General features: G+C 51.0%; 29 protein-coding genes across 29 annotated transcripts; 12 read left to right on the forward strand and 17 right to left on the reverse strand.

The window, feature by feature from the left end:
• Window positions 1-1,705: 1,705 nt before the first annotated feature.
• VC83_01849 (uncharacterized protein) lies at window positions 1,706-3,038 on the reverse strand. Its single transcript, XM_024465521.1, has 3 exons — window positions 2,847-3,038; window positions 2,379-2,763; window positions 1,706-2,267 (listed from the first exon to the last, which is right to left on the reverse strand). The coding sequence occupies exons 1-3, from the start codon at window positions 2,898-2,900 to the stop codon at window positions 1,849-1,851; spliced, it is 858 nt and encodes a 285-aa protein (XP_024326928.1). The 5' UTR covers window positions 2,901-3,038; the 3' UTR covers window positions 1,706-1,848.
• Window positions 3,039-3,078: 40 nt separating this feature from the next.
• VC83_01850 (uncharacterized protein) lies at window positions 3,079-3,909 on the forward strand (the record flags this gene model as incomplete). The annotated part of the gene is made up of 2 exons (XM_024465522.1): window positions 3,079-3,514; window positions 3,574-3,909. The coding sequence occupies exons 1-2, from the start codon at window positions 3,257-3,259 to the stop codon at window positions 3,907-3,909; spliced, it is 594 nt and encodes a 197-aa protein (XP_024326705.1). The 5' UTR covers window positions 3,079-3,256.
• On the reverse strand, window positions 3,904-5,517 carry SEC62 (Translocation protein S62). The gene is made up of 3 exons (XM_024465523.1): window positions 5,050-5,517; window positions 4,435-4,994; window positions 3,904-4,377 (listed from the first exon to the last, which is right to left on the reverse strand). The coding sequence occupies exons 1-3, from the start codon at window positions 5,408-5,410 to the stop codon at window positions 4,183-4,185; spliced, it is 1,116 nt and encodes a 371-aa protein (XP_024326704.1). The 5' UTR covers window positions 5,411-5,517; the 3' UTR covers window positions 3,904-4,182.
• Window positions 5,518-8,207, forward strand: VC83_01852 (uncharacterized protein). Its single transcript, XM_024465524.1, has 2 exons — window positions 5,518-6,075; window positions 6,125-8,207. Exons 1-2 carry the CDS (start codon window positions 5,843-5,845, stop codon window positions 7,737-7,739), a joined length of 1,848 nt encoding a protein of 615 aa, XP_024326707.1. The 5' UTR covers window positions 5,518-5,842; the 3' UTR covers window positions 7,740-8,207.
• Window positions 8,208-12,893: 4,686 nt separating this feature from the next.
• ERG5 (RNA polymerase C-22 sterol desaturase) lies at window positions 12,894-15,335 on the forward strand. Its single transcript, XM_024465525.1, has 4 exons — window positions 12,894-13,369; window positions 13,426-13,576; window positions 13,638-14,889; window positions 14,944-15,335. Exons 1-4 carry the CDS (start codon window positions 13,192-13,194, stop codon window positions 14,995-14,997), a joined length of 1,635 nt encoding a protein of 544 aa, XP_024326706.1. The 5' UTR covers window positions 12,894-13,191; the 3' UTR covers window positions 14,998-15,335.
• A 344-nt stretch (window positions 15,336-15,679) lies between these two features.
• BST1 (GPI inositol deacylase) lies at window positions 15,680-20,298 on the reverse strand. Its single transcript, XM_024465526.1, has 2 exons — window positions 19,402-20,298; window positions 15,680-19,355 (listed from the first exon to the last, which is right to left on the reverse strand). The coding sequence occupies exons 1-2, from the start codon at window positions 20,068-20,070 to the stop codon at window positions 16,500-16,502; spliced, it is 3,525 nt and encodes a 1,174-aa protein (XP_024326701.1). The 5' UTR covers window positions 20,071-20,298; the 3' UTR covers window positions 15,680-16,499.
• A 2,357-nt stretch (window positions 20,299-22,655) lies between these two features.
• Window positions 22,656-23,932, reverse strand: VC83_01855 (uncharacterized protein). Its single transcript, XM_024465527.1, has 3 exons — window positions 23,560-23,932; window positions 23,092-23,485; window positions 22,656-23,008 (listed from the first exon to the last, which is right to left on the reverse strand). The coding sequence occupies exons 1-3, from the start codon at window positions 23,867-23,869 to the stop codon at window positions 22,765-22,767; spliced, it is 948 nt and encodes a 315-aa protein (XP_024326700.1). The 5' UTR covers window positions 23,870-23,932; the 3' UTR covers window positions 22,656-22,764.
• A 358-nt stretch (window positions 23,933-24,290) lies between these two features.
• Window positions 24,291-26,018, reverse strand: VC83_01856 (uncharacterized protein; the record flags this gene model as incomplete). Its single annotated transcript, XM_024465528.1, has 5 exons — window positions 24,291-24,912; window positions 24,966-25,158; window positions 25,223-25,769; window positions 25,818-25,889; window positions 25,935-26,018. 5 exons carry the CDS (start codon window positions 26,016-26,018, stop codon window positions 24,291-24,293), a joined length of 1,518 nt encoding a protein of 505 aa, XP_024326703.1.
• Window positions 26,019-26,301: 283 nt separating this feature from the next.
• On the forward strand, window positions 26,302-28,337 carry VC83_01857 (uncharacterized protein). Its single transcript, XM_024465529.1, has one exon. The coding sequence runs from the start codon at window positions 26,652-26,654 to the stop codon at window positions 27,930-27,932; it is 1,281 nt and encodes a 426-aa protein (XP_024326702.1). The 5' UTR covers window positions 26,302-26,651; the 3' UTR covers window positions 27,933-28,337.
• A 7,717-nt stretch (window positions 28,338-36,054) lies between these two features.
• Window positions 36,055-37,350, forward strand: VC83_01858 (uncharacterized protein). Its single transcript, XM_024465530.1, has 2 exons — window positions 36,055-36,276; window positions 36,336-37,350. The coding sequence occupies exons 1-2, from the start codon at window positions 36,263-36,265 to the stop codon at window positions 37,219-37,221; spliced, it is 900 nt and encodes a 299-aa protein (XP_024326699.1). The 5' UTR covers window positions 36,055-36,262; the 3' UTR covers window positions 37,222-37,350.
• A 595-nt stretch (window positions 37,351-37,945) lies between these two features.
• On the forward strand, window positions 37,946-38,699 carry CDC4_1 (SCF ubiquitin ligase complex subunit cdc4). The gene is made up of 2 exons (XM_024465531.1): window positions 37,946-38,409; window positions 38,486-38,699. Exons 1-2 carry the CDS (start codon window positions 38,121-38,123, stop codon window positions 38,512-38,514), a joined length of 318 nt encoding a protein of 105 aa, XP_024326698.1. The 5' UTR covers window positions 37,946-38,120; the 3' UTR covers window positions 38,515-38,699.
• Window positions 38,700-39,700, reverse strand: VC83_01860 (uncharacterized protein; the record flags this gene model as incomplete). Its single annotated transcript, XM_024465532.1, has 2 exons — window positions 38,700-39,434; window positions 39,616-39,700. The coding sequence occupies 2 exons, from the start codon at window positions 39,698-39,700 to the stop codon at window positions 38,803-38,805; spliced, it is 717 nt and encodes a 238-aa protein (XP_024326955.1). The 3' UTR covers window positions 38,700-38,802.
• On the forward strand, window positions 39,215-42,038 carry VC83_01861 (uncharacterized protein). The gene is made up of 2 exons (XM_024465533.1): window positions 39,215-40,544; window positions 40,595-42,038. The coding sequence occupies exons 1-2, from the start codon at window positions 39,825-39,827 to the stop codon at window positions 41,978-41,980; spliced, it is 2,106 nt and encodes a 701-aa protein (XP_024326956.1). The 5' UTR covers window positions 39,215-39,824; the 3' UTR covers window positions 41,981-42,038.
• A 139-nt stretch (window positions 42,039-42,177) lies between these two features.
• ADA2 (Transcriptional adapter ada2) lies at window positions 42,178-44,411 on the forward strand. Its single transcript, XM_024465534.1, has 3 exons — window positions 42,178-42,189; window positions 42,235-42,639; window positions 42,697-44,411. Exons 2-3 carry the CDS (start codon window positions 42,547-42,549, stop codon window positions 44,179-44,181), a joined length of 1,578 nt encoding a protein of 525 aa, XP_024326957.1. The 5' UTR covers window positions 42,178-42,189; window positions 42,235-42,546; the 3' UTR covers window positions 44,182-44,411.
• Window positions 44,412-44,535: 124 nt separating this feature from the next.
• Window positions 44,536-45,678, reverse strand: VC83_01863 (uncharacterized protein). Its single transcript, XM_024465535.1, has 2 exons — window positions 45,363-45,678; window positions 44,536-45,304 (listed from the first exon to the last, which is right to left on the reverse strand). The coding sequence occupies exons 1-2, from the start codon at window positions 45,576-45,578 to the stop codon at window positions 44,651-44,653; spliced, it is 870 nt and encodes a 289-aa protein (XP_024326958.1). The 5' UTR covers window positions 45,579-45,678; the 3' UTR covers window positions 44,536-44,650.
• Window positions 45,679-45,973: 295 nt separating this feature from the next.
• VC83_01864 (uncharacterized protein) lies at window positions 45,974-47,180 on the forward strand (the record flags this gene model as incomplete). Its single annotated transcript, XM_024465536.1, has 2 exons — window positions 45,974-46,285; window positions 46,382-47,180. The coding sequence occupies exons 1-2, from the start codon at window positions 46,122-46,124 to the stop codon at window positions 47,178-47,180; spliced, it is 963 nt and encodes a 320-aa protein (XP_024326959.1). The 5' UTR covers window positions 45,974-46,121.
• Window positions 47,181-47,441: 261 nt separating this feature from the next.
• On the reverse strand, window positions 47,442-48,318 carry VC83_01865 (uncharacterized protein; the record flags this gene model as incomplete). Its single annotated transcript, XM_024465537.1, has 3 exons — window positions 48,012-48,318; window positions 47,603-47,947; window positions 47,442-47,530 (listed from the first exon to the last, which is right to left on the reverse strand). The coding sequence occupies exons 1-3, from the start codon at window positions 48,088-48,090 to the stop codon at window positions 47,442-47,444; spliced, it is 513 nt and encodes a 170-aa protein (XP_024326960.1). The 5' UTR covers window positions 48,091-48,318.
• Window positions 48,319-52,148: 3,830 nt separating this feature from the next.
• On the reverse strand, window positions 52,149-54,287 carry PGI1 (glucose-6-phosphate isomerase; the record flags this gene model as incomplete). The annotated part of the gene is made up of 2 exons (XM_024465538.1): window positions 52,149-53,746; window positions 53,797-54,287. The coding sequence occupies 2 exons, from the start codon at window positions 54,285-54,287 to the stop codon at window positions 52,579-52,581; spliced, it is 1,659 nt and encodes a 552-aa protein (XP_024326961.1). The 3' UTR covers window positions 52,149-52,578.
• A 573-nt stretch (window positions 54,288-54,860) lies between these two features.
• On the reverse strand, window positions 54,861-57,934 carry VC83_01867 (uncharacterized protein). Its single transcript, XM_024465539.1, has 4 exons — window positions 57,497-57,934; window positions 57,167-57,313; window positions 55,546-57,113; window positions 54,861-55,495 (listed from the first exon to the last, which is right to left on the reverse strand). Exons 1-4 carry the CDS (start codon window positions 57,516-57,518, stop codon window positions 55,289-55,291), a joined length of 1,944 nt encoding a protein of 647 aa, XP_024326962.1. The 5' UTR covers window positions 57,519-57,934; the 3' UTR covers window positions 54,861-55,288.
• On the reverse strand, window positions 57,929-62,617 carry VC83_01868 (uncharacterized protein). The gene is made up of 3 exons (XM_024465540.1): window positions 62,152-62,617; window positions 58,871-62,088; window positions 57,929-58,820 (listed from the first exon to the last, which is right to left on the reverse strand). Exons 1-3 carry the CDS (start codon window positions 62,447-62,449, stop codon window positions 58,182-58,184), a joined length of 4,155 nt encoding a protein of 1,384 aa, XP_024326963.1. The 5' UTR covers window positions 62,450-62,617; the 3' UTR covers window positions 57,929-58,181.
• Window positions 62,618-63,066: 449 nt separating this feature from the next.
• Window positions 63,067-64,141, reverse strand: VC83_01869 (uncharacterized protein; the record flags this gene model as incomplete). Its single annotated transcript, XM_024465541.1, has 2 exons — window positions 63,522-64,141; window positions 63,067-63,458 (listed from the first exon to the last, which is right to left on the reverse strand). Exons 1-2 carry the CDS (start codon window positions 64,072-64,074, stop codon window positions 63,067-63,069), a joined length of 945 nt encoding a protein of 314 aa, XP_024326964.1. The 5' UTR covers window positions 64,075-64,141.
• An 88-nt stretch (window positions 64,142-64,229) lies between these two features.
• On the reverse strand, window positions 64,230-64,908 carry STU1_1 (suppressor of tub2 mutation; the record flags this gene model as incomplete). Its single annotated transcript, XM_024465542.1, has 1 exon — window positions 64,230-64,908. The coding sequence occupies one exon, from the start codon at window positions 64,906-64,908 to the stop codon at window positions 64,408-64,410; it is 501 nt and encodes a 166-aa protein (XP_024326724.1). The 3' UTR covers window positions 64,230-64,407.
• A 95-nt stretch (window positions 64,909-65,003) lies between these two features.
• Window positions 65,004-67,421, reverse strand: STU1_2 (suppressor of tub2 mutation; the record flags this gene model as incomplete). Its single annotated transcript, XM_024465543.1, has 3 exons — window positions 65,004-67,077; window positions 67,130-67,248; window positions 67,404-67,421. The coding sequence occupies 3 exons, from the start codon at window positions 67,419-67,421 to the stop codon at window positions 65,004-65,006; spliced, it is 2,211 nt and encodes a 736-aa protein (XP_024326723.1).
• A 6,211-nt stretch (window positions 67,422-73,632) lies between these two features.
• On the forward strand, window positions 73,633-79,407 carry RGA2 (Rho-type gtpase-activating protein). The gene is made up of 4 exons (XM_024465544.1): window positions 73,633-74,331; window positions 74,400-74,430; window positions 74,566-77,847; window positions 78,054-79,407. The coding sequence occupies exons 1-4, from the start codon at window positions 74,242-74,244 to the stop codon at window positions 78,338-78,340; spliced, it is 3,690 nt and encodes a 1,229-aa protein (XP_024326595.1). The 5' UTR covers window positions 73,633-74,241; the 3' UTR covers window positions 78,341-79,407.
• An 86-nt stretch (window positions 79,408-79,493) lies between these two features.
• Window positions 79,494-82,295, reverse strand: VC83_01873 (uncharacterized protein; the record flags this gene model as incomplete). The annotated part of the gene is made up of 2 exons (XM_024465545.1): window positions 82,207-82,295; window positions 79,494-82,145 (listed from the first exon to the last, which is right to left on the reverse strand). The coding sequence occupies exon 2, from the start codon at window positions 81,765-81,767 to the stop codon at window positions 79,494-79,496; it is 2,274 nt and encodes a 757-aa protein (XP_024326722.1). The 5' UTR covers window positions 81,768-82,145; window positions 82,207-82,295.
• On the forward strand, window positions 82,272-83,240 carry VC83_01874 (uncharacterized protein; the record flags this gene model as incomplete). Its single annotated transcript, XM_024465546.1, has 2 exons — window positions 82,272-82,609; window positions 82,714-83,240. The coding sequence occupies exons 1-2, from the start codon at window positions 82,495-82,497 to the stop codon at window positions 83,238-83,240; spliced, it is 642 nt and encodes a 213-aa protein (XP_024326721.1). The 5' UTR covers window positions 82,272-82,494.
• A 657-nt stretch (window positions 83,241-83,897) lies between these two features.
• Window positions 83,898-86,611, reverse strand: ASK1 (DASH complex subunit ask1). Its single transcript, XM_024465547.1, has 5 exons — window positions 86,302-86,611; window positions 86,141-86,247; window positions 84,256-86,077; window positions 84,188-84,192; window positions 83,898-84,125 (listed from the first exon to the last, which is right to left on the reverse strand). Exons 1-3 carry the CDS (start codon window positions 86,390-86,392, stop codon window positions 85,079-85,081), a joined length of 1,197 nt encoding a protein of 398 aa, XP_024326720.1. The 5' UTR covers window positions 86,393-86,611; the 3' UTR covers window positions 83,898-84,125; window positions 84,188-84,192; window positions 84,256-85,078.
• On the forward strand, window positions 86,612-89,002 carry VC83_01876 (uncharacterized protein; the record flags this gene model as incomplete). The annotated part of the gene is made up of 2 exons (XM_024465548.1): window positions 86,612-88,347; window positions 88,484-89,002. The coding sequence occupies exons 1-2, from the start codon at window positions 88,255-88,257 to the stop codon at window positions 89,000-89,002; spliced, it is 612 nt and encodes a 203-aa protein (XP_024326719.1). The 5' UTR covers window positions 86,612-88,254.
• Window positions 88,874-90,566, reverse strand: KRR1 (ribosomal RNA assembly protein krr1). Its single transcript, XM_024465549.1, has 2 exons — window positions 90,460-90,566; window positions 88,874-90,371 (listed from the first exon to the last, which is right to left on the reverse strand). Exons 1-2 carry the CDS (start codon window positions 90,517-90,519, stop codon window positions 89,271-89,273), a joined length of 1,161 nt encoding a protein of 386 aa, XP_024326718.1. The 5' UTR covers window positions 90,520-90,566; the 3' UTR covers window positions 88,874-89,270.
• Window positions 90,567-108,993: the final 18,427 nt, after the last annotated feature.

Genomic DNA, 108,993 nt, shown 5'->3' on the forward strand with positions numbered 1-108,993 from the left:
ATCCGTTTAGCCTCTGACTCGCACTCTCATATGCTATTACTGTGAGCTGGGTGCCCTGTGTCCTTACAAAGCTGCAACTAAGACAGTATTTGCTTTGCGTAGTGTATAACAGTTAGGCAAACTGCTCTTCTAAAAGATAGTGTTAAAAATATCATACTTAGTTGGTGTTTTTAGTCACTCATCTGTTACATCTATCTATAGAAGCGTCACTATCTAGATCACCTGTTAAGGTTAGAAAGGTCATAGGCTAGCGCCTCTCTACATAGATGTAATATTATGAGTAGATAGTGCACTCGCTCTTGCTTTAATGTACATAGATAACCATTCTGCTTTCTATATACACGTGAGTTGCTCTTCGTTTAAGTGCAAGAGCGTAGTTGCGAGGTGTTTTTTCAATGGTCTAAAGACTATGACATCAAGTGGTTGCAACATATGCAAAGTATACAGTATGACCACAAGGATAGAAATTCGATTTTGTATACATATAAGTAAAGTTGTTGTTGCCCTCTACTAGCTGTCGCTGTTGTTTTTGCGCATGTCGTAGGTTTAAACACGCGTTTTAACCACTTAATGCCATGTTAATTGCTTGTCTAGCCCTTTAAATTATCAGAAAAGTGCCATCTACCAATAACCTCTAGAGGGACCTAGCTTTATAAGATGTTCTGCCCCTTGAAGATAATAAGAGGGTTGATGGTTGTTCTGTCTATGCAGGTGCATCCAACAGCAGACACCCACTCCTGCTAGCCCTAGTGTGCCTAGTGATGCGTATAGAGCATGGAATTATCGACGATCCGATTACACTCTATAGTGCTAATCGGAAATCCAACATTATGTTCTTGTATTTTAAGACGTGTTACAAGGTCCTTATACGCATCAAACCCGGTAACACATCTTTTGTAACCCCATTTATTCTTTGCGCTTTGACTCGTCTGCCTAGTTGGATTGTAAATGCGGATGTCGTTTTATAAAGCGAAGAACCCACTCTTGTCTAAGGGGAAAGTTAGGGATCTGTTCGTGTTGCGGAGGTTGAGAGCTAAGGTACGATGGTTTGAAAACGCAGCATCAGTAACACAGATTTCATCCGCAATATCCCGTAATATACGATGGCTAGGTGCATATCCACTATTTGTTAGCACTTTAATCCACTTTAAAAGCGTCTGTCCTTGCGTAGGTGATAACAATTGCTGTTGTTGTCGGGCTTGTCGCCGTGATGGTTGTCCTTTAACGCGTTAAAGGACTGTGTCTAGCAGGAGTTGTAAAGATTTTGCAGCACCATACGAAGATTTGTACAAGCTAGATTTAACTCCGGCAACAGCTTCCGCTAATAAGACTTCGAGTTCCTGAGCTTTCACGTTATTTTTTAGCACCATGTTGGGTTGGTGTTGGTTTGGTGATACTGTGGATGCATGGCAATCCCCCACTATCCCATAACGCCATTATCCCGTTTACGCCATGACTTCCGTTATTTATATTCACCTTCTGTTGTTTGGACACCATTCGCTTGTTTCCGTGGAGACTGTTATGCCGATTGTCCTGACACCGCCCAAATGCGATTCTAGCCGCATAATCCTATGCCCTGGAAACAAGGCCATGATGGTGTTCCCAGTGTATCCTCCACGCCCATACCCACGCTGGCGTTGTGCCAACAATGGACCTTCTTGAGTATGAATAATGACACAGTAAAGTGCGCCTGGAAGACAATAGAGATGGATAATAAGAGCTTCTAGACTAATACATATACTTAATTCGCTGCTTCTACAAAGTGACCCAACGCCACATAAACGCGCAACAACACACCTCTCCATACCTCTCTATTCCTACAGCACAAGCCCCTCTCCCTCAACAGTCCTAAAAAAACATCATCGCCGTGTCTACAGGCGCCGCACCCCCCGCCCCATCACCGCCCCGAATCGGGCTCCCCGACTTAAAGAACAAAAACTTAATCGCCACCGCTAGTGCAAAATGCAGGACAACCACCAACACCAACAGCGCCTTGCCGACCTTGCGCTCCGTCGCGCCAAGCACGGGGTACAGGTTGCGCAGCAGGAAGGCGACGCTGAGCCCGAAGCCGACGCCGACGAAGACCCAGTTGAGGATGCTGATGCGCGACCATGAGATCAGGGCTACGGGAATCCAGATTAGGTTCGAGTAGCCGTAGAGGGCGACGCACTCGAGGAGCTGGGCGGTATCGGCGCCGAAGTAGTGGAGGGCGCCCCAGAGGATGACGGGGATGACGGCCGTGTAGCCGTAGATGAGTCCCGCGGCACCTGGAGGGTGTTAGTCATGGCCCCGTTTTGTCTTTTTGGTGGAATGAATGGGTGGGTGGATGGAGGGGGGGTGTTGGTTGGTAGAGGGGTAGTACGGAAAGGGGCACATACCACTCAGCAGCCTGAAATCATAACGGAACCCATCGGTGCTCTTCCCCGTATCCGCAAGATACTGACTCACAGTCCCGCCCACAAACAAAATAAACACAACCGTCGTAGCGATCCAGAACGGGCCGTACAGGTCTGGGTTCCCATCGAGCACGTCCAGGAAGTTGGCGCGCGGGTATAGAGCTGCGCCGCAGCGGCTCAGCACGGAGGAGGTATCGACATCGAAAAACTGTGAGTAGAAGCCGAGGGAGAGGACGTGCTTGGTCGGGGAGGAGGAGGTGGCGGGCGGGGGGAGGCCAGCGGAGGGCTTATTGCTGTTGTTGGGGGAGGTGAAGGTGGAGTTGTGGAAGGAGAGGTCTTCTTGGAGGTCTGTGTGGCCGAGATCGCCCTGAGAGATGAAGTTAGCACATGTGGGATGTGAGTTGGCGATGAGGCCGAGGAGGTAGGATGCGCAAGGGGGAGGAAGCTCACCTCGTCGTCCACATCGACGACAACGTCGTATCCCGCGTTGTTGCTGCTCGACATTTTATGTATCGTTCTTCCGTCCTCACCGCGCGTTCTTAAATCCAAATCACAGCCCGACTTATTTCTTTCCTTGCCTAGCCGTATGCGTTGCGTGTTCAATATCGCGATATCAGATTCACATCGATAGACTCGACGAACCGTTGGGCCAGCTTTTCCCTGGCGCTCAGGGCCGCGAATAAAGTGGTCCGTGCACCACAAGCTCCATTGGACATCACGAGGCTGAAAGGCTGTGGCTGAAATGTGGCTGACGTAATCCGAGGTCCACATATCAGCACGAACGCCGTCATTAACCGCAACGAGAACATTCTCCTAATTCAAACACGACATCAGGATCTCCCTCACAGAAATTAGAAGCTATGAATACAACAACCCCTCGCATCTCTGCCGCGCTCGCGCGTGCCTCCCGCTCTGCCGCTGCAAAGCAATCCCCTCACCAGCTTCGCCCTCTCGGTTCCCGCATCCAGAGCATCCGCACACCTACATCAATCCCGCAGTCGCGCCTCTTCAGCATCGCAGCAGTACGCCAGGATAACTGGAAAACTGCACCAGCTCCCATCGCAGCTTCCAGTCCAACTCCCTCAAAAGCACCAAGCAAAATCTACAGCTTCGAAGAAGTAAGCCCCCCCACCACTCCATCCAACCACCCCAACACCCAAGCTAACCCCCTCCCAAGGTCCGCACCCACGCCCAAAACCCAACCCCCACCTCCCCCATCCTAATCGATGTCCGCGAACCCGGCGAGCTTCACACCACAGGCCGCATCCCCACCTCCGTCAACCTCCCCCTCTCCTCGTGCCCCGACGCCTTCTTCCTCCCCGCCGACGAGTTCGAGGAGCGATTTGGCTTCGAGAAGCCGAGAGAGGGGAGGGCGGTTGTGTTTTATTGTAAGGCTGGCGTGAGGAGTAGGGCCGCGGCGGCGTTGGCGAGGGAGGGGGGCTGGGGGCTGGTGGGGGAGTTTCCGGGGAGTTGGATGGAGTGGGAGGGGAGGGGTGGGTACGTTGAGAGGTAGGTGTATTAGGTGGCGAGCCTGGCATCGATTGGAAATAGTTGGAGGAGAAAGTTGGATCAAGCTACATAGACCACAAGTACATACATAATCTTCACCACCCTGTCCTCAACAGCAAACTTAACATCCTACGAAAGTCAAAGATAGCATCGTTTACTCCAGCTTAAATTACCCAGTGTACGTATACATAACACCTCCGTCGCCATTCCCATCACATAACCCCGACCCATTCTACTCGCCCAACCTTCCTGACCACCCCCTCCCGTCTACAGCACCCTACTCGTCGAACACCTCCTCCACCCGCGGCGTAAAGTTTCGATTTACAGGTGTCGCCGTCGACATCTGCGGTGCGGACGACGAGGTGGTTGTTGCGGAAGCTGCGGGAGGTTGGCCGGGGACTTGTAGTGGTCTTGCCGAGATGCCAGAGGAGGTGGCGGCTTTGCTGGACTTCTTCTTGGACTTCTTCTTCTCCTATACACCGTGTTAGTATTGTCATCTCATGTGAGCAAGGGGATTAGGGAGACGAACCTCTTGCCATCCCCACACGGGCCTGAAGCTGTCACAGAATCCAACATCCTCGAAGAGGTTAGGGTACAGCCAGAGTCCCGGCGGCACCACAAAGTACGTAAGACCGAAGAGAATAAGACGGAAGATGCTCATAGCGAAGAAAAGACCAATCAACCCAAGCATACCCATACTGAGATACCACACCCCCAAGCGCATCTTCATGGGCCAAAGCGGGAACATGACGATGGCAAACACAATCGCCAGCGCACCAGCAGCATACAGCTTCGTCATGACCTGCGACCCCTCGTACAGCCACACAAAGTGCAGCTCCTCACGACACTCCTGCTGCTGCTCGATCTTCACCGTCCACAGCCCCTTGACGCGCTTGCCCTTGGCAACTGGGCCATGGTCGTGACCCTCATGCGGGTCGATCTTGGTGACGCGCAGAGCGAGGAGAGAGAGTGGGAGAAGCTTGAATACGTTTTCGAGGGAGGGACGGTCGGTGATGGGAGGTAGGAGGGCGTTCTTGGCGCGGGCCTTCTCGTAGACCGGGCTTTGGAGGGCGCGAAGGGCGCGCTTGACTTGGGTGGTGTTAGTGGTGGTTAGGGGGTTGGAGTGGGTGAATGAACGGCTTACCCTTGAACATATCCTTGCGCTGGCCATTCAGAATACACGTCCGCGGTTTCAAGTCCTGGCTCCTGAGGAAATTGGCGACGGCGATAGCAGCTGGGTTAGGCGGGCCAGGAGTAATCGGCTGTGGTTGCCCTTGGGGGGGAAGTTGGCCTCCGCCTCCGCCCTGCTGCTGCTGCATCTGCTGCTGCTGCTGCATCTGCTGTGCCCTCTCTTGCTGCTGCTTCTTGAGCATCTCTATGAATTCGGGGACAGAGACGCCCTGCTTCGCGGCGTCGGCGGCGAGCTGGCGCTGCATCATCTGGATCTGCTCTGGGGTTGGTTGTTGCCCCGGCTGCATGGGGGGAGGGCCGCCTGGACTCGCCATTTTGGATGTGCGGGGTTGTCGTGGAGCTATAGGAGAGAGAAGGATACGAAGGTATCTGTATGTACCTGTGGTGATGTTGTTATCCAGTGGTGTTGTCGTGAGCGTTTGGCTGGTTGTGAGCTGGGATCGCGCTTTGGGGAATCATCATATCTGTCACTAATCGTGACTGGCGGGACATGCCGCAAGCGCAAGGCTGACAAGCCTCGCCGTGCGACCATGCGAGAGTTAGAGCGAGCGTATGTCATCAGTCCCCATCTCGGCCAGCCCGGCATCAATTGATCAAGTGGCATCAACACATCAATCGTTGGCGATTTATACAATGAGCTTCTTCTACTTCTAGTTGTTATATATTTCAAATACCTAATTTTGCTCCAAATCTGATGTCTCGTTCCCTTCTCTTTTCAGGTTTGGGGTTGAGCGCGAACTATCCTAATGTCGTCTGACGACTATGCGCCTGGAAACGATGCGGTCCTTTCTGTCGACGAGGCGCGCGTACAACTCTCTCAACGAGATCTCTCTCTTTCAATTCCTATTAATTTTATGACCGTTCCGGGGGTCTCTCTCACCGCAGCATGTTTGGGGAATCGAGTGATTGGTGAGGGCGAGTTGGCACGATGTTTCTCAAATCTCCTGTCGGTGGGATTCCGTCGCTTTGAGCTTGACCTGTAAGTTTCCAATTGTTGCAGATAAGGGTCTTCACTAATTGTGATTTAGATACTGGGATGCTGGACGGAGTTTGTGGAGTTTCTGTCCTGTCGAAATGAAGCAAATGCCTGGAGACGACAACGGCAGCTCTTCCTTGTCGCAAAGTGGCACGCCGCCTGCAACCACAACGAATCAAGGCAGCCTATCATTTCCAGCCGCTGTGGCAACTTCGATTCAAGAAAAAGGTACCAATGACGCTTTGCCAGTCTCAGGAACATCAGAACGTATATCCGTGTCCCCGGCGCCAACGCCATCAAGTGAGCCGATGCACGCGGAAGGACACTACAAATGCTCGCCCGCGGCGACTCTGGAGATGTTTGGACACCAATTGCACAGCTATCTTGTAGATACACAGAACACATTGGAGGCACAACTCTCATATTATGTATTTAACATCCACGCCGCGGCATCACGCACATCACCCTATTCACCGGCGCAGGCTCCTACTAATCTTCCTGTTGGCGGGGAACTCATCGGGCGTATGCTGAGCAGCAATCTCTCATCGTACATATACACTCCCATCCACCTCTCCAACAACCGAGCCAACCTGAACTCGTCGTGGTACACTGTCCCCGAACGTTACCGGCCAGTCACGGACTATTATTCCGTCGAAATAGACGACAACGGCGTTTGGTCCACCGACGATGGTTGGCCCTCGGAGTCCTTCATCGAGTTCTCCAGCCTAAAACGCGTCCTCTTCCAATTCGGCACCATCGACCCCCAAATGCAAGGCGCCGACTATACTGCCGACGCCTCCATCCTCTTCCCCTCCGGTTATATCACCCAACCCCAACCCTCCGCCTCCCTCAACTCCACCTCCCACCTCACCAGCGACTGCTACCTGCACCCCTTCCCCGCTGTGCCCTCCAACACCAACTCCTCCTGGGCAACCTACGCCCTCACCACCCCCCCCACAAACACAACCCTCACCTCCCTAACAACCTGCGGCATCTCCCCCCACCTCAACACCACCCTCACCGCCCCCGCCTTCACCTCCCCCCTCCCCTACCGCTCCTTCGCCCTCTCAACCCACTGGCCATGGGCCCCCTCCGAACCAACAAACTACTCCTCCACCCTCTCCGCCGCCAACGCCGCCCTCATGCGCTGCGCCATCGCCTCCCCGTCCGGCGCCTGGTCCGTAACCTCCTGCGCCGATAGACACTACGTCGCCTGCCGCTCTACCCCCTTCAGCTGGTCCATTTCCGACCACGCGGTTGCTTTCCCCTACGCCCCCTCCGCGTGTCCCCACGGCACCACTTTCGTGGCCCCGGCGTCCGCGCTTGAGAACGCGTACCTGGCGCAGGCGCAACGGGATACCCAGCGCGATTACGACAACCAGGGGGTATTCGTCGCGTTCAACAGCGCGCAAGTGGATGGGTGCTGGGTTATTGGTGGGGCGGATGCGGTGTGTCCGTATGATCGCGTGACGCTGCTTTCGTTCGCGAGGGCGAGGGAGATTGTGGTGCCGACTGTGGCGGCGGTTATTATTCTGGTGATCAGTGCGTTGACGGTGTTTAGTAAGGTGGCGGGGAATCGGAGGGGGGGGAGGGGGAGGAGGGGGAGGGAGAGGGAGAAGGGAGGGAGAGCGGCGAATGGGTTTGTTTATGAGGGGGTGCCTTTGTAGGTAGGGGTTGGAGGGGGAAAAGGGGGAAGGGGGTGTTTTTGTTTTTTTAAGGAGTATTTTTGTTTTAAGAGGGTATGGGGAAGGCGTTCAGGTGCTGGAAGGGGGTATGGTCTTTGCATTTTACGGCTGGGATGGGTCTTTTGATGGCAGCTGAGGGAGAAATGTGGAGGGAGCAGGGAGCAGGGAGGAGCAGGGAAAGGGGTGAACAGTGGTTCACAGTAATACAGTACAACAATGCGACTTTCGTATTCGGATCCCCAGTGTGAGGTGGTGATTGATTGGCGGCGGCCCCTTGCATGGCTTATTTTGCATCTCACGAGCATGAGAAATGCTGCTTACATAAGCCATTTCTCCAATTGTAACTTAACGTACTTGATAAGTAAGCGGTCCATACAAGTAGGCGGTCCACACCCCACCAAAACCACCACTTTACAGACCAATCTATAACATATTACATTATAGCGAACCCCTGCAGCTTTCATCTTAACTATATGACATTATATACGCGAGGCCCGAATGATTGGCTGTCAATTGGCGTAATTCGGGATTGGCTGCTATATTTCCATAGTGCTACTTGGTTTAAGGGTCTAATGAGTTCGTCACCTGCTATTCGGTGTGTGCACTGCCGTTTATACCAGGACCCGTCGCTCTTCGTACTAATCGGCTAGGTCGCCGCTATACTACTTGCACTTTATGCTCTACCCGCCGGTCCTCTCGGTCTACGCTCCGCACCCAGGAGAGGGCTACTGCTGAGGCTACTGCCATACAACCTCTTACGGACACTGATCTATCTGAAAGGCGCCGCCGCGGTCATCCGCCACGGCAGTTACCTACCCCTATCCCCCTAGTACCTCGCCCTATCGAACCTCTTACCATTACTGAACCTCTTACAGTCTCCCCTAAGCCGCCTGCGTTCCTCTCACGCTTCGTCCTTAGCCCTTCGCACAACCTTGGCCGGCTCGACTATGAATGTGAATACTGTGCTACGCTACACTGGGTTGAGGAGGCTACTCAGAGCGGGCAGTATGAGAGCTGCTGGTGATGTTGACCTTCCGCCTTTACGGAGACCTCCAGTATATTTACGGAAGCTGTTTACGGACCAAAACCCATTAGGGAGGGCCTTCCGTAAAGAGATACGGGAGTATAACAACACCCTGGCTTTTACTTCTGTAGCTATACTCGCGACTCATGCATCCAGCAGAAGGTTGGAATACAGAGCTTTCAAATTCATGGCGAGCTATTTCATTACCAGGGCCCGTTACAGCCTACTACCCAGGAAACGCCTGCCTTTGCTCAGCTCTTCTTTTACGACCCCTCTTATGCTACGGAGGCACGGCGACTGCAGCATCCGCAGCTTGATGGTATTATTCTTATGCAGTTATTACAGCTACTTACAGACCATAATCCGTTCATTGCTATCTATAAGACTGCGCAGGAGCAGCTTACGGCTACTACAGATAGTAACAGCCCCTTCCGTGTTATCCTCAACCCGCAAATGCGCCAAATAGTAGAGAGTGGCGCTGATAAGCATCGAGAGAACCTGCCTACGAGTGATGAGATTGCAGCTATTATTCCGGATGAGCTTGGCACTTCTGGGCCGCGGGACTTAGTTCTCGCCTTCCATAACCCAAGTCCTGGTAGGCGCTATCTATCAAAGGTTCATGTAACGCACGCGTCATATATGCCACTTCATTACGTGCTTCTATTTGTCTTTGGGGAGTATGGGTGGCATTGGGGTCTTACTTTACGGGATAACAATGTGTCATACTGACATTCGTTGCACTCAGTTTGCTATCAAACTCAAGAGCAAACTTGAAAATCTCCTCCTCAAACCTACAAGTCACTATACATATTTTGTCTTATCACACCAACAACAAGAGCAATACTACTCAACGATTGCTACAACCATCTATGATTCATTACACGTCATCGCTCCTTAGTTACTGAGCCTATATTACCACATAGCATATCTCTACAACCCTCTATGATTCATTACATGACATCACTCATACTACCACATGACATATCTCTACCAACTAGAGGCCTAGGAGCATGAACGATAGCTCTAAAAGCTCCTACGAATGATTCATTACATGTCATCGCTCTTTAGTTACCCACAAGATTGGTTAAGTTATGACATAATTTGTCTATGACATAATTTGTCTATGACATAATTTGTCTATAGGGGTACTCTGACCTTGGACCTCCTTTTACTTCCTATAGGCTACGAACCTAAGAGATGGTTCTATGGGATTCTCTTACGTCGACTACAGTTACCAAGCCTGGTAAGTCATGGAAACTCTTGGAAAATGAGAGAACTACACTCCTTTAGCATAAATAGGATTGCCCTTTCCTTAAGAAAGGGCAAGCAGACAATACAGTAAATCGACTATCACATACTTCCACTGTAAGGACACAGGGAATACGGCTCTCCGTAGGTGCATATGGGAGTGCGAGTCGGAGGTGATGCTGTATTCTATCCTATAGGTCTACTACGAAGGATACAAAAAAGATGAAAGGGGAGCTTATAGCTTCCTACCCCTTATGTACCTAAATGGGGTCCGACTCGGCTAGGCCTTAGCGTACCGGTAGATCCACTCCCGTCTGCCGCCCGAATCGACCCCGACCCTAGAACATCTATGCTGCTATACTACTATGTCGCCTATTCCGCGTTGTCTTACGGGTCCGAGGGTACCCCGTGTAAGGAGGCATCCTTACATCCACGTCTTTTCCAAGCTTCCAAGCATTCATCTTGTTTGTTACTCCTTGTTTCTGAAAAGTCAGTGAGGTGTTAACCTCTGACTTACCCCTGAGTTCCCAGACTCAACATTTGTTGCAACTTGTCTGAACCACTTCACTACATCACACACCTGATTGCTGCGTTGTGGAATAGTCTAAGCTACGACCCTTTGGCTCTGTTTTCTAAGACAGTGTGTTGTCTTAGTAAATTCATCCCTTCCTTGGGTGGCTAGATTCTCACATCTGGTGCACCCACCATTACACATCCGACTCGGTTCCGACTCGGTTAGGCCACCCAAATGATCACACGTGACCCCGCGGCTACCCGTAGCCTACTCCCTAGAATGAGAGACGAGAAGGCATCCTTACAAAGACGTGGAAGTGTGTGATAGTCGATTTACTGTATTGTCTGCTTGCCCTTTCTTAAGGAAAGGGCAATCCTATTTATGCTAAAGGAGTGTAGTTCTCTCATTTTCCAAGACTTTCCATGACTAACCAGGCTTGGTAACTGTAGTCGATGTAAGAGAATCCCATAGAACCATCTCTTAGGTTCGTAGCCTATAGGAAGTAAAAGGAGGTCCAAGGTCAGAGTACCCCTATAGACAAATTATGTCATAACTTAACCAATCTTGTAGGTAACTAAGGAGCGATGACGTGTAATGAATCATAGACAGTTGTAGAAGCTTTTGGAGCTATCGTTCATGTTCCTAGGCCTCTAGTTGATAGAGATATGTCATGTGTAGTAGCCCAGTAACTAAGGAGTGATGTCATGTAATGAATCATAGAGGGTTGTAGAGATATGCTATGTGGTCATATCGGCCCAGTGTAATGGTGGGTGCACCAGATATGAGAATCTAGCCACCCAAGGAAGGGATGAATTTACTAAGACAACACACTGTCTTAGGAAACAGAGCCAAAGGGTTGTAGCTTAGACTATTCCACAACGCAGCAATCAGGTGTATGATGTGGTGAAGTGGTTTAGACAAGTTGCAACAAATGTTGAGTCTGAGAACTCAGGGGTAAGTCAGAGGTTAGCACCTCACTGACTTTTCAAAAACAGAGAATAACAAGATCAATGCTTGGAAGCTTGGAAAAGACGTGGAAGTATGTGCTAGTCGATTTACTGTATTGCCTGCTTGCCCTTTCTTAAGGAAAGGGCAATCCTATTTATGCCAAAGGAGTGTAGTTCTCTCATTTTCCATGACTTTCCATGACTAACCAGGCTTGGTAAATGTATTAGAAATCAAGTGCGACCCACAACTAGCTTGCTAATCATGTAGTGAACGTAAGAGAATCCCATAGAACCATCTCTTGGGTTCCTAGCCTATAGGAAGTGAAAAGGAGGTCCAAGGTCAGAGTACCTATAGATAAATTATGTCATAACTTAACCAATCTTGTGGGTAACTAAGGAGCGATGACGTGTAATGAATCATAGAGGGTTGTAGAAGCTTCTAGAGCTATCGTTCATGTTCCTAGGCCTCTAGTTGGTAGATATATGCCATGTGGTAGTATTGGCCCACCCCCTTAAGGAGGAGATTTTCTTAATAACTTGTTCAATGAGTGTTCAAATGATATGCCGTGATGTATGTAGCATAAACAGATGTAGTAGAAGAGTTTGCAGCAATCGTTGAGTAGTATTGCTTCTGTTGTTGGTGTGATAAGCCAAGATATGTATGGTGACTTGTAGGTTTGAGGAGGAGATTTCTAAGTTTGCTCTTGAGTTTGATAGCAAACTGAGTGCAACAAATGTCAGTATGACACCCAGTAACTAAGGAGCGATGATGTGTAATGAATCATAGATGGTTGTAGCAATCGTTGAGTAGTATTGCTCTTGTTGTTGGTGTGATAAGCCAAAATATGTATAGTGACTTGTAGGTTTGAGGAGGAGATTTCTAAGTTTGCTCTTGAGTTTGATAGTAAACTGAGTGCAATGAATGTCAGTATGACACGTACTGGTCCGTTTTTGAAGCAATAAGTTGGCCATATCTCGAATTGAAGCCATACGAACTGGTAACCCTCGCTCATCCATAGATAAGATCCTATTAACAAGTGTTAATTCCTCTGTATCTGTAAGTTTAAGGTTTGCGGACCGTATTTCTCGTTGCGGAACGCGTCCTTGGAGACGCGCCCGTAAAGTTGTATGAGAGACCTCGTACGTGTCCGCTGCGCCCCCTATACTAGTAAAATAGCCTGATTTGTATGATTTGACCGCAAGGGCCATTCGCCCTTCTTTAGATAGTGATTGGATATCAATTGGTTGAGACATGACTAGTAAAGTGGTCTGTAAAGTGGTGGTTTTGGTGGGGTGTGGACCGCCTACTTGTATGGACCGCTTACTTATCAAGTACGTTAACTTAATCTACCTAAGTTTAACTTGCAAGTTAGAGTAAACAACCCCTCTACGAAAATCAAATTTAATTTAATTATATTTCACCCCATCCAGCCAATCACAGCCCTGTATTTTCACTCTTCGCTGCTGAAAAAGTAAATAATAAAGTAGAACCAGAGCAACCGCCTTTTCACTTTTTTGCGGCCCGTTGTACCCTGGTCCCCCTTTAACAGATTGCCCCATCTCTCGCTACTCAACCTCACTTCTTCTTCCTTCTCTGTTTCCTCTCCTTCTCTTTTTATCTCCATACATAAACGCCACAATCCCGCAGCTTCATTCTCTCACGCCGAGTCTGGAGAGGAGAGATTGACCATAACCCTCGATATGGCGACCATCCAGGACCTCAACAACGCGACTGCATTCGCCTCCCCCGTCGCCGACGCCAACTTCGCCTCGTTCGTCGAGAACCCCTTCGTCGACAACATCATCCAGACCCTCGGCAGCTTGTCAGGATGGCACATGGCCTTGACCATCTTCCTGGGCCTCGTCGTCTATGATCAGGGTACGCTTCTACCACCCGCGAAGCAAGGGAGAACCTAATGGCTAACGATATAACAGTCAGCTACATTTCCAAGAAGGGATCCATTGTCGGCCCCGCCTTCAAGATCCCATTCATGGGCCCCTTCCTCCAGTCCGTGAACCCCAAGTTTGAGGAGTACGCGGCCAAGTGGGCAAGCGGCGAGCTCAGCTGCGTCTCCGTCTTCCACAAGTAAGTCACAAGCAGCACTCTACAGCATCAATTGGCACACGATCTAACAGCAAGCCCCCAGGTTCGTCGTCATCGCCTCCACCCGCGACATGTCCCGCAAGATCTTCAACTCCCCCCAGTACGCGAAGCCCTGCGTCGTTGACGCCGCTCATAAGCTCCTCGGCCACGACAACTGGGTCTTCCTCGACGGCAAAGCGCACGTCGACTTCCGCAAGGGTCTCAACGGCCTCTTCACCCGCTCCGCGCTCGACATCTACCTCCCCGGCCAAGAAGACGTCTACAACGAGTACTTCAAGAAGATGGTCCAAGTGACCGCCGACGCCGGCGGCAAGCCCGTCCCCTTCATGGCCAACTTCCGCGAGGTCACCTGCGCCGTCGCCCTCCGCACCTTCTGCGGAACCTACATCACCGACGAGGGCGTCAAGAAGATCGCCGACGACTACTTCCACATCACCGAAGCCCTCGAGCTCGTCAACTTCCCCATCATCATCCCCTTCACCCGCACCTGGTACGGTAAGCGCGCCGCTGACCTCGTCCTCGCCGAATTCTCCCGCTGCGCCGCCAAGTCCAAAGCCCGCATGGCCGCCGGCGCTCCCGCAAACTGCATCATGGACCAGTGGGTGAAGACCATCCTTGATTCCGCAGCCTACACCGACCGTCTCAACTCCGGCGCCTCCATGGAGGGAATCACCAAGCCCGCTCCCCTCCTGCGCATGTTCTCCGACTACGAAATCGCACAAACGGTCTTCACCTTCCTCTTCGCATCCCAGGACGCTACCTCCAGCGCCGTCACCTACCTCTTCCAAACCATGGCCCAGCGCCCCGATGTCCTCGACCGTGTTCGCGCTGAGAACCTCCAGGTCCGCGGCGGCGACCGCGACAAGCGCGTCACAATGGACGATCTCGATGAAATGACCTATACCCGCGCCGTAGTCCGCGAACTCCTCCGCTACCGCCCCCCAGTGATCATGGTCCCCTACCTCGTCAAGAAAGCCTTCCCCATCACCCCCGAGTACACGGTCCCCAAGGGCGCAATGGTAATCCCGACCACCTACCCCTCTCTGCGCGACCCTGAAGTCTACCCGAACCCCGACACCTTCGAGCCGGAGCGCTGGATCTCGGGCGATGCGGAGACGAAGGGGGCGAAGAACTTCTTGGTCTTTGGGACGGGGGCGCATTATTGTCTGGGACAGGTTTATGTGCAGAGGAATTTGGCGCTGTTGGTGGGGAAGGCGAGTATGAGTTTGGATTGGGTGCATCATGCTACGCCATTGTCGGAGGAGATTAAGGTTTTTGCTACGATATTCCCGAAGGTGAGTCGCTGTCCCCCCCGCAAAGTTTTGGATGTGTATACTGACTACGAACAGGATGATTGCCCATTGACATTCACCGATCGCCCAGAGTCAGCGAATGGGTTGTAAACAAAAACTAGTCCTCATTGTGACGATTGTACCTACCACCATATCTTGTTCGGACCCGATCCGATAGTGTGTCTGCACACTTTTAATGCCCCCGCTCTGCTTCACGCCGACGGGGGATGGATGGATGGAAGGACGGCGTTCTTCATTTTTCTTTATTAATGGGATTTTGCTACGGAAAACTTCGTTTTAATTTTATGCTTAATAATGGACGGGAGTGGGCAGAAAGATGGTGTATTTTCTGCTGTTTTTGATGCGGTTGGCATAGGGAGGGATGGGATAGAACATGAAAGGGGGGGAGGAGGTAGTACATAGTGTGTGTATCCGTGGTAGAGGGGGAGGAAAGAATTGATTGAGCTTACGCTTATGTTTACTATCTCCATATATGTGTTTTGCATGTGTTTCGTATGTGTTTAGATGTGTGTTTGAATGTGAGTTGTGGTTTACAGAAACACAACAGCAGATATAAGCCCATGTCGTGGTCTTATGGGAAAGATGAATAGCACAGCCAGCTTCATATAATGGATTGTATCCAATCCATGCCTACTACATTAGAGCTGGGGAGACTGTATCTTAAAGCCACAAATCACTTCATCTCACATCACAAACCAGGCATCACATAACACATCACATCAAGCCCACACAAAAGTCATCGAAATCGAAGTGGCTCATTCCCACTCCCCCAATCCTATCCTATCCTATCCTATCCTATCCTATCTCACCCCCCTCTCTGCCACATCTACGGCGGCCCTCCTCAACCCCCATTTACCATCCATCCACGCTGTCCAACCCCACCAAGAGGGCCAGATCATCTATCTATCCATCTCATCTCCACACCACCGCGCTGCCTCTCAGGTGGCCCATAAATTACACCACGCCATTACAGCCCTCCTCAACATCTTCCATGCACGCAAAACCCTCCCCCAAAACAAAATCTAAACTCCAAACCCCCCGCTTACCCAGAAAAACAGCGCGTAAACAACCCCTCATTTCCCCAGCAATCTAACAGCAACAGAAAAACAGGGGAATGCAAAAACAAAAAATTATAATGTACACAAAAACGTAGTACACCTTCTTCCTCTCTTCTCTCGTCCGCTGCAAGATGATGAACTGAACTGGAGTGAAGTGAATAAAAACGATGCGCAGCAAAGATTCTAGAGAACGCCGGTATGCGATGGGAACATTAAATTGGGTGTTGGTGTTGGTGAGGGAGATTGGTGTGAGGTGGGTGATGTGTGGTGTGCGCTGTGGGCCGCTGAGGGGCGCTGATGAGGGTTTCGATGAGTTGTTCAGAATGTATAGTCGGTGACTGATGGCGGCTGATGCGTGGACCTAGCTGAGCAAGGGAGCATTCACCTTATCAACTCGCCCAAAAAAAAATCGCAAATGCAGCGCTAAAACGACCCCCGCTCGCATCCGGGTATCCAAGGCCGGCATTATCATAAACAGTCGTCTCTCAAAGACAAGAAAAGAAGCCGCCGATCCTCCATCCCATCCACCCACACTCAAGGCGTCTTCCCCCTCTTCCGCCTCTCCATACTACTCTCGCTATCAAAAATATCGCTCACCGCGGCCACCGACCACGTCCCGCACGAGGAGTGTATGACGAACAAGCCAAAGGTAGCGATATTAACGAGGTGGTGCAGCATATACACATACGTCACGCCATACACGGCGGCGTACATGGCGATGAAGAAGAAGAAGGAGGGCATGGCGTAGCGGAGGCGGTTGGAGACGCGGGGGATCATCTTGCCGCTGGTGAGGGTCTCGACGAGGAGGATGAACGGCATGATGGACAGGACGTTGTGGTGGGAGGAGAAGGGCGTGAGCCATTGCACGACGATGTTGTTGGCCCATACGACTAGGATGGGAAGGTTGATGGCGGGGATAGTCCAGAGCATGAGGGTGAAGACTGAGTGGGCGTAGTTGTAGAAGTGGTGGTTCGCTGCTGATCGGGTGTCGCTCGCCAGACGCCACGCGCGGGTGCAGGTTGTGATCTGAACGAGGCAGGCAACTAGGTAGGCAAATTGGTAGGGGATGAATGTCGCGACCAGTAGTAGTAGGATGCCAGTTATAATTAGGCGTCTTCGAGTGGACGAAGGATAAAATGCAGCTGAACTGGACAGCCTCTTATCATTCTTCCCAAGCCAAGCTGGGCTTGTATGCACCAACCCATACACTATTGAGCAAATCTGGATCAGGAGCAAGAAGCCGTAGTTGATTATGATGCAGATCCCGACAGAAATAACGCCAGTGAGCGGAACCAGGAACCAGAAAAATGGATCCCGAGACCCCAAAAGGAGCTCGTTCTGCTTGAAATCCACAAGCGGCGATGTTACATTCCCATTCCAACTCCATGGACTCGAGTTCGCTGAGACTGGGGAGGCCGAGCTCGATGAGAGAACCCACGATACAATCGTGAGGCACAGCATAACCAGCGGTATGGTTCGACGGAGGCAAGCGTCCATACCCTCAGTGAATGAGACGAAAATGCCGGTGTCGTTATATATCGACAGCTGCTTCCCAATAACCAGAGCAACGATAAGCAGGGGAAACGCAGCAATGATGGTCCTGTAGCGCATGTATAGCTTCCCGAAACTCCCAAAAACGTCCACGGTGAGAGATACGTCAACTGATGACCCACAGGTAGGGTCTGTCCATATCTGTAGGCTAATACCCTCATGGCCTTGGCGCGGCTCAAGTGGAGGAGGCATGAATGGCGCAACACCGTGCAGGTTGATACGCGCCTGCTTGACGTTGACGAAGTATTTCGATTCGTATGGCTTGGACAGGTACTGGCGTACTAACGGCGTGAACAGCTGGCCTTCATCTCCACAAGCTTGATTGCCCACGTTCAAATTGTATGAAAGGAGACTCGAGTGTAAAGCAGGGATATTTACTTCCATGACCATAGGACGTGTATCCGGTAGCTTGGTCTTCATTCCGAAAGCCAGGAGTTTTTTGAGACTTAGAGACCCCACTCGTTTTGATACCACTTTGTCGCTAAACTCGGCAACAACCCAGCCCGGGGCTGGTTCTGTTGCCTTGTCGACAATCGCAACGAATTGATGATCTGCAATATCAGCCAGCTCATATTGTAGATACGAAAACGGGGTAATCGGTTCGTCGTCCTGGCCAATGAATGGGTGCTTCGACTCCCGTGTAGAAGCAGGAAGCTGGATAACATCGGCAGCAGCATTCTTGCACGCGAGTCTAGCCGACCCCGGCTTATCACCAGAGAGGTCGATGTTCATAGACAGTAGAGTAGCCGACTGTCCAGCCTTCAGGGGGAATACACTGCAAAACAGCACCTCCAGCTTCCCATTTCCTCCATCCTCATCAGGCTTCTGGTCAGAGAGCAGAGTGAATCGCGTCCCGGCTAGGTTGGTCGGTATTGGCAGCAGATAGGCCTGTGGTTTGCGCGACCGCCCGAACTTCCTTAGCGTCAAACTCTTCCCCTGTTGCAGTATTGAGTTCGAGCCGTCCTCGAGCGTCAGCAGAGTGCTCGGTTCCTTCCGTGGCAGCGTCCTCTCAGCAAATGCCTCCATTCCTGTCAGAAGACGTTTCTTGAACATACGCATCCTCTCCGCTCTGGGCTTCGTCTGAGCTGCCCGGTTGACGTCCACCACATCGTATAGCGATTTTATCACCACCTTTCGGAATTGGTCGCACCATAGGATGGCCTGGTGGTCCATGCCCGTCCAGACTGTCGGCACGGTGGTGGTGAAGACTGTAAACCCATGAGTCTCCGGGACAAGCGACTCCAGACTTGCGTAATCCGAGGGTACCATGGTATCTAGTCCTCCACCGGCGATAGAAATTAATGTAACATGCCACAGAGGGTTGTTGTTTGCCCACTGCTGGGAGTATGCCTCGCGCCAATAGCGATTGACATTTTCGTATATCTCCACAATCTGCGAATCAAACGATACAGGCGGGCGCGCATGGGGTGCCGACATTGTTATTATAGTATTAATGGAATTTGATTGGTAGTTTGGCATTACCAGCATCGTCCGCGCGACAATCCCGCCCATAGAGTGTCCCAGTATTATGACTGACGTCGGGTCTGGGAGGTCAGGGTCTCGTTGGGATTGTCGCGGATCGTGGTATAGGGAAAGTATATATGCCACAGCTTCGTTCAAGTATTCGGCTTGGTCGAGGATGGCCTGGCCGTGAAACGCCGTGAACTCTTCGTTGAAGTCGACTGTGAAGAAGTCGAGGTTCCTCGTTCCAGTCTTGAGGACGGTCTCGTCGTGTCGAAGGACATCGTGGAAATAGTTCGCAGCTTCTGCAGCAATTGGTCGGACCTGCTTATAGCTTCCTGCGTTTCCTGGTATGAAAAGGATTGGAACTCCCTTGACCTGTTAGGCGTTAGTATGGCCTCGTAAGGAGCAACGATCGCACTACCTTTGTGTCCTCGTCCACCGTCGCTTCACGGTATAGATATACAGAATATTTGCTGGCAAAGCGCGTGTGCTCTGTGTCAAAGTCTTTGAGTTTGGCAAACGCAGGCCTCATATAGGACATTCGGCATCCCTTGCTGTCCATTTGTCGCGTTGTGAAGGAGTAGAATATCATGCCCATCGACAGGATCGCAAGCAGCGTTACAGCGAAGGTAGTCGGCGAATTCGACCAGGGACTCCGAAACTTTGTCCGTCTTGCTACGAAATGGGGTGGCATCTTGCCGTCGTTGATTATCTCGCTGGGAGGCACAGCGACGAGGCCTGATTTCGCAGACCCATTCTTGGTCACAGATCCATTCCGTATCTCGCCAGGCTTCCAGATCGTATTGCTCGGCCTTCGACTCCTCGCGGTATCAGGGACATCTATACTGTTCCGCGACTCAAACGATCTCCGTATGTGCTGATTGACGCCGAGCCGTGAGGGCGCATCCAGAGATTCGCCATTGTCCCGTCGCGAAGGGGGGCGAAAGCCATTGCCACTACCGTTCACCTCCGTACCTTCCCAAGCCGAAGTTATAATATTGTCAGGAGCGACGAGGGCCGCTAGGGTCGAAGGATCCGAGTCGTCATCGCCGTCGTCCTCTGCGGCCGATGCAGGAGATCGTGGCCGCATCTATAATAAAATGAAGAGAGCCAGTGTTGCAGAATTGCTCCCCTTTCCCAACGCCTCCTTGGCCTACGACACGACGTCTTTTCTAAAAAGAGGTAATCGTGTAAGGACTGAGTGTACACTCGAGTACAAGAGGATGGGGAAATTGGCGGGGGATGGGGGTATAGAGTAGGAGGAGGCGGGGAGGGAAGGTTCGGTGGGTGAGGAAAGAGATACGCAGGGAGATTTAACGGGGGAGCTTTACGGAGTAGATTTGGAGCCCCGACGACTTCACCGCCTTTGGTATTTTAGAAGCACACAGTCACTAGTAAAGTACTCTAACATTAATCCCAAAATCGCATAACTAACTTATGTCACTTTCTTTTCATCTATTTGTGCTCTACACTCGAGTAGAGATGATATCCCTTACTTTGCAAGCTTCAAAATGCGCATGTAAGGGAACTTGCCTATCACATAGGTGGCAAGGCAAGGTAGAAGTGCTGACTGCGGTATTGTTATGCTCCATCCCGTCTGTTTGTTGTCTTTGTTGTCTTATTTATTGACATCTCCACTCCCACTGACAGCCTCGCCCAGGATTCAAATCGTCGCTGGCTGCAAGTAATTCTAGGGCTTGGGTCGCGCCGTTGCTAGACCGACCCAGTCACTAAGACCTGCGCTTGGCGTCGCCCAATACGTCAAAGAAGACCCTTCTTTTTATACCTTGATTGCAGCCTGGGCAGGTGCTGAAGGGACAACAGATGAACAGCAAAAGATGTCTCTATTCGCATGCTGCCGAAACGAAGGGACAGAGAGCATCCATCTGTCGTCGTCCCGGAGATTTCAGCATTCATTGCAGAATCTCCCTGCAGCGACGAAAACGGACGAGATGACATGGGCTTTCGGGAGTTAATCGGGACCAGCATTTGATGTGATTCGACAGTGATAAAGCACACTGACGGAGCACTTCACTAAGCTCCCATAGATGTCAACATCGCGCCACCGGCGGCAGAATGACTGCTGTTGACAGACCCCCAAACCATGGAAATTAGCTCCCGCCGTGAACTCGACACCGAATAGGGTCAATCTAAAGTGTGCCCTTGGGGTTTTTGGTGTGAGAAGCTTAACCCCCACATCAAACTATCGAGCCCTATTCACACGGAGAACTCTATTGATCCGTCCTGTCGTTGAGAAAATGGATGGGTACTTCCACAGACAGGAGGTCGTTGTATCAACGGAGGATTCGTGATATGGAATCCCACTTCCAATCGCCAGGATCACGATAGGAATGGGCACAGTTTCAAAGCACCATAAGCGTGCCAAGTCATAGGCACTTTGTTCGCTTGAAACATACACCACGGCAGCTGAAAAGAAGCACCAGCGAGTGTCTCGGCGTGGCATATAAATCCACTGCCATACGTCAACACAGGCCCATTAGGTGACACACTCGGAACAGCTTTTCTGCCATCCTGACCCTGCCACGGCGCTAAAGCACGCAGGACCGCAAAGTACCACTCTCCGGCTAATCCGACGGCGTCGACCTGTGAGCTCATCGACAATTCCCCAAGATGGTTCATGTTGCACACAATTTGGAGATGACAATTGGAGAACCCCTACGTAGTATAGTAGCGCATCTATTTTATTGGGCCCCTATCGTCGCAACCTTGCTGACTTGTTGGTTTAGGCCAAGGCGGAAGTGCCTCCGTGCCAACGTTGAACGTCGCCATGAACACTATTGCTATCAATCTTCAGGATATCAACGGCGACTGCTCATTGCCATGCACTCGATCCCCGTCGCGTCCCCAAAGCAAAACACCAAACACGTTATTTCTTAGGTGTGAAAAACAGTACGTGGCCCGTGAAACGTATTCCCCATCTCGTACCCCCACCTCCATCCGTAACACAGCCTCCAGCCCCAACACCACGCCCGCAATCAAGCATTATAATACGCGGCTTATATGCACCGTCGAGGTAAACGAATCCTGCCCGTGCGTCATCAAGCAATTTTCCGAAACAACCCCTCACCTACTGCGGACGGCCCCCTTACCTTCCAATTTGAAGCTTTGGCTTTTGTCATACAGAACTCCAGTGTGGTGTCCGTCGCTGGAGTAAGGGGGAAGTCACTTGATGTGAGGGGTAGCACAGGGAGCAAGCATTCGGCGTTCGCGAGACCTTGACCCGAAGTAGCTCCTTGACCTTGATCCGGCGGCAAGGTGATAGCGACGACGCTCCAATCGCACTGGCAAATTCTGCCAGTCTATGGACTGAAGAGCTGTGCCCTGCGACAATGTTAATATAGGGATAACGCTAATGATCATTCTATTGCTGACTGCAGCAGCCTCCTACTACAGGGTGGCACAGGGGCTTCACATACCGTTTGTAACAAGCAATAGAATCCATTGTACTTCAATAGTCGCGCCATGCGCGTGTCCGAATTGTCCCCGCTAGTAGACAAAGCTCCACCTTTGTCTGGTATATACCTCAATATACCAGACCTTCGCCGCGTATTATAGCCCTGTCAGCACTTAATGGTGTATAAGCAATTGTGGCTGTTCTCGACAACGCGAGCTCCACCCATCTGATATACGGGGCCCTGAACCACGAGGCGTAAAGGCGAATAATTGTATGTTATTTATACCACGCTATGCCATACAGAATATATACATTAGATAGCTTGATATTACTCCTTCCATCTTGCAACAAAACGTCTCTCCCTGCTACTTAATGAGCGAGAACACTTTGCTGAGTGCTCCGAACAGCCTCCTGCAACCACGCAGGCCAACCCCGCAGGGCGGCTCCAACCGAATAACGGCCAGGCAAAAATATTTGACCGCTGTTACCGGATAGAATGTGGTTCATAATGGTCTCAACTACTGGCTCTGGCTCCAGGAGGAGCGGCTTGAATTTCCCTTGTCCGTGAACTTTGTCGATCAACGCAGTCCGGATGTAAGTAGGGTGGACGATACTAAGACAGCTGTTAGAGATGGTACTCATTCCCAACCTCTCTCGGAGAATCGTCACGTCAAAAACAACCCCCATATCACTTACCTAGTGCGAACCTTCTTCGCATTATAAGCATGCCTCAGTTCCTGCGCCAACCCCTCATGCAGCGCCAGCGCTCCCGCCTTGGAGCACGAATAATCCACATTCTGCACCCCCGTAATAAAGCTAGCCAAGCTGGCAATAGTCACAATGTGGCCATGATTGCGCTTGATCATCGCGGGCAGGAACTCCTTGATAAGTAGGAAATTCGCAATCACGTTCACGTCGAAGACTTGGCGGATCTCCTCTTCGCTCTCGACAAGCATGGTCTTGATCTTCATCACGCCCGCGTTGTTGACTAACACCGTCGGGTCGCCATGCTTGGAGCGGATTGCCTGGGCTACCTCAGCCAGGTTGGCGGAGGAGGTGATATCAGCCTTGTAGAAGTAGGCGTTTGCAGCTGTTATGCGGTTAGTTACATGAAAAAAATTATGGAAATGGAAGTATAGAGAGATAGAAAGAGTGTTAACTAACGAAGAGGAGTCCTAGGAGGCATAACATCCAAACTGATAACCTTGATACCCTTCGCCGCGAGCTTCCGCACGAGCAAATCCCCAAGACCACCTGATCCCCCCGTCACGAGTACTACCTCTTGACTCCACACATACCGGTCCGAGATGAAGTTATTCAGCACTGCTTGAGAGAGCAGGCCGTTGGCTTTGAGGAGAGAGAGGAGGGCCAGCATTGTGGGGAGCGCGAGCTTGACGCTGTGGGGGGTGTTTATCCATCCCATTACGAGTTTGGTAGCCAGTGGCTGGAGGCTTTCGGGTATCGTGATCGCCATGGTTATCAAGGTTGATACCCTGGCGTGTATATACCTGGATAGTTTACTGGAGGAAGAGTTAAATGCTGGTAGTTAAGATGGGGGTTGTTCCCAAATAGCCTCGGTCCAGAACGTGGTTCTGAGCTTCTTGGCGGGAAGCACATGACAAGTCACGAAACACCCGTGACACTTTCTTCTCACTTAATCTCGAGCTATGCAGTATACTTTCGTTGAAATAGCAATAAATTGGTATTGAATTCTAAATCTTTACCGCCATAGCGAATGAACGCCAGTATCAAATCTAAGTACTGTCTCTCAACCTCCCACGTCAACGTCTCAGGGCCGCACTCCTATATAAACTGGCCCCAGCTTTCAAACAGCCTCCGTAACTACGCCGTGTACCAGCCACAAGCCGCTGCATTTGCTCCATTAAATCTCCCGCCTACGCCACGCGATTCAAATCGTTTGCCTTCGCCGCCGCCCGCTGGCAAGCGTGATCATACTGGATACTCACCAGACTAACCACCAGTGCTGCCAATCCTGAAAACAGCGTAACCACGTAAGCGTTGCGGTAACACTCGAGGCCCAGGTCGCACACACGGTCGCCATCTTTACCGATGACACTATGGGCGTCGAATATGACGCCGTAGAATAGATTGAAGATGTTCCCGGACAGAACGGGTGCGAGGGTCATGAAGCCCCAATTCGTAGATAAGCCGTGGATGCCAAACACCTCCGCGACGATCGAGGGGAAGACGCCGAAGAGGAACCCATACGCCAGACCGCAGAGAGAAGAGACGAGGAATATATAGTGTGGGTCTCTGATGGTTATGGCGAGGAGCTGTGCGATCGTGAAGATGGCTGAGGCTATGGTGAGGCACCACGTGCGGCTTGCCTGAAGGCGTCGGACAAGGACGTCGGACCCAACGCCGCTGAGGAGGCGGCCGAAAAAGCTGCATATGGAGAGGATGGAGACATGCATTGCCCGGCGCTTGGTGATGTAGGTAGGGTCGGTGTCGGGGTCATAGTGGCGCCACAGCGCGGTTGCGTCGTTGCCGATATTGCTACGTCGGATGTTAGGGATGTGTAGTTGCGGATGGAGGTAGGGGGGACTTACTTAATGGTCATCAAGCCGATGCCGGAGAGGAGGCCCATGAGCGCGAAGAGGAACCAGAATTTGGTGTTCATGAATAGGCGTAGGCCACGGATATCTCCTTCTAAGTCGTCACGAATCGAGGCATTCGATGATAGCAACGAGGACGTCTCGCTGATCTTGATCGGGACGGTGACCGGTGCGGCGGCACCGGACTCTGAAGTGGTTTCCAATGAGGATATGTTTGATATAGAAATGAGGCAAAGGGAAATACAACGTACCAGGTTCCATAGACGCACCTCGGTTCGCGTGTTTCGTCTCTTGGGATCGAGTGGGGATCAAGGGATTGGAATCCGTGCTTGAAGGGGTATCGCTCGTGGGAATCGAAGAATATGCCGAATGTGGGTAGATATGCATGAAGAAGAACGAGACAAAGATTATACCTGACGTTCCAGCAGCAAGGAGGAGCAGGAAGTTGCCTGTATTACCTTCGAAGGCAAGCTGGGCAAAGGCAGAGAAGAAGAAGGCGCTGAGGCCGAATGCAGCCAGGGGGAATGCCGTAGCCGTCCCACGGTGGTGAGGCCAGTTGAGCGCGGAGACTTTCACGGCAGCTGCAAATGCACTGCAGCTTCCGAATCCCGTACATACTGCATAGAAACACAGCGCAGCCAGCGACCCCTCCCCGCTCACATATGCTTGTCGAAGAGGGAAGTAGCCCACTCCCAGCAACAGAGCGCCGGCTAGAACAGCAAGTCGAGGTCCCTTATTGTCGACACATATTCCAACTGGTATGCCCATAGCGTACATTCCCATATTGGCGGAAGTGCCCTAGATATTTTAGTTTAGAGTCCATAGATGCGCAGTTCAGAGCCTTACGATCATGTTGCTTTCTGTCGAGGAGAGCTTGAGTTTCTCCGCAAACTGGGGACCCCACGCCGAATAGGCATACTATTTGAGTCAGCTTAAGCAACTAGACAGGTCCGTAGAACCTACGTTTGTCCCGCAAGCAATGGATATGGCTGTAGCAGCGATGCTGGACACAACTCGCGCCCTCGTCAGGGACTTTTCAGAGGCCATTGCGGGCTAATTCGATGCTAATAGTTGCCGGTAAAATTACGAGGCCATGTAGTTGATCAATGCCGTGCTCACAGAGTCGTCGGCAGCTTCTTTTATATCAGCATGCTGAACACTGGATTGGTGGAACGTTGCAGTTGATTGTGATCTGTAACAAATTTGGCCTTATCGTGTATTACGCGATAAGGACATGGTAATCTAGCCCAATACGGCTAGTATATGCGGAGCCGCGATGTCATCGAGCAGGCCGCGTGGACGAGACCCTTCGTCGGCGCTTCCTCAAACCACAACCACGATCGTGCGAGTAAACACAAACTCATAACTGTACTGCTTTCCGCCAGGCTCTATAGCATACTGCGGGAAGATGGGTGCTCTATTATCTATCCCGCTGTTGGCGGTGCCCAGCATCGGCACTGTAAGTCGCAGCCTCCCGTGCGATGCCTCATCCTCTTGCTAACACCAGCACAGGTCCTAGGCTTCGCAGCTTCGTGTTGCGGCGCGGCGACTTGCTCAGCGATATGTAGCATGTGCGGTAAATGTGGCAACAGGTATGTGAATCTGAGATGTGAGGGGCTCTCATTAGGCAACTAACTATTGCTGAGTGTCGCCACACGTATCGCCTATGCTCTGATTCTTATGGTTAACTCGATCTTTGCCTGGATTATGCTCACGCCGTGGGCGATAAACAAACTACAACATTTGACACCCGATTATATGACGATCAGCTGCCCGGAGGGCGCCTGCTATGGATGGGTTGCTGTCCACCGCATCAACTTTGCGCTTGGGATTCTTCACTTGATGCTCGCATTACTCCTCCTTGGTGTCAGGTCTTCGAAGGACCAGCGAGCTGGTATTCAGAATGGATTCTGGGGCCCCAAGATCATTGCATGGCTTGCTCTGATTGTCCTGTCATTCCTCATCCCTGATGGGTTCTTCATGGTCTGGGGAAACTACATTGCATTTGCAGGCGCGATGCTATTCCTCCTACTCGGCCTCATCCTCTTGGTTGACCTGGCGCATACATGGGCAGAATACTGTCTATCTCAAATCGAGGAGCACGATTCGAAGGCATGGAGGGGTATTCTCATCGGATCCACTCTTGGCATGTATGCGATCTCGATCACAATGACCGTTGTGCAATACGTCTTCTTCGCTGGTGGGGGATGCTCTATGAACAAGGCCGCAATCACAATCAACCTGATTCTCCTGTTTGTTGTGTCGGCGATTTCGGTTCACCCTGGCATCCAAGACTACAATCCAAAGGCCGGACTTGCGCAATCAGCCATGGTTGCTATCTATTGCACCTACCTCACCATGTCCGCAGTTTCTATGGAGCCTGACGACAAGCACTGCAACCCCCTTGTCAGAGGGGGACAGGCGACTAGAACTACCACAGTTGTCATTGGTGCTATTGTTACCATGCTTACTGTTGCGTACACAACCACCCGCGCCGCAACTCAAGGCATGGCACTCGGTGGCTCAACCCAAAGCATTAGACTCCCAGATGACGAGCACGGACTTATCACCACGCAACCTGACAGCCGCCGTGAAATGCGCGCTGCTGCTCTCCGCCAAGCTGTGGCTGAAGGCAGTCTCCCCGCCGATGCACTCCTAGACGACGACAGCGACGACGAGAGTGACACTGGGCGCACGGGCAAGGATGATGAGCGCGGCGCGACTCAGTACAACTACTCCCTCTTTCACATCATTTTCTTCCTCGCAACGGCCTGGGTCGCGACGTTGCTTACTATGAATTTTGAGGAGGACTCGTCAGAGGATGGCCTCGACTTCGTGCCGGTGGGGAGGACGTACTGGGCTAGCTGGGTGAAGATTGTGAGTGCGTGGGTGTGCTATGGTATCTACACGTGGACTCTGGTAGCGCCAGTGGTTCTTCCTGATCGTTTTGAATTCTCGTGAGAAGCTGGTGGGTAGGCGTTGGCGTGCTGCGCGCTGTACATAGTAGTTTTTCATACCGCATTGGTTTATGTAGATACAATCGCGAGTGGAGCCTTAATAGCAGTCTTGAGGACTATAATCTGAAAGGAAATCTTTTGCCTAGTAATAAGCAATACCTTCCTCCAATTTCTAGTGCCTTGCAGTGTGTCTATAAACATCGCCTTTTTAATATCGGATGCCCCCTTTAAAAGGGATCAAGTCGGTTGTTGCTATATTCTTGGTGCGCTCTAAGTTCAAGAAGACAACGCTGCCAGCATCTATTCCCACCAGTGTTCGGCGGATCGTATCCGGATCTGATCCTGAGCCCTCACGGGTAATATCATGATCCGTGTGAGGTCTGACAGATAGATACGGGTTATATCCGGATCTTCAGGATAATGAGGCTTAAAATATAAAAATAGAATAGATAAAATAACTTATATAACTACTCTTCCCCCTCGTCATTAGCGTCCGCGGCTTCACTTTCTTCAACCTCTAGTATATGACCCCAATCTTGTAAACAGAGTAAATATTGAAGTGTCTCAGGAGAGAGCCTGTAGCCAAGCTCAGAGACAGGCTGCACTTCAAATCCAAAAGCAGATGATAGAGGATTATGAACATGTCACCCAGCTTTACAATACTATCCTACAGAAGAGTCAAGACAAGAAGGCGACATATGATGGCAATATCAGCCAGCTTCAAGAGATTATCCAAGCTCATGAGAAGACAATGGCAGGACAAGCTGCTGTTGTGAAATACCTCGAAAACGAGAAATCAAAAGGCAGCACCACTTGCAATGGATGTAAGGCTGCCTGTCCCTCAGTGACGGAAAGGATCTGAGTCGGGCAGGTTATGGTCACATGATGGGTCCGACTCGGCTAACCTGCCTTCACTCTCACCATGTGACTGTAACTTGTCCGACTCAGGTACCTTCCGTCACTGAGGGAGAGGGACCCCGTTGGGCCAATCCCCTTAAGTACCCGAAACGGGTCCGACTCGGCTAACCTGCCTTAACTTTCGGGTACTTAAGGAGATTGACCCAACGGGGGTTCCTCTCTTCATCTTTTTTGTATCCTTCGTAGTAGACCTATAGGATAGCATCCGTTTAGCCTCCGATGCGCACTCTCATATGCTATTACTGTGAGCTGGGTGCCCTGTGTCCTTACAATGGAGGATCCTACCAGAAGTCAACTAAGATCCCAGATCCTCCTATCCTTACTCATGAGATTGAACCAGCTTTTGAAGACTGGGTTGTGAAGATCCGACTAAAGCTAGAAGCCAACACTTATCACTTCCCAAATGGCAAGATGCAGATGAGTTACCTACAAAGCAGACTAGGAGGACTCGCAGTTCGCCATGTGAACCCAAGGCTTCGCATTACCTTACCAAACATGCTTCAGTCAGCAGAAGAAATCCTCCAACTCCTCAAGAAAAGTGTTTAGTGACCCTAATGTTACGACGGAACAAGAAGGCTGGCCAACTACAGGACAGGAAGGAGGGAGGTCGCATGAGACCGGCCCTGGTACCTGGAGGGGCAGCGGGGAATAGTAGTTCCGAAAGTATCACGTGATGGACTCGCAGGATGATGAGAAGAGTCCTAAGAGTCCAGGACTCCGAGGACTCGAGTGAGTTCCCAGGAGTCCACTAGGCACGTGATGGACTCGCAGGATGATGAGAAGAGTCCTAAGAGTCCAGGACTCCGAGGACTCGAGTGAGTTCCCAGGAGTCCACTAGGCACGTGATGGACTCGCAGGATGATGAGAAGAGTCCTAAGAGTCCAGGACTCCGAGGACTCGAGTGAGTTCCCAAGAGTCCACTAGGCACGACGCCACTATATAAGTAGATAGTATTTCCTTAGATAGGAGCTTCGTGCTCAACTCAATACAGTATTTGTTATATACTAGTAACGTGTTACTTGAAGCCTTTGTGTCTGATCCCCTGCCTCCTCTGATAAGTAAACCTTTACGCAAGAGAACCTCTGTGTCTTCTATCGTTTAGAAGTCAGCGTTACACCTAATAGAAGACACACCGATTAAACTGAGTACCGCAAGCTATACCAGGGCAAGAATACCTTCGCAACATTCTGGGCTGAATTTCAGAGACTCACAGCAGAGCTGGATTACTCAGAGAAGACCTTGCTCGATGACCTCCAATTCAAGATCAACCAAGGCATGCAGAAAGTCTTAGTTGCCGAAGTAGGAGCTACTACCCTTAGGGCGCCAGTTGGGTATTATGAATTAAACTCAATCTAGAGAAGAAAGGAAAGAGAAGAGGAGCACTCGAGCAGTGGCTCGATCTATATACAGCTATTGTGGAGTGAATTCTCTTTAGCGAGACCAGTTCTGAGAATTCACTCCACAACTGAAAACTTCGCTCCAACCCCGGAAAGCTCCCCACACCCCTGAACCCCCACTCGAGCTGCAAGGCGCACTTGATATCGTAACACCTACATCAGTTTCAAAAGAAATGCATGCTTGTCAATCAGAATCTCCAGAGGATCCTCAAAATGGAGAAGAGGATGAAGCCGCAGACTTTCATTACCCAGAAGCCAAGTGGCCAGAACCCACATATTCCAACCGTTAATGAAGCAATCGTACCACAACAGAAGAAGCTTTACCGCCCCCCTCACCAGATGTAAGGACATAGGGCACCCAGCTCATAGTAATAGCATATGAGAGTGCGAGTCAGAGACTAAACGGATGCTACCCTATAGGTCTACTACGAAGGATACAAAAAAGATGATGAGGAACCCCGTTGGGTCAATCCCCTTAAGTACCCGAAACGGTTCCGACTCAGCTAACCTGCCCTAACTCTCCCCACGTGCCCGTAACCTGCCCGACTTCGATCCTTTCCATCACTGAGGGTGGAGGCATCCTTACACCAGGATCCTGAGAAGGTGTCACTTATGAAGCTAGGCAACTGCTTCCACTGCCATGAAAGTGTAACGCTGACTTTTAAACGATAGAAGACACAGAGGTTTCTTGCGTAAGGTTGACGACAGAGGAGGCAGGGGATTAAACACAAAGGCTTCCAAGTAACACATTACAGTATTGGAAAGAATACTATATTGAGTTGAGCACGAAGCTCCTATCTAAGGAAATACTATCTACTTATATAGTGACATCGTGCCAAAGGGATATCAAGGATATTTTGGATAACAAATATCCATGATATCCTCTGCTATTCATGTGGGGTTGTGGCTGTAAGTGCTAGCCTTGTGACTCATAGGTGTAGGATATCGAGGATATTTTGGATAACAAATATCCATGATATCCTCTGCTATCCATCATGTGGTGTAAGTGCTAGCCTTGTGACTCACAGGTCATGTTACTGGAGCCTAGCCTCGCTAGCCCTGTAACCATGACGTCTTTACCGTAACTGTAACAGAAAGCGGACACCGCACTCGTGACTGTCCTCAGAAGCAAAAGGGCAGACTTGAGATCTCTTTCTCTAAGGAACCCACTCAGTACAATTCAGGAAAAGAATAGCCTCTAGCAAAGACATCGCTAGGCGATCAACAGCAAGAATTGCCTAATCTGCTTTTACATTATCCCATTTTGATTATGACACTCCGTTCTTAGCTACTTGCAGAATAGGAAGAAATCAAATTGTCATGCAAGCCTTAATGGATAGTGGTGCAACAGGTGGAAGCTTTGTGAATGCTGATGACACAAAACGGATCTGCGAGATTGAAAACATCTATCCTATCCAGTTACTGAAACCAAAGAACATTGAAGGATTTAATGGAGCTACTGTCCCTCTGGTTACACATGCTATATACCCTCGACTACAAATTGGAGACCATGTTGAAAGCCTATGCGCTCTATTCATTACCACTCTTGGGAAACATTCTATCATTCTTGGGAAAGCTTGGATGAAGCAAGATGGAGTCACACTTCATATGACCAAGTCATATTTACAGAAGGCCACTGCCAACACCCAATGCTACCAAACGCTTCAAAACAGCAGGAGGCAGCTTTATCTAACACTTGCACTGTTGCGATGATTGGAGCTGCACCATTCAATATGCTAAGTGTCATACTGACATTCGTTGCACTCAGTTTGCTATCAAACTCAAGAGCAAACTTAGAAATCTCCTCCTCAAACCTACAAGTCACTATACATATTTTGGCTTGTCACACCAACAACAAGAGCAATACTACTCAATGATTGCTACAACCCTCTATGATTCATTACACGTCATTGCTCCTTAGTTACTGGGCCGATATGACCACATAGCATATCTCTACAACCCTCTATGATTCATTACATGACATCACTCCTTAGTTACTGAGCTAATACTACACATGACATATCTCTATCAACTAGAGGCCTAGGAACATAAACGATAGCTCCAAAAGCTTCTACGACCATCTATGATTCATTACACGTCATCGCTCCTTAGTTACCCACAAGATTGGTTAAGTTATGACATAATTTGTCTATAGGGGTACTCTGACCTTGGACCTCCTTTCACTTCCTATAGGCTAGGAACCTAGGAGATGGTTCTATGGGATTCTCTTATGTTGACTACAGTTACCAAGCCTGGTTAGTCATGGAAAGTCTTGGAAAATGAGAGAACTACACTCCTTTAGCATAAATAGGATTGCCCTTTCCTTAAGAAAGGGCAAGCAGACAATACAGTAAATCAACTATCACATACTTCTACATCTTTTCCAAGCTTCCAAGCATTGATCTTGTTACTCCTTGTTTCTGAAAAGTCAGTGAGGTGCTAACCTCTGACTTATCCCTGAGTTCTCAGACTAAACATTTGTTACAACTTGTCTAAACCACTCCACTACATCATACACCTGATTGCTGCATTGTGGAATAGTCTAAGCTACAACCCTTTGGCTCTGTTTCCTCAGACAGTGTGTTGTCTTAGTAAAATCACCCCTTCCTTGGGTGGCTAGATTCTCACATCTGGTGCACCCACCATTACACTAAGGAAGCAGCAAGGGGCAGAAGTCTTTGCAGTATCTTTTAAAGACATACTAGAAGAACAAGCAAAAGAGGAGGTAAAGGAGATCGACCCAAAATCAATCCTCCCACTAGAGTTCCACGAATACCTTGACGTATTCTCAAAGCAGGCTGCAGATGAACTCCCACCTCACCGATATGCAGACCACCACATCATCTTAGAACAACATTCGAAATTAGGGCACGCACCTCTCTACAATATGTCAAAAGAGAAGCTTGATCTTGTTAAGAAATATATTGAAGATAACTTATCAAAAGGATTCATTGAAGCTAGCAGGGCTCCCTTTACCTCTCCTGTTCTTTCCGTACGCAAACCAAGATTCTGCGTAGATTACCACAACTTAAATGCCATTACAAGGAAAGACTCATACCCACTCCCTCTTATTGATGAGACACTTGCACAAATCATAGGGGCAAAATATCTTACAAAAATCGACATTCGTCATGCATTTAATCGCATCCGCATGCAAACTGAAGAAGATGAAGATCTTGCTACCTTTAAGACGAGATTTGGATCATACAAGTATAAGGTCCTCCCTTTTGGTCTCACAAATGGCCCTGCAACATTCCAGCGATATATGAACGAAACCCTTATAGAATACATAAACCAATTCGTTACAGCATATATGGATGATCTTCTCTCTATAGTGCAAGCCGCACTGAGCATACTCAGCATGTCCAATTGGTTTTGCAGGACCTCCGAGAAGCTGGGTGTAACACTGACTTCTAAACGATAGAAGACACAGAGGTTTCTTGCTTAAGGTTGACTTGACAGAGGAGGCAGGGGATTAGACACAAAGGCTTTCCAAGTAACATGTTACAGTATTGTAAAGAATACTATATTGAGTTGAGCACGAAGCTCCTATCTAAGGAAATACTATCTACTTATATAGTGGCATCGTGCCAAAGGGATATCCGTGGATAACATGGATAACATAATATCCATGATATCCAATGTTATCCATCACATGACATTCCGTGGATTGCCATGGATAACATGGATAACATAATATCCATGATATCCAATGTTATCCATTTCATGAGGTTGCAGCCGTAAGCGCTAGCCATAGCAGTAGCACTTAGCCGTAACACTGGGCTACAAGCAGAAGCTACAGTGCAGTTACTACTCCGACATGTATGGAAACACCATGGCCTTCCAAATTCGATTATATCAGATAGAGGTCCCCAGTTCATTGCAGCAGTATGGAAAGTGCTATGTACGGTATGGAGAATTACAGCAAAACTATCAACAGCCTGTTTTTGTGGCTTAGTTTGCTTTGTACAACCCCCTACTTTCTCGCAAATCAGCTTTTAATTGTAGGTTGAAGCATGGAGAAATACAGGCCCGCTAGGGAAGCTACATAATATTGTGGTGTATATTCAACGATCTCCTCAACGGCAGGCAACATTTGAGAAGTATAGTGATGGCAAAAGGCTTCCTCGGGATAACAAGACTTGATGGAACTCATGGTACTTGATGCTCCATAATGCTCTTGATGACAATATGAAGAAAGCCATCATTGGATACTGTCATAAAGAGTATTATGACCTATGCCAAGACGAATTAACTCCAAGCGATTGGATAGTACTATCACACATCCACGACTTCCTTCAGTTCTTTTATGAAGCGACGTTAGCTACGGAAGGCCGAGAAGCTACAATAGAACGGGTATTATTATCTATGGAATTCCTTCTTGAGCAATTAGAGAAAGGAAAATGACAATTCCAAGATGATATAATACTTAGCCCATGCTTTAACTCAGCTTGGAAGGTAATAAACAAGTATTATGCTTTAACTGAGCGGTATGTAATAGTATTATCCATAGTACTATCAATAGTACTATAGTACTAACACTTTATAGTTCATCTGCATATATCGCTGCTGGAATACTCATTCCAAGTCAAAAATGGAAGTACTGTGAAGAGAATTGGCCTACTGACTGGATAGCGCCAGCAAAGAATGCTGTTCAATTATTATGGGACAAGCATTACAAGCCAACGATTGAGCCAGTAATTGTACCTGCAATTCAACCTCTGAATAAGAAGAACTCATTTGAAGAGTGGGCTACACAAAAACGCTGTCAACTACCTATTCAAGATGAATATTTGAAGTATTGCCAAGCTCCAATTACCCCTGAATGTGATGCTCGGGGTTGGTGGATGGAAGGGGCTCAGCGGATAACATATCCAAACCTCCAAAAGATGGCTCTTGATATCTTATCAATACCTGCAATGAGTGCTGAGCCTGAATGTTTATTCTCAGGAGCGAAGATTACAATTACAGATTGAAGAAATCGTTTAGGGGTTGACACTATTGAGCATTTAGAATGTTTAAAGTCATGGCTAAATCTTTCAATCCATTCTTGGATTGATGATGATGAGTAGTACTATAAGTAGTACTATTACTATTTCACTTATAAGTTGTAATTGTTACATTGAATAGTACTATAGTACTATAAACTTCTTCTACGTAACAATCTCTAATCCTCTTCTACCTCCTCTACACTCTGACGAGCACGAGGAGCTGACCTTGGAGGAATGATGAACAAATCATCATCCCCATTAGGAAGGATAGGAGCCAAGAGGTCAGGATCCCCAACTCGAGACTCTCTCTCATAACCACGAAGGGCTATGATCTACACGTAATCTATTATTCCTAGTTGCATTTGTAGCAAAATTAAGAGACAGCTAAGCCTTGTCCTTCTTCAACTAGGTCGTAGTTGTGTAGCAAGTCCATAAGAAGGTGTCATCTTCTAATAGAGTGCAGCCTCATCCATATTATATATATTGCGCATGATCCATAAAATCCATGAACAGAGAGATATCCAGGACCAGATAGAAAACCTTGCTTTTGCCTTGGACGCAAAGATGATCTTTGCAAACTTACGGAAGAATATTAGGCATTGATCGGGAGTCCAGTTCTTTCCATATAGTCCCAAATTGTCCCACCACACTGTCCATACTTGACCTGAACCCCCTTAGTATATAGAGGATATACTATACATAAGTAGGTGTTTGAAAACGCGGACATATGGAGGAGAGTTAGCGTTCAGTCTTCGTAATCATAACTGACGGGTCTACTCTCACGAGATACCTAGGCTAAGGGATTCCTCTGACTCACAATTCCCTAATAAGTCTACCAGCTGTATCATTGTTACCTTAATATATATCCTATCAAATTGGGAGTTTTAATTGCGGCACTGTTCACCTTGTACTCAGCGAGTTTGCTTTTGAGAAATGTTTCCAATCGCGGCGCTTACGGACCTATCAGGTGTCCATCAATCCGCGCTTCCTTTTCGTCATAGCCGAAGTTACACAAGAAACGACCAACGATGGCTACATTCGCGTGCGCAACCCCCAGCCCTTCCCCCATCCCAGTCCACAGTATTAACACCCCGCTCCCAGTAAATCCTCCTTCTCGGCCTCCTCCTATGCCTCCTTTCGTCCAACCTACTCCCAGACCTTCTACAACACCCTCCTTCGCTACCACCATGGCCCAACCACCACCCTGCTCGAGCTCGGCACCGGCCACGGCCTGATCGCGCGCCGCCTCTCCCCAACATTCAGGCACATCGTCGCCACCGACCCCTCCCCCTCCATGATCGCGCAGGCACGCTCCTCCATCGTCGACCGCCCCGAGTTCAGCAACATCGATTTCCGCCAGGCGTCGGCCGAGAGCCTCGACGATATACCGAGCGGGAGCGTCGATGCTGTGATCGCGGGGCAGGCGGCGCATTGGTTTAACTTTGCGAAGGTGTGGCTGGAGCTGAGTCGCCTGGTGCGTAAGGAGGGGACGGTGGCGTTCTGGGGGTACAAGGATCATATCTTTGTGGAGCATCCGAGGGCGACGGCGATTCTGGATAAGTACTGTTATGCGATGGAGGAGGGGATGATGGGGCCGTATTGGGAGCAGCCGGGGAGGAATAAGTTGAGGGATTTGTATAGGGAGATTGTGCCGCCGATGGAGGGGTGGGAGGCGGTGGAGAGGAGGGAGTATGAGCCTGCTACTACGGGGAAACAGAAGGGGAAGGGGGAGGTGGTGATGGCCAAGCGGATGACTCTGAGGGAGGTGGAGGGGTATACGAGGACGTTCAGTGCGTTTGTCAATTGGGCGGAGGCGAATCCGGATAGGAAGGCGAGGCAGGATGGGGGGGAGGGAGATGTGGTGGATGACTTGTTTGATGCCATGGTGGCGGCGGAGCCGAAATGGAAAGAGGCCGGCGATAACTGGAGGGATGTCGAGGTTGAGATGGAGTGGGGAAGTATAATGCTGATGGCGAGGAAGAAGTGAGACTGAGGGTGACACGGAGGGGTAGGGCGGGGAGGAAGAGGAGGATGTATAAATGTAGAATCGACAACTCTCCAATCTGACCAGTATATACCAGATATAGAAGAATATAGTCAAGCTCGATAATTGTTACTATAGACAATCAATAAAGAGTGAACTTTTATGCAAGCACTTTGAAGTTGCATATATATCCATCACCCATTCCGCGCACCATCGATCGCTACGTTGCCGTGCCAGCAAGCCTGCCGCCCCCTACCCGTTGAACACAGACGGCATAAACACAACCTCTCACCGCACAAAAGGCACGGACCCGACGATCATAAACCTCGAATCTCCAAAATAACCTCCTGTCTAAAACCATCATCTCTGCAATTCTACGCTCGCGATACCCTCAAATCCCCAAAAGCACACATACAAAACCTCGGGATGGTGAGTCTCCCCGCAACCCGCACACCCTGGTCCCGTTCCCATGCCCGGAAGGAGAACCGCTATTTTGCCTCCCGCAACCAGTACAAACCAGCTGTGGGACGTCAGGTCACCGACCACAACGTCAACAACAACAACGCCTTCCACCACATCATCTCTACCTGTCCGAAAAACTAAATAGACCCCGCACCGACCGAATCACAAAGATACGAGTGTTCAAGATGGCAGCTAACAATTTTTACGACGCCCAGGCCTCAACGAACTACAAGGAGGCATTTGCCCTCTTCGACAAGCGCGGTAACCAGCGCGTACAGCTCGAGTCGCTAGGCGATCTGCTGCGCGCGTGCGGACAGAACCCGACGTTGTCGGAGATCAGGGATTTGGAAAAGAATGTTGGGTCGGATTGTAGGTCTTCCCCGCCATGACCCAATACCTCAGGGGGTGCAGGCAACAGACATCCGGAGAGACAGGCAGAAATGCGTAGATCCGGGAGGTGCGGAGAGACGAAGCTAACGGGGAGCAACTATACAGTCGACTTCGAGACTTTCTCCAAGATCCTCAACCGCCCAGGCGGATTCCGCGACCCTGGCGAGCCGGAGGAGTACTGCCGAGGCTTCCAGGTCTTCGACAAGGACATGACGGGATTTATCGGCGTTGGACAGCTTCGCTACATCCTGACCAACTTGGGGGAGAAGATGAGCGATGAGGAGGTTGATGAGCTGCTCAAGGCTGTGGATACGAACAATGGGGAGGTCAACTACACTGGTATGTTTGACACCACTCATTTGGGAGAGCGGAGGAAGCGGTATGCAAGTGCAAATGCTTACAGTTTTATGCGTAGATCTCGTGAGGACAGTATTGGCGAACTAGATGGGCGTATGATGGGGATCGGGGGAGTTGCATGAGGTTACGGGATGCATGACGATTAGCCGGGCTTTGCGGTCGTTCACTTTGTACAATGGACCGGACGGACGGACGGAGGAGGGAAGGCGTTTCGATAGTTTTTGCCTTCTTGCGGCTCGCATCGTAGAGCAATCGATTGACTAGAACAAATCTGTGCTCCTGTAATCCGCTCGATATGTGAATCCCAAATCCATGGTTTTTAACGCCCGCAATGCTCGTAATACAGTAACACCGACTAATGGAAATCCCAACTGCTTATTCCCACACTGTAACACCTAGCTGTGCACTTTCTAGCACAGCGCCTTGTTCGCTGATTTTCTTCCCAGATGCCATGTGCTCGGTGCTCTGCACCCAGCCTGGGAGTATATACAACACCCTCGGAACCCCCCCGTCCTCCCGGGGCACACTGCTCTCCCCCTGCACCTCTCCACCCCCAGCCGTCGTCGGAGCCTCAAAATGCGACGGGTCGAGCTCATACCCCACCACAACGCGGCAGCGCCCACATCGCCAGAGGATGCGCTTCTCGAAGCCGTCTTCGCGGCGGATAGTCGTGGTGCGGCGGTCGGGCGTCATGGAGAGGAGCGTTGTGTGGGGGGTTAGGGAGGAGGGGGGGTGGGCGTCGGAGTGTAGGGGGAGGATGGTGGAGTGGTCGAGAGAGGTGGCGCGGCGGGGGAGGGAGGGGAGGGGGGTTGTTGTCGCGAGGAGGAGGGAGGTGCAGGCGCAGTGGTAGGTGTGGATTTGAGGGGCAGCCATGGTGGTGATTATGTCTGATGGCGTGAGATTGGTGTGGAGGAGACTGCCGTAAAATGAGGCGGTTGTATGGAAGAGAGGCGGCTGTGAGTTGTACGTGAAGATGAAGTTGGCTACAATATGAACAAAAGGCAAGGCTGAGATGTGTAAGTGCAAGGCTGGAGTCGCAGCCTCGCGTGTCATCAAGGACATCTAGCCGGCTGCATTGGAACTGACGATTTCGTAACCATTCCACAGCATCTCTATCCACCACTGATCCCTAAACCACCTCAGCAGCCTCGTCCCACAACTCGGCTAGCCACATAACAACACACATACATCCCCAATCCTCCAAAGTGGCACCATCATCGCCGTTCCGCCTGTTCGTTCTCGCCCTCGTCATCTTCGCAGGCACACTCTTCATTCTGGCTCCTTCTTTCCGTCTCGGGCCTCGCCTGTCGTCCATATATAGCCACCTCCGACCAGCCGCAACAGCAGCTAATTCGAGGCCTTCTTGGACTGCAACCGCTCCGATAACTACTTCCACCATGGCGCCGGCTCAGTACCGTACGCCGCCACAGGCGCCACCGCTGTTCACAGCCACGACGGTCTCGCTAGTCGCTGATGCGAAGAAGCTATGCGCCAACTCCAAGAGCGTCATGGACAATATCGTCAACTCCGTTAAGCCGGAGGATGCCGCGTTCCAGAGCGTCATTCTGCCCATGGCCGTCGATGAGAACGAGGGCTCCCTCGAGGCCCGCATCGTCGGCTTCTACCAGGCTGTGTCGACCGACAAGGCGCTGCGTGATGCGAGTACCGAGGCTGAGAAGATAATGGATGAGTTTGCGATCGAGGCGAGCATGCGTGAGGACGTGTATAAGCTGGTCGAGGCGGCGTTCCAGAAGGGCGCGAAGCTCGACCCGGAGAGTCAGCGGTTGTTGGAGAAGGAGCGGAAGAGTTATATTCGCAATGGGCTGGGGTTGCCGGCTGGGCCGAAGAGAGATAGGTTCAAGGAGATTAAGTTGAGATTGAGTCAGATCAGCACTGATTTCCAGAAGAACTTGAATGAGGAGGATGGAGGTATTTGGGTTACGAGGGAGGAGATGAAGGGCGTCCCTGAGGATGTGCTGGGTGGGTTGGAGAAGGGGGCCGGGGAAAATGAGGGGAAGTTGAGGCTGACCTTCAAGTACCCTGATCTGTTCCCAACGCTCAAGTTTGCGCTCAGTGCCGAGTTGAGGCAGAAGCTGTTCATTGAGAATGAGAACAAGGTTTGTCTTCTTCCCTGAAAGATTGATTCTGTGCTAATATACGAAAATAGTGCAACGTCAACATCCCGCTCTTTAAGGAGGCCATTGTCCTTCGCGACGAGGCTGCGAGACTTTTGGGTTACGCCGATCACGCTACCTTCAGGATCGAAGACAAGATGGCCAAGACCCCCAAGACTGTCCTCGATTTCCTGGGCGACTTGAGGACTCAACTGGCCCCAGGTGGCATCAAGGAGACAGAGCACCTTAAGGAGTTGAAGGTCGCCGACCTGAAGAGCCGTGGCCTAGAGAACACCTATGACGGGAACTACTACCTCTGGGACCACCGCTTCTACGACCGCCTGATGGTGGAGCAGGAGTACACCATCGACGAGCAGACGATCGCCGAATACTTCCCTCTCGAGTCCACGGTTAACAGCATGCTCAACATCTTCGAGTCCCTCTTCGGTCTCGTCTTCGTCGAGATTGAAGGTGAGGCCCGCGACGCCCTCTCCCCCACCGGCAAGCGCGATGACATCGTTTGGCACGAAGACGTCAAGCTCTTCAGCGTCTGGGATGATGCTGGCGAAGGCGGTGCCTTTTCAGGCTACCTCTACCTGGACCTGCACCCCCGCCCTGGCAAGTACGGCCACGCCGCCAACTTCAACCTCCAGAGCGGTTTCGTGGCCGCAAACGGCACCCGCCGCTACCCCGCCACGGCGCTCGTATGCAACTTCTCCAAGCCGACGGTCGATAAGCCATCGCTCCTCAAGCACGACGAGGTCGTCACGCTCTTCCACGAGCTCGGCCATGGAATCCACGATCTCGTCGGCCGCACGCAGTACTCGCGCTTCCACGGAACTAGCGTGGTGCGCGACTTCGTCGAGGCACCCAGCCAGATGCTGGAGAACTGGTGCTGGGCTCCTGCCCAGCTGAAGGGGCTAAGCAAGCACTACGTCTCCGGGGAGGCGATCCCGGATGATCTCATTGAGAAGCTGATCGGGACCAAGCACGTCAACGATGCTCTGTTCAACCTTCGCCAGCTTCACTTCGGTACCTTCGACATGGCGATCCACACGCCCAAGACTCACGAGGAGGCCATCGGCCTTGAAGTCTCTGAGCTGTACAACACGCTTCGCATGCAGATCTCGGGTATGAAGGGACCAGAGGCGCTAGGCCAGGGTAACGCTTGGGGCAACGGCCCCGCGACGTTCGGACATCTGATCGGTGGATACGATGCCGGATACTACGGGTACCTGTCATCGCAGGTGTACTCGGCGGATATGTTCCACAGCGTGTTCGCGAAGGACCCAATGAGCGCTGTGGAGGGAAGACGGTATAGGCATATGGTGCTTGAGAAAGGTGGTAGCCAGGATGAGATGGTGACTCTGGAGGCGTTTTTGGGACGGAAGCCGAGCACCGAGGCGTTTTACCGCGAGTTGGGGATTGTGGGGAACTGATAGATAGAGATTAGATAGTATTGGAATAGGAATATCTCTAGAGCCTATTGAAAGCAAACCATCTTGCATAAATCATGCTCTTTTTCTCTAGTAAACGGAAGTGATCCTTAAGTGAATACAATCCATCACGTCAGGTGAATCCATATGATAATTTAATAAGTCTGCCAGGTCTATACCCAGCACCCCTTCTCCTGTCCATTTCAACCATGGTATGTATCGTTCGTGAGAATCTGAACGTGTATTGACGCCGTCAGCAAGGTGATATACTGGAACTCGGCATAACAATTATCCGACAGCCGCAATAAGCGGGGTGGCGGCTGTCAGCCTTCCGGAAGGCACTCCACTTCATTCGTTCGCGACTAACGCTTTAAACAGACCTCAAAGGTCCCAACGGCACTTTATTGACCAAACCACCAACATCGCCCTCTCGACCTCCACGATCTCCGATCCATTAATCCTCAACCTACGCATATTAGAACATCCTGCCCGGTTACGCTGCCCCGCCGCCTTGTCACCGGATTTGGCGCATCAAGCGCGTCGACGCATGACCGGAGCCATAAGTCTCGATGGGTGTCATCCGCAAGAAGACTGCCGCGCGTGGGGGTGAGGGAGGCGTGAAATACGTCTGCGACGTCTGTTCGGCGGATATTACATCTACGGTATGTGAAACTTGGCGCTGCGAATGGCCTCTGGGTTTGGTTACTGACAAGCTCTAGGTGCGCATCCGCTGCGCGCACGGCGTTTGCAACGAGTACGATGTTTGTGTGCAATGTTTTTCCAATGGCGAGTCGAACCGCGATCATAATCCGGCCACCCACCCGTACCGCGTTATTGAGCAGAATTCGGTCCCAATTTACGATAGCAGTTGGGGAGCAGATGAGGAGTTGCTGCTCCTTGAAGGCGCGGAGATCTACGGCCTGGGGTCCTGGGCTGATATAGCCGATCACATTGGCGGATATCGAGATAAAGATGAGGTGCGAGATCATTACGTAAAGACGTATATCGAGAGCCCTTCGTTTCCCTTGCCGAAACGACAAGCACCGGAGGAAATCGATTTATCAGACGAAGGAACACGGGCACGGTTCCAGCAGCAGAAGAAACAGCGAATTGAGAAGCGGAAGGAAGATGCGAAGAATGCTGTGCCTGCTCTGCCAAAGAAAAAGCCTACGGCTAGTGTTCCGTCATGTCACGAAATCCAAGGCTACATGCCTGGTCGGTTGGAGTTCGAGACGGAGTGGGCGAACGAAGCGGAAGAGGCAGTACAACACATGCAATTCGAACCAGGCGATGGAATCAACCCCCGCACTGGCGAGATGGAGCCCGAAATGGAGCTCAAGATGACAGTGATGGACATCTACAACAACCGACTCACGGCGCGTGCGGACCGAAAGAAGGTAATCTTCGAACACAACATATTGGAATACCGCAAGAACGCAGCCGCAGACAAGAAGCGCACCAAGGAGGAGCGTGAACTCCTCAACAAGGCCAAGCCATTCGCGCGCATGATGAACCATGACGACTTCGATGACCTCAACAAGGGCCTTATTGAGGAATTAAACCTGCGCCAGGCAGTGCACCAACTCCAGGACTGGCGACATAATCGTGTTGGCGACTTGCGCAGCGGTGAGAAATACGAGAGCGATAAGACGTTGCGCGCGCAGAAGACACAGCCAATGGGATCTCTGGACCGCGAACGCTTTGCGTCGCAGCGCGCGAAGGCTGCACCAGCTATGGAGGTGCCTTCCGGTGCTGCGGCGTTGGTGGCGCCTGAACTACCTCTGAGGCTTCTCCAGAGTGGTCCCAATGGGGTGGCGAATGGCGTGAGCAGCGCAGTGGATACACCAACCGACTCCCCGCTCCCGAACGGCGTCAATGGCCATACAAATGGCATCTCTACTCCCCTCTCGGCCCGGCAGAAAACAATCATCCAGCCGGTACCTGGGATACAACCACTGAATATCAACCATGAGAACGCGCCAGATATCCACCTCCTGACGAAAGAGGAGATTGAGCTCTGCCGCACGCTACGACTGCAGCCGAAGCCGTATCTTGCTGTCAAGGAGGCGATTCTCAAGGAGGCAGTGAAGACGAATGGACAGATGAAGAAGAAGCAGGCGAGGGAGATTTGTCGACTTGAGAGTCAGCGTGGCGGGAGGATTTTTGAGTTCTTCGTGACGAGTGGGTGGATTGCTAAGGCGTAGATTTTGTGGGTGTGTGGGTGACTGGGGTGTATTGGTTTTTGGCGTTTTTATGGGTCGTGGAGGGGGCCAGGGTGAAAGCGGATTCTTTGGGAATACCAGCTGTGGTGTTTGGCGTGGCGTTTTTAGGGATATGGGAAATGATGTCCGTGGAGGACGGGGTGGCATAGGGTGGTTTTGGGGGGGTTGTATCTCTGTTTGGTAGTGAACTACTCCTAGGATATCAAAGTAGGAATGCAGAGTTGTACTACTTGTGTGGCCTAAAGTATGTGAAAGGGCTGTGAGAATGGATGACGGGAAATGTAGCTATGCATCCCTCTCTTCTATTCTGTTTTAATGAGGTGAGCTCATGCAAGGATTCATTATCTGATAATCGCAGTTTCAGTGAACAATAGTTCTCATTTATAAGCACAGTTGCTATGGACGATCACAACTCGTGCAAGCCGCATCTCGCGACTACGAGCATTGCCGGCTATTCAAAGTCTCCTCCCAAACCTCCTACCAGAACCATGTCGTCCACCGTCAGGAAGTCTTCCTCGCTGGATATGCTCCGATTCCCCTGTGGTTCATCCGTGGATTTTTCGTTCGATTCGGACTTGTTGCTGTCCTTGAGTTCCTCCATGAGCTCGATCTTGAGTTCAGCTTTGAGTTCCGACTTCAGATCGTCCATGGGCTCGGTTTTCATTTCATTCTTGCTGCTGAGCTGATAAGCGACAGTCATTCTGAACTCATTCTTGATCTCTTCCTTAACGGCCTTCTTGAAGTCTGCCTTGATCTCTGAGATGAGATCGGACACCATCTCAGACTTCAGTTTCTTGAGGTCTCCCCCGAATTCTGCCTTGATGTCATCCTCGAGGTCTCTCTTGAGAACGGGCTTTAGCTCTTTCTTGATTGCTGCTTTGAGTTCTCTGGTGATTTCGAATTCGAGGAGTTCGCTGAGCTTCGCTATCAGTCTGTCGTGGAGACTCTGAGCTTCCTTCACCTTGGCGTTAACACTCTCGAGCTTCTCCGTTGGTGTTTCTTCGATGGTGGTGACAATGGGTGCAGGCTCTTTGCCTTTAGCTTTTGCTGCACAGCAAACCAATGGCGCCGTTGCTGCTTCAACAACTGGTGAGGCGGAGCTGGCCTACAGTATCTTGATCAGCAATAGCTCTAAGGATGCTCAGTGTTGCATGTGTACTTACCACATTGAAGGTCTGCATGTTCTTTACCTGGGCCGAGCTTTCTGGATTTGTTTTCATGGCCACAGGCTTTGCTTTCGAGTCCATGGTCTTCGGCAGTGTGTTGCCTATGATACGCGTGGTATTGTGCTTTGGTGAATCTTGGCGGTGGTGAAGTAGAGCTATGCCAGTCTTCAACTTCTCGCCACAAGAGCAACGTTTAGTGGATTTTGAGGACATTTTGAAGTGGATTAAGTGCTCTTTTCTTCTTGGTTCTGCTGGATTGTTTGTTTGAAAGTTGGGAGGAGAAGATGGGTTTATAGGTGAGACGATGAAGTGAAGTGCGAGTTGGGCTTAGAGGGTGAGTGCATTATGCGCAGCAAGGCTACAGTACAACCAACCAACCAACAAAGAGGGGCCCGTTTTCAGGCCAACCCATAATTAAGAGAATAACAGGAATGGGAATGGAATTACGTAGAGTAACAAAAGAAATTACTTACCGCAGTTCCAAGGCATCACAATGGCCGAACTCTCTAGACTGTTCGTGTTTACCATTACTTTCTCAGCCTCGCCCCTCAGCCTCGTATCCCAGCCTCGCAGGCACCATATTGTGTTTCGTGGCCTCATTCGGCATAGTTCACCGATAAATACTGGGGCAGACCAGAATGCACCTCACGACGCAACAGAGGCTGAGGATCTAGTATCTCGGTGGCAGGAGGCTATAAACCAACTCTCTCTCTCTCCACAATTCTCCTCCCAGGTCGCAGACACCTAACTCACATCATGTTTGCGCAACGGCGATGGCCATGCAGCTCCTTTCTGCTGGCGGTCGTGCTCGCCCTCTCCTCGATTCTTGGCTTCGCCGCTGCTGCGATTGAGGACTCCGACATAAGGCCCCAGTATCACTACGGCGCCAGGATCCCAATTACATGTCTAGATCGCTCAATGTACGTCCCACTCTTCCGTCCCTTGCTGCCTGCGCAATGACATTCACATGTCCCACCACCCCTTCCATCCCGAACCATCACTAACCCCCCCCCCAGCGAGACAGGAGAACACATCCAAGAAGGCGACAAGCTCAAATACGTCCCCTTCGCCACATGCGAAGAGACCGGTCTCCCCCTCGAACTCCAATACGGCGTCGAGGCCGACATAAACTGCACCATCGCCTCCGTCTCCGACCCCCTTTTTCACCTCCTCGAATTCTACATCCACAACGACGCACCCCTCTCGTGCCGTCTCCCCGCCCGCCCCCCCGCGATAGTTTCCATAGCCGGCACACAGCCGCCGGAGCAGGAATACGTGCCCCTCGTGTTCGCGCTGGCGGGGACGCTGCAAAGGTCCCACCTCCACATTAGCACACACCTTAACATCCTCCTCCACTCGGTCCCGAAGCACCACCTCCACAAGCACGATTCGGGGGTCATCGATTCCGGCGCCGCGTACTCGACGAGCCCACTAGCCGCGAGCTCCAAGGACCCACACCTCTCCTTCCCCTACTTCACGAACAGCAACCACAAGCTCATCATCGGGGATCCGCTCCCCCTCAGCTTCTCGGTTCGCTGGTTCCCTACGCCAGCGCTACCGAAGACGAATGGACGATTTGAGTGGAATGGGATGGGGGGACATGTGTATGCGAGCACGGTGTTTTATATCCTCGTTGCCTTTGGTGCCGGGGTGCTGGTGTGCACGGTTTACTTCTGGGGGATTGTGTTGCCGAAGAGGCTTCAGGCGAGGGTGCGGGGGATGGGGGGGGCGACGCCATTGGGGGGGGAGTATGGGATTAATAGTGGGGGGTTGGGGAATGGATGGGGGATGGGGGGAGGGAAGAGGACTGATTGATTAGGTTTTTGAAAGAGGGGAGGAAGGAGGATACGATTTATGATATGATATGTAGTCCTTGGAATGCTGATGCGCGCCCGTTGGCGCCGGGGAGGCCTTTCGGTATTTATCCTATATTAATGCATACCATGAAATGAACTCTGGTGTTGTCTCCTTATATCTCACTCGTGCCACTTTCAAACTACTGATCTTCCAGCAAGCACGGCATCTCCCATCCATCCCCAGTAATCCCAACCCCCTTAGCCACCTCAAAAGCAACCTTTAGTTCCCCTTCTTCCCCGCCCTCAAACCCCTCAACTCTTTCAAATCCCCACTCAACCTCCCCCACATATCCACCGCCATATACGTAGCTACCACCAATTAGCCTCCATCCCACAACCCCTCTTGCAACCGCTGCAAAAGAAAGAAAATAATCAACTCACCAATCAACAAATACGGCCCATACAAACTCGCCAAATGCCACTTCGCCTCCACCGCCACGCCCTCCCACTGGCTAAAATCATACATACACGTCGCCGTCGTGATGACCGTCTGGAGCGCATACGCAAACAGGACGAGAGATAACTTCTCGCTCTCGCCCACGAGGGCGGAGATGGCCCAGAAGGAGACGGGGAGGTGGACGACGGCTTCCATGTAGCGGAAGAACTCAAAAAACGGGATCTCGATGGCGAAAAACCGGTCCTGGTACACTTCCGCCTGGTACGCGAGCAGTTTGGTGCTCAGCGCGGGGCGGAGGGAGGAGGGGTAGAGGGGGGAGAGGTCGACCACTGGGTTTATTAGCTTGTCTGTCGGGGGGGGGGAGGGGTGGGGGGAAGGGGGTATGGGACGGACGGAAAAGGACGACGATGTGGATTAAAAAGTATACAAGATACGCCATGTCGCTCTTTCGTTGGAGGATGGGAGTCGCCATTTTTTGGGAGTTTGACTGGTGTGATATGCCTTGGGTTGGGGGGTGGTTTGTGGTTTGTGGTGGTGGATGCGCTGGCTGAGTGAGGGAGGGTCTCACAGCCTTGGTGGTGTTTATAAATTGTATTGATGGCGCTGGGGAGGCTAAGCCTGTTTTGGACGCAGGGGGGGGAGAGGTTATATGGATTATGGGAGTAGCAAATGTTTGATTTTTGGTATTTGTTGGCAGTGTTGCCCGAGTACTACTCAGAATACTACTCGGAGATCTTCGAGTAGAGTACTATTTTTTGGGCTCGAGTATAAAAATGAAAACATGATTGATAGCTATATAGACTATGGAAATACAGTAACTATGCATCCTCATCTTCCTCTGAATCCTCACCTGCTGATACCACGCCCCAATTCCTCATCTTGGATACTTTCCATAACCTTTGCTGCTTGGATGTCTAATGCCTTGCCTGAATATTTATAATAACAGTCTTGCCATTGTTGTCATACTGACATTCGTTGCACTCAGTTTGCTATCAAACTCAAGAGCAAACTTGGAAATCTCCTCCTCAAACCTACAAGTCACTATACATATTTTGGCTTATCACACCAACAACAAGAGCAATACTACTCAACGATTGCTACAACCATCTATGATTCATTACACGTCATCGCTCCTTAGTTACTGGGCCGATATTACCACATAGCATATCTCTACAACCCTCTATGATTCATTACATGACATCACTCATACTACCACATGACATATCTCTACCAACTAGAGGCCTAGGAGCATGAACGATAGCTCTAAAAGCTCCTACGAACCTCTATGATTCATTACATGTCATCGCTCTTTAGTTACCCACAAGATTGGTTAAGTTATGACATAATTTGTCTATGACATAATTTGTCTATAGGGGTACTCTGACCTTGGACCTCCTTTTACTTCCTATAGGCTACGAACCTAAGAGATGGTTCTATGGGATTCTCTTACGTCGACTACAGTTACCAAGCCTGGTAAGTCATGGAAACTCTTGGAAAATGAGAGAACTACACTCCTTTAGCATAAATAGGATTGCCCTTTCCTTAAGAAAGGGCAAGCAGACAATACAGTAAATCGACTATCACATACTTCCACGTCTTTTCCAAGCTTCCAAGCATTCATCTTGTTACTCCTTGTTTCTGAAAAGTCAGTGAGGTGTTAACCTCTGACTTACCCCTGAGTTCCCAGACTCAACATTTGTTGCAACTTGTCTGAACCACTTCACTACATCACACACCTGATTGCTGCGTTGTGGAATAGTCTAAGCTACGACCCTTTGGCTCTGTTTTCTAAGACAGTGTGTTGTCTTAGTAAATTCATCCCTTCCTTGGGTGGCTAGATTCTCACATCTGGTGCACCCACCATTACAATTGTGCTTTCGCCAGCCTTTTTCACGTTTCTTGAATGCTTTTTGGCCAAATAATATCAAATACGTTAAAGTTATAACGTGGGTCACATATTGTAGCTATAGTTGAATGACTCCGCTGTTGATTTGTTGCAAGTGTATAATACTCATTAAGCTTTTTTAATGCTGCTAAACAAGCGTCGTATATTGTGCTATTCTCTGTATATCCAGCTTTAAAGACTTCAAGCTTTTGCGTCATTCTCATATACTGTATAACAGCATAATTTAAAGTAGGATAAGAAGAGCCTTGTAGCTTCTCTGTTGGGCGTATAAAGATATAGAAAAAATCTAATAACCCCTTCATCGTTTGCCAATCTTTTGCTGTTAAAGCTATATCTTTCATACTTAAATCAAGCTGTTGAGATGCACAGAGAGCTGTTATTGGACCTTGTAATCTTAACGCTAAATGAAGCATATAATATGTTGGGCTCCATCGTACTGGCATATCGAGGCTAAGCTGCTTAAACTCAATATTTGCAGCTTCACATTGCTTTTTTAAGGCATCCTTCCATTGTCGTTGGTTGCAAAACACATATATATGACGCCGAAGTTTGCTAAGAACAGCTACTGACTCATTTTCTGGTAGTGATGGAACTCGGGCAGCTCCATACTCAAGGCAGTATGCGTTTGGCTCATCTGCTGGTACTGCCTTTAACAATGTTAAAGCAGCTTGAACAGCAAGGTTTATAATGTGCCCAATACATCTGACATCGCCTTCTTTTGTTGTATATGCCCATGGTTGCTGTAATGTAGTTTCGTTCTTGCATGCTAAGTTCTCATATTCTGAGAGCATGGTAGTGTTTGCAGAAGCGTTATCACGAGTGATAGTAAAAACTGCAGGAGTAATACCATAGTCGTCTGTAACAGCTATTAACTGCCCTGCAAGATATTCACCAGAATGGATTGGCTCTTGTAGCTCAATAATGTAATGGTGGGTGCACCAGATGTGAGAATCTAGCCACCCAAGGAAGGGATGATTTTACTAAGACAACACACTGTCTTAGGAAAAAGAGCCAAAGGGTTGTAGCTTAGACTATTCCACAACGCAGCAATCAGCTGTATGATATAGTGGAGTGGTTTAGACAAGTTGTAACAAATGTTGAGTCTGAGAACTCAGGGATAAGTCAGAGGTTAGCACCTCACTGACTTTTCAGAAACAAGGAGTAACAATATCAATGCTTGGAAGCTTGGAAAAGACGTGGAAGTATGTGATAGTCGATTTACTGTTTTGTCTGCTTGCCCTTTCTTCAGGAAAGGGCAATCCTATTTATGCTAAAGGAGTGTAGTTCTCTTATTTTCCAAGACTTTCCATGACTAACCAGGCTTGGTAGCTGTAGTCGACGTAAGAGAATCCCATAGAACCATCTCCTAGGTTCCTAGCCTATAGGAAGTGAAAGGAGGTCCAAGGTCAGAGTACCCCTATAGACAAATTATGTCATAACTTAACCAATCTTGTGGGTAACTAAGGAGCGATGACGTGTAATGAATCATAGACAGTTGTAGAAGCTTTTGGAGCTATCGTTCATGTTCCTAGGCAGTTGATAGAGATATGTCATGTGTAGTATTAGCTCAGTAACTAAGGAGTGATGTCATGTAATGAATCATAGAGGGTTGTAGAGATATGCCATGTGGTCATATCGGCCCAGTAACTAAGGAGCAATGACGTGTAATGAATCATAGAAGGTTGTAGCAATCGTTGAGTAGTATTGCTCTTGTTGTTGGTGTGACAAGCCAAAATATGTATAGTGACTTGTAGGTTTGAGGAGGAGATTTCTAAGTTTGCTCTTGAGTTTGATAGCAAACTGAGTGCAACGAATGTAAGTATGACAAATAACATCTAAGACTGTACATCGTAACTGCCACTTATCAGAGATCCAATGTGCTGTTACTGCAGCGTATTCAGAATAGTTGCGTGCAGATCAAGTATCAGTTGTTAAAGATATCCGTCCACCATGTGCAGTATGCTGCTGTAATTCAAGTTGTAACCTTGCTTTATGAATGCAAAATATCCGTTGCAAGTCTCTTGCAATTGTCGTCCGTCCAATTACAAGTGTTGTGGGATTTAAATGGCTAACAAGCTGCCGGAAGGATAGACTCTCAGATGTACGCAATGGTAAGTTATTAGACACAATAAATGAGAGTAGAAGCTCTCTAAATTTTGACGAATTTGGTGCATGGCTAGGTACTTTGCGAGGCTGGAAGAATGTAGCTGTAGTTGAAGAAGAAGGCTGTGTATCTCCGTCTTGATGATGCTTTTTCTTATATTGTGCATGTATTGCTGGATGTTGTGTCTTTAAATGCTTCCAAAGATTTCTCGTTGTCTGCATCTTTGTAGGTTGTGATGGTGTATATGTGCAATGTGGCTGCAAGCACTTAAATGATATTCTTAAAGGCGCATTATCAAGAATAGTACGAGAGTATAGACCCTTTGCAAAGAGGATTGAGTCAGAATCTGGTAACAGTTGGTCTTGAGGCCGTACAGGCATGCGTACAAGTGGTAGGGGCAAGAGTGGATCTTGAGAGGCATTCTCATATTTGCTCGGGTCGTCTAGGGGCGGCGGTGATAGCGAAGACTCGCTCATCTTGACGATGGTAAGTATCACAGTAATAGTCAAGTCATTGAAAGCTTCACTTTGCCTATGCTATAATTCTGTCTACGTCCTTACCCCGATCTCTTGGCTGTCTTGGCAACTACTCGAGTAGTACTCGAGTAGTTCAGATTTCTTTGAGTCGAGTACTACTCGCAACGAGTAGTACTCGGGCAACACTGTTTGTTGGTAATGGTGGGTAATTGTAATATATATCGATGGTCCACTGCGGGACGGGGATTTTCTGAGACCCAACGACCAGTGGATACCACCCATCTCCAAAGATAAATACAAGCTCTACTTTTCATTGATGTCCTAAAGCCACGCAAGACAATCTAGCCTAATAGCAACAAAAAACATAGCTCACAAAACCAGTTGAGTAACATTTCATTGAAATCCACCCTCCCATAAATCTTTACTCAGCAATCCAGAGCCAGTCAATATTCAATCTCCCCCCCCCCCCCCGACTTAGATCTTCGACCCCTTCGCCGCCTTCGCCTTAAACGCAGCAATTAACCCCGCAGTAGAACTATCATGCTTCCCCTCCTTATCCTCCTCCAACTCACTCAGGATCGTCTTCGCCAGTGACTTCCCCAGCTCAACACCCCACTGATCAAACGAGTTGATGTTCCACACCGCGCCCTCCGTGAACGTGACATGCTCGTAGTAAACAATCAGCGCACCGAGCGTCGCAGGGGTGATCTTCTGTGCCATAATCGACGTCGTAGGTCTGTTCCCCAGGAACGTCTTGTGCGGGATCAACCCATCATCCGTGCCCTCGGCCTTGAGCTGCTCGGCGGTCTTGCCGACCATGAGCGCCTCAGCCTGGGCGAAGAAGTTGGAGGCAAGCATGAGCTGGTGCTTGTTGTTCTCGACTGGGTTGTGGGACTCAGCAGCGATGATGAAGTCGGTTGGGATGAGCTTTGTGCCCTGGTGGAGGAGCTGGTAGAAGGAGTGCTGTGCGTTAGTGGCGGGTTCGCCGAAGAGGACGGGGCCGGTGGTGTAGGACACCATTTTGCCGTCGCGGTCGACGGATTTGCCGTTGGATTCCATGGACAGCTGTTGCAGGTAGGCGGGGAAGCGGTGCAGGTACTGGTCGAAGGGGGAGACGAGGTGGGTTTGCGCGCCGTAGAAGTCGCTGTAATAGACGCTGAGGAGACCGCCGAGCATGGGGATGTTCTTCTCGATGGGGGCTTCGCGGAAGTGCTTGTCCATGGCCTGGGCGCCGGCGAGGAAGGCGTGGAAGTTGTCGAAGCCGATGTAGAGGGCGACGCTGAGGCCGATAGCGCTCCAGACGCTGTAGCGGCCGCCGACCCAGCTCTCGAAGCCGAACATGTTCTTGGCGTCGATGCCAAACTTGGTGACCTCCTCCTCATTGGTGGAGAGAGCGACGAAGTGCTTTGCGATGGCGTCTTGGTTTCCGCCCTTGGCCAGGAACCAGTTCTTCGCGGTGTTGGCGTTTGTGGTAGTCTCAGCAGTGGTGAAGGTCTTGGAGGCGACGAGGAAAAGGGTCGTCTCTGGGTCCGAATCCCTCAGAGCCTCGGCGATGTGGGTTCCATCAATGTTGGAAACAAAGTGGAGCTTCATGTCGCGATCACCATAGAACTTCAGCGCCTCAGTAACCATGACAGGGCCACTACACCGAGTCAGCATCCAGTGACCAATCCACGCACGGAGATGACTTACAGATCAGAACCGCCAATGCCGATGTTAACAATGGTGGTCAGCTTCTTGCCAGTAAAACCCTTCCACTCGCCGCTGCGAACCTGCTCGCTGAACTCCTTCATGTGGTCCAAGACCTTGCTCACCTCAGGCGCTACATTCACGCCATCGACCTCCATGACATCATTAGCGACATTGCGGAGCGCAGCGTGGTACACCGCACGACCCTCAGTGAAGTTGATCTTCTCGCCGTTGAACATCTCATCACGGAGCTTCTCGACGCCGGCAGCCTTGGCGACCTCGACGAGCAGCTTGAGGGTCTCGTCGGTGAGGAAGTTCTTGGAGAAGTCGAAGAGGATCTGCGACTTGTCTGCGGCGTTGTCGAAGGCGAAGGAGAACTTGTCGAAGCGCTTGGGGTCGCTCTCGAACTCCTTCTTCAGGACGAAGGACTTTCCGACGCTGGAGTGGTGCTCCTCGAGCGCCTTCCAGGCGGGGGAGTCGGCTGCTTTGACCATTTTGGCGGTGGTGGGTGTGGATTGGGTTGGCGGGAAAATTCGTGGGGATAGGTTAGAGGGTGATGAACACACGGGAGATTGTGTATATGTGTGTAATTGAGGTGTGTATATGTGTAATTGAGGTGTGTTGATGGTGATTTCTCTGATGAGGATGGCAGGTATCTGAGGACGCAACCAACGGTTAGAAGCCCCACAAAGCCCAACGGATACAGACTCAACTCACCAAGATTGTCCAATTCACACTCAGCTTACTCGATGGTGTATATATCTCTGATCGTCTCACAGTTACAATATCAAATCGTGATCTGAAGAAGTTTTTGCACGGGGAGTATCTGGATTAAAAAGATTCAAGGGAGGAGGGCGAGGTTCGGAGAAGCTATGGACGAGAGTACCCGCTCACCTAACATGACGTTGGGACCGTCTCACCCCCACCATTAGCGCCGTTTTACGGAAATGGCGCAAGTTAGTAAGACTAACTTGATAAATTAATAAATTAATAAATTAGGAGATAGATATGGCAATCAACAGTCCGTAACGTAAGTTACGTTACGGACTGCTGATTTGCATATATTCCACATATATTCCACATATATTCCACCATAGAGCGAGTATAATTCAGTTATCACTGCACAAAATCCCATCTCTATTCATGTATGTGTGCTAGAGTAACCTCCCCCCACCACCTGTCTCCTCTCTTCCGCCGACCACATCATCAAAGATTCAAAACAAAGCACGCACGCAGGCAAGCAAAGTATTCTCCAGCAGATGCCATAAAAACGCCTCATAATAAATCAATGCCCTCTCTCCATCAGCAATCAATATGCCTGATGTCTCATAACAAGAGCTCGGGTCAGACCAGACCTCGCTCTCAGACAGATAAAGACCTCCCCCAATAATGTAATCATCAGTCTCGTTCATATGTGCATCCAAGACTGTGCACATGTGTGCCGTCTAGGCATGCAAGAGACACTGCTGGCGCAAGGAAATTCGTTTTCCCCATGCTACCTGTTGTCCTGCACGCTTCCCACAAATGATGGGTCCCTCAGACTGCCTCCAGCATCGCCAAGACCGGCCACGGGACGGTTGTAGGACCATCCGTGGAAGAGATCTTGTGTGGTGGATGACAGGAGAGGGCCTTCAACAAATGAATCCGCCGGTGCCTCGCGCGTGAACTCCTTGTCGAAATTCTCCGTATCGAGGGCGTCGACCTGTTGAAGTGTTAGAGTAGATATAAATAAAAGAAAAAATAATTACTTACCACATTGGGCTTGAAGGTCGGCTCGTACTTCCTCTGGAGAAGCTTGCGCCAGTCGATGCTGTGGAAGAAAACGTGCGCCTTGATCTCGGACGCGCCGTTCGCTCCCAGACGCTCTTCTGGCTTACGGTTGAGCAGCTTCGTGAGGAGATCCTTCGCCGCTGGAGGTACGATGTCCGATCCTGGGAAGTGGAGGGGCTCGGACAGAATCTTGCGGTACATCTCGTTTGTGTTCTCATCGTAGAAGGGGGGCAGACCAGTCAACATCTCGTAGAGGAGAACACCCAGAGTCCACCAATCGACACTCTTGGTGTAGCCCTGACCCAACAGAAGTTCGGGCGCCAGGTACTCTGGAGTGCCGCAGAATGTGTTGGTCCTGTCCTCATCCTTCATATCGAGCTTACACAGACCGAAATCGCAAAGGGCGATGTGTCCGGAATAATCGAGGAGAATGTTCTCGGGCTTCAAATCACGGTAAATGACGTTGAAGCCATGGAGACACTCTAACGCACACAGAAGTTCCGCCGTGTAGAATCTGGAACGGTTGATATCGAAACGTTGCTCCTTCTGGAGATGGTGGAAGAGCTCTCCACCGTTGACAAAGGCCAGAACAAGGTATAACTTCTCTGGCGACTGGAATGAAAACTTTAACGGCACAATGAAGGGGTTGTTGATTTGCGACAAAACAGAACGCTCGGCCAGGGTATGAGCAACTTCAGAACGCGAGATGATGTGAGCTTTGCGGATCGTCTTGAGGGCGTAAATGCGATGGGTGTCCTTCTTCTTAACCATCATGACCTTGCCGAAACTTCCCTTGCCCACCACCTTGAGGAGATCGAAATCATCAATCTTCAGCGCCCTCTGTCTGTTCTCAACGTACTCAACCCCAAGCTTAATCCTTCCCGTACCGTATTGAACCTCAAGCCACTCAGTTCCACTCTGTCCCATCGACTTCTCCCGGGTCGCAAACTCCGCAGCCGCCTTCTCGCGGTCCTTCTTGCTGGCCTTCGGGTCCTGCACGAACTTCTGCTTCTCCTCGAATCTCGGGTTGATGCGCGTGACACCAAGGAAAATATCCTGGCTTCGTCCAGATCCAGGGGTCGCATTTGGATTCCGCAAGTAGAGGTGCACGGCCAGCTCGGTCACACGGGAAACATCAAACTTGTACTGGGTATTGTCACCAGCCCATAAGGGGTTCTCTGGCGATCCAGACACGGAGTTGACAAAGACCTGTACTTTGTCGAAATCGAAAAGGGCGTAGGGGAGGTATTTAGAGGAGTATCGACCGTGGTTCGTCGGGACTGAGGAGAAGCCTCCACCGCCGGAGGTTGAGGGGCGTACGCTGCCGCTGGCGAACGAGCCGGCAACATTTTGTTGTGAAGAGGTTGGGCGCATGGAGCCGGCAATGCCGAAACCATTGCCAGCTGACATGGAATTTTGAGAGTGTTGACTTTGGAAAATATGCCTGTATTGCTCCGGTAAGGAGAACCCAGTTCCTTCGTGGAGGGTCACGATAAGGAGTCCCGGTCGCGGCTCAGTTGGGGGCTGCTGAACCATGGCTTCGGAGACAGCTATGTCAAAGTCAGTAAGAGCATTCCATTGGTGTGTCGTATTGGAGACCAACCGATGCCATTATCGGCGGAAAAACTCGTCGAGGGTGAGATCGGTACCCCCGGCTTCTCCTCCTTGGAGACATCGGTGCCAATTGAGGGGGTAGAGGGTGTGCGGGAGAAGGTATTTGCGAGGGGCCCCAAATGGGTCTCTTTCAGTTCTATGAACCCAAGATATTAGCACAGTATAAACAGATCGCCACTCAACGACAAACCACTCCCCAGCGCCGTCGATGCATCACCGTTCTCTTGTGGCTTTTAGTCCCGCACACAAGCAGATGCCAGCAGATCGGCAAACGGATGGGAGGCGACGAAAGAGAGGGAGATTCGGGATGGACACGCACTCTTTGTGATTTTCCACGACATTGTGTCGGAGGAGGAGGAGGAGGAGGAGGAGGAGGATTTGTGCGGGAAGATCAAGGAGGGGTGAGGGGGCTGTCCTGTCGCCGTTCTGGGCACGCGTTGATGTCGTAGGTTGTGCTGGAACGGTGAGATAGCAGCCCGTCGTCACTAGTGAGGGAGTTGGTGGGTTGGTTGGTACTTGACTGTGCCCCGCCAAGGTATTCGGCAACTGCGGCGCAGATGTGCGATGGACAGAGCGCAGCAGAGGGAGGAATATATATCTTGAGCCTCAAATTAAATCACGACTCGAAGATTGGTTTGGATATAGGTTTTGGAGGTTGAAGAAGAATGAATCTAGGTTGGAAAGTACGAAGTGAGCCACAAGTACGAGGCCCTTCGTGGCTTAGACGTCCACACACAGCTTATGTAATGCACTGATCTTTACGTATGAATTTAAGTGAATTCAAGTGAATTCAAGTAATATACACATCCTAATCTCCTTATTGAAATTCTTGCAACTATGTGCTGAGATTATATGCTCGCCCAGTAATGCGCTCCCCGGGGTGGTTGCTCAATTCATCATCCGTCTGTCTCCCTCCAAACAAAAACGCCCATAAAACACCCAAACACGGTGCCATAGTACCATATTCTCCGTTCCCAAAGATCCAAATACAAATCACGCAACGTCTACCTCCGCAGCGCCCGCTCGATCTTCACCCGCAGCTCCTGCGCCTCGTAGACCTTCTCACCCTCGAGCCCATTCTGCGTCAGCATGTTGAGGAAGGTGCTGATCCCCGCAGCGTAGTCGACGCTGCCAAACACCTCCCGGTTGTGGCGGATGCAGTCCTGGTACCACTTCTCGATGACGTACAGCGCGTCGTTGGCGATGAAGCGTCTGTTGCGGCCGTGGAAGGGTGCTTCGTCGTTGTGGATCATGCCCTCGAGGATCGGGATGATGCGCTCGAAAGCGGTGCCGATCTCGATGAAGAGGTCCATCACCCAGGTTGGTGGCCCGACGCCGCGCTGCTGCTCGTAGGCGTAGCGTTCTAGCTTGGGGATTAGTAGTTCGGGAGGGAATGTCGATTCGCTGCGGTTCAGGCGGTAGGCTAGGTCGCGCACGGCGTTGATGATTGCTTCATAGGGCTTTGCTGGTAGGGGCTCGTTCGGGCCGGCGGCTGCTGCCTTCTCAAGGATCTGGCCGTGGGTGGAGTCCAGGAAGTTGGTCCAGGTCACGTCGACATCCGATGGGTTGGTGTGGCCAGCAGCCTGGAAAATCTCGAGGCAGATGTCATAGAAGTTGGCCTTGTCGGCATATTCGTTGAACAGCTATAGATATTTAGTAAAACTGCTTTCATCAGGATTCTTACTTGACATACCTCTGAAAGTGAACGAACTGGGCCATCAAGCTCCCGGACGATCTCTTCACGTCTCGATTGGTCCAATCTGGGGTGATTCCTCAAGCGCTGGAGGATCTCATCCTGGATATTCGCAATCTCCAAGAGCTCCGTAACCTCGCGCAGAAGCACCTGCTGCGCCGACCGAGCAATACCAATACTCGTGGTGGAGCCGTTTGCCTTGGCACGGCTGAGATACTCGATCCGCGTCTTGAGGTCCAGCGGGAACTCGCTCTTGGAAAGGCCCACTTGCACACTTGCCGCGTCGTGGTATCGCTTCCCGCTGGCGTAGAAGCGCCACAGGAGGTCCGCCCGGTCAATGCTGGTAAGGGATTGCTTTTGCAGGTACGATATGACGAATGGCGAATCGATCGCGAGTAGGCGGTCGGTCCAGCCTTGGGTCAGGTACCAGTCGTACAGATCGTAATGGAAAACCTCATCCGTCGACTCGTTGACGATGGCGTATGCCTCCTGTCTCTTCATGGCGACAACTGTGTACATGCCATCTGCATTAAACTCTGGCTGTTGCCCAGAGACCCTGTCCAAGTCCTCTAGAACAAGATGGATGAGATCGTAAGAGCGCTTCCGGCTTTCGAGAAACTTCTCGCGGCTATCACCAGCCGGCCTGTTGTCGTTGACCCAGGACAACGCCATGTTCCCTCTATCTCCTTGATACGCAACCGTGAGACACAGCTGAACTGCTCCAGCGTAGAACTGTAGATTCACGTATTGCTCAACAATTGACTGGAGGTTTTCGAATGTTAGGCTTTCAGCCACTCTCTCGAACAGTCGTAAACTTCCATTGAGCATGCTTCGCCCAACCTCGGTACCACTGCCCAGCTCCGACGCCTTCTTGAGTTGCTCTTGAGCCTTGAAGATGAGAACATCATCCGCGCTACAGAAGCTCTTGCACTTCCTCCTCAAAGCGTCGGCAACACTCTCCACATTCGAGCCATTCGCAATGCTTCTGTTCACAATCGCTTTAACGAGCACCTTGCCTAGATTCTTCCCGTCATCAGAGGTGAACAGCGACTCGTATGTGAGATCGCGCAGTTGCTGGCGAGTGGTGTCATCCAACGACGCCCAGAGCTCATCCATGCGCTCTTCAAACAACACCATCACAAACGAGATGCCTTCGATTATATTGCTCGCAAGCGCCCAGAGCGAACGAAGAGCTTGGTGCTCCCCTTGAAGGGTGATCTCCTCCATCTGTGTAGCAGCTCGCTGCGGGCCTTCGGGGCCAGCCAACCCCTGGATGAAGGTGCTGTTCTTCTCAAGGAAGGCGTTTAGGCGCGTCATATCGTCTTGGATGCTCGTCAACTTGGCGCCAGAGACGGTTGATTGCAGCGACATGGTTCCATTGGCACCAGCGCCAGCGTTGACGGTCGCTTCCCTTACGACGGGAACCCTCCATATTGATCTCACCAGACGAGAAATATACATCGCCAGGCCATCATGGCGTGCCGAGGGGCGCACGAAGTTGATAGCCGGCTCGTTGGCATCGGAAACAGCGTCCGCATTCAAGGATGCAGAGCCACCATAATCGATGAAGGCCTTGCGAGCCGCTTCAAGCGTCGACGGGTCCGATACCTTCGCCGTTCTTTCTCCCGAGGATCCCTCGGAGCCTTGACCGCAAGCAACAGCCAGTGCCGCGGCTGTGACTTCGCTTCTCCCGTAATGCCTAATGAACTGCGCCATCTGCTTTTCCAGGCCCTGCTCGGCATCGCCCTGCCTGATTGCGGCAGCGAAAACGTCCACAAGCCGCCTTCGCCTGATGATGTAAATACCGGTGTTGGTAAGGACGGCCATCTCTGTCGAGGGCTCATCAAACTGAACAGCAAGTTCGTTCCCGTATCCAATGGGGGTAGACGCAGCTGCGAAGGTGTTGCTAACAAGCCCAATAGCTTCCGCGCGGCTATCGAGCTTCAGCCAGAGGCCTTGCTCGTAGAACTTTGAGCTCTGGCCTGAGATGTCGCGGGACTCGGCGGCAATGCGTCCAGTATCGGGTGCAGAGAGGAAGAGGACGTCTGTGTTGGGGTTGGTATCCTTTGCAACGAAGCACAAGAAAAAGCCTGGTGGGTATCGTAGCCCCCTGCGGGCATACTGAAGAGCGCGTGATTGGGTGTTTATAGGCTGCTCAACAGGTTGGTAGCCAGATGATTGTGCTGGCGATCGTGGCTGGGGATCTTGTTGATCCGGTGGCGGGAATTTGATGTGCTGGACCTGCATGCTCGTAGGTGCCTCAACCTTGCCAGCCAGGTATCCGTATCCTCTGGTAGCAGAGAGGTACAGACGGCAGCCTGTAGAAGTCACCGCCAGAAGATGGAGTTTCGCGGCTTCCGTGGCGGAGATGGGGCTTATTGAGACGATTTTGAGATTGTTGTCCAACAAGGGGGATTGCGAAATCATGTGGCTGATATCGCGGAGACATTCGTGACGCTTCTTCTCGACGACTTGCTTGAGCGAAGCTGGCGTATCCATGTGGAAGATTCGTATCGATGACTCTGACGAGAGCGTATAAAGAAGGTTCCTGCTGTCGTCCACTGTCATGTCCACCACATACTCTTTGGAGCTCGTCCCCCAGATAATCTTTGTCGGGACAAGAGACGTATATCCCGGGCTGGTGTGGTTAACCTTGCCGCATCGGCTCGCGAACCACTTCTCCTCTTGCTGGTATGTGAGCTCGTAAACCTCGTTATCTCCTCCGCCGCTGAAGAATATCCGTCCGCTCGCAGCCGAGCCCTCAATCACCCGGACATCAATGCCCTTGATCGAAAGCGACATGCCAGTATTGAAGAGGGTCACGACTTTCGGGCCAGTCGCCGGATTCGCAGTCGCTCCAACACCCAAAAGTATAATCTCAGACGTCGTAGCCACCAGCAAAAGGTGGGTGATGGTATCAAGGAACACGCCGCGTCGCGGCACCACCAGCTTGACCGCCGTAATGCTATTCGACTGCTCCTCGAAGCCATTGAGCTCGGGGTTCGTCTGTGTGTAGTCCCAAATATACAAAGCGTTGTCAATCGTAATCCACGCGTGGTTCAGCTCCGAAAACAACCCCATCATCGTCGACACCTGCGCATGGTTGTACTGCTCAAAAATGCGATCCGGGATATCGTACATCTTCGTCTTCTGGTAAGGCGCCCACGCCGAGTCGTGCCCTAATACGGACGGAATCTCATAGTCGGACGAGATGCCCTCTGTGTGCCAGATTAGCCTGCCGTCTCCCGTGTTTATTAGCAGAAACAGCCCGCATCACTTACGCTTGACATAGCTATCGAGTTCAGGGAAGTTCGCATCCTTGCGTAACACCTCATTGATCGTCCTCCCCGCGCGCTGCACCGGCTTCAACGCCTGCGACTGGCTTTGAGCCTGCGGGAGCACAGCAACCGTAGACTGCGATCCTTGGGCAGTCGGCGCGCCCACGGCAGCGGGATTGGAGCTCGGGGCTCGGAAGAGCTGTCGAACGGGGTTGGGCCCTGGGTATCGTGAAGCCGCTGGGGTCTGCACGAAGGCGCCAGGAAGGGGGCGCTGAGGCGTCTGGAGGGAGGGAAAAGACATGGTGGGCTCGGTGCCGCCAGCCTCCCGAGAAAGTCGCGGCGCGCTCAGGTGGATGGGCTTAGTGGTTATGGCGATTGCATCGAGGGGGGGGTGAGCTTGTTCTGGGGGGGTTCGGCCCAGTGAGGTTGTGGATTATGTCGTCGATGTCGAGTTGGGTCGAGGTCGCGGCAACATTTATTTCTTTGAGAGCTTGGGGCCCAGTCGCGTAGAAGCTCGTCGTCGTCGTGAGATTGCGCTAGTGCGATTGGATTCTCCATGCTCCGTACGGTAAGCCCGACGACAATCATCGACAATGAACGCGTAAATTCTTTATATTTTATAACAATATACTAATAATATGTTTAATTGTTGTCTATTTATGATGTTTATGTCAGGCAGGACTATGTTTGTGCTATACGCAACTCAATCCGCCATAAACAGTAATTTGCTTGCTGGCAATCCAGCGTCTCTCCTATTCACCAGTCACATGAGCACACAACAACATGAAGATGGGTTTTATAAAACATCGCATGGCTCTCTTATGAATTCAGCCCTATAAGTACAGTGTATTCCTTTTTCTCCAGTTGCCCAGCACCAGGCATTCTCAACCTCTAATCCCACACCATCTTCACGCATTCTCAAATCATCCCAGACAGGCCCCCTCTCCCTCTTCCCCTCCCCCGTCCCCTCTTCCCTTTTCCCTCCCACGGCCTCTCCCCCTTCTCTCCGCCCCCCCTCCCCCTCCCTCTCCCCTTTGGCTTTCCTTCCGGATCCTCAGGACACATCCCCGCAACTCTCATCGCCTCCTCAAACTCATTCAACCTCTTCCCTCTTTTCGGCTTCGGCAGCATCTCCGTATCCAACGCCTCATCCATCATCCTCTCTTCCATCTCCCGCTTTTTCTCCTCCCTCTTCCGCTTCTTCAATTGCTCTTGACTCACCCGGGGAGGGGCCGACGAAAAACCCTGTTTTACGTATAGGCTATCTGGACCGTCGGGTGGGGGGATGGGGAGGTTGGGTGTCCAGCGGACTGGGAGGGTGTCAGTATGGGGTATTGTACTTGGAGCTGCGCAGGTGGGAGAGGTGAACTTACTCTTTGGGGTTGCGGTTTTAGCCGGGGAGATCTTGCTCTGAATTTCTGCATATTGCTTGCGGAATGCGGCGGTGGCTGGGTTCACTTTGGGTTTAGAGTCCATGGAGAGTGTATCTTTCAGTTCTTCCTTCTTTGTATGTGCAGTTCTCAGCCACTCTCCCACGTTCACTCCAGGTTCAGAGGTCATGAAGAGTGTATTTTGCGGTTCTCCTTCCTTTGCCTGTGCAGCTCTCAGCCACTTTCTTGCCTTGAGTATCCAAGGTTCGTCGGCCGCGGAGTTCAGTTGTTCCTCTAGCATATTGATGGCAGCTTTATTCGCCTCTTCTATGTTCTTTTCTCGAAGCTTTGCGTAATATTGATCTCTTTCTTTCTCCGAGGTCGAACGTTTCGGCACGTCTCTCATTGTTGTCCTCTTCGCCCAGCGCTCTGAAGCCTCGTGGGGCATCTGACTTTCCGTCGACGTCTTGGGTAGAAATATCTCTACCTGTTTTGGCATCTTGTCTCTAGTCCCTGAAGCCTTTTGGAGTTGGTTTTGTTTTGCGGTTTGTGCCATATAGCCGCATATAGCGCTGGGATTTTGGGGTGTGAGACTTATATCCCCCCTTTACCGCTTCTCCCTTTCGCCACGGGGAATCCACGGGTCTATGATACGGTTCAGTTCTAACATCACATACTGGTACAATTTTACACATCCCTACATTGATCGCATCGCATCATATTCCGTCTGTGGGATCGCCATCTTGATGGATGATTTAGAAGATATATTATCATACATTAGAAAAAACGCTATCTCATCCTACTTTGCAGACAAAACCGCACCAACAAAAACAAAACAAAAACACCCCCTTCTACTTTTCCTCACCCCCCTTAATCGCACTTTTTCATCCTACACCCCTCCAGCCTCCCTCTGCCTCTTGACAATATAATAAGTAATCAAGCTCTTCGGGTCCCCCCCCACCCCCCCCATCACCTCCCAAAACCTCCCCTCCCCCACCCCCCTATGCAGCGCCACACACAGACCCACCCCATCCATTCTCACCCCGCTATTCCCGCTCTCCAGACACCGTCCCGCCAGTCTCCCCATCTCCGCTGTCATCGCATCGCCAGGCACGTAATTTCCCCCGGGGGACTCCAAGAGGCCAGTTAACATCCGTAATCCCATACTAAGAGTCCGGCACCCTTCAACACCCATATCCTCCCCCTCAAGTCTCCCAACCACAACCCCCGCCACCGCATCCGCATCTCCCAACCCCACCAGCTCCTGCGCCAGCACTTCGAGACCAGCGACGATATGCGCGCGCCCCTCATACCTCGCCCTAGCCGCCAGGAGCGCAGCTATCCCCTCCTCCCCCCTCGCCGCGAAGGCCTCACGGTCCTTCCGCAGCATAGCACGGATGGTGGCTAGGATCTGCGCTTTGACATCTTGGACCTTCTCCAGCGCGAGTGCCGTGGCTGGGCCAGCGAGGTACGCGAATAACCCACTCAGCAGGGCGTCGAACCGACCTTCGCCACCGGTGGTAGCAGGACCCCAGATGTCGCGGCCGGAATCGCGGATGAGGGATTGTAGTTTGCGGAACCCGTGGACGTCGAGGGATTGTGCGCGGACTTTGGAGATACCGCTATCGAGCAGCCGGACGTCCTTTTTCGCGCGGTCGGGGGAGGAGAGGAGGAGGGTGTTTGTGGTTGATGCTTTGGGTGGGGAGGGGGGAGGTGGGAGCGAGAAGGTCTCTTCGTTGACGGAGACTTCTTCGAGGACTGTGGCCGGGGGGGGGGGCGGGGGGTTGTCTCGTCGTCGCCGGCGGAGAAGGGATCTTCGTAGACTTTGACTGCTTTGGCGGGCGTGACGAGGCGGGGAGTTTCTTTTCGCTGAATTGGCGCTGGCGGGCTGGCCGGGGGCGGCGCGGAGGAGGGCAGGGAAGTGAGGGTCGGGATTACCATTGTGAAATCCTCGTATGCTTTTGATGGGCTGGATGCGATGTAATTGTGCGTCTGCTGCTGTTGTGGCTTCGGACGGGGACTCTCACGCGCTGCTACCGTTTCCTCCCTAGCAATGCTGGCTTCGCGGGCTACACTCGCTTTCTCACGTATTGGACTCGTGTTGGACGACTGGCTCGCGTGGCTGGAGTGACCCGTATTCGGTCTCGGCACCGCACCACGCTTCGGGGATAGCGTCGCGGCGCTCGGTGTGCGCGCAGCCGGTCTCGTCGTCGATGGAGTAGCGGTAGCAGGAGCTTGTCTCACCGAGTACGGCCCGGCAGTAGCAGGCCGCGGCGGCTCCTTGGGTCGGAACTTAGTCGGTCGCATTGGAGCAACAGATAGCCCGCCATGGCTCGTCGTGGTGCTCTCCAGTCGCGACCTACCCGGCGGTGCAGTGGCAGTTGATAAATTCGACGATGCGCTCGCAGTGCGCATTGGGGAGAAGGAGGACATAGCCGAGCCCGGGCGAGCTGGGAGGGTCTTCGCTGCCATAGCCGCCTTCTTCTGCGCGAGCAGAGCCTCTCTCAGCGAAGGCTTCGGCGGGCCGGTGCTCTTCGACAGAGCCAGGCCGGGGCGGGCGACGGGGTTGGTTTTCTTGGGCGAGTTGGGGTTACCCGGGTCGTTCTGGAGGAGCTTAAGCTGTGCGGGCTCGAGGGCCGACATTACTGCCTCTGCCTTGGCGGGCCACATCTGCGCAAATGGCCAGAAGGTTCCGCGCATCTTCTCCCGGACGCCGGGGTTCGGGTCCGCGAGTCCCTTCTTGACGCACTTCTCGACGATGTCGAGGCCTCCGGCGTGCTCGATTTGGCTCTTGTGGTTTGCGAGTTTCTTGAGCAGGGTCTTCAGCCAGCCGGCTGCGTAGGTGCGGGGCTGCACGTTCTTGTCCTGGCAGGCGAGCCAGACGTGTTGCAGGATGCGCTGGTTGTATGATACATGGAGGAGGATGATATCGACCGTCGCATCACCAGCCTGCGACGCGATCTTCTTCGTCCCTCCACACAGTTTAATCAGATTCTGCAGCAGAATCTCCACCATCGGATCCAGCCCCGGCCCCGCCGTTCTCGCAATCTCCTGCACAACCGCACACCCCTCCTTCGACAAGCTCGTGCGCAGCGAATTCACCGATTTCAAAATCCCATCCAGCAGCGCCTTAACGCCCACCAGCCACGCGTCGTGGAAATCGGCGGGTGCGTTCCCGGCATTCAGCTTCCGCAGCTTCGAGCAGCTCTGCTCGCGCTTCAGCCAGTTGTGCTCAGACTCCTTGCCATCGAAGAAGGGGTGCATGTCGCGCAGGGTGTCCTCGAGCTCGCGCGTTGTGTTGACGTAGGCGGGTTCGACGTGTTCGAGCACGCGCTGCTCGATGACGGGGGTCACGGGGCGGGCGGTGGTGGAGGAGGCGGAAGTGGTGCTCTCGGAGTGGTGGGAGCGGAGGTTGGGACTCGCGGTGTGTTGGTCGATTGGGTCGAGGTCGGCGCCGGTGGGGCTGAGTTGGCTGGTGATGGCGGAGACGATTGTGGTGCGGACGTTGAATGCTTTGAGTTGTTTCTTGAGGTCGGATTTTGCTGCGTTGGGTGCATTTCTGTGGTTGTTAGTGGGTTGGAAAGGGGTGACTCGGGGGAGGTAATACGTACTGGAACAGCTCAATGACTGTGTTCCTGGCACAATCTCTAACCATGCCATCGGCATCTTCGAGCAGCTCCATGAGACTGGGCACAAACGATCTGAACTGTAGACCATACTCCTCGTGCATCTGTATGTGTCAGCTGTGTCTCCAAAATCCGCGTTGTAACCCATCCACCAAACACGAAATCCTCTGACCCCCCCCCCCCAAAATAAAAGACAACCCTCCGCAAAATCACAAAATTTCGGGGAAAAAAGAACAAAAATACAAAAACAAAGACCCACCTGCACAATCCACCCCATCCCCCCCTCCTTCGCCCTCCCACTCCTCCCCCCAACACCCCCTCCCTAACCCCCTCTCCACCTCCGGCCCCGCCACCCTCCAAAACGCCGTCAAACACAACGCCGCCAACCCCCTATACTTCTCCCTCGCATCTCCCACCCTCTCCAGCACCAGCGGCAGCGTCGCTTTGGTCTCCCTCACAATCGCTCTCGGTTCCTGGCGCGTCATGCGCGTGAGCAGGTGGTTGAGGGTTGTGAAGCCTGCGTTGACGAGGGCGGTGTGTTGGGAGACCATGGCGAGACGCGCGGACTCAAAGAGGGGGGGGACGCAGGCGTCGGGGAGGTTGTGTTGTTTGATGGATGATTTTGCGGTGGTGAGGGAGGCGACTTTGCTATCTACTGAGCTGTCGCTGCGCAGAAGCGTGAGTAGGGCCTGCGCCGCTACATCGGTGAGTTTTTCGCCCATGGTTGTGGTGCTGGTCGTGTGCTGCTGCTGATGGTGTGGTGGTGTGGCAGCTGAGTGTGGGTGGGTGGGTGATAGGGGCCGTAGCCGCGTAGCCGCGTAGCCGCGTAGCCGCGTAGCCGCGTAGCCGCGTAGGTGTTATTGCGTGTGCTGTGTCCAAGGGCATATGTGCCTGTTCCTTGGTAGTACTGTGTATCAGCGCTATCACCTTGTCCTTGCTGTATTGTCGTCGTCGTCGTTGTCGATTGTTTTGTTTTGTTTGATGTTTTGCCGTGGATGTGTCGTTGTCGTTGTCGTTGTCGTTGTTTACACTTGACACGCAGAGGTTGGGACGCGTGGTGGTCTGTGCGCTAGTGGTGGGTGGTCCCGCGATAAGGAACTGGCACAAGATAAGGTCAAGGCTGCGATCTGACGGTGGCTGGGTTGTTCCTGTTGGCTGTCAGCCTCGTCTGATGGGGGGTGTCATTTTTGGGGGGGTGTCATTTTTTTAAGAGGGGGTTATTCAAGGGACGGTGTGTATATCGAGGTTAGATTGGACGTATATAAAGCTGTTATCCTACTATCAACCATCAACCATCAACCATCAACCATCAACCATCAACCATCAACCATCAACCATCAACCATCAACCATCACCATCACCATCACCACCTCACCTCCCCTCCCACGACCACGACCTGACGACGACCACGACGACAACCACCAGCGCCCCAAAATGACCCGTCCCCCAAGCCCCCACCAACCCAACAAAAACCCCCCTCCCCATCATCGCCATCGCCAAACCCGCCCCCCCTTCCACCGCCGACACCACCCCTCCCACCACCACCGCCCCCTCCGGCCTCATTAGGGGATAGCCGATTGGATGCGTCTCAAGGCCAACCTGGCGCCACCGCATTGGAAGAGATCTACCGAAGATATGAGAAGACGGGGTTTTTTTTTTGAAGTGGCTGGACCAGAACAAGGGGGATGGGAAGGGGGGAGGAAGGGGGGGTGGTGAGGGGGATGAATGAGTGGTTGAGGGGGAATAGGTATGAGGGGGGGAGGTGGGGGGGAGGTGGGAGGAGTATGGGAGGTTTGTTGCGGTGGGGAAGGGGGGAGTAGAGGGGTAGTGAGAGGGAGGGGAAGATGGTGGGATGTGGGATGTAGGGGAAGATGGTGGGATGTGGGATGTAGGACGGGAGGGGGTTGAATATCTCCCATCTCCCATCTCCCATCTCCCACCCCCAGTTCAATCCCACCTACCACCCTTACCCTACCATCCCCCATCTCCATCACCAGTGTGGTAAGTGAGCTGCCATGATGGATCCCCCCAACCCTGTCGTCGTACACTCACTCGTACAGCACCTGAAACGGAAACGGAAACGGAGTACACAGCTGAGCAGACAGACCATCAGGGGTTACCTCAAAACGCTCCATTTTTATGACTAAACCTTGCACGTTGGTCAGCTAAGCTCGCGTAGCATCACATGATATGGTCAGGTAGGGCTAAAAACGGTATAGAATAGGGCCCTAAATATATTTAATGCATTATTCACGATTGATGAGATAATTTCACTACCTCAACAAGACCTATGGTCTAATACTATTGCTATTGATAGTAGTCTTCAATTTGAGGATGAAAGATAGAAGAAGAGGAGGAGGTAAAGCCGCCTAGTATATACTTAAGCTAATGCATTACTAATGCATTAAGATCGAAACAACCACAGTTATTCAAGCGATGTTAGCGACAACAGATTTATATATCATCAATAGTTGATGCTATGTAAAAAAAAGGCGACATAGTCTTGGAAGATGTATTTGTGGGCGGGTCAGTCGAGGGTTTGCCGGAAATGGAGTGGGTCACCTGAGGTTGGGGATGGGGATGGGTCGGGTCTACGTTCAGCCTGAAACGCCCTCTCTCTTTCTCGGCGTTGCTGGCTGCATGTGTGTCTAGATCTAGATCCTCCCATTAGTACCGACTAGACTACGGACTGGCTGGCCTAACACGCACTGACAAGAGGGCTACATTGGTTGGGGGTCGCGACTCTAGCATCTTGGGTGTAATGGTAGGTAGAAGATGTTAGACGAGATACCGCTGTCGTGTGTACCTCCCTGCGCTACTAGAAGAGGCAGTAACATCTGCACGACCGAGGATAAGTTACAGGTCAGGGGGAACGCTAGGATAAAACACGACCCCCCCCCCCCCCATGCTAGCTGGCGCCACCTTGCTGGTTCCAAACCCAAAAGCATATGCAAGTATGTCTATACACTTTATATACTAACTTATTTCACAGGCAAGCTAGTCACACCTAAGCAAGCTGAATAACTTAACAAACAGCTTGATAATACACATTAAAATACTTTTCTAGCCTTTCCTACTTGGTTAAATCCTTATCTAGTTGTTAAGTTATTAAGTAACTAGCTCGCCTATGAAATACGTTAACTATAACCATAAATAATAGCAAGACTAAGCTGTTGCCTACCTACTAAGTCTCTCTCAACTCATCTTAATACTAAGACAAGGATTTTAGTGCTACATCTCTGTATTAGAGATGTAGTAGTTTGGCCCTAGATCTCCTAGAAGGTGTTCTAGAAGAGGAGGAGGCAGGCTAGGACCACACTAGTCTAGCCTATCTTGTTACTAATCTCATTAAGAGACAGAAAGAGGAGCTAGTAGCAGTATAGAGTAGGGAGGAGGAGAGTTCCCTAGAGTATAACATTGTTATTAACGACTAGATTAAAGTGATAATGCTAGGATATACCTAGGGTTTTGGATTAGGAGGCATCACGAGGCAGGAAGGTATCATATTCTGCAAGCACAATAGGTCTATGTAAATATAGCGACTATTAACTAGAGTCCTTCTTCTAAGGCCTCTAGCCCCCTTTTATCTAGGCGCCCTATGCCCTAGTTTACCAAGCCCTATAGGCCCTGCTAAAAGAGGTCTTACGTAAGGGCATGTAACAGCCTTCCTTACAATTACCTCCCCCTTTAGGAGAATTGCCCCTAATTCTAAGCAGAGAGGCTGATTGCTAGATCGTAGGCTTTGCGTGATTGTTGAGGCTGTTTGCTTAGTGTAGGTGGAGGGATATCTAGGCGCGTGCCAAGCTAGGTAGTCCTATGACCCCCCTATTCCTACCTCCAGTTTACCTTCTTCTGCCCTATAACCTTCCTACTTCACCCTTAGCTCTACCACTTCACTCCACCACCTCATTCTACCATTTCACTACACCTTAACCTTTAAGGCTATCAAACTCAAGAGCAAACTTGGAAATCTCCTCCTCAAACCTACAAGTCACTATACATATTTTGGCTTATCACACCAACAACAAGAGCAATACTACTCAACGATTGCTACAACCATCTATGATTCATTACACGTCATCGCTCCTTAGTTACTGGGCCGATATTACCACATAGCATATCTCTACAACCAACTATGATTCATTACATGACATCACTCATACTACCACATGACATATCTCTACCAACTAGAGGCCTAGGAGCATGAACGATAGCTCTAAAAGCTCCTACGAACCTCTATGATTCATTACATGTCATCGCTCTTTAGTTACCCACAAGATTGGTTAAGTTATGACATAATTTGTCTATGACATAATTTGTCTATGACATAATTTGTCTATTGGGGTACTCTGACCTTGGACCTCCTTTTACTTCCTATAGGCTACGAACCTAAGAGATGGTTCTATGGGATTCTCTTACGTCAACTACAGTTACCAAGCCTGGTAAGTCATGGAAAGTCTTGGAAAATGAGAGAACTACATTCCTTTAGCATAAATAGGATTGCCCTTTCCTTAAGAAAAGGCAAGCAGACAATACAGTAAATCGACTATCACATACTTCCACGTCTTTTCCAAGCTTCCAAGCATTCATCTTGTTACTCCTTGTTTCTGAAAAGTCAGTGAGGTGTTAACCTCTGACTTACCCCTGAGTTCCCAGACTCAACATTTGTTGCAACTTGTCTGAACCACTTCACTACATCACACACCTGATTGCTGCGTTGTGGAATAGTCTAAGCTACGACCCTTTGGCTCTGTTTTCTAAGACAGTGTGTTGTCTTAGTAAATTCATCCCTTCCTTGGGTGGCTAGATTCTCACATCTGGTGCACCCACCATTACAATCCAATCTCTAAGGTACTTGTTCCCTTCCTTCTGGCTTACCGAGGCTTATTAACAGTAATAAATCTTCCTGTTCCAGCCCTACTATAGTGCCTTGCAAGAAGGTCCTTACAGCTCCCGTTCCTACAGCCACCCCTCACAAGAGAATGGCAGCCTAGATGTTAGGCTCCCCTAGGTCCGAGGCACTAGTTACACCTACTCCTTCTAGGTCAGTGGCATCCTAACGCCTACGTGCCGTTCAACCCTACTGTTCGCCTACTGTTAAGGATGGGCTAGAGGAACTAGACAACCCTAGATCTTCCACTAACGTTCCTAAGGAGATGCGCACCGTGCTTAGGTGGAAGGTTACTGCTTGTTACGTAGTTCCTAAGTCTACAGGGCGCCTTTACACTAGCCCTTGCCCTTGCTACATGAAGTGCACCCACACCTATTTCAACTTCCCTAGACAAATGTGTTAGATCCTAGCAGATATAGGGAAGTGTGGCGATTGCCTTTAGGGCAACTACTAATGCGTCCTAGTAAGGCGCCTTTTTTTTCCCTCCTCACCTAGTTGTACTAACAGTTAGGTAGGCTAATACTTAATTTAGCGTTGAACTAAAGGCCCTCTAGCTTGCTGCTAACACTTTCTTAGATAGCCAGGCTGATGATGATGATGCTAGGCTTGAGACTGACTCTAGCACCACCATCTAGGCCCTTTCTGCCCTTCATGAGGCCTAGCGCATATACTCTAACACCTTCTAAGCCTAGGAGGCCCCTACCCCTAAGGGCAAGGGTGCTCCCTAACCAGTGAAGGGTAAGGGAGCCAGCATGCCAGGACCATCTGTGGTTGTTGTGCACAATGTAGACAACCCCTAGCAGGCCCTTCTCTACTAAGCTGAGACTCTTGTCAAGCTAGGCAAGGTGAAGACCAAGGGCCTTAAGGCTGCTACATAGGTGTTCTACACCTCCGTTAATGCGGTCCTCAATGCCTACTAGTCTAGGCTCAAGGCCTACGCCAACTCTATGAAGTTCCTTGTAGGTCTAAGGCTTCCCTTCTTCTTAGGTGTTTGCTAAACCTATAGGCAGCTAGAGCCTAACGCAGAGTGAGCCCCTGTCCTGTGACTCCTCGTCTTGTGACTCCTAGTCTTTACTTCACCCCTAAGAACCTAGAGCTCGCCCTCTTTAAGTGACTCCTTGTTAAGCCTTCTAAGTAGCAGTACAACGCTTGCCCCCTATGCGTAAGCTGTCACCTAAGGTCGAGGATTCTTGTAATGATGTACAGTTATGCTTACTTAGCTTCAGGGCTTAGAAAACAGGTTAGCTAAGGTCCTCTAACTGTTAAGGGGGGAGGAGAGAAGAACAAGAGAGGGAGGAACTAGATTAGAGGTAGTAGAACGAAGAAGGAGAAGAGGGAGAGGCTTACCTATGGATATATAGTTTAATTTAAATCCTCCTCTACTGTTAGTAGAGGAGATCTAATCTTGTATAATATAACCTGTTATAACCCCTTCTCTTTGTTTAATTATAGTAGATTAGCTAACTTGAGTCTAGTATTAGTCCTAGAACCATGTCATGTAAGCTTTCTACAAAGGTTTTGTCGAATGGCTAATTTAGGTATCTTTACAGATAAATTACTATGGCAGGGTACATACAACCTACCACAAATTGCGAAACCCGCGCATCTCGCTTCTATAAAATTCTCGATCGGGCATCTCGCTTCCTCCAAACCTTGAGCGAAGCGAGAAGTTGACGACGGCGACGATTAGTAACAGGTGGATCGCGTACCACAGTTCAAAGCAGCAAGGGACAAATAATATCATCGGCGAGGACAACAGCCACCACTCACCACCCAACACCCAACACCCAACACCCAACACCCAAAACCTCACTTTCTGAAACCCGCGCCCGCAACAAAACCAACCTCTGCTGCTGCTGCTCCTAGCATTGCAAACTCTCGGTCTGGCTGCTGCAACTGGCATTCACTTCACAAGAGACTGTGAATCGCGTACCATACGTCTCCACCGGTGCCACGCTCCAGAGGACGATCTCCAGATCCGATCTGCTCACCTCACCTCACCTCACAACCTCACCTACATACCACCTCGCACCTCCACAACAAACCTCACATAACCTCGCACCTCACACCAACCTACGCGCCAATCCCCCAGCGCACTACAGCTCCTGCACTCCACGCGACATCCCCACGCATGCCCCGACACCACCATACCCATACCCATACCGCACCACCGGATCTGAGCTGGAGATAAGAGGCAGCTTGCGCCATGGAGGCGCCTGAAGCTGCTGTTGCGGCGGGAGACTACCCAGAGTCTGCCGGGGAGGAGGAGGCGTATCCGTGTAAGGGATGTGGAGAGGTGAGTTATTGATTGCTTCCTGCGGGTTGAAGGGGCATTGGGATAGCATGTGCTAACCTGAATGGTAGATTCTGGAAGAGGGCAAGGCTTTTGAACTTGGTGAGTTGTTTGTCCATTGACCTCTCCAGACTGTGAGGGCGAGCTGCTTCTGCTGAATGCCATTGCGCCACTGCTCTCCCTCATAGCCCACCAACCATCCCATTGAGCCCACAGCTAACCTCCCACCCCCCACAGCAAACAACAGATGGCATCTCGACTGCTTCCGCTGCAACCAATGCCACACCCTCCTCGACTCGGACGCCAACCTGCTCCTCCTCGGCGACGGCTCCCTGATCTGCAACAACTGCACCTACAGCTGCAGCGCCTGCGGCAACAAGATCGAGGACCTGGCCATCCTGACCGGCGACCAGGCCTTCTGCGCCACCTGCTTCCGCTGCCGCAACTGCAAGCGCAAGATCGAGAACCTGCGCTATGCCCGCACTTCACAGGGCATCTTCTGCATGAGCTGCCACGAGTCGCTGATGGCGCGTCGTCGTAAAAAGAGTAAACTCGCCGCCGCCCAGGCGAAAGCTAAAGAAAAAGATAGCATGCTCGTCGATAAATCCCTTCCGGCCCTGCCACCCCTGCCACCGAGCGAGAAGGCCGCCACAGAGGCCGCCCAGTCGAGAGAGCCGGCCATGAATCCGCACACCGAGCTCTCGCCGAGACCGCGCCCACAGTACCCTGACGAAGTATCGAGAAGCAGCTTGCGTCGCGCCGAATCACCCAGCGATATGGGACATAGAGACGGCCTGACCCTCCCAACCACCACATACCGCAACAACCGCCACTCCCACGCCTCCGACATGACCGCCGACGGCGACGGCTTCTTCATCCCGCTCGCCTTCGACTCGAGTCCCGCCCCCACGCCGCGCCTAGCGCAGAATACCAAGACCGAGAGAAGCATGAAGGAGAACGCCGCGGCGAAGGATATGCTCAGCCCGTCGGCGAGGAGCGCGAGGGGACAGGTGCCAATGAGCCAGTCTACCCCGCACATCGCGTTCCAGGAGAAGGGCCGCACGACATCGACCGAGTACTCCGAGTCCAGCAAGGACGGGGGAGCCACCACGAGGAGGCCACCACCGCGTCCGTCGGCGGGGAGCCGCAGCACGTCTGCCACTGCGTCGCCGGCGCTTGGGGGCGAGGAGCCGAAGAGACAACACTTCGCTAACTCGATGAGCAATGGGAATGCGAATGAGAAGGCGCAGTCGCCGCAGGATAAGTTTAAGCTGCAGGATGTGCCGAAGCGTAGGCGCTCGCATGAGTCGAGGAATAGTGCTAAGACGGAGGCGGTGGAGAATCCGCAGGCTAGACCGCTGGTGAAGAGAGAGAACTTGTCGAGGACTGAGAGCGCTGAGTCGACGAGAGTGTCTCAGGAGAGACCGAGGGGAGGCGTAAACCAGTATCCTGCTGCGGAGCCGGAGTCGAGACCTTCGGCCGATTGGGCCATGTCCCCTCCTCCTGCGCGCGAGACGAGGGCTGAACTGCCAACTGCTTCGAAGCCCATGCCTCGGAAGGAGGTTGGAGGCGGAAAATTAGCCAAGACCCAGCCGCAATCATACGCCGCCTCCGACACAATGTCCTCATCCGTTTCCTCCACCGACAGCACCGCCCTACCCACCCCAACCGTAAACGGAAAGCCCATCTCCAGCCCCGTCATCAAGCCCTCCGAGGAGTCCGCACCACGCCTCCCCATCCGCTCTGCCCCGCCACACCAGAAGCCGAGCGACACCTACATGGCCCCCCGCGCCCCTCCCATCCCCCCACCACCCTTCCAGCACAAATCCAGTAAACAAGCCATTAACCCCCTAACCGGCGAGCCTATCTCCCCCAAGCTCCCGAGATGGAGCGCCGGCGGCGATTTCACCATGGACGAGGACATGGCTCGGATCCTCGGCACAGACGAGCGCGCAGAGTCCCTCCTCAGACGCGTATCCAACGCCGTCCGCCACGGCCGCAGCATCAGCGAGACGACCAGCCGCACCGTGACGTCGGGGCACTGGCCTAAAACCCCCATTGCCGAAGACGGCGTCGCGAGCCCGCAGTCCATCTCCATGGGCTCCCCTCGCACCGAAGACTCCGCCGTCCTCCGTCGCCAGCTGCGCAACTCGGAGCAGCGCGTTGCGGAGCTCGAGCGTGTCTTCGTGGCGAGCGGTGAGCTGAAATCGGTTACCAAGCAGCTGGTTGAGAAGCGCAAGACTGTGCATGAGCTTGGGTCGCAGGCGGAGATTATGATTCGTCAGATCGAAGTCCTGGCTGGGTATGTAGAGCGCGCTAAGCGTGCGGAGGGTAAGCAGGAGTTGAATATGGAGGAGATGGAGGAGAGCGCCATCAAGGATTTCGTCCTCCGCATCGAGAGACTCAAACAATCCATGTCCCGCCAAGTCGAAACCCTCTTCGAAGAGCGCGAGACCCTTCTCGATGAGAAAGCCGCTGCTATCAAGTCGCGCGACCGCGCCCTAGCGGAATTCGAACAGCTGTCCTTGAAGAACGCGCAGTTGGCGGATCTGAATAACGATCTTACCACGCAGATCCAGGAGCGTTTCCGTGCTCAGAGCGGGCCGGCTGCTAGTGTAGAATCCCCGAAACCCCCGATGTCGTCCGGAGGTGCCTCAACGAATGGACTGGGGATTTATGTACATAGTAAGGATAAACTGTCCCTCGCTACCCTCGATGACGCACCATCCACCACCGCGGCAGCTACAGCCTACGCCCCCTCCCTCGCAACCGCGCATTCCTTCCCCCACGTCCTCGACGCGGACGCTGCTCTCGAACCAGCGACGGTCTTGTCCGCCCCGCACGTGGTCAATATCCGTAAAGCCCAAGCCAAGAAGTTTAACTGGAAGAAGGGCGGTGCGACCGTCGCTAAGGGTGTTAGCAAGGGTTTCAAAGGCGCGTTTGGGAGTGAGCGCGAGCGTAACGCTGCTGCTGCTGGGGGAGGGGGGGAGATCGGGATGCCGTATAACACCACTGTGACGCCTGTTGATTCTCCAAGCCTGATGGCGCTGCCGCAGAACTCGCAACTTGGTGGGGGTGGGGGGTCGTTGCCGAAATCCCAGTCGAGTGATCCGAGAGGCTTTGGGCTGTTCAAGAAGAGTCATGCGAATTCCAAGTCTGCCGGTGGTGCGTCGGCGCTCAACCCCGCTGCTGAGAGTCCAGCGACATTATTCGGCTCCGACCTCGTCGAGCGCGCGGCCTTTGAGCGCCGCCACATCCCCTCAGTCGTGATCCGCTGTATCGAGGAAGTCGAGCTGCGCGGCATGGATGTAGAGGGCATTTACCGCAAGACGGGGGGCAGTGGATTGGTGCGCATGATTCAGGAGGGGTTTGAGAAGGAGACGCCGGGGATGGAGATTGATATCAGTGATCCGGATGTAGATATCACGGCGGTGACGAGCGTGTTGAAGCAGTATTTTAGGAAGTTGCCGGTGCCGCTGCTGACGTTTGATGTTTATGAGAGGGTGTTGGAGGCGCTGAGTGAGTTATCCTTTTCCTTTCCTTTTGCTTCTCTTGCTTTCGCCGGGGTTGGGCTTCTTTGTTGTGGCCGTACGTCCTCGACTTTCCGGAGTTGGCGATCTTCGATCTTCGATCTCGACCCAAAGACCCTCTCTTTGTCCCCCAAGTCGAGTTTGCCGTAATCGTCTGCTTGTTCATTTGGGACCCCCCACTAACATCCTCACCAGCAATCCCCGACTCCGACCCCACCTCCCGGTGCGCCCACCTCCGCCACACCTTCTCCCTCCTCCCCCCCATCCACCGCGACGTCTTGGAATTCCTGATCTTCCACCTGGCCCGCGTCGTCTCCAAAGCTTCCGTCAACCTGATGACACCCAAGAACGTGGCTGTCGTTTTTGCGCCGACGATTATGAGGGATCGCAGTGTGGAGAGGGAGATGAGCGATGTGGCGAGGCGGAATGAGGTTGTGCAGTTTGTGGTGGAGAATAGTGAGGAGATTTTTGGGGGGGAGTAAGGTGGATGTGGCTCTTGCCCCAAGTTGTTGCGAGTTTTGTGGGTGTGGAGGAGGATGCGTGGGTTTTGTGGATGGATTCGTGTATATTAGTTGTGGGAGTCGATAAAATGGTTCTTCATGCGTCTTTGTTTGTTTGTTTGGCACTTCTTTATCCTGGATGCCTCTTTTGCGTTTTGCTTCATTGTTGGTTGTTCGAGCATTTTTCTTACGCTGGCTCTTTTTTCTAATATTTGTTTCTGGAGGACGAGATCTTGTGTTTGTTTTTCTTTTTTGATATCCCCGGATTAGTTGTGGTTTTCTTCTTCCATCATTTTGCTGTTCTTGTTTTTATGGATGGTGGTTTGTTGATCATGGATCGTTGTTGTTGATGAAAAGCTTTCAGAACCTCCCCCCCGCTTACCGTGGACCCCCGTACGTACGTACGTACCTGACGTGTGTTGCCGCGACGATGAGCTAGGCGGCGTTTACGTTTACGTTGTCGTTGTCGTTGGCTTGTACGTAGGGTTACCGCGCCGATGAGGTTTTGGGGGGGGGGTAAACGTTTGCACCTACGTCGTTACCGCGGCGATATCTCCATCTCCGTCTCCCGTACGTACATGCGTGCGGAACCGCAGCATATGGCGTTGATGTCCTCACCACCCGAGCATGACAGGATGAGTTTACTGTGTTGGAATTCTGTTTGTGCCTACAGGTCAGGGAAGGATAGGGGTGGGGAAGAGCTGAATAGGAGTTGGGGACCTGGAGGGGGGTGGTGTATGGATGTTATGTTGCCCTGGCCATTATGTGGGGGGTGTAGATACAGAGGGGATGAATAAAGGGGGGTATATCAGGAAAGAGTTTTATGTGCTTGGTGACTGTGATTATGACTGTGACGGGGTGTAGGGTGTGTGGAGTGATGGGTAATGGTGAGAGTGTTGATATCATCTATCCGTCAAGAGATTTCAAGAATTTCTTTCTTATCTTTCTTTCAAACCTTTTTATTCTTCCCCCCCCCATGGCGAGGGGGTAGTTCTCTGTTTATATATCAAACTAAGAAAATGGTATCTAATCTCGCAACAAATCCCCCCATCATTCAATCCACTCCAAACCCCAAAAACCCCAAAAACCCCTCCCCCCAACCTACCTTGAACCAGCGCCAACCAGTCCATCATCATCATCTCCCCTCACCCCCTCCCCCTTCTCCCCTCCCAACACCCAACCCTCTCAACTTCAACGCCAACAACCCCTCCGCGACCTGTCGTCCCTGCAGCAGCGGTGTGGCGAATGCATTTCCGCCGTAGCCGATGTCGCCTTTATGGAGTTTATCATACATCTCCATACCGCTCGTATCCCACTCACTCGACCCTATCCCATCCTGCGCGGGCGGCCTCGACGGAATGCCGGATCGGCTAGTTCCCGTATCAGACGACGCGGCGTCGCGCTTATACAGCGAGAACGGAATCGGTTCTACCGGCGTCGTACTCCTCCCCTCCAACGCATACCCCTCACCCGCCCTCACAACCCCATCCAGCTCCATCTCCTCCCCCCTCCCTCCTCCCGTAAGACGAAACCATGCGCTCCTCCTATACGCCTTCTCACTCGCCGGGCTAAGCGCGCTGTTGGGGACACTGTCGCGGATGGGTTTATAGCTCGTAAACCGCGGTTCAGGGAACTGCAACTCATTCCTCAACTTCTCCTTCCCGTCCGGGACGCGGTTGGCGAAGACGATGCGGATGGATTTATACAGGTAGAATCGTCCGCACGCGGGACTGCAGATGTGGAGGTGTATCAAGTACCGCAGCGTCGCGCGTTCATTCTGCTCAGGCTGGCTGGTCGACGACGAGGTGGGGGGGATATCCATAATCGGTCCCGCGGAGTAACTTCTCTGCCGAATAAACGTCTTCGTACCAGCCTCCATCCCCTCAAGGTCGTAGGGGACGAGAAACAGCTTCACGGCTGTCTTGTTGGGGTTCTTGATGATGATCTGGAGTTGTCCCTTTTCGGGGATGCGGTAGCAACCCCCTGGTGGGGCGCGGGGGGAGGTAGAGCGGCGCTTTTGCTTCTGGAGACGTCGCTGGGAGAGCTCTGAGGCTTGGTCCTGGGGTTCGGGGGGCTCGGGGCCGTCGGGAACTCGGGATCGGAGCTTGGAGTGGCGGGTTCGCTTGGTGCTGTGGCTTTCTGAGGGTGGGACGGCTGGGAGACCGTTTTCTAGGTCGATTTGGCCTACGTACGGACTTGGTCCGTCTTCAGATGCCGTATGCCTGATGTGGGCTGTGGTGGCGTAGCTATAAAACACTGCCGGGAATGGGAGGGCCACATGGGGCGGGCATTTTAAACTCGGCTTGCACTTGCCTAATCCCAGTACCCCGATTTGTGCTACGAAATCCAGGGGTTTGGAGGGGGTGGTGGACATTCTGCCTCTGAGAATACTCTCCTCGTATGATCCAACCATCGATGCGTGGTGTAGCGGGGAATCTGACGCGAGCGATGGTCGTCTTGAGTGGCGGAATGCTGGCGTCTGAGGGGAAGACGTCGGTTGCGACAAGGCGGTGTTCAAGGCTAGTGACCTCCTCGGCTGGTGGGCTTGGTAGGCGTAGCTCGCATCTCTGCGTTGGAAGGGTAGTTGGTAATCGGAGACCGCGCTGGACGGTGTTACTGGCGTGGAGGAATAGGGTTGGAAAGTATGGCGCCAGCGATTTCTTATAAAATCCGCTTCGATATCCATGGATTCCCCCAGAGGGGAGAATTCCACGTCGTCGTTGGTCTGGGACTGTACTAGAGGGCTCGTTGGGGGTATGTATGCAAAACTCGAGGAGTAAGATGACGATAGCGAGACGGCCCTTGACCTGGATACGAAGTCGACGTCGGGGCGAGAGGAAGAGTGGAACCGGTCATGCAGAGATGGTATAAAGTCTCTTGGTGGCGAAGTGCAGAGCCACGGCCGGGGGGGACTTGCAGCACGAATACGACCAACGTCCGGCTCCGAATTCAAGTCCCGTTTGGGCTCTGATCTCTCTTCCCTAAAGTTCCCCGAGTGTAGTGCAGACAACCCGGCATGCAGGTTCTCGGTCTCGTCTAGTCTAGGTGAGATTGGCGACGACTTGATCTCCGCCGGCGGCAGGAGCGGAGTCGTACGTCTCGCACCGGGCGTTTCCAGCTTCTTCGGGGACCAGATAGGACTCTCGCCCCTCTTCAACCTCTCCATCAGCTCCTGCCTGTCCGAGACACAGCTCGAGGCATCGTGAGAGCTCGTCCCTGCCTCATCTTCCGCTGTTGGAGCAGCATCATCTGGGGAATCCGGTACCGGGCCCTCGCAGAGGTCTGTCCGGATGCTCTCCTCCGAGGGCTCCCTCCTCAATCCTCGGTATCTGGGTCCGGGAAAGGTAAATGTCGGTCGGTTGGGCGGTGAGGACGCAGCGTGGCCGTCCGGGTCCTGGAAGTAGGGCATGCTGTGAGCATCGGTACTCTGGCGGTACTTCTTTGCTCGAGTTCGATGGGGGGTTATAGTATACTACTTATCATGGCGTTGAGAGGGAGTTTGGCAGTGGAAGTTGTACTTTCCCAGCTTTGCCGGTGGGAATGGCGGGGTCTTCTGGAGGTCGGGGCTGGACGGGGAGGGGAGTAGGGTCGTGGCGAGTGCTTTTCTCGGAGTTTGTTGCAGTTCTTGTAGTTAAGAGGTACTGGGACAGCTCGAGGAGGTATTCGTGAGGGGCGGAAATGGAAGCAAATAAAAGCAAATATATATATGATACAGTCGATTTCTGGGTGAATCTCTTCTGTGAATATTGTAATTTTTTGGCATGACCTACGTCTCTCTCCCAAGTACCTGCAGCAACACATAAGTACTTGCATCAAGTCACATTCCTCACCGCATCTCAAGTACCCACTATGCAGTAACAAGTACTCTGACCGCCATTCTCTACCACGATTACCACCAAGTTAACAAAAGTGATGTTTGCTCTGTTTGCTCTGTTTGCTCTGTTTGCTCTGTTTGCTCTGTTTGCTCTGTTTGCTCTGTTTGCCCTCTTTGCCCTCTTTGCCCTCTTTGCCCTCTTTGCTCTCTTTGCTCCACATACAATGACGAGGAAATATTTCCATCCTCAGCATTTCCACCACCGATCTGATAGACTCAGCACAACTATACTACCACGGATTACTCGACACCCTCATACACCATGGCACCCAAACGAGACAGAGAAGATGACCCCCAAGTCCCACACGTCAAAAAGACCCGTGCCGGCTTCAAAGTCGGCCCTGACAACCTCCCCGACGGCACATGGCGGCGTAAAGGTAACCAACCACCCACCATTACCTCCTCTCCCTCCATTCTCCCCGTCTTGCCTCTCTACCATTGTAGAAACACACAAGCTAACACCCCCCCCCCCAACCAAAAGTCATCAAAATAAAAAAAGACCTCATCCACAACGCCAAAGTCAAAAAATCCTACGCAAAAATCAAGGCCCGCACCTCCCCGCCACCCACCCCCGCAGCCCCAGACGCATCTACAATCGTCATCCAAGCCCCCTCTGAACCCGTCGCCCCTACCCCCGTGGAACCAAAGCAAGAGCGCGAAGGCGAAGGCGACCGCGAACTCCACCCCTCCCGGCAAGCCATGCTCGACGCCCCCGACGCCCCCCCCGCGGCCTCCGTACCGCGGTTCTCGGGTCCGAAAACCGCGCGCGCGAAGAAGCCGGGGTATTTTGATAAGGCGAAGGCGGAGGCGGATGTTAAGAGGAAGGAGGCGGAGGAGCGGAGGGCGGAGTTTGAGAGGAGGGATAAAGAGAGGAAAGGTAAGGTGGAGGAGAGGGAGAGGCATAGGAGGGCGATGGCGAAGGCGAGGACGGGGGGGAGGAACGGGCAGAGGAAGTTGGGGAGGGAGAGTGTGGTGCTTTTGGATAAGGTTCGGAGGATGGTTGGGTGAGTGGGGGAGGGGGGTGAGGGGGGTTGTGAGTGGGGAAGTGGTGGGGAGGGGGGGTTATGATATCCATGAGAGCATGTTATGGCTTGGCTGTGCTTTCGTCATGATGGTGTTTGACATGAGAAATTGTGTTATCTGTGCTTTGATTTGGCTGGGTTGGTGATATGCTTAAACAAGTCTGGGCCTGAAACAACATCGACTGGTTCAGTGATTTTGGACGCCGATGGCTTTGACCACAGCTAGGTGCACTCTCATTCTTTTACACACTTTGAAGCATCATAGCTTAGGATGGCAAACCAGGAATCCATACCGACCAGTTCAGTGACTTTGGAAGCCGATCACTTCGACTACAGGTAGGTGCGCTCTCATTATATTTACACTATTGAACTTTCATGTTTTATTCTTCACTCAGGGGCGAGAAGCACAGATGGGAGTTATATACCCCTTTCTTTTCATAAAACTATATACCAACAAATCAACCACCTCATCTGCATTTGCCCCCCGCTCAAACAACCTTCCACACCCCTCCTCCCCTTCCCCCTTGCCCCTTCCCCCTACACATCCGCCGTCGCCTCACCATAAAAATGAATCTACACCAACACATTAGCCTCATCCCCCTATCCCCTCCCCCCTCTCCACCCCTCCCATCCCCCTGGATCCCCAAAACTCACCGTCTGATCCACACACCCCTCCACCATCTCCTCCCCAACCGCCCCCAAATTCGCAAACACCTCCCCCCCCTTTTGCCCACTGGATGGTATCACCCCGTACGCATTCCGTCCCGCCTCGAAGGTGACTGCCAGTCTTCCCGCACCGGGGCCGATGACTGAGGGGTTGACGATGTCGGGGTTGGCCCGGGAAACGAGGAGGGGAGGCACTGGTAGAACCCTTTTCTCTTGTGTCAGATGGCGCGTGCATGCCGGGTGGGGGAGAAGAGGGAGGGGTGGTACATTCGCTATGTGTTGGGTCAGTCAGCTTGACGATTCTCTGTAGGAGGAGGGGGAGGAGGGGGGCTTACTTCAAATTCACACATTTCAACCCGCTAACACAGCTTGTAGGACCAGTCCAGGCTGTTCCGCCACCTTGTGTTGTTCAGGCTGGTCTGTGGTCTGTGGCGACGGGAGGGGGGGCCGGATCGACGACCACCCTGGCACTGCGAGTGGGTGCCGAGGAGTAAGACCGGGGAAGCTGGGGTCGGGGGGGTATGTGGTGAGGATGATGGAGTAGTAGATCGTGGGTAGTATGGGAGGGGGATTAGGTTATACGTGTGGTATAGCGATTCAGGGTGGGTTTTATCATAATAGTAGGGTTGCATGTGGACTACGCACGGCATGGGTGTCACGACTGCATGTGCCGTATGGAACGTCCTCCAGTAATGGGTGTATTCATATCTATCTAAGCGCTTTGAGGTTCGGGATTGGTGGGTATATTTGGTCCTGGATGGCGGGGTGCTTGCGCGGGAAGAGCTGGTGTCTAGTGTTGGCTCGTGGATCGGTTATTGGAGGCGCCTGAGAAGGTGGCGCTGATGGCTGGTGGCGGGTAGTATTTTCCGCAGGAGGGGAGTATTGAGGTGGTCGAGGGTGTGGGGGGTGTGGGGGGTGTCGTTAAGGACAAACGCATGGTGGCGGGATAATGTATGGTTCTTGATTTGGATTTTGGCGCCTTCGTGGGGCAAGTTTGCCTCAGCTACTTGTCAGCTGGAATGACGCGTAGTTTTTCCCGAGAGCTGTTCGTATTCTGACCGTTCTGCCTGCTAAGTTCCATCTCAACTGGCATAACCGGACATCGCCCCTTGGATGTGGAGCTGCAGTGGCCCCTCCCCAACGCACAATATCAACCCCTCAAAAGCTATCATCCAACAAATTATGGCTCGGCTTCACCATACTCGGACTATCCTCCTCATACCCCCCCGCCCCCGCCGTCATCAGCAAATCCTCCACAATCCGCTTACTCGCCTCCCTCGCCGGCGTCTGCAACACCCGATTCGGCGGAATCGCAAACTGTATCGTCTTCGGCGGACTCATCCCAAGCGTCTTATACACATCCTCCGCATCCTCACTATCGCTATCCCACGTAATCTCATCCGTGATCCCGATATCCCTCGTACTCTTCCCCCGCGCAGGAGTCTGCACACTCACCCCCGGCGTGCGCGGCGCGGCGTTAGGTCGGATCTGCGGCTGGCGGATGGGCGAGCTGAAGATCTCATGGTGGAGTTGCGGGGCCTGGATCGGGGAGGAGGAAGACGGGGACGCGAGGTCGCGCCAGGAGGGTTTGGATGCGGCGGCGGCTTTGGCTTGTTTCTGCGCCGTGTGTGGGGTGGCTTGGAGGCGGTAGTTTTTGTCCATTACGCGGTGGAGGAGCGGGTCCTGGGCGCGTTTGGTGGAAGCGAGGTGGGAGGTTGGTTCGAAGGGGGAGGAGAGGGGGGTCATCGACATGCGGGGGAGGCGTTGTTCGGTGCCGGGGGTTGTGGGAGGGAGGGGGGTGTCGTCGTCGTCGAGTTCTTCTTCTTTGGCCTTGCCGCCGCCCTTCATTTCTCGCTTTAGTGCTTCGTAGGGGGAGCCGTAGTCGGCGAATTTTCCGCTAGTGGCGGTTCGTGATGGGGGGGCGCGGGGGGTGCTGCCGCTGATGTCGCCGTTGTCGAGGAGGGACTCGTCGTCGTGGCAGTAGGCGTGGTGGTGGGTTGTGTCTGCTGGCAGGGAATCGTCGTCCTGCAGCGAGGCGCCGTAGGTGCTGTTGCCATGTGAATGAGAGATTGCTGTGTCCTCTTCCTCGTCTTGTTGTAGTTCTTCGTATCCAGACAGAGAGACATTGGCGCTCGCCTCGAAAAACTGTTTCCAGAACTGTGAAAAGTCAGTAGGTACTCAAGATACCCGTCCTTCCTCGTGGGGATGGGGGGCTCAGACCTTTGAGCCATCCCATACAGCCTCGGAGTGCTTGCCGTATTGCTCGACGATGGGGAGGATGCTCGTCGTCACAATTCGGTGTGCGCGGCTGAAATTGTGGTCGATTTCTGTGTAGATATAAGCTTTGCGCCGCGGGTCAATTCAGGGTCGCGGGAGCTGACCTTGGAGGGTTAGTGTTATTGTTTGCTCCAGCTTCTCGAGCTCCTCGGTGAGCGTCAGGTTCCTCTGCTGGGAGGTGGATGCGCGAGACATTATGAGGGATATATACGGGAGCAAGGCGCTATTATAGAGCTTGTATATCGGTCGTTACAGTGGTTGTCGCAATAGGCCGAATTGAGACGCCTATTCTACCAAAGCACAATACAGCCGCAAGTGGCGGTTGTGGCGGTTGTGGCGGTCGCGACGCGATTCTTACCTAAGCCAAATATAAAATGAGGCCGAACGTAGTATAAGTTACTTCAGTGTGCTATACCATAATGCCATATCTGGATAATAACGTCCTGGCATCTTACTCCATGGCATATAATATGCAATATTCACTATATCTACCTCTATCTCCATCTATCCATACTATACTGTATTGTACTGTATTGTGCAATACTATGCCACAGCCTTCTGTCGACATACCCAGTCTTCTCACACTATCACCCCCTTCCTTTGTCCCTTTCTTAAACCATCTTCATCTCTTGGCGTATTCTACGTCTCTATTTCTCAAATACGCCTCATTTTCCCAAAAATCCCGTTGACACCTCTCATCCGCCCTGATGACACCTTCATTGAGAATGTTTGGGAGATTCACCGTCGTTTTATACGTCTTCATTCCCCTGGCTGCCATCACTACTCTACATTGTCTTTTTCCGGCTCGACCGCCCCCCACGCTCCCATAATCTAGCCTTATCTCCTCCCCTGAGCAGCTCTGATTCTCTCTCTGCCTCTTCATTCCCATCTCTCCGCCATCTGTGCGACGAAACAGACTGGACGGAGGGTCTCTGGCTCCAATGCCACAACAATGTCGGGCCATCCAAGACCGCGATGAGGGGCGGCCCCAGCAATCTACGGAACAGGATGCAGACGTGCGTAGGCCTTGCAACCTCCGCTGGCGCCGGTGTCTCCCCGCCTCTCATATACTCCACGGTCGCGGGCGGCGTTTCGCGCAGTATTATTGATACATTCTAGATGCCCACGTTTGCCACTCGCAACGGTACTGACCTAATGAAATACCGCACAGAGGAATGCCCTGAGGGTCTATTTGACACTCTACCAGCAGGCTCTATCCGCGGCCTGTCCGCAGCTGAATATCCGCGCCTGCAATGACACCAATGTGGTGCTTCTGCGACAGCACCGCGCGCATACGAGAAGGTGGTGAACAGTATACCCCCGTGTGAGGATTGGGGAGCATAGAACCCAACCCGGCTTTTAATAAGCTCAGTCGTCCTTCTTCGACTCCGCTTATCCCTCTAGGACGGTCTACCAAGTCCGGTTGCGGCAGGCACGCCATCTAGCACATCGTTCACAGGTCATCTGTCATGCTGGCCTTTCCGCCATGGTTCAGGGGCTGGAGGTGAGGTCGTTCATGCGGCCATCCCAGAGGATGGTGCCTGCCAAATCAGACCCGACTGAGGCGAGGAGCGAAAGAGCCTTGAGCATCCTGACGAATAGCAGAGAGCAACAGCAAAGGATGAGAAGACGCGATCTAGCGTAACTGAATCAGATGATGGTGATCTGTTTCGCTGGCGGCAATTTGAGCCGGCCGTCTCATATATAAACATGGTGCCTGAACGGCCGCCCTTGAAGATCTGGGGGGTCCCTCATGATCTGGAGTACTAATCGTTTTGTTTAGTATAGGGGCAGTGGATAGATATATGAGTGGAAGTTGTTGGCAACGACTGCATGTTAGGAGCGGAGAAAGTTGTTCCGGGAAGTTGAGGCGATGGTAAGCGAGAAGGTGGAGGTTCTTGGTTCTTCCCGCGGGCCGGCACTTGGGTTTTTAGCCGCCTGGTAACGCCTGGTAACGCGTGGGAAAGCCCCGATGTTCCTGCCGTCCTCAAGGTCATGTCACTCAATCACTCTGCGGTACAACGAAACGGGGACAACATAACTGGGCAGGATTATATATGAAATATATGACTTCTCGACTATTTCGACGCGTCATGTCCTCCGGTAATGGCAAGCCCATATCCTTCGGCCCATTCGAGGTCACAGACCAGGTATATACCTCAACTTTATCCTCTCCTGTCACGTGATATATATATACCACCCCCCACCTTGCTTGTCCAGCTCCTATGCCACAAATAGGGGTAGAATATGCTCAAAAACAAGAGTCTACAGCTAACACCCCCCTAGGTCTTCTACACAACCCCCCTCTCCTTCGCCCTCGTGAACATCAAGCCCCTCCTCCCCGGCCACGTCCTCGTCTCCCCCCACCGCTCCGTCCCGCGGCTCCCCGACCTCACCCCCCCCGAAGTAAGCGACCTCTTCCTCACTGTGCAGCGAGTCCAACGCATGATCGCATTGACGTACTTCCCCTCCCCCGGCGCACCCACAGAGGGGGGATTCAACATCGCGATCCAGGACGGCGTGGAGGCGGGCCAGAGCGTGCCGCATGTGCATTGCCATGTGATTCCACGGCTGAGGGGGGATGGGAAGGGAGATGGGATTTATGATGAGATGGCGGGGGAGGGGGGGAATGTGGGGGGGCATTTGTGGGATAGGGAGATGGCGGGGAGACCGGTGGCGGGGGGGAGGCTTCCGAGGATTGAGGATGCGACGAGGGAGGCGAGGAGTGGGGAGGAGATGAGGCGGGAGGCGGCGGAGTTTAGGGAGAGGATGAGGGAGTTGGATGAGAGTGAGGCGGAGGTTTGATGGTTGTACGAATTCGGGGAGAAGGGGGGTTGTGACGATCATTGTATAGTATAGTAAGGTTGACGGGTGTGGAATGGGATATGTATAATCATCCTCGAGGGTAATAAATACACAGTCTGTGGGGCTGCTTGGCTCACTACCATATACATCAACCCATCCGTCTCCTCCAGTCCTAGGGCATGATATCTGAAAACATAAAACGCCTTTCCACGAAATGCTAGCCATGATACTCCATCGCCAAAATGACAGTCGCTCCCAGCGATGCAACCTATTCCTCGTCTGCTGCCACTGACTTTCGCTTTTTCTTCTTCTCTTTCGGCTTCTCTGATTCCTCGTCTCCTTCGACATCCTTTGACTTCTTCTTCTTCTTCTTTGGCTTCTCCTCTTCCTCCCCCTCCTCCTCAGCAGCCTTTGCCTTCTTCTTCTTATTCTTCTCCTTCGGCTTCTCCTCGTCTTCCTCTCCCTCAGCCTTCCTCTTCCTCTTCTTCTCCTTCTTCTCACCGTCCTCATCTGGCGCTTTGAATTCCTTCTCCCTCTTCGCCAGCTTCTCAATCTTCTTCTCCTTCTGCCTCTCCAAGCGATCCTCCTGCACTGCCCTCTCCTTGGCCGACTTATTAAGGAAATACTCTCCACTCTCGATCTGCAAATCGACCTTGCTCTTCTCCTGCGGTGGCGGGAACGGCGTCCTAACCTTCTTAGACTTATCCGTAACCTTCAGCGGCACACGTCTCTTGCTCAAGTTGCGCTTCTTGAAATGCGGCAAGAAGCGGTCCCAGCTCTCGCCCGCCAACTCCGGGTCCTTCGCTAACTCGCGCTTGATCATGAGCTCTTTGATGTGGTAGATGGGGTGGATATTCGACATGCAGTCTTCGATGATACGGCGCAGCTCTTTCAGGCCCTTGTATGGGCCCATGGCCGAGACGGTGTTCCCCTGGACAAGGATGTAGCACTCTGTGAGAAGCTCCAGCGCTTTGAGGGTGGAGCCATTGGGGCCGAGGATACGCTGGCGACGCTTCACGAAGCGCTCCTTATTGCGAACTAGGTTGCGGATCTTGATGATGTCGGATGCGACGCCATCTTCGAGGATCTTCACTGCTTGTGGTGCGGGCACCGAGCGGGCTAGGAGCTTGATGAGGTCGCGTGCGTTGAGGATGGAGGCGGGGTCGTAGGTCTTTCGGGTGGTCTTGACGGTCATGGAACCCTCAACGAGGTCGAGGGTGCAGGCGATGCCGAACTTCTCGAGACTCCTTGTGACGAGGGGCCAGGCCTCGCGCAGGTAGACTTCTCTGTATTTTGGGAAGAGAGTGGCGAAGGTCGACTCTTCTGTGAATGTGCCCGCCTTATTGTCTTCTGGTTTGAAAGCGTCAATCTGCGATATGGTTAGCCAAGCACATATTGAGCAGGGTGGTGTATTGCTGTAGGTGGAACAAGGAATTAAATAAAGTGATAGAACTAACCTTCCACTTGTCAATGTCATCCGTGTCCCATGGCTTCTCTTTCTTGTGAGTGGAAGGCATCTTGGGCGATTTTATTGTGGCCTGAACAATGTTGCGCAGACGAGGCTGGCAGAAGTTTGAGTCTGAAGAATTTCTAGATGCACAAATTGCCACAAAATACCACCGTAGTTATCGGAGATCGGAGATCTATAAATTCACGGAACAGCACAGACGCCAAAGACGCAATAAGTAATTATTTGGTAGATTCAGATACGCGGCGCGGTTAAATACATCTTCTATAACATACAGTCAAACCCCTGTTATAACGATGTATTCTGTCTACCATTTCACTATCGTTATAACCAGTATATCGCTGTAACCAAATAGAATATATTATGTAATCCATGTATCTAATGTCCCCTGAACTAATGATGCCTGCTGAATGCCCTCAACTGCTGCTTCCAACCGCTCTATAAAAAGCTTGAAGCCACTCTGTCATAATCATTGTATTCATCCAAGCTTTCTTATTCCACCGCCATTGCCCTCCCATTGTATTAACTGATACAAATCGCAAAGCGCGTGGTGTTTTAGCTTTGCCAATGAACCAGACTAGAAATCGATCTGTGCCAGTTGCATTGACACAAAAGACAAGAGAGATCCGAGACTTGTCTTTCTTTAAACCAGCTTGATGTTGTGATGAGAGGCCTCGAGAGAGCATCATCCTCCAATAAAGGCCACTCTCGTCCATGTTATAGATATCCTCCTCTTGATATTCCCCTGCCACAGTTTGTGCTCTCATTTCCTCTTCTGTAGAAGCTGGGATAGATAAGGCTTCTCCGTGTCGAACTTTTAATGATATCTTAAAGTGCTTCTTAAATCCCTCAAGCCATCCAATGCTGAACTCTGGGACTGGCTTGCCAGAGTGTTGTGGAAACTGGCGCCAGATATCTCTTGCCTTTGTTTGCAGAAGTTCTCCAGTTGTAAATCCCCCTCTTGCTTCAATATGCTGCTGCCATGCAAACAGAACCTTCTCTAAGTCAGGCCAGAAGCCTTCTCAAAGTCGCACGCCTTGTGGTGTATTATTCTCGTCGAGGTGGGAGAAGTGTAGACTTAAGGATTTGGAAACAGTTGACTGGCTAAGTTTGTGATTGTATTCGTGGAGGAACCATTCAATGCATTGCTTCTATGTAGGCTTTGGGTGCTGTCGATGTGCCCAGCGACGAAGGGCGCGCCTTTGTTCTAATGTAATACTGTGCCTCTGGCTCATGATCCTAAGAATATGTCAGCGTCAGTTTGTAGATTAGAGTAAGTTTTGTAAAAATATTATCATTATTATAGAAATAGAGTTATTATATAAGAAGAAACATAAGCATAGCATAGGTATTAAATGAGGGTATAGTAGAGTGTATAGGGGATATTTAAAGGAGAATTGAATAGTGTAGTGCAATATACAAGAGTAATGTATAATATGATAATAGGTAAGTTTATAGGATTTGTTAAGGTAATAAATTAATTTTTGAGGAAAGATGAATAAGTTGAAGATTAAAATAATTTTGAATTAATTGTCAGTGATTATTGTAGTATTGTAAGTTGTGTGGAAATAGAATTGGTTCCAAAAAATATATCGCTATATCAAAAATATCGTTGTATCCAGGATTGTTATAACAGGGGTTTGACTGTACTACAAAATAGCGAACCCCGGCAGATCCATTGGCTATAATATGTCGAAATTCATGATAGGTTGTAGGCCTTTTGTGGACCCACTTATTACGTATGTAGGCTTTAGGTGCAGAGTTTTTGCTATACGATCTACTATGTTACAGAGTGTTCCTACCATCCTTAGCCCCTATCTGCACCTGGAACTATTTAACTATGTAGCTTTACTGTAACACTGACTTCTAAATGATAGAAGACACAGAGGTTCTCTTGCGTAAAGGTTTACTTATCAGAGGAGGCAGGGGATCAGACACAAAGGCTTCAAGTAACATGTTACTAGTATATAACAAATACTGTATTGAGTTGAGCACGAAGCTCCTATCTAAGGAAATACTATCTACTTATATAGTGGCGTCGTGCCTCATGGGTAATCTGGATAGTTGGCGGATAGCTAGATATTCAGGATAGTTCGTGGATAGCTCAACTATCCAATATCCACTAGTTTCTGCAACTATCCATTAGCCCCGTCACATGGCAGCCTACCCCGCTTCCCACTGTGACTCACACGTCACGTTATGTGACTCACACGTCACGTTACTAGGCCCTGGCCCTGTAACCATGACATCATGTTACTATAGCCGTAACATTTACCTCCTAAATCTAGCTTCTACCTATAGAATATAAGTATAGCGATTATGAGTTCATCCCTATACTAGGAGTCGTTGCTCTTTCAGACTAATTGCCTTAGCTAGTACGCAACCTGCAATAGTAGAGCATTACCACCTATAGTACTATTGCCCCTTATACTACATGACTACTGTCTTACTGCCCTTATATAGGTTCTTACAGATGACCCTCTACAACAGCAGCACGGCCGGGGTCACCCTTGCCGTCAGCCTCCTACCTCTATGTCATACTGACATTCGTTGCACTCAGTATGCTATCAAACTCAAGAGCAAACTTAGAAATCTCCTCCTCAAACCTACAAGTCACCATACATATCTTGGCTTATCACACCAACAACAGAAGCAATACTACTCAACGATTGCTGCAAACTCTTCTACTACATCTGTTTATGCTACATACATCACGGCATATCATTTGGACACTCATTGAACAAGTTATTAAGAAAATCTCCTCCTTAAGGGGGTGGGTCAATACTACCACATGGCATATCTCTACCAACTAGAGGCCTAGGAACATGAACGATAGCTCTAGAAGCTTCTACAACCCTCTATGATTCATTACACGTCATCGCTCCTTAGTTACCCACAAGATTGGTTAAGTTATGACATAATTTGTCTATAGGTACTCTGACCTTGGACCTCCTTTTCACTTCCTATAGGCTAGGAACCCAAGAGATGGTTCTATGGGATTCTCTTACGTTCACTACATGATTAGCAAGCTAGTTGTGGGTCGCACTTGATTTCTAATACATTTACCAAGCCTGGTTAGTCATGGAAAGTCATGGAAAATGAGAGAACTACACTCCTTTGGCATAAATAGGATTGCCCTTTCCTTAAGAAAGGGCAAGCAGACAATACAGTAAATCGACTAGCACATACTTCTACGTCTTTTCCAAGCTTCCAAGCATTGATCTTGTTATTCTCTGTTTTTGAAAAGTCAGTGAGGTGCTAACCTCTGACTTACCCCTGAGTTCTCAGACTCAACATTTGTTGCAACTTGTCTAAACCACTTCACCACATCATACACCTGATTGCTGCGTTGTGGAATAGTCTAAGCTACAACCCTTTGGCTCTGTTTCCTAAGACAGTGTGTTGTCTTAGTAAATTCATCCCTTCCTTGGGTGGCTAGATTCTCACATCTGGTGCACCCACCATTACACCTTGCCTGCTTCAAGCTTCAACTATTTCTATAGCAGCACTTCGATACTACAATGGAGGACGACCAAGCTCCTACAACTACTGCTGAACAGCAGATGCAACAACTGTTTGCCTTTATACAAACTATAGCAAACAAACTTGAGAATTTGGAAAACACCTTTCAAGCCAACACTTCAGCAACACAATCTTCAACTCAGACACATCATACAGAGCTTCCCACAGCTCCTCTGGCTATTTCGAGTACCCCAGGTGCACTTCCTAAAGTGCAAACACCAGATTTATACCATGGAGACAGGAGGAAGTTGAAGGGATTTCTTATGCAACTGGACATCTACTTCACCCTCAGGCCTCATCAGTTCACCTCAGACATTCAGAAGATCTATTTTGCTGCCAGCTACCTCCGTGGATCTGCATTCAACTTCTTTGAGCCATATCTTAGAAGACTTAGTGGCAACAACCAAAATACCACTACACCTTTGATTACCTCTTATGACCAGTTTCAAGAGGAACTTACCAGGACCTTTGGAGACATCAACGAAACTGCTACAGCAGAAAGAGAGCTACAGAAGCTATGTCAAAAGACCTCTGCTGCTCAGTATACAACAGAATTTAGGAGAATCACTTCTCACTTGACTTGGAATGAAGAAGCCTTAGTCTTCACTTACTACCAAGGGCTCAAGAGCTCTATTAAGGATGAACTCAGCAAAGAAGAACGCCCTACAACACTTCAAACGCTTATAGAGAAAGCTGTCAGACTTGATGATAGGCTTTTTGAAAGAAGAAAGGAGAAGAACCAAGACTGGCATCCAACAAGAAATTTCAACAATTACACCTCTACACCAACTGCTAAGGACTCAGCACCTGAACCTATGGACTTAGACGCCTCTATAAAGAGATCTACAGCAAATCCAGCACCTCAGCCTACAGGATACCCTCAAAAACTGAAAAGGGGTAAACTTACCCCTCAAGAAAGAAAACACAGAATGGACAACAACCTTTGTTTATACTGTGGCAAAGGGGGACACAGAATTCAGGAGTGCTATTCAGCACGGGGGAGTGCTGATTCAAAACATATAGCAGCCTCAGACACAGTCACAACTGCTATTCCTGAAAAACTTGAAAAATCCCTAGCAGGCACAACTTCAACTGAGACTATAACTTCTCCCCTAGACAACAAAGATGTGTCGATGGTGCTTTCTCAGAGTCTCACACACCTGTTAATCCCTATTCAACTCCATTTCAAACAACAGGTGTTGTCTACAAGGGCTATGATAGACTCAGGGGCAACAGGCAACTTTATATCTCAAGACCTCATCTTGACACACCAGTTACCTACAATTCCCAAACGCACTCCAGAGTTGCTCCGAGTCATTGATGGAACTCCTATCAGTTCAGGTTCCATTACCTGCAACACCCCAGTACTCAAACTTGAGATTCCCCTAGGAAAATCAACATTTTCAGACACCATCTCTTTAGATGTTATACCAATGAAGTACCCAGTTATCCTAGGTCTTCCATGGCTTCAAAGGCATGATCCAACTATCAATTGGAAGCATTTATCGCTTGGGTTTAGCTCAAATCCTGAGCTCAATACTGAAAAAACCCTTCAAGCCTCAGTTACCCCTATTCAGGTCCAAGACTCAAACTTGTCCCAGATCAAGGATTTTGACCAAACTATGGACGATATATCATCTCTGATATGGGTTAAACCTTTCCAACCTGTACTGGAGATAGCAGCTACTTCAGATTTGGAGAAATCATCTCAGGAGGTCATTTTGCCTTTACCATACCAAGACTACCAACATCTTTTTGACAAGGCAAAGGCATCAATTCTGCCAAAGCACCAGCCTTATGACCATGAGATACCACTCGCAGAAGGCTCAATGCCTCCCTACGGCCCTATCTACTCTCTATCTGAATTAGAGCTGAAAACTCTCAGAGAATACCTAGATGAGAACCTTAGTTCTGGCTTTATCAGACCTTCTTCTCACCAGCAGGAGCTCCCATTCTCTTTGTCAAGAAGAAAGATGGCTCCTTGCGTCTCTGTGTTGATTATAGGGGCCTTAATGCAGTCACTGTTAAAAACAGATATGCTTTACCCCTTATCCCTGAGCTCATAGATAGGCTCTCTTCAGCAAGGATCTTTACCAAGTTAGATCTCAGGGGAGCTTATAACCTGATACGCATCAAGGAAGGTGATGAGTGGAAGACAGCATTCAGAACACGCTATGGTCATTTTGAATACCAGGTAATGCCTTTTGGGCTTGCCAATGCACCTGCTTCTTTCCAAGCTCTCATGAATGATATTCTAAGACCTTACTTGGATATCTTTGTTGTTGTCTACTTAGACGACATTCTTATATACTCTTTAGACACTCAAGAGCATGTTCTACATGTTAGACAAGTCTTAGAGAAGCTATCTCAAGCACAACTCTTTTGCAAACTTGAGAAATGTCTTTTCCATATGTCTCAAGTTGATTTCTTGGGACATAGAATTTCAACAGAAGGCATTCAGATGGACCCTGAAAAGACAAAAGCAGTACAAACGTGGCCTATTCCTTCCAGCATTAAAGAGGTTCAGTCTTTCCTTGGGTTTGCCAACTATTACAGGAGGTTTATACCAAGATATACATCCTTGGCTTTACCCCTTACTCAATTACTTCACAAGGACACTTTGTATCACTGGGATAAGACACAGCAAGATGCTTTCGATGCTCTTAAAGGAGAATTTAAAGAAGGGAAAATGTTACTACACTTTAACCCCTTGAAACCTGCCACTCTTGAGACAGATGCCTCAGATTTTGCTATTTCTGGAATCTTATACCAAGCTCCAAAAGACAAACAAGAAGAGCTACAGCCTGTGGCATTTTACTCAAGAAAGCTATCAGCAGCTGAACAAAACTATCCCATTACAGACAAGGAACTGCTTGCCATAGTATGTTCTCTAAAGCATTGGAGATGCTACCTTGAAGGGGCAAACTATCCTATCACTATTTACAGTGACCATTCAAACCTCTTGACCTTTACAACCACTAAACAGCTCAATAGACGACAAGCAAGGTGGTCTGAACAACTAGGAGGTTTTGACTTTGTTATAAAACATGTCTCAGGGGCCAAGAATCAAAGAGCAGATCTCCTCTCAAGAAGACATGACTACCAAGATTCTGCTAAAACTAGCAATACAAAGGCTCTGCTAGACTCAGCAAAGCTTATAGCAGCATCTTTAAGCAACCCTAGTACTACAGAGGACTTAGGGGTAAACTTATCCCCTCAAGACCAAGTTGCCCCCATTACCTCTTCTCAGGAACCAGAGACCTTTAAAGACTATACACCCTCAGCAACACTTCTTAAAGCATTCAAAGATGCTTACAACCATGATCCCTTTGCGAAAAGAACTTTGGAATACCTCCAGAAGAAAGGTTCCTCTCTTGAGAAAGTTGGACTACAGAATTTCTCAAAAAATCAGCATGGACTTCTCTTATTCAAGAACTATATCTATGTCCCAAGGGATAAACGATTACAGCTACACCTCCTACAGCAGTTCCATGATGCTCCAGCTGCAGGGCACTTTGGCTTTGCAAAAACTTATGAACTTCTAACAAGAAAGTTCTACTGGCCTAGTCTAAGGACTACTCTTCAAGACTATATATCTTCTTGCACTACTTGCAACTTGAACAAACCTACACGGCAAAAGCCCTATGGCCTCTTGCAGCCTCTACCTATACCAGAACGCCCATGGGACTCCATATCCATTGACTTTATAGTCAAGTTGCCTCCTTCTATCCCAAAAGGGGGTGCTACCCCTTATGACTCTATCCTTGTGGTGGTAGAAAGGCTCACAAAAATGGCACACTTTGAGCCTTGCAATGAGACTATCACAGCTTCTGAACTTGCGTGGCTATTCCTCAAGGTGGTCTTTAAATATCATGGAATTCCTGGACACTGGATCTCAGATAGGGGAGCAGTTTTCACTTCAAACTTTTTTAAGGAGTTCTCTAAACTCTTAAACATGGAACAACGCTTCTCTACAGCTTATCACTCTCAAACAGATGGCCAGACAGAGAGAGTCAACTCTGTACTTGAACAATATCTAAGAATTTATACAAACTATGCTCAAGACAACTGGGCAGATCTTCTCCATCTTGCAGAATTTGCTTACAACAACACAGTCTCTAACACCACAAAAGAGACACCTTTCTATGCAAACTATGGTTATTACCCTAGGTTTGAAGTGGCAGAACTGAATTGTCCTGAAAATTTCAAAAAACCCTTCTGCTACTGAAAGAATCATCTACCTTAAGGGCCTCCAGGACTATCTCAAGGTTCAAATACAGCGTGCACAAGACGAGCAGGCTCAGGCCTTTAACAGGGGGGTGGTTGCACCACAATTCAAAGTTGGTGATCAAGTCTTTTTGTCTAGAAGACATATCACAACTACTAGACCTTCAGACAAACTTGATACTAAAAGACTTGGACCTTTTAAGATCACAAGGACTATTGGCAAGAATGCTTTCGAGCTTGCATTACCACCTACTTGGACTATCCATAATGTCTTCCATGCATCTCTCTTGTCTAAGGCACAAGAAAGTTCCTTAAGACCACTTCAGTCTCCTCCACCTCCTCTTCTGATCTTGGATCAACCAGAATATGAAGTAGAGTCTATCCTTGACAAAAAGACACTTAGAGGTCAGGACTACTTCCTCGTTAAGTGGAAAGGCTATCCTACAAGTGACAACACTTGGGAGCCTAAGAGAAATCTAAAAAATGCATCTAAGCTCATTCTAGAATTTCTTTCTAAGAAAGCCAACTGGCTAAAGGGCAAGCAGACAGCCAACAAACGTCCTTAAAAGGGGGATCATGTCATACTGACATTCGTTGCACTCAGTATGCTATCAAACTCAAGAGCAAACTTAGAAATCTCCTCCTCAAACCTACAAGTCACCATACATATCTTGGCTTATCACACCAACAACAGAAAGCAATACTACTCAACGATTGCTGCAAACTCTTCTACTACATCTGTTTATGCTACATACATCACGGCATATCATTTGGACACTCATTGAACAAGTTATTAAGAAAATCTCCTCCTTAAGGGGGTGGGCCAATACTACCACATGGCATATCTCTACCAACTAGAGGCCTAGGAACATGAACGATAGCTCTAGAAGCTTCTACAACCCTCTATGATTCATTACACGTCATCGCTCCTTAGTTACCCACAAGATTGGTTAAGTTATGACATAATTTGTCTATAGGTACTCTGACCTTGGACCTCCTTTTCACTTCCTATAGGCTAGGAACCCAACAGATGGTTCTATGGGATTCTCTTACGTTCACTACATGATTAGCAAGCTAGTTGTGGGTCGCACTTGATTTCTAATACATTTACCAAGCCTGGTTAGTCATGGAAAGTCATGGAAAATGAGAGAACTACACTCCTTTGGCATAAATAGGATTGCCCTTTCCTTAAGAAAGGGCAAGCAGGCAATACAGTAAATCGACTATCACATACTCCCACTGCGTTGTGGAATAGTCTAAGCTACAACCCTTTGGCTCTGTTTCCTAAGACAGTGTGTTGTCTTAGTAAAATCATCCCTTCCTTGGGTGGCTAGATTCTCACATCTGGTGCACCCACCATTACATTAATGACTATAAGAGGATGGTGAGTATGAAGGATACTCCTCTGACAATTAAAAAAACTAGGAGTCCTTGATGGTAGGCCACTAGCGAGTGACAAAGACAGGCCTAGTACAAACCAGCTATGTACCACAACAGGCAGCATGTAGCTATATGTAGTTGCTAAGATACATCAGCAACACCTCCAAGCTATGATAGACTTAGGAGCAATGGGCAACTTTATAACAAAGAAAGTAGCAGACACATACAGTTTTAGAATGCAACTAAAGACTGACCTATACCCATTAATGGTTGTAGATGGAGAGCCCATCTCAACTAACAACGGAATAGTAACCTACAAGACAGTCCCATTAGAAATGGTCATGCTACATAGACATAAGGAAATGATACAGTTTCATATCATACACATAGACAATCATGCATGCATCTAGTGCCGTGGCTTAAGAAACACAACCCCTAGATCTGGCAGAAAGAGAAAGTTGTAATGAGCTAGTGCACGTGTAAACAAACAGACATGATGCAAGAAAGGGAGAGAGACTCCTAGGGCTGTCGTGAGTGTAATGGTGGGTGCACCAGATGTGAGAATCTAGCCACCCAAGGAAGGTGTAAGGACACAGGGAATACGGCTCTCCGTAGGTGCATATGGGAGTGCGAGTCGGAGGTGATGCTGTATTCTATCCTATAGGTCTACTACGAAGGATACAAAAAAGATGAAGGGGGAACCCCGTTGAGTCTGTTTCCTTAACTCCTGAAACGGGCCCGACTCGGTTATCCCAACCCTAGCCCTGAACCTTCCACCGCAACAGGTCTACATCGGCCCTGAACCCTATACACTTACCGTCCCCCACTATAGTGTAACTCGCTATATGATCCTCTACTGGTTCGAAACCCCACCGAGTCGGATTCCATGTTTGTAGTGACCGTAACAGTTCTGAGACAGGTTCTTCGAGTATCTAGGTACGGAGGCATCCTTACACTACCCCCCGTCGTAAGAGAGTGCTTTGTCCGCAAAGCACGCCGCCCGCCTATGGTCCGGAACCCATCCGGGTAGCGTCAGTGGCTTGGGCGTTCTTTGTCGTGGGGTTTGCGCGCGTGGCCGCATTAGTGACAACCGCATTGGTCTGATGTGCCGGGAGATGGAAAAAATAATCCTGGAGCAGTACTACCATATCAGCTCCGTCTGGTATGCAATTACTTTTTGTTTTCTTTGTTCAATCTCTAGCTTAGTGGTGATGGTCCGAATGAGCACCGGGAGGTATCCGCTACAGGTACGCGTCGAAAGTTCCCCATCGCGCAAGGAGGGTAGATGCGCTAACCCGATTCGGGTGTCATTGTTGTAAGCCAAATCTGAGTTCAGAGCTTCGCCCACTTTCTCGTTTTTTTATTGCTTCACAACAACAACGCCCACAAACTGACCTCCGAGACCAGTAAGTGGCCACTCCCCGTCCGTTTCTTGATCGTCTACTAACTGATTGTATAGGATATCCACAATCTGAACGAACGAGTAGGTGATGGGAGCGCGTTGGCGCGCTGGTGATAACTTGGGCTTGGCTAACGGAATCGCAGATTCCATTCAAATCCAAAGAATCGACGATGCCGGTTCCGACCCCCTCCGGGGCCCTTACGGTTGCCTTCCGTGTGCTCTGTTTGCGCTGCCTTCGGGCCAAAGCCCATGGGATCCAGTCCCACGACTGCGTCTGGTCCTCGACCAGTTCGAAGTGTGGGTACTGCACCGCGCAGCACTCGCCTTGCGTCCCGGTAGGTTTTCTTCTGGGGTTCGGTGTTTGGTTTGGTTGGCCGTTGCTGACTTTGGTGGAAGCTGCCCTGGTTCCTCGGGGAAGAGTTTGCGGCCCTCCTGGCCGCCGAAGAGGCCACCCCCCTCATCCTCGCCGAAGTCGTCGCCGCCGCCACCGAGGCCAATCGGGTGGCCCTCCTGGCTGCCCAGAGCGTGCCCAAGTTCCGCTCCGAGGCGGAGCGTGACCTCTACGAGGAGGCACGCGCCACTCGGGCTGCCCTCAAGTTGGGGCTGGCCGTGAGTATCCCCCCTTTCCCTTGTGACTCGGTATGGTTTTGATGCTGACTCTGGGCAGCAAATTCGGTCGTCGCTGCGCCGTCTTCGGACGGAACAGGAGAGCGTTCCTGCTCTCTTGGGGGAGTTGGTGGCTGCTGTGGGCAAACTGCCCACCGCTGCCGCTCCCGCGGTCACTCCGACTCGGGGTGATGGAAGGAGGGAGGGGGAGGATGGGGAAGTTGGGGCGGCCTATGGGGCCTAGGTGGGGGAAGACCTTGTGTCGGAGGGGACTCGGGCCTGGCCCTTCGCGTGGGGTCACTTCGACCCTTCGTCTCTCATGGTGGTAGCCGCTTGTTGCGACGCCGGTGAGACGTTTGGGAAGGGTGGCTCTTGCAAGGGTTACGGTGGTGAGTGCGCCCTGGCTCGGAGGGTATATTTAGTTTAGAGTCGCCGACAGCAATGACTCTGTTTCTTCCGCTTTGTCTTTCCCTCCGTGATCGTAGTTTTGTTCCTTTCCCGTCTCCCCTGCCGTAACAACTCCTAGTAGTTCGTGAGGTGGACCTGGTAAGTCTGGGTATTCCGTATGAAACTCTCTGAGTTTCTGGGGAGAGTTCATGAAGTTTGACGCTGGGTACCACTCCGGGTCCGGATCGTATCCGACCCAACTAACCTGGTATTGTAGTTGCTTCCGGTGGACCCTTATGCCGAGGATCTTTTCCACTTCCCATTTCTCTACGCCATCTATCACTTCGCTGCTAGGCTCAGGCGGATCCTGACCAGGTAGGGGATTGTTCGGATCCTTCATAAGTACGTCTGGTGAGAACACATCGTGTATTTGAGAACCGCTAGGTAGTTCCAATCGAAATGCGTGCCCAATCCGTTCCACCACCGTATATGGTCCGACCCATTGTTGGCCCAGCTTGCGGCTAGGACGAGAGTTTTTCAAATTTTTGGTCGATAGGTACACTCTATCTCCTACGTCCCAGTCGATGGCCCTGCGGCGTCGATTCGCATGCTTTGACATTTCCTCTTGTGCCTTTGCCATGTTTTCCTTTGCGTGGACCCATGCGGTATGCATTCGGTCTGCCACCGCCTTGGCTTCCTCTCGGTTTAGGGTCTCCCGGGGGTTGGTGCTTTTCGGAGTGTTCCAATCCCAACTCGTACGCGGATCGGTTCCGTACTTGAGTCAGTAGGGGGTCATGCCAATGGATGCGTGGGGGAGTGTCATTTGCACGCGGTCCATTATTGGGATGAGCTCGCTCCAGTTATCCTGATAATAGGATACGAAGGGCCTCAGTCTCTGATCGATGTATCGGTTCATGATTTCCGTCTGCCCGTCGGTCTGCTTATGATAGGCCATTGACAGCTTAACCTTAACGCTGATAATTCGATAGAACTCTTGCCAAAAGGATGATACGAATTGGGGTCCGCGGTCGCTTACAATCGACTCCGGAGTGTGTCCGAATCAGTATATCCATTCGATGAACAATTGCGCCATCTGGCGGGCAGTTATGGTCTTGTAGCAAGGTATTGTCACTGAACTCTTTCCGAGTCGGTCCATAAACACTAAGATGCTATCGTATCCATGCTTGTCCCTTGGGAACTCCTTGAAGTCCATGGTGAGGTGTTGCATAGGGTACTCGGGTACGGGTAGTGGGTGTAGAAATCCTTGTTGCTTAGTGACATTGGTGTGAGAAAGCCGGCATTTCACGCAGTTTCATACATACCGCAAACAGTCCGCTTCCATCCCGACCCAATGATACTTTGGGGCGAGCAATTGGTAGGTTTTCCTGCCACTTGGGTGTGCTGACGACACTTGATTGTGCGCTTCCCGGATCAGTTTCGTACATAGGTCAGTGTGGCGATTCACACATAGGCGGCCTTTGTATAGGAGGAGCTGGTCGTTCATCGCGAATCCGTCCGGTAGGGGTTGTTTCGCGCGAGTCTCAGTGAACGACTTCCGATTGTCCGCACATAGCGCTTCTATTAAATTGAAGGGCACCTGGGGCTTGGCGGTGTCCATTGAATTAATGGATGCTATGTAGCTCTCGGCGAGTTCGGTGCTGATTCGGGGGTGTAGGCGGCTTGGACCTAACAATACCCTCGCCCTACTATCAAGTTTGACTTTCTGCTGCGTTACCAGGTCTTGGTCTCTTCGGCTCAGAATATCAGCCTTCTGATTATTCTTGCCTGCGGTGTACGTGATGCAGAAATTGAAGTCGGAGAGTAGCTCCATCCACCGAACCTGTTTCGCTGTGAGAATCTTGGTAGACATGAAATATTCCAACGAACGGTGATCAGTGTAGACGTCAACTCGGTGGCGTACCGAAGCCAACTCGGGCCTCCGTTTTTCAAAGGCTTTCACGATTGCGAATAGTTCCTTGTCGTGGATCTCCCAGTTGACCTCATGTCCGGATAGGACGTGACTGTAGAAGCTTACTGGGTACCATCGCTTGTCAGGGTGTTCTTGAGACAGGACACCAGCTACCACTCCATCAGAGGAGTCGGTCTCCAGCTTCGTAGGCAATTCGGGGTTGAAGTGGTGAAGTGCCTGTACCGCTAAAAGTTGTTGTCGCAATTCCTCGAACGCATCCTCACATTCGTCTGTCCACCGGAACGGCTCCGACGGACTAGTGATGGTGGTGAGGGGCTTTGCTATTTTGCCGAAATTACGAATGAATTGTCTATAGAAGCCACAGAATCCTAGGTAGGACTTCACACCCGTAACAGTGGTCGGTCGGATCCAGTTACGAAGGGGTTCGATTTTGTCAGGGTCCGCTTCGACACTGGAGGTAGTGAGAACATAACCCAAGTATTTTGTCCTGGTGACGTTGAACTCGCATTTGTTCAAATCAGCTTGGAGTCCAGCTTCTCGGAGACGCTGTAGGACCTTATGCACATGGTCTATGTGTTCCGTAGGGTCCTCTGAATAGATTAGGATGTCGTCTAAGTACGCGGTACAGAAGTCGTCTAAGTATTGCATCAGGACGTCATTCATATACTGCTGATAGGTTGCGGGACTGTTCGTCAGTCCAACTGGCAGCACTTTGCACTTATAGGATCCATAGTGAGTCCGAAAGGTCGTGTACTCTTCCGAGTCGGGGTGCATCCGTATACGATGGAAGGCTTGTCTGATATCTAGCTTCGTGAAGATTTTTGCTTTCGACACCCGTCCTAGTAGTTCATCGATACGCGGGATGGGGTAGGGATCGTTCTGGGTGAGACCATTTAACTTCCGGTAATCGATGCAAAATCTTAATTTGCCATCCGCTTTCTTTACGAATAGGATAGGGGATGCAAAGGGGCTGTTGCTGTTGACGATGAATCCCTTTTCCAGGTTTTCCAGCAGGTATTGCTTGGTAGCCTTAAGCTCTTCGGTGCCCTGTCGATATAACGGGGAGAAAGCATTTGGTAAAGGGGCTTCGAGCTGTATCTTGTGGTCGTATATGCGGTGGGGGGGGATTCGATCCGATTCCAACTTCGAAAAGACATCGGTGTACCTCCGGTGCATATGCGGAAGCTTCTGCTGGATGAGGCGGAGCGTTTCTTCGTCCTCTACCAACTCCTTTTCATGAATGATCTGATCGATTTCGTAGATGCTAGTTTGAAAAAACTCGGAGTCGTTTCGCATCATCTCGTGGTGGAAAGCATTTGCACTGATTTCTCATATATGCATGGGCGTAAACCTATGTATTAGGGTTTTCTGCGGTGGGGGAGAAACCTCCTGGTTTCGTGGTGGGTTCGATGGCGTATCGGTGATCTCTTCGTAGTCGGAAGTTATCACTTTCATTTCCATTGAACGTCCGCCTGCGCGGCGTCTGTCTTCGCGGTGGATTGCGAAATCCCGGCGATTCGCATCCGACTGGTATGCAGGATGTTTAATGGACGTTTCGCGTGAGTGGTAGGGCAAGGTGATCTCCTTGCTCCAGCTAGGAGTCGGCGGGTACTCCTTTGGCCATACTAACCGGCTCTTTGCAGAGTCGAGTAGTATTCGGAAGCGGCTGAAAAGCTTCTTCCCAATTATCACATCTTGTGCTCCGAGGTCCAGGAGTACCAAGGGGCAGTTATATATTCGGCGTCCTTCGACTGTTAAGTGTAACCGAATATACTCCGATACGTGGCCTTGGATTTTGTGCTGAAATCCACGTATGGGTACAGAGTAGGGTAGTTTCCGTATAGGGCTCTGAAGCGCTTTCGACAGTCGTATTGCGAAAGGCTTGTTAATGACGAGGTAGCCGTTTGCTCCTGTGTCTGCTAGGGACTTTGTTTGCACCCCGAGTCCATTCATACTCAGGGTCGTGTCGACTAAGAACTGGGTGCCTCCCAGGAGTTCTCGTAAGTCTAGTCCTCACAGGTCACATTTGCGTAGACCTAGGAAGGAGCCTTCTCCTAGGCCTCGTCGTTTTCCTCGAGGGACGCATCCGATTGAAGTTCCACAGCTTCTTCCCATTGTTCTTCTGCCTCGGGGTCGTTACGGTCCATTTCCTTGATAGTAGCATTAAGGGGGCATTTGTCCTGGAAATGGCCGGGCTTGCCAGACTTGAAACAGTTTCCTGAGGGCGCAGGGACTGCGGTTCTCAGACGTTCCGGTATGGCTGGCTTGGGGAGGAACGCGGTTCGGGTGAACAGAGCGGATGTGGCTCGAGTTGGCTTCAACGCTGATGACGCCTTTGCCGTATCCGTGGTACGTGTGGACGTCCTTGCGAGAGCGGGTAGCAGATTCAATTCGTTGTTCCGGCGCCGTTCCTGGTCGAAGGCGGTAAGTTCTCGTACCATGGTCTGGTATTCTCCCTTCCATTGGTTTTTGATGATCGCAACGCGGCTGCGGAATTGAGGAGTCAACTTGTTCCACATGTACCGAAACCATTCCGACTCGGAGACTTGTCCTGTGATAGCTGCACTTTGGAAACGAGCCTTGAACTCTGGGAAGGTTTCGCTAGCATGCCCTTTCTCTCCCATTTGCAGGTCGTCGAAGAGGTTCCTGGCCTGTTCCGTCTCGTTGCCTGTGAGGTAGTATGAACCTAGTAGATCCATCATCTCCTCAGCACTGCGGAACCCATGCGTAGCGGACAGGTATTGGGGCTCTAGGTAGGTCTTCGCCAGGCCGGTCGTAGTTCCCCATATCAACGCTCTTCTCGAGACGTCGGTAAGGTTGTGGTCCTCATTGACTATGAGTTGGTCCCAAATCGAAGCGCTCCATTGTAAGAAGGTATGTTCTACCCCATCGCTGAGAGGAAGGATTTTCTCAGAGATGGTTGATTTCTTATAGCGATTCGGAGGGTCCTCGGTGTGCATTCGTGATGACCCTGGAATCGAGGGAGAACGAGTGTTCCGAAGAGGTGGCAATTGAACTGTCTCGGGGGTGTTTCGTGTACGAGGCGTTCGTTGCTCCGTAACTTCGACTGTGGGTATAGGGCGTCCACCGGCGGTGTGGACGGGATTCTGGTCTGGGATGCCGACAGGATAACTAGTAGATCCTTGACCTCCTGTATCTGTGCTTCGAGGTGGTCCATTCGACTCGGGATGTCTTCGGATGGCCCAGCGGTCGTAGCTGCAGCGGTGGTTTGTCTGGTAGTCATTCTGGGCAGTTGACCGTCGTTGTCTTGGGGTATGTTTGATGTTGGCTTTTTCGACATATTGCCTCGGGTGTGTATCGGTACCGATACGAAAGAGCTTGACTTCCAGTAGCTCGTAGCTATCAACGCTCTTGTCCACAATTTCCTCTGTGCTATGAGGGGGTTCTTAAGGATCTCGTATCCTATTTGGCGCCAACGCGTCGGCGACTTTACCAGCTTGTTCTGAAGAATCAAACCCTGATCCACTGGCTGTCCGTGAGATCTCTGGAATCACGGCTATTTGAAGTCGTCAGGTCTCTCCTCCGAAACATCACCGAGTCGCAGTCGATGGTGTAACGGTAGTTCTCCTGAGTCGTTCCGGTGTGGGATATTATTTAAGTACGGCCGTCCCCAGCAGGCGTGATCTTTTTTGTATAATGTAAGGACACAGGGCACCCAGCTCACAGTAATAGCATATGAGAGTGCGAGTCGGAGGCTAAACGGATGCTATCCTATAGGTCTACTACGAAGGATACAAAAAAGATAAAGGGGAAACCCCGTTGAGTCTGTTTCCTTAAGTACCCGAAACGGGCCCGACTCTGTTATCCCAACCCTAGCCCTGAACCTTCCACCGCAACAGGTCTGCATCAGCCCTGAACCCTATACACTTACCATTCCCCACTATAGTGTAACTCGCTATATGCTCCTCTACTGGTTCGAAACCCCACCGAGTCGGATTCCATGCTTGTAGTGACCGTAACAGTTCTGAGACAGGTTCTTCGAGTATCTAGGTACGGAGGCATCCTTACATCACCACGACTAAGGTTTTAAACCGCAGACAAGTCTGATAGGCAGAGACACTCGCAGCCTACAACTTCATGATTACATATCACAAGGGCTCTAAGAATGCAAGAGCTGATGCTCTTAGCAGAAGGACTGACTACATCAGCCTTAAAAAAGAAAGACCTAAAGCCATATGAAGAAAACAGACGTAGGAATGCAATATAATGAGTTGCTAGCTACGATTGCCACTATGGAGAACTTGGAGTTAGAAGAAAGACTTAAGAAAGCTTATGTAACAGACGAATGTGCAAAGTGAGTCTTAATAATTAATATTGATAAGTTTAGTGATAAATGAATAAATGAGTAAAATCAGAAGGGAGAGGAGGATAAATGTCATGTGACCAGATCCTTATGCGGGCTTTTAAGGTTTGGGAGCGGGGACTACAGTAATTCCAAATCGGGCCTCCGAGGACTCGGGACTCGAGGACTCGGGACTCGGGACTCGAGGACTCGGGACTGAGATTCCCATCGCCTGAATCGACACGAAGTGTCCAAGAAGGAAATGAGCGTATGGAGTCGCGGCCGTAAGGCATATTTTATGGATTCTGCAGATATCGAGACGGCACGGGTAGCTGAGACATGATTAACTCGTAAAATACCATCCATCCAAGCGTCCTACTCCCCACTTGAAACGCTGATTTCTGCTCTTATGACCGCGTTTGCCCACCCATACACATTACGCGCGCGGCACGTACGTGAGCTCTCCGACAGCTTGGTAGCGAAGGGAAACCTAGCTCCATCCGGGTAGAGGTGTGTGATGTGTTCGAGGTATCTCAGAGGCTGTAATAGTACTGTAATCTTCTCTCCCAATCTCTCGTGAACTTCCTGCTATCGTCCGCCTCAATGTTGTCCAGAATATGACTTTTCTGCTTCGCGAGGGCGTCATCATAGCCGGCGACGACTGTGGTGTAGCCTCGCACAAGAACGATTTTGCGCCGATAGGGGTAGAACATGCCTTTTGCGATGTAAGAGGGACTGTTTATACCTACATCCAATCGCTGCTGGG

Source organism: Pseudogymnoascus destructans, assembly GCF_001641265.1.
Source record: "Pseudogymnoascus destructans isolate 20631-21 unplaced genomic scaffold scaffold_4, whole genome shotgun sequence".
In the NCBI taxonomy this organism is placed as follows: Eukaryota; Fungi; Ascomycota; class Leotiomycetes; order Thelebolales; family Thelebolaceae; genus Pseudogymnoascus; species Pseudogymnoascus destructans.

Excerpts from the sequence above, each read along its gene's own strand:
- VC83_01849 (XM_024465521.1), bottom strand. The coding sequence starts at position 2,900 with ATGTCGAGCAGCAACAACGCGGGATACGACGTTGTCGTCGATGTGGAC. Across the intron at positions 2,764-2,846 it reads TCGTCGATGTGGACGACGAG|GGCGATCTCGGCCACACAGA; the intron begins GTGAGCTTCCTC and ends TTCATCTCTCAG. Across the intron at positions 2,268-2,378 it reads TGATTTCAGGCTGCTGAGTG|GTGCCGCGGGACTCATCTAC; the intron begins GTATGTGCCCCT and ends AACACCCTCCAG.
- SEC62 (XM_024465523.1), bottom strand. The coding sequence starts at position 5,410 with ATGGCGAGTCCAGGCGGCCCTCCCCCCATGCAGCCGGGGCAACAACCA. Across the intron at positions 4,995-5,049 it reads GCGCAAGGATATGTTCAAGG|TCAAGCGCGCCCTTCGCGCC; the intron begins GTAAGCCGTTCA and ends ACACCACCCAAG. Across the intron at positions 4,378-4,434 it reads CCGTGTGGGGATGGCAAGAG|GAGAAGAAGAAGTCCAAGAA; the intron begins GTTCGTCTCCCT and ends CACGGTGTATAG.
- VC83_01852 (XM_024465524.1), top strand. The coding sequence starts at position 5,843 with ATGTCGTCTGACGACTATGCGCCTGGAAACGATGCGGTCCTTTCTGTC. Across the intron at positions 6,076-6,124 it reads CGTCGCTTTGAGCTTGACCT|ATACTGGGATGCTGGACGGA; the intron begins GTAAGTTTCCAA and ends ATTGTGATTTAG.
- ERG5 (XM_024465525.1), top strand. The coding sequence starts at position 13,192 with ATGGCGACCATCCAGGACCTCAACAACGCGACTGCATTCGCCTCCCCC. Across the intron at positions 13,370-13,425 it reads CCTCGTCGTCTATGATCAGG|TCAGCTACATTTCCAAGAAG; the intron begins GTACGCTTCTAC and ends ACGATATAACAG. Across the intron at positions 14,890-14,943 it reads TTGCTACGATATTCCCGAAG|GATGATTGCCCATTGACATT; the intron begins GTGAGTCGCTGT and ends GACTACGAACAG.
- BST1 (XM_024465526.1), bottom strand. The coding sequence starts at position 20,070 with ATGCGGCCACGATCTCCTGCATCGGCCGCAGAGGACGACGGCGATGAC. Across the intron at positions 19,356-19,401 it reads CGGTGGACGAGGACACAAAG|GTCAAGGGAGTTCCAATCCT; the intron begins GTAGTGCGATCG and ends AACGCCTAACAG.
- VC83_01855 (XM_024465527.1), bottom strand. The coding sequence starts at position 23,869 with ATGGCGATCACGATACCCGAAAGCCTCCAGCCACTGGCTACCAAACTC. Across the intron at positions 23,486-23,559 it reads GCCTCCTAGGACTCCTCTTC|CTGCAAACGCCTACTTCTAC; the intron begins GTTAGTTAACAC and ends ACCGCATAACAG. Across the intron at positions 23,009-23,091 it reads GCGAAGAAGGTTCGCACTAG|TATCGTCCACCCTACTTACA; the intron begins GTAAGTGATATG and ends CAGCTGTCTTAG.
- VC83_01857 (XM_024465529.1), top strand. The coding sequence starts at position 26,652 with ATGGTTAACTCGATCTTTGCCTGGATTATGCTCACGCCGTGGGCGATA.
- CDC4_1 (XM_024465531.1), top strand. The coding sequence starts at position 38,121 with ATGCGTAGATCCGGGAGGTGCGGAGAGACGAAGCTAACGGGGAGCAAC. Across the intron at positions 38,410-38,485 it reads TGGGGAGGTCAACTACACTG|ATCTCGTGAGGACAGTATTG; the intron begins GTATGTTTGACA and ends TTTTATGCGTAG.
- VC83_01861 (XM_024465533.1), top strand. The coding sequence starts at position 39,825 with ATGGCGCCGGCTCAGTACCGTACGCCGCCACAGGCGCCACCGCTGTTC. Across the intron at positions 40,545-40,594 it reads TCATTGAGAATGAGAACAAG|TGCAACGTCAACATCCCGCT; the intron begins GTTTGTCTTCTT and ends ATACGAAAATAG.
- ADA2 (XM_024465534.1), top strand. The coding sequence starts at position 42,547 with ATGGGTGTCATCCGCAAGAAGACTGCCGCGCGTGGGGGTGAGGGAGGC. Across the intron at positions 42,640-42,696 it reads CGGCGGATATTACATCTACG|GTGCGCATCCGCTGCGCGCA; the intron begins GTATGTGAAACT and ends GACAAGCTCTAG.
- VC83_01863 (XM_024465535.1), bottom strand. The coding sequence starts at position 45,578 with ATGTCCTCAAAATCCACTAAACGTTGCTCTTGTGGCGAGAAGTTGAAG. Across the intron at positions 45,305-45,362 it reads ACATGCAGACCTTCAATGTG|GCCAGCTCCGCCTCACCAGT; the intron begins GTAAGTACACAT and ends AAGATACTGTAG.
- VC83_01867 (XM_024465539.1), bottom strand. The coding sequence starts at position 57,518 with ATGTCGTGGAAAATCACAAAGA. Across the intron at positions 57,314-57,496 it reads GTCGTGGAAAATCACAAAGA|AACTGAAAGAGACCCATTTG; the intron begins GTGCGTGTCCAT and ends TTGGGTTCATAG. Across the intron at positions 57,114-57,166 it reads TTCCGCCGATAATGGCATCG|CTGTCTCCGAAGCCATGGTT; the intron begins GTTGGTCTCCAA and ends ACTTTGACATAG.
- VC83_01868 (XM_024465540.1), bottom strand. The coding sequence starts at position 62,449 with ATGTCTTTTCCCTCCCTCCAGACGCCTCAGCGCCCCCTTCCTGGCGCC. Across the intron at positions 62,089-62,151 it reads ACTCGATAGCTATGTCAAGC|AGGGCATCTCGTCCGACTAT; the intron begins GTAAGTGATGCG and ends TCTGGCACACAG. Across the intron at positions 58,821-58,870 it reads CAGTTCGTTCACTTTCAGAG|CTGTTCAACGAATATGCCGA; the intron begins GTATGTCAAGTA and ends AAATATCTATAG.
- RGA2 (XM_024465544.1), top strand. The coding sequence starts at position 74,242 with ATGGAGGCGCCTGAAGCTGCTGTTGCGGCGGGAGACTACCCAGAGTCT. Across the intron at positions 74,431-74,565 it reads GGGCAAGGCTTTTGAACTTG|CAAACAACAGATGGCATCTC; the intron begins GTGAGTTGTTTG and ends CACCCCCCACAG. Across the intron at positions 77,848-78,053 it reads GAGGGTGTTGGAGGCGCTGA|CAATCCCCGACTCCGACCCC; the intron begins GTGAGTTATCCT and ends CATCCTCACCAG.
- ASK1 (XM_024465547.1), bottom strand. The coding sequence starts at position 86,392 with ATGTCTCGCGCATCCACCTCCCAGCAGAGGAACCTGACGCTCACCGAG. Across the intron at positions 86,248-86,301 it reads AATAACACTAACCCTCCAAG|AAATCGACCACAATTTCAGC; the intron begins GTCAGCTCCCGC and ends ATATCTACACAG. Across the intron at positions 86,078-86,140 it reads CTGTATGGGATGGCTCAAAG|TTCTGGAAACAGTTTTTCGA; the intron begins GTCTGAGCCCCC and ends GACTTTTCACAG.
- KRR1 (XM_024465549.1), bottom strand. The coding sequence starts at position 90,519 with ATGCCTTCCACTCACAAGAAAGAGAAGCCATGGGACACGGATGACATT. Across the intron at positions 90,372-90,459 it reads ATGACATTGACAAGTGGAAG|ATTGACGCTTTCAAACCAGA; the intron begins GTTAGTTCTATC and ends ACCATATCGCAG.